Source organism: Heptranchias perlo, chromosome 19 (assembly GCF_035084215.1).
Source record: "Heptranchias perlo isolate sHepPer1 chromosome 19, sHepPer1.hap1, whole genome shotgun sequence".
NCBI lineage: Eukaryota > Metazoa > Chordata > Chondrichthyes > Hexanchiformes > Hexanchidae > Heptranchias > Heptranchias perlo.
Genome location: NC_090343.1, coordinates 12,945,643 through 13,089,821, shown reverse-complemented (window position 1 = coordinate 13,089,821; position 144,179 = coordinate 12,945,643). Strand labels below are relative to the sequence as shown.

The 144,179-nt window shown below is 41.7% G+C and overlaps 1 protein-coding gene across 13 annotated transcripts; it reads right to left on the bottom strand.

The window, feature by feature from the left end:
* Nucleotides 1–22,995: 22,995 nt before the first annotated feature.
* zmynd8 (zinc finger, MYND-type containing 8) lies at nt 22,996–116,430 on the bottom strand. 13 transcript variants are annotated; one of them, XM_068000332.1, is made up of 23 exons: nt 116,342–116,430; nt 104,954–105,039; nt 97,865–98,010; nt 67,751–67,969; nt 66,959–67,072; nt 58,616–58,708; nt 57,292–57,379; nt 52,592–52,662; nt 52,080–52,157; nt 46,958–47,073; nt 44,861–45,351; nt 43,714–43,863; nt 42,103–42,255; nt 39,446–39,997; nt 38,109–38,486; nt 37,328–37,524; nt 34,205–34,285; nt 34,025–34,103; nt 31,881–32,120; nt 31,108–31,265; nt 27,903–27,995; nt 26,756–26,807; nt 23,879–23,966 (listed from the first exon to the last, which is right to left on the bottom strand). In XM_068000332.1, exons 1-22 carry the CDS (start codon nt 116,353–116,355, stop codon nt 26,769–26,771), a joined length of 3,636 nt encoding a protein of 1,211 aa, XP_067856433.1. In that variant the 5' UTR covers nt 116,356–116,430; the 3' UTR covers nt 23,879–23,966; nt 26,756–26,768. The 13 variants fall into 13 exon arrangements, with proteins under 13 accessions (XP_067856431.1, XP_067856432.1, XP_067856436.1 ...); XM_068000330.1 differs by lacking the exon at nt 26,756–26,807 and having other exon boundaries at nt 22,996–23,966; XM_068000331.1 differs by lacking the exon at nt 26,756–26,807 and having other exon boundaries at nt 22,996–23,966; nt 52,592–52,647.
* Nucleotides 116,431–144,179: the final 27,749 nt, after the last annotated feature.

Below are 144,179 nucleotides of genomic sequence, written 5' to 3'. Positions count from 1 at the left end.
GATTTTGTACCATTATAAATAAACAAAAAAAAACCATACAGTTTAAATGCTGACAATTAGATGCATTTTTCTAATAAAAAGGGATATGATGCCTTTCATAATTTTATCAAAAAGTCCTTGCTTTTATCGTATGGTTCCATTTCATGAATACAAACTCAGTTTCTGAAGCTAGCGCAAAGCTACTAATTCTTTAAAATAAACATCATACTTTTTATATTAGGCTATCACAAATGTGCCTCTGCAGAATTATCACTGTATATTTTTGAAGCACTGCACATAACACACACAATAATCATTTCTAAAATTCTGTTTCTATTGAAATCCCATGAATATGAATATACAGATGCACACTCTGAGGTCTGATGATTAGAAGTTTTGAACTATAGATTTGTAGTTAAAATTGAGAACAGATATGTACATGGATAGATAAATCTATGAGTCACTAATGTCCCTACATGGACATCATTTATCATTTCAGGAACAAAAGAACAGTCACTCTCCCCTGCATCTCATTGTGCCGTAGGTATCTGACTGCCCTCCAGTTCACATTAATGCATGTAGTCGGCTGCTTCTGTGATGGCTGCCTGGGATCAGGTATAGACACACCAGTCAAGCTGTCACATTTCTGGATGCTACCTGGGGCTACAGACCTGACAGGTCGGAGGGGACCTGTTTGAGCAGACTGTTCACATGATCCCCGCTGTTTCCCTGCTCATTCACGGAGTCTCACTTTTGAAAGGCAAAGTTCTGACATCCTCTTTTACAGTCTCTGGGGGAGGCTGTTCTGGAACAGCACAATCTAATGTCAAAAAGGCCATCGTCTGAGGGGAGAAAAAGCAATTGTAGTCCCTAGCTACCTGTTGATTTTTCTTCCCATGCCATCAAAAGAATAAGGCAACAATAGAACAATGACAGTACAGTGATATGACATATTTTCAGATCAAATTAGTCAGATCATCTCTTTATGTGTTCGGAAGATGTTGATGTGTTACTCTGGGTGGAGGAGGATGATGAAGTGAGTAAACTTGTCAGTGATGATAAAAGCCCAACAATCTTGCTCAAGGCCACTTTGACTTCATCTTGAAATCTACCGGTTCACACGACGATGGATCACTAGGTCCAGTTCAAACACGAACTTGGGAGAAGGAAAATAAATCACAGCAATTAATCGTTAGGAGATACTTCCTGCTCTTCGGAAGTACAGGAGGAATCACAATAGCAGGCTTCTGGCAGTGAAAGAATCATTCAGCATAAATTAGTGTTCATTGAATGATATTTTGAATTAACCATAGCCTGGCGGTATTTTAAAAATTGTCAAAACAATGTATAACATAACTTATAGTTCACGACCATTCTACTTACCCAGGTCAACTCACAGAGTCACATGGTTGCTGGGGCTTGAGAGGACATAATGATCCTCTGTGCCCAAAATAGAAAAGAATTTAAAGGAAGAGCCTTGTTTGGGTAACACTGGAGTACCAGACTCTCAAAACTTTAGCTATTGTGAGGTAGTTCCTACATTTTCAATAGACCCTCTGAAGGTACAAGGCAGGGAATTCACAGCACAACATTGGCACAGGAAGGCTGGAGTCTGCAATTCAGATGGGGCAGCAGATTTGCAAAGAGCTGACTTGAACCTTTTGCCCAAACCCAGAACAGAAGCTATTGCCTGAAATGAACCTCTCACCAAGACCTGATCATCTTACTGAGGCATTTTACTCTGCTTAGCTCCTTACCCAGTATAGGGTTTCCATGGACTCTTACCCGGAACTGATTTTTTTTTGTTTAAATTCTTCCTTTGTTAAAGTTCAGATTCCTAGACGGATACAACAGGAAAGTTACCTGTTTTTTAAGCATCTGCCAGTCCCCTATTCTTGAACCAGCACCAGGAAGTACATGAGCGCTCCACTGGTTGACTTCTCCTCTGAGTTTCTGTCCCACTCTTTGGAGAAGTACCTCACCTGCACAGTCCATCCAAGATCAGAATCTCAATGTGTAGTGAACTGTAGAGCACAGCTCATGCCTACCATTGTATGGAGCCACCAATGAACCATCAATTGCTCTGCTGTTACATGCAGAATTGTGTAATTAAGTTTGCGATTCCCAGTGTCTCACTATCCGAGTATTTAATATTTTGGGATCCTCCTAACCAGCCATGATATATTGGTACATTGTCCCTTAAGTAACAACCCAATTGTCACATAAAGGAAGAATGAAAAATTTCCCATTTATGTAACACCTTTCATGACCTCAGGATGCCCCAAAGCCCTTCACGGCCAATGAAATATTTTTGAAGTGTAGTCACTGATGTAATGTAGGGAAATATGATGGCATAAGGCTAAAATGTGCTGCTGCTCTCCCATCAAAATGACACTGATTTTCTCTATTCCTGTGCAGTTAACACCATATCACTTCTTCAGTCCCTCAGAGCTGTCTCCCAATATTGATATTCCTTTTTGCCTCTCCAGATGTGCTGAGTGTGCAGTTCCTGTGTGTGCGTGAATGTGCTTGTGCAGTCCGCCTGTGCATGTTTGTGCACTCTGCTGGACTGTCTGAAGCCTTCATGTGCTTATACAGTTTGTGTGTGTATGTGCAGTCTGCAAGTCCATTGTAGCCTTTAGCCCAGATTTTCAATCTGGTTGCATTAGAAATGGGCTTTGTACACTAATGCTGGAAAATTGAGTGTTAAGTGAAATTTAAAGGGATGGTGACAATTAAAGGGAAGTGTCACAATAGGGTGACAAAAATTGAGAAAGCCTTTGGAAACGCTTAAATGGCACTTCAATCTGTTAGAAGCTTTTGCCGGGGGCAGAAGGGGAAGGGGAAATAAAACTGACAGGCAAAAATAAAAGGAAAAAAAAACTGAAGGTGCAAGCATGAGTCTGCAGGAAAATTACAGACAACCAACACCTGGCTCTCTGTTTGAAGTGCGGGTGGTCCTGCATGAGGTGGATGAAGGAAGTATGCCCTTTGTGCCACTCCATGAGATCATCCTCATAGGTCAGCATTGCAGCATACCTGCAAGGAGGCGGTGCTAAATTGTAGGTGGCAGCAGACTGTCGCTAGATGTGCCAGCCCTATGTTGTATATTAGCCGGTATTCTTGCAGCAGAGGGCACTGTTTTTGCAACTGATGACCCAGACCCCGTGAAGACAGCGCCGCCTGCTCATTGCCAAGTAGGTGTGCCAGGTCTGCAGAGATGGATGCTGACCTATAGATGTATACAGCCAATCAGGCTATGCTTGCTGTTGATAATCCTGGCATGCCTTGGGTCTCAGCTGTTTACAATATATATATCAAAGACTTAGATGAGGGGACCGAGTGTAACGTATCCAAGTTTGCTGACGATACAAAGCTAGGTGGGAAAGTAAGCTATGAGAAGGATGCAAAGAAACTGAAAAGGGATATAGACAGGTTAAGTGAGTGGGAGAGAAGGTGGCAGATGGAGTATAATGTGGGGAAATTATCCACTTTGGTAGGAAGAATAGAAAAACAGAATATTTTTTAAAAAGGAGAGACACTAAGAAATGTTAGTAGAGGGATTTTGGTGTCCTTGTACATGAATCACAGAAAGTTAACATGCAGGTACAGCAAGCAATTAGGAAAGCCTTTATTGCAAGGAGGTTGGAGTATAAAAGTAAGGAGGTCTTTTTGCAATTATATAGGGGTCTGGTGAGACCACACCTGGAGTACTGTGTACAGTTTTGGTCTCCTTATCTAAGGAAGGATATACTTGCCTTAGAGGGGATGCAACAAAGGTTCACTAGATTGATTTCTGGGATGAGAGGGTTGTCCTATGAGGAGAGATTGAGTAGAATGGGCCTATATTCTCTGGAGTTTAGAAGAATGAAAGATGATCTAATTGAAACGTATAAAATTCTTAGAGGACTTGACAGGGTAGATGTTGAGAGGCTGTCTCCCCTGGCTGAAGAGTCTTGAACCAGGGGTTATAGTCTCAAGATAAGGGTTGTGCCATTTAGGACCGAGGTGAGGAAAAATGTCTTCACTCAGAGGATTGTGAAACTTTGGAATTCTCCACTCCAGAGGGCTGTGGATGCTCAGTCATTGAGTATATTCAAGGCTGCAATCGATGGATGGATATTTGGACCCTAAGGGAATCAAGGGATATGGGGATAGGGCGGAAAAGTGGAATTGAGGTAGAAGATCAGCCATTATCTTATTGAATGGTGGAGCAGGCTCGAGGGGCTGTATGGCCTACTCCTGCTCCTATTTCTTATGTTCATACAGTGCCACTGACAACATGACAAACTGTGATTGGCATAAACGGGGTATGTTTACCTTTGTTTGCTGATGCAGCTGTGTAGATACCGACTGGTGGGCACAGCACACTTATTGTGCAGCCTGCCCTGTCTTGTGCCTCCAGACACGTCAGGTGTGAGATTCCTATTGGAAAACCCATTGTGATGATGCTGGGAGCAAAATAATGGAACAGTTGGCAGGAAGGCTCATGAGAATCTAAGTGCCGGCAGAAAAAAAACAAAAGAAAAATAAGAAAAACAGTTAGAAATGGCTGAAATCACTAACTAAATGTTACTGTGTCTTTTCCATGACTTTCCATATCCCTAGCAACCCTGGAGACCCATTTCACATGAACCTGATGTGGAAATGCCATCTTGATGCCAGACTGTTACAAAGTGGTGTACAAGATATCCCAGCTCCCAAACTAATATTTAAATAAAACTTCCACCTGTTTGAGGTGGTGCTCATTACACCAGCATTCCCCATCCCATGGGAAATTGTGTTGTCACAAAGTGATCCAGCCAATAGATTTCTACTTACTTTTCCAATCAAGTGGACATGATTTCAAATTCCAGCCTTTTGGGTGCATTCATATTAGACAGTCCATTTGCAGATTGTGCTCTGGTGGACAAATTACACAAATGCTCCTTTCTACTTACATGGATTGCACATTGTACACTCAGATTGCACACTATTCACACCCACTATGCATGCAAAACACTCATCACTTCTCACAGACCAGCTCTAGATTTCCTGCATCTGGCACAATCTTAAATATTGTTCTAATGTTATTTATTCAATCTTGGTGGTATGATATGCAATTACACCCACAATCTCCCACACACTGAGTTTCCAATCTACATGCAACTGTGGACAGGCACACAGCCATTCACAACCTCAGGTTGTCCCAAAGCACTTTACTTAAAAATACTTCATTGGCTGGAAAGTCACTGTTGCAATGTAGGGAAATATGGCAGCCAATCTACGCACAGCAAGGTCCCACAAACAGCAATGAAATAATGACCAGATAATCTGTTTTAGTGGTGGTGCTTGAGGGATAAATATTGGCCAGGACACTGGGAAGATCTCCCCTGCTCTTCTTTGAATAGTGCCACAGGATCTTTTACTTCTACCCAAGAGGGCAGACAGGGCCTTGGTTTAATATCTCACCCGAAGGACGGCACCTCCAACAGTGCAGCACTCCCTCAGCACTACAGTGAAGTGTCAACCTAGTTTATGTGCTCAAGTTTCTGGAGTGGGACTTGAACCCATGACCTTCTAACTCAGGAATAAGAGTGCTACCAGTGAGTCTAGGCTGACATTTGAAGGAGGAGAGAAATTACCTTGAAAAGAAAACCAATAATTTTCAAATAGGTTGATCACAACAGATTCTTAAAGAACAATGGATGGTACTTTCCCCCATTCATAGCCAAGGAGAAGTAACTGTCTCCAATACTGTGTAGTCTGTGAAGTGCTTATTGACCTGAAGAAGCGGTAGGTCAAGTAGAGCAATGTCTACAATTTATCAGAATCAGGTCTGACACTTTCTCAGCTTATAAATTCTGTCTGATTTCATGAGGTTTCATATTCAGCCTCCACAGCTGGTCAGTATTATAGACAATAGTCATACCTAACCACTTCCTCTCAACAGTTTTAAAACGACATTCAATAAACTTCTATGACAGAATTTCTTTGTTATTAGTTTATGTTAAGGTCTGGATTTTGTATTCCACGTTCTTGGCATATTTTACATAGCAGGGAGTCAGATTTTCTTTCCCCTTCTTTTCAGGTTAGCATTGTGAGAAAGCACAATATTGTTCCTGTTTTCCACTCCTGTTGAAAGAGCCTTATTCTTGTCTAAAAAATTTATTTTTTACAAATGATTGCCAAATTGTCTGCTGTACTGGATTATGGACCTAACATGTGAATGAAACCCCTGGACCCCTTTGATGAAAACGATACATCTCAGAGGTAGCAGGGACATATGGAACAGCTTTGGAGTTACAAGCGTTGGCTGTGTTGTGCTTTTGGAAGCCCTACACATTTGAATTTCGAGCAGCCACTTCACCGGTATTTCTGACAAATAGTCAAGAAGTAGTTTTAAAAGAAAAAGAATAAAGGCTAGTTGCATAATGTTACCAGCTTCCGTCTCATTAATTAATCCCCAATGAGTGAATGGATTAAATTCGGTGTTCGAAAGATTGGGGCTGTATTCTGGAAATTGTAAAGTACCTGCCAGCACTTATTTTTACTCACATTCGCGGGTCATCTGTCTAAGGTTGACAGCAGCATTTTTGCTTCACTTTCACTGAAGATAAGCATTGGCATTTTCCTTTTGTTAACCTCTGAACAAAAGGCCTAATCTTCTGAACCTGAATGTCATCATCATCATATGTATTTTATATATATACGATACAATGTCCCGTTTAATAAAAAAGGGATTTAGAAATGTTTTATTAATACCTACTGCAGCACTAAATACATGAATTTAAGCCAGGTTCATTCGTGTTTATTCCCTTGCCAAATTGTAACACTTCATTCAAAAGTTGTGATTTCAGGAGCATGGTGATACAACAACAACAACAACAACAACTTGCATTTATATAGCGCCTTTACTGTGGTAAAATGTCCCAAGATGCTTCACAGGAGCATTATCAAACAAAATTTGACACCGAGATAAGGAGATATTGGAACAGATGACCAAAAGCTTGGGCAAAGAGGTAGGTTTTAAGGAGCATCTTAAAGGAGAAGTGAGATTTAGAGAGGTGGGAGGTTTAGGGATGGAATTCCAGAGCTTAGGGCCTAGGCAGCAGAAGGCACTGCCGCCAATGAGTGATGAAAACTGGGGATGTGCAAGAGGCCAGAATTGGAGGAGCGCAGATTTCTCGGAGGGTACTGTTATTCTCGTAGAACGATTTCAATTATCGTGAACAGCTTCACACAATCACATTTCATATTGCTGTTACTATTTCTGATTGTTCTATTTTTTGGGAAAAAAATTGGCTCTAAGTCGCCAAAAAAACTTCGGTAAAATTAAACTTGTTGAAATATATGTCTTGCATCTAGTACTTAGTTCATCTGCAGTTCAGTATTACACTTCAGCATCACATTTGCAAATTTCTATGCACCTCAAATTACAAACTGCAACAAATCACAACTGAAAAGGCAACGAACATACCAATCGAAAATGGAAACATAAACTTCCAGTTGTAAACTACCAAGATGTATGAAAACAATTGTTCAACAACGAATGGTCAGCAAAAGCTACCAATAAGAACAAGGAGAACCAGTAAAATCGTTGCAAATATTTTTGCAACATCCTTTCAGGTATTGTGTTGGAGATAAAGTTAATAAACATAATGTAAAAAAATGATCAAATGTACATAAAAAATTTAAGTCACCAATACAGTAGCATTTTGTGTGTTTAAAATGTGGCTAAACTCTTTTTCTCAGATGCCTGTACCTCTCTAGGAAGGCTAGGGCTTGAGTTCATGGAGCTTCCCAAAGCTAGCACTGTCAGTAGGTGTAGGTTTATAGAATGAGGGATAAAAAATATAAAGTGTTTTTTAAATCAAACTAATTTACCTCATTCCTTTGTCAAGTATCTCTGCAACAAGTACTTAGAGTTGGTAAAATGTCTGCTTTAATAAATGTGATTAAATTCAGGACTTTAATTATTAAAGGGTCAGGTCAGTTTAAACACAGCTCCATCTTAGCAGCAGAAAATATGTTGTGCATTATATTTTATAAAACAGCGCAACATCTGACTTACAGTGATCAATGCCAGAGTAAATCCACTAGTTACAAAATAAAACTGACGAATAAAAAAAACTAATGAAAGGCAATATACTTTCATTTGCCATAATTCTCAGCATCATGCATCAGATTCCCGAATGCACCCTGATCTCACACAACTCTAGACCTGACTGCCAACTACTAAACTAACAGAGTTAAACTGGAGCCCCAGGCTGTAAGCCCATCCTGCTTCATATCCCCTGCAAAAACCACAAAGCATAAGGTCATAATCCCAACAATAAGCATACTGACTAAATCAGCACCTACAACTAAGATATCCCTCGATGCGTGAATCATAGAATCATAGAAGTTTACAACATGGAAACAGGCCCTACGGCCCAACATGTCCATGTCACCCAGTTTATACCACTAAGCTAGTCCCAATTGCCTGCACTTGGCCCATATCCCTCTATACCCATCTTACCCATGTAACTGTCCAAATGCTTTTTAAAAGACAAAATTGTACCCGCCTCTACTACTGCCTCTGGCAGCTTGTTCCAGACACTCACCACCCTTTGAGTGAAAAAATTGCCCCTCTGGACCCTTTTGTATCTCTCCCCTCTCACCTTAAATCTATGCCCCCTCGTTATAGACTCCCCTACCTTTGGGAAAAGATTTTGACTATCTACCTTATCTATGCCCCTCATTATTTTATAGACTTCTATAAGATCACCCCTAAACCTCCTACCCTCCAGGGAAAAAAGTCTCAGTCTATCCAACCTCTCCCTATAAGTCAAACCATCAAATCCCGGTAGCATCCTAGTAAATCTTTTCTGCACTCTTTCTAGTTTAATAATATCCTTTCTATAATAGGGTGACCAGAACTGTACACAGTATTCCAAGTGTGGCCTTACTAATGTCTTGTACAACTTCAACAAGACATCCCAACTCCTGTATTCAATGTTCTGACCAATGAAACCAAGCATGCTGAATGCCTTCTTCACCACCCTATCCACCTGTGACTCCACTTTCAAGGAGCTATGAACCTGTACTCCTAGATCTCTTTGTTCTATAACTCTCCCCAACGCCCTACCATTAACGAAGTAGGTCCTGGCCCGATTCGATCTACCAAAATGAATACAATGGTACCTCTACAATTTACTTAAATTGTCTTCATTTAAATCAATGCACATATTTTTCATTTCAATAACTCATGTTAGATAACTACTACATAGATAGAAATCAAAATAGACCCACTATGAAGTACCAACTTGAGGACCTGACTGGATGTAATACTCAAGATTTTGTCACTCGTGTGTTATACAGTCAGATCCACTTGTATAAAGCACCTGCAATGTGTCCTCTGTTATTTCAGCATAACTGTATTTTACAATAGCCTTTTATCAGATGGATGATATTTTGGCACCATTCTGCTCCTGGCCAAAAAAATATTGTGGCACTTACATCAGCCTAAAGAAGTTGTACCTCAATACCTTAGATGTAAGGTTTCATGCCAGTATAAACAGTGCTGCTTAATACTATTTAAGTAGGAAGTAAATGAGCATACCAACATAGACTACTGCAGCATATATATGGAAGTGCATCATCTCCCATTTTAACAAACCATAGATGGAAAGCTAGGAGCCAAAGGTTGGCATTCTGTTGATGTTTCAAGTTATATTTTGGGACATAACATGAAATTAAGAAAGCAAAATTATGAGACAGGAAGTGCAATGACAAGATCCACCTTAGTGAGAACACTTACTTCACTGAGGTTTGGAGGTTATGAAGAACTGTTTCAGGTCAAAGAGACACCAGAATTCTATTTCTATTTAATATCTTTAAATTGGGAAAAACTACTTCCAACTTATAATGATGGGATCTCAAAATTTGGGGGGGGGGGGTGGGGGGGGAAGATGATTCTTCCTCTGCAGGGGAGTTAGACAAAAAGGGATGAACGATCTATCTGACTTGAAGAAGCACTCTGCTGATTCCTGCTTTTATGATTTTGCAAATTCATCCATTGAATCTGCTGGTTCCCCTTCAGTCTGATAGTACTGAGAGGAAGACTCTGAGAGGCAAAATACAATTGGAGAAAAGATTATTAGCTCAGGAAGATTTTAATCCTAATAGTGTGGCAAAAATAGAATTTTGTTCCTCAAATTGGCAGGATGTGACTAGTGGTGTCCCACAGGGATCTGTACTGGGGCAACTATTCACTGTATTTATTAATGACTTAGATGACAGGATAGAGAGTCACATATCTAAGTTTGCCGATGACACAAAGATAGGTGTCATTGTAAGCAGTCTAGATGGAAGCAAAAAAATTACAGAGAGATATTAATAGATTAAGTGAATGGGCAAAACTGTGGCAAATGGATTTCAATGTATGCAAGTGTGAGGTCATCCACTTTGGACCTAAAAAGGATAGATCAGAGTACTTTCTAAATGATGCAAAGCTCAAAACAGTGGAGGTCCAAAGAGACTTAAGGGTCCATGTACGTTGATCATTAAAATGACATGGACAGGTACAGGAAATAATCAAAAAGGCTAATGGAATGTTGGCCTTTATATCTAGAGGACTAGAATACAAGTGGGTAGAAGTTATGCTACAGCTATAAACATACAGCCACACGAGGAGTACTGTGTTCAGTTCTGGGCACCACACCTTAGGCAGGATATATTGGCCTTGGAGGGAGTGCAGCGTAGAGTTACTAGAATGTTACCTGGACTCCAAGGGTTAAATTACGAGGAGAGATTACACAAACTAGAGTTGTATTCCCTGGAATTTAGAAGATTAAGGGGTGATTTGATCGAAGTTTTCAAGATATTAAGGGGAACTGATAGGGTAGATAGAGAGAAACTATTTCCACTGGTTGGGGAGTCTAGGACTAGGGGACATAGCCTGAAAATTAAAGCCAGGACTTTCAGAAACGAAGTTAGGAAACACTTCTACACACAAAGGGTGGTGGAAGTTTGGAACTCTCTTCAGCAAACAGCAGTTGATGTTAGCTCAATTGTTAATTTTAAATCTGAGATTGATAGATTTTTGTTAACCAAAGATCTGGCGGGAGCAGTGCGATTAAAATAGCAGTGCTGCACTGCTATTTTAATCGCACTGGTATCATGAATCCACCCGGCGGAGGGATGAAAATTGGGTACAATGTTTGTTTACTTTCTTATTAATTTTCCATGGGGTCTTCTTCAAATTCTTGGTATAATTTCAGAAAACATTACGAGAATCTGTGGTGGTGTCACATGATTTCTTTATCACAACTGATTACATTCAAAGAATTCAAGCGTATAAAACCAGTGACATTGTCCTTGATGTCCATTCAGATGCATAGAACTCCATGTGCGGTTGGTCTCATGCATTCCACGGGTAAATCTTTCACTTGAGGGACATACCTTGAGACTGCATTCTGTTTACCAAGGGATAAGGGAAGGTTGAACTGTTAACATTACATAATTGATCCACCCTAAGAGACTGTTCCATTTCAAGAAAATCTGCTCTCCTAGTGAACATACTAAATGTATCCTGTGGTACATGTCTAGCATTTTTGCTTCTGTATATTATTTAATTGTAAATAAATTTGACTAATTGTCATTGCGTGTGAAAAGCTGGTTTAGCACGTGATATTTGCTATGTTTAGAGCCTAAAGATGGACTGGGAATCCTACATAAATTCCACTAAGCAATTTACAGCAATCAGGATTAATTATTAGACCCAGGCTATGCTTATGCAGAAAGCCAGAAACTAAAGAGACAGCTTTTAAATTGTAAGGGACACAGTTCATTTACAGAAACTGTTGTCAGGCTGTTTGAACGAGGACATAGCATTGGACAAATCCCAAACTGCAACAATGAGGGAGTCACGATATACAGAAAAAGTTTTGTATCTTTTTTTTTAAATTGTTAAAAAAACTAAGAGAAAAGCTTCCCATCAGATTTCAAAGTCAAAGACTTCCTATGAATGTGGATATTCTGAGGAGTGTGCAGTAATTCCACTTTCTGTGTTACATCTTTTAGTTCAGGCTGTGTATATGCTGATCTGTTTTGTGCCAGATAATTCATCAGATTGATTGGAGAAAATCCCATATTTTTCAAAGCATAATTGGGTACTGTACCTTTAGGAATAACAATCTATACTTCTGTAATACTTGTTCCACTGTGGTCAATTTAATTGAATCACTGTTGCATATAAATCATATGGCACTTTAGATATTGCCTGATAGTTATTTGGAATGATTTTCTATGTGACAGCAAAAAACAACTATATGATCGTCTATAGTGGCATAAAAAACATCTGTAAGCATTTTGCTAATGAAATTATTCATCCTTGTCTTAGAACTTCCCATGCTCAAAACTCAACTTAGTGAAGGAAAATGGCAATGGAGCACTTTCCGAGGGGTCCTGCTCCTTATTAATTGGTTGCAATGATTCTCATCTGCTTTATTGGTAACAATTACTCCTGAGTATTAAGCCACATTACAAAATATAAACAGGCTCCAATACTGACCAAAGCAGGTTCACCATCCAAATTTTAATACCACCCAAACACTGCAGCACAAAGGAAAATTCATGGCAAAGACTTTGATGAGAGGAAGTCAGCTATTAGGTCTAGTGACAATCTGAGAGTGCAATTTTATATTATTAAGGAAACATACGCGTTTTTACAGACAGGCAGATTACTGGCTAGCACAACAAATCTCATATTCTACAGGCATGAGGAATTCAAAAATATAATTATGTATGGTAATATGAATAAAAATATTTAAGAGCGAGACAAAGCTGGACTTGTTCAACATCTTTTTAGATGGACAGACCTAACAGGTTTGTCCATTTTATTATTTCTACTACTTTATTGCAGAAATAATAAATCTGACAAGTATGCACAGCTATCATCTTCGATCCTCACCACTGACTTTGCTTCTTTGCCACCAAGTCCATCCCTCTCCCTAGCTACTTGTTCAGGGTTAATCAGACCTCAGTGTCCTCCTCAGCCCAGAGTGGAGTTTGAAACCCCCACATCCTGTCCAATACCATTTACTTGCACCTCCATAACATTGCCCAGCTCCACCCCTATCTCAGCCTCTCCATCACTGAAACTCTCATTCACACTTTTGCTATCTCTAGACTCAATTTCTCCTAATGTCCTCCTCGATGGTCTCCCATAAACTCCAACTTTTCCAAAACTTAACTGCCTGTGCTCTTTCACACACCAAATCCTGTTCACCCCACCCCCACCCTCAAACACTGACTCCTTGTTCCACAACACATAAAATTTAAACACATCCTAGTTTTCAAATCCCTCCATAGCCTTGCTCTACCCCCAACCTCTGCAATCTCCTTCAACCTCACATCCCCTCCCACATCCTTCGGTTTTCTGGCTCCGGCCTTTTATGCAACTACCTATCCTTTCAACCCACCATTGGTGGCAGCGTTCAGTTGTCTTGGCCCCACTCTCTCGCTCGAGCTCCTTCCCTAAGCATCCGCCCTCTCTACTTCCTTAAAAACCTTCTTAAAACTCATCTATTTGACCAAGCTTTCTGTCACCATTCGTAATCTCTCCCCCTTGGTTGGTGTCCCTTCCTTTTAAGTATATTTGTTCTTCCCTCTCTGTAAAGCACTTTAAGGTGTATTATGCATTAACGGTACTATATAAATGTGAGCTGTTATATTTTGTTTCAAAGAATTTAAAAGTTTGTTTTCACTTTATTCCTTCTCTTTAGGTCTCCTTCAGGGAATGCACAATACTCCAGCCAAGATGAAGGGTACGATTTCAGAACCTCTGCCAATGTGACTCAGACCACAACCAGTTGGTGCACAAGAGAAATGCAGGGTGAATGGGGCTGAAATTGCTCTTCAGCAGTAGCACAAACCGAACAATAGCTAAATCGACAGCTTGTTTTACACCCCGCCGCTTTTCTTTTCTATTGACTTTAATTTCCCCCCCCCATATCTTTCTGATTTTCCCTCTCTAAAAGTGGCTGGCCTCTACTTGGCACCTTCCTTCCATTGGTTACATTTTTGGAAGAGAATTTCGGAGTGTAAAACGGGCTGCTGATTCGCTATCGCCTGTCTTGCGTTACCCGCCCAAGACCAATTTTACCCCGTTTGCGTGTGGACATAACTGATATTAGGAACTCATTACTTTGGGCATTGTGGACATAATCCTACGTTGTACCACCCTGTGGTGTAGTCCTTTACAGCACCCCTACATTTTTTGAAATCAATATTGAAGAAATAAGATAAATCATTGCCTCCTCGAAATTAACCTGAAACTCACCCCAAATACTGTCTTAACATCCTTGGTATTAGTCAGGTTTCACTTCTCAAGTTATTTAAATGCTGTACAAATAGCAACAAATCACCTCATGCAGCAACTTGTGATAGTTTTGACATTAATCACTGTCTGTCCTAGTGCCAAAATGAAGATTAATTTAAACTAACACCTATGGCCATTTAATATTGTATTACATTATTTAAAAAAGGTCAGGAATAATTTCCTTTATAGTAATGAAGTTTACTGTTTTTGTCATCATATATCAAATATTTTCTTTTATAACCGTTTGTAACAAGTCATCTGTATTTCAAATGCACGTTCTAAACTCTGTTCCTAAACATGGAAAGATTTTAGTTATGGTTTTAAGACAAATTTTGTGTTGCATTCCATTTAAGGATGAAAGATGCTGGAAAACAGATATATCTCTGTTCATTTTGCCATTGAGAACCCCTCATCTTACTAGATCCACCTTTCACCTGGAAGGCAGGGCAGTAAAAATGTAAGCTCATCCCTCACTTGAAGGAACAGGAAGGTCCTACCTAAGGCTTATTATAGCCTTCCTCACCTGGGGTTTTATTGCAGTCTCGCTTGCCAGGGAGTGCAGGCAGTCCAGCCCACTGCAGTTTCCTTCTCCTGAGACAGCAGTCCAACCCTATTTGTAGCAATAAATGTGTAATGTTGAGCACTTCATGGCATATTCTTGCCCAGTTGCTTGGAGGTCACCAAATAGTGTTTCAATGGAACATCAAAGAGGTCACATCCAGTGCTACAAACCGCTACCAACCTTGCCACAAAGGGCAGTAAAAATTAATTTAATTAAGCCAGAATTCCCTTACTGATATCTACTTACTCAGTGATCAAGAAAGTGATTTAAAAAGGAATTCTTGAAATCAATATTGAAGAAATAAGATAAATCATTGCCTCCTCGAAATTAACCTGAAACTCCAGGACCAATCTCCATACATGTGCCAGATCTAGTTCCTTCAGCATCACATTAAGTGCTGCATGCACATATCTTTGTTAATGGACTATAGTTTAACACAGGTGAGGTGCCTGAAGACTGGAGGGTAGCAAATGTTGTGCCTTTGTTTAAGAAGGGCGGCAGGGAAAAGTCTGGGAATTACAGACCGGTGGGCCTGACATCTGTAGTGGGTAAGTTATTAGAGGGTATTCTGAGAGACAGGATCTACAAGCATTTGGAGAGGCAGGGACTGATTAGGAACAGTCAGCACGGTTTTGTGAGAGGAAAATCATGTCTCACGAATTTGATTGAGTTTTTTGAAGGGGTAACCAAGAAGATAAATGAGGGCTGTGCAGTAGACGTGGTCTACATGGACTTTAGCAAAGCCTTTGACAAGGTACCGCATGGTAGGTTGTTACATAAGGTTAAATCTCACGGGATCCAAGGTGAGGTAGCCAATTTCATACAAAATTGGATTGACGACAGAAGACAGAGGGTGGTTGTGGAGAGTTGTTTTTCAGACTGGAGGCCTGTGACCAGCGGTGTGCCTCAGGGATCGGTGCTGGGTCCGCTGTTATTTGTTATTTATATTAATGATTTGGATGAGAATCTAGGAGGCATGGTTAGTAAGTTTGCAGATGACACCAAGATTGGTGGCATTGTGGACAGTGAAGAAGGTTACCTAGGATTGCAACGGGATCTTGATAAATTGGGCCAGTGGGCCGATGAATGGCAGATGGAGTTTAATTTAGATAAATGTGAGGTGATGCATTTTCGTAGATCGAATCGGGCCAGGACCTACTCCGTTAATGGTAGGGCGTTGGGGAGAGTTATAGAACAAAGAGATCTAGGAGTACAGGTTCATAGCTCCTTGAAAGTGGAGTCACAGGTGGATAGGGTGGTGAAGAAGGCATTCAGCATGCTTGGTTTCATTGGTCAGAACATTGAATACAGGAGTTGGGATGTCTTGTTGAAGTTGTACAAGACATTAGTAAGGCCACACTTGGAATACTGTGTACAGTTCTGGTCACCCGATTATAGAAAGGATATTAAACTGGAAAGAGTGCAGAAAAGATTTACGAGGATGCTACCGGGACTTGATGGTTTGACTTATAGGGAGAGGTTGGATAGACTGAGACTTTTTTCCCTGGAGAGTAGGAGGTCTAGGGGTGATCTTATAGAAGTCTATTAAATAATGAGGGGCATAGATAAGGTAGATGGTAAAAATCTTTTCCCAAAGGTAGGGGAGTCTATAACGAGGGGGCATAGATTTAAGGTGAGAGGGGAGAGATACAAAAGGGTCCAGAGGGGCAATTTTTTCACTCAAAGGGTGGTGAGTGTCTGGAACAAGCTGCCAGAGGCAGTAGTAGAGGCGGGTACAATTTTGTCTTTTAAAAAGCATTTGGACAGTTACATGGGTAAGATGGGTATAGAGGGATATGGGCCAAGTGCAGGCAATTGGGACTAGCTTAGTGGTATAAACTGGGTGACATGGACATGTTGGGCCGAAGGGCCTGTTTCCATGTTGTAAACTTCTATGATTCTATGATTCTAAATACATGAAACAAATCTGTTTAACATAGTAGAAATTATATTGTGTATTCAGGAAGCACTTATTGGATACAGTTTTCACCTTTAGTGCTCAGCTGCAGAGCTCCACTACCCGGCCCCCAAATTTTCCCAACATATGCTCCTGGCACTAAAAGACAAAAAAATGACCCATTCCAGACCTCCTCATTCCGTAGTATGGGATAGGAGGGGAAGGGATCCATTTCAGGACTCACCGCAGGGTAGCGCAGGTCAGTCTACTGCTTTGCTGTGAGATAGCTGTTGGGCAAGAAAGAAAGACTTGCATTTATATAGTGCCTTTCACGACCACAGGACGTCCCAAAGTGCTTCACAGCCAATGAATTACCTTTTGACGTGCAGTCACCGTTGTAATGTGGAAACACAGCAGCCGATTTGCACACCGCAAGGTCCAAAAAACAGCGAGAGATAAATGACTAGGTAATTTTTTTTTAAGGTGTCGGTTGAGGGATAAATGTTGGCCAGGACACGGGGGAGAACTCCCCTGCTCGTCTTCGAATAGTGCCATGGGATCTTTTACTTCCACTTGAGAAGCCTTGACGGGGCCTTGGTTTAACATCTCATCTGAAAGATGGCACCTCCGACAGTGCAGCACTCCCTCAGTACTGCACTGGAGTGTCAGCCTAGATTTCATGCTCATAACATTGCGATATGGGCAGCATTAATCTTTGTCTCTAACCAATGCTGAACACCAGAGAAGGTCATCTCCCGCTCCCTAATTTTATCTCCACAAAATGCTCCAATTCCCTTCAGACCTCAAAGGAAAACTAAGAAAACAGTATTTCTGGGGAGGGAAGGTTGCAGATCTCAATTGGAGCAGACAGATTGAAGTGGCAGGAAGCCCTTACACAAAACTGAATTTTGCTTGGTAACCAGAGCTGAAGTCATTTGCCTTGCTGGGGGGGATATATATTGTCTGACGGTTTCAGAGCAATTAGCCAAGTTTCAAATCATTTAGCAGCCTCTGAGAAAGTGAATGCATTACTAAGATTTATAATAGTTTCTCTATCACTTATCCCCCCATTTTCTCCCCAAGGCATTCAGTCCTTCCTGTTGTATGGTTCCATGATGCCAGTCATCTGTATCTCACATAAGTGATTATATGTGAGCCTAGACAATGAGCATTGACAAGTTATTTGAACGTTGGGCCATCACTGGCACGCACAATCTTGTCCGCACTCAATTTGTATACATGCATACTTCCAGCAAGAGTCACTGGATAGTGAACAGGAACAGGAAACTTGGCTGACTTTTGCCCTCCCAGGAGCATCAAGGCCAGTTATTGCAGCATCTCTACCATCATTCTGGCTAAAGTCAGCCAACCCAGCAGAGCCTGGGGTCTTCCTGGACTATCCGACTCAGCTAATCATAGGATAAACTGCCGATCCATCAGCAAGGGAGCCAATGCACCGTCCCTTAAAAAAGGACCCCAGTAATAAAGGTGTACAGGCAAGGTTATTGCCTTCTGCTCATCAGTGTCAAGTAAGCTAAGAGTAGTGGGAGTCGATGGTGAATCAAATTTTGAACAAGTCCACAGAATACACAACCTCTATCGGAAGCAACCAAGATTCTCTCTTCATCTCTCCCCTAATATTTTGCTCTGGGTCATAATGTAATTTTCTACTTTTGGGCCAAAGCCAAAGCTGTCACTGCCTGGGGCTGACAGTCTAAATGTTAATGGGTGAGCAATAAGGGGTTAGGGAAGTGTACAGACATCAGTCACGACAGGAAATATTTACCACACCGTAGAAATCATTTGTATATAAGTACTGTGCATCACCCTTACATACGTTCAAAGTGCAAAAGGAAAAGGGGGAAATAATCAGTATTTGATATAGAAAATATCAAACTAGGGTAAGTTAAAATCTGGAAAGGCATTTTTAAGTTATGAGAAATAGGAGCAGGAGTAGGGCATACGACCCCTCGAGCCTGCTCTGCCATTCAATCAGACCATTGGCTGATCTTCTACCTCAACTCCACTTTCCTGCCCTATCCCCATGTCCCTTGATTCCCTTAGTGTCAAAAAAAATCTATCGATCTCAGTCTTGAATATACTCAGAAACCAGCAAGGGATGACCAAAAAATTGATAAAGAGGGAGAAAATAGAATGTGAGAGTAAACTAGCAAGATATATAAAAACAGATTGTAAGAGCTTCTACAAGTATGCAAAAAGGGGGAAGAGTAGCGTAAGTAAACGTGGGTCCCTTAGAGGCTGACAGCAAAAATTATAATGTAGAATAAGGAAATGGCAGAGACAGTGTGTTTTCTACTGTCTTCACAGTAGAAAACACAAAAAACATACCAGAAATAGTGGGAAACTAAGGGTCTAATGAGAATAAGGAACCTAAAGTGATTAATATTAGTAAAGAAAAAGTACTGGAGAAATTAATGGGACTAAAAGCCAACAAATCCCCTGGACCTGATGGCCCACATTGTAGGGTTCTAAAAGAGATGGCTGCAGAAATAGTGGATGCATTGGTTGTGATCTTCCAAAATTTCCTAGCTCCTAGAATGGTCCCAGTAGTTTGAAAGGTAGCAAATGTAACACCGCTTTTCAAGAAAGGAAGGAGAGAGAAAACAGGGAACTGGCCAGTTAGCCTGACATCAGTCGTTGGGAAAATGCTGGAATCCATTATTAAGGATGTGTTAACAGGGCACTTAGAAAATAATAATCTGATTAGGCAGAGTCAACATGGTTTTATGAAAGGGAAATCATATTTGAAAAATCTATTAAGAGTTTTTTGAGGATGTAACTAGCAGGGTAGATAGAGGGGAACCAGTGGATGTAGTATATTTGGATTTTCAAAAAGCATTTGATAAAGTGCCACACGGAAGGTTGTTACACAAGATAAGGGCTGATGGGGTTGGGGGTAATACATTAACATGGATAAAGGATTGGTTAACGGACAGAAAACAGAGAGTAGGAATAAACGGGTCATTTTCAGGTTGGTAGGCTGTAACTTGTGGGGTGCCGCAATGATCAGTGCTTTGGCCTCAGCCCAGATTATATTAATGACTTAGATAAAGGAACAGAGCGTAATATATCCAAGTTTGCTGACGATACAAAGCTAGGTGGGAAAGGGGGTGTAAGGAGGACACAGAGTCTGCAAAGGGATATAGACAGGTTAAGTGACTGGGCAAGAAGGTGGCAGATGAAATATAATATGAGGTGGGAAAAATAGAAAAACAGAATATTTTTTAAATGGTGAGAAATTATTAAATCTGGTGTTCAGGGGGATTAGGGTGTCCTTGTACATGAAACACAGAAAATTAACATGCAGGTACAGAAAGCAATTAGGAAGGCAAATAGTATGCTGGTCTTTATTGCAAGGGGATTGGAGTACAAGAGTTAGGAAGTCTTGCTGCAATTGCACAGGGCTTTGGAGAGACCACAACTGGAATACTGTGTAGAGTTTTAGTCTCCTGACTTAAGGAAGGTTCACTAGATTGATTTCTGATTGATTGCCAGAGGGCTGTGGATGCTCAGTCGTTGAGTATATTCAAGGCTGAGATTGATAGATTTTTAGACTCTAAGGGAATCAAAGAATGGGTGGGTCGAGCGGGAAAGTGGGGTTGAGATCGAGGATCAACCACCATCGAGATTCCAAAGATTCACAACCCACTGAATGAAGAAATGTTTCCTCATCTCGATCCTAAATGGCTGACCCCTATCTTGAGACTATGACCCCTAGTTCTAGACTCCCCAGCCAGGGGAAACAACCTCTCAACATCTCCCCTGTCAAGCCCTCTCAGAATCTTATATGTTTCAATGAGATCACCTCTCATTCTTCTAAATTCCAGAGAGTATAGGCCCATTCTACTCAGTCCTTCCTCATAGGACAACCCTCTCATCCCAGGAATCAATCTAGTGAATACTAGCAGATCTCCTGTGGCATTGCTCAGGGTGGTCCTGCTGCTTTATAATAGGGGAGTGATGCCATGCAATGTACAACATATTAACAGGGCTGTTGATTTAGGTGACCGCTTAGGTCAAATTGCATATTGATTACATGGTATTCTATGATTTTTATTGGTATTTTCAGGGCTAAATTCCACAATTCTGTACATTTTCTGTGAAAACTGTGAATCGGTGACCTTAATTATTATATGACCCTTTATGCAATGTACACAATTTTATCTCTTACTTTTATAAATGCCCAGGATACACAGCAACATAAACCAGGCTGGAGGTAGGTACCTGGCACTGAATTAAATTTTTCTTCCAATCCATTTTCTTCCATTCATCTGTTTTCCCTGGGTGTGCTACACAAAAAATGAGTGAATGATACAGACTTTTCCTTTCCTCCATCTCAATTATTGGACATAGAGATAGTAACATTCAACAAGGTTTACATTGCAAGAAAATCTTTATCTTAGTTAATTTGTAGACAACTCAGCCGTTCCTATCGATGGAGTACGGAGGATGGAGGATGTAGCCTTGTTACAGTAGAGAGTGAGGACATAAAAAACCTGCAAGGGGATATAGACAAGCTGGGTGAGTGGGTGGAGATTTGGCAGATGCAATATAATATTGGAAAATGTGAGGTTATGCACTTTGGCGGGAAAAATCAGAGAGCAAGTTATTTTCTTAATGGCGAGAGACTGGAAAGTACTGCAGTACAAAGGGATCTGGGGGTCCTAGTGCAAGAAAATCAAAAAGTTGGTATGCAGGTGCAGCAGGTGATCAAGAAAGCCAACGGAATGTTGGCTTTTATTGCTAGGGGGATAGAATATAAAAACAGGGAGGTATTGCTGCAGTTATATAAGGTATTGGTGAGACCGCACCTGGAATACTGCATACAGTTTTGGTGTCCACACTTAAGAAAAGACATACTTGCTCTCGAGGCAGTACAAAGAAGGTTCACTCGGTTAATCCCGGGGATGAGGGGGCGGACATATGAGGAGAGGTTGAGTAGATTGGGACTCTACTCATTGGAGTTCAGAAGAATGAGAGGCGATCTTATTGAAACATACAAGATTGTGAAGGGGCTTGATCGGGTGGATGCAGTAAGGATGTTCCCAAAGATGGGTGAAACTAGAACTAGGGGGCATAATCTTAGAATAAGGGGCTGCTCCTTCAAAACGGAGATGAGGAGAAACTTCTTCACTCAGAGGGTGGTAGGTCTGTGGAATTTGCTGCCCCAGGAAGCTGTGGAAGCTACATCATTAGATAAATTTAAAACAGAAATAGACAGTTTTCTAGAAGTAAAGGGAATTAGGGGTTATGGGGAGCGGGCAGGAAATTGGACATGAAGCTGAGTTCGGATCGGTCAATGCCCTGTGGGTGGCGGAGAGGGCCCAGGGGCTGAGTGGCCGGGTCCTGCTCCTACTTCTTGTGTTCTTTAGATTTGTGGTTGGGATCAGATCAGCCATGATCTTATTGAATGGCGGAGCAGGCTCGAGGGGCCGATTGGCCTACTCCTGCTCCTATTTCTTATGTTCTTATGTTCTTACATATAGGGTTGAGAATAAAATAGCACAATTTCACCCTACCCCCAAACATTTGCCAGGCTGAACAAAGCAGTACATTGTTTTACCTTTATAAACTCATGCAAATCCTCTAAAAAAAAGTGTTTTGTATCTGTCATATGATTATATTTACAAAAATGGGAAAATTAACTGGTTTGGACTAGCATTAATTTTTTTTAAAAGCAACAGCCCCACCGTGTGTTAACCAAGTCACATTACACATTTAGCTGTCATTTTTGCTGTGAACCTTTAGTTTTTTTAAATAAGTACAGATTCCTCTTCGGAAGAGTGTAGTTACATAGCTTATGAATGCACAATGTCCACTTGATGGTAATACTGCCCAAATGTCAAACAGTACTTTTTTTCTGAACTCCACAGTAAGAGTTAAATTTTAAATTTAAATTGAAAATTCTGCCTCTTAACTCCTGCTGCAGAACATCAGATGGACACTTAACTAATTAATACAAGAAAATTTACCATCTAATCTTCCAACTTTGCCGGTGGTGAAGCACACGGTCTCCACTCTGCAGAGGATAGCGAGATGCCTGTACCTTGAAAAACCAGAAGCACAAATCCACAATTTTCCACTCTGTACCACTGTTCAGTTCAGTACCAATGCACTTTGCTACCGTGCCACCAGGTATTTATAGTTTCATAAAATACCAATGAGGCAGCAATAGAAAAGAGATACAAGTCATTGTTTTTTTCTATTTTTAATATAAACTTTGTACAAAGAAATGTGAAAAAATACCTCCATATGCTAAAAGCAATCCTGTTTCACAAGTTAGGCTAGCAAGTTATGTTCTCAAAAACAATGGTAAATTTACTATAGTGTCAATTTTTTTTCTACTTTTTATTTTAATAACATTTACCCATCAGGACTGGTTGAAAACTGTACAAACTGCTTATTATATAAACCAGGATGAAAAATAAAAAGCAAAAATATACACATCAGAAAAGCACTGGAATCATTATGGACACAGAAAGGATCATCTCATATACACACAAACTCCTTGCGTTCAAATGTCAGACACACCAAGAGCAAACAATTGCTAACATGGGGAGAAGAGAAATAATAAGCAGCGAGATGTACCTCCCCACTTTGTACTCCTTCATTAGAAATGCCAAGACATCCCCCCATTTCATGCTTTTTACGTCACTGGGTTTCACAGACGCCTACATATAAATATTATATGCTGTGGTCCAACTACTAAAGGCTTTTTTTTGTTGCATGCTGTATACGTTCCCCAATTCACTAAGTTTTCAGAAACTAGAGTCTAGAATCTTCCATTAAGTCACATTAAAGGAAAATACAATGGGGGTGAAGTATTAGAATTGACAAGTTCTATAAAAAGATGAAAGGCTTGCAAGATGTGATCATATTCCGAAGACTTCAGCTTGAAGTTTTTTTTTAATGCTAGGCAAGAATGTAGTGTCGCGAAAGCTTTGTATATTATGTACAAAGCAGATAAGCAATGATTTTGTCCATTCAGGACTGGAGAGTCAGGGCAGTCTTGCTTCATTGCGTCTTCTTCTCCAAATGTCCTTCCACAAGAACTGGGGTTTTCAGGCTCTGCGGGCTTGGACAGGCATTGTGGTCTGGGCGCACTGGACTTCTGGTTGCACGGTTACTGCTCCCACTGCTGGATTCACCACAACTGGCATGGTCTGTGGGTGGGAAAACAGAATTTAAGTGCCTATGAATTAATCCTTGATTTAAATAGTTAATGCAATCCACAATTTGGTAAAATTCTACACACAAAAGGCACATTTGTAATCAAGACCATTTCTGTGGAGGCATCTGGAATATGTTTGCAGCCGCTTATTGACCTCCTGCAACTACCACTCAAATTGGACGCCTGCAATGTACCTGCTATTGCCCCAATCTCCCATGCACCATGCTGCATTGCTGGTCCCCATGTAACAGTCATGATTGCCTTTTCTCTTTGGTTCTGCAATCTGAATGGTCACTGCCAGATCAATCAGAAAGCAAAGAGGGGTGCAGCAATCAGATAAAACATTGAAATGGGAAGATGGATATGATAACTACCAAAATAAACAATCGCATTTAACCTGCCAATTTCACACACAATAAAACCTGGTGTGCATGACAATCCCCTAAATTTAAAAGGTATAGAAACATACCAGATTTTGCAGTATGTAGTGTGTGCTCCTTCTCCTTCCTCCCCCAGTCCCCCAACAGGTTAAAAGAAATTTAATTTCCTTGGCTTTAGGAAGCAAGTAATGTCAATATTATTTTGAAAAAGGATAAGCAAAACTTAGAAGCCAGAGCTATGTGACCATATCCCCATACCAAATTTAGCTACCCCAAACTAGTGATGGACCTGGCTTAATGGTTAAAGGACACAGACCATTTGATTAGTATGTGCTCACCACTGGCACTTTTAAAACCTCAGCCTTCAATTCCCGATTGTCCGGAGTGCAGCCGGCCTCATCCTAATATGACTGCAGACGGAGGAAGGATAGCACCCTAACATACACAGCTTTTCTGCATTTGTCAGCCACTTCCTAATATGACTGTAGGAGGAAGGATAGTGCCTTGTATATCTCAGGCAGTGCATGTCAAGCCTTAATTATTCTGCATAAAGTGGTACAATAACTGGAGCAATTTTAAGTGTGATGCAAATAGCCAGCCATAGTTATATTTCTTGTTGGCATTGCTCTTGAATTGGCAAAAGTAAAGCTCTGCTGAAGCATAAACTCATCCACACTTGCCAGCCTCAGGTGAATCGGGCTACCTGGGCAATTTTTAAACTTTAAATGCTTCGTAGTTCAAAAGTCGACTACAATGACTGCATTGTGAGGCCATCGCTTCCAGGTGCTCATGCTACCAACACTAAATTACCAATTCCACAGAATGGCAGCATTGTACTGTACATCAGGCATTAGTGTGGTTCAAAAGATCATGGCCTAGAAATTGGGCTGTGACCATTTTTGACCCTCGACCGCCACCCCCCACCACCCCAAGAGGCCGGGGGAGGGGGGGGAGTGGTGTCAATCAGTTCCTTTAATGTGGGTCGGGAGGAGTACTCCTGCTCCTCCTGGCTTCGCATTTAGGTAAGTTACTTACCTTTTTGTGTTGCCTAGGGCCAGTTTCTCAGAGGACAGCCCACAATGGCATTGGCTGCCTCAGGGCAAACCAATCTTGGCGAGAGGGCCTTAAGCAGCGCATTAGGCTCCTTAATAGGCCCCTTATTTGCATATGCAAAGGGTCCAACTTTTGCTTCAGATGTGGGTAAAGGATTCCTATTCTTTTTCTTTCCCGATATGGCAGACGGCACACTTCCAGACAGAAGTGTGCGCATGCTTCCTGCCTGCCATTTTGGGGCCTTAGTAGTCCGAGCAGCGCCTGGAAAACGGGCGCTGCGTGGACCAATTTCTCAGTCCATATCTTAATGACACCAAGTAGGTAGTAAAATCAAAAATGGCTAATGCAGACTGGAACCCCCCGACAGACCTGAAACCTAGTGGAAACTAAAGGCATATGAAAATTGTTCCTTTTGTACACCACCCCCCCTCCCAAGTAGTATGTAAACACCCACTAACAGTATAAAAAATGGCCGCTGATCTCCCACAGGAGGGTCACACCTCATTCATATCAACTGGACACACTCAGTAATCAGGGCATTCAGGATGTCAATATAAAACTGGATCTTAAGTTACTCTGCAGCTCTAAGCTACCCCAGAGAGCATCTTCAATTCTCTTTTTTCCTCTCCACCCAACCCCACTCCCTCCAAAATTGGGTAAACTACGGTGATTATTATTTGATGCAAGGAGTCTCATCTTCCTCAAATGGAAATAGTTTAAACATCTCTCCTCAGGACATGGATAAAAATGCACAAGCAGAGAAAAATACTGTTTTCTCTACGCATGGAACAACTCAAGCTCGTCTCGCTATCATTTCCATTTTTCGAATACTGCAGAGAAACAAAAAATAGAAGAGGAAGGCACTAGCACGAACTAGTACTCCAAAAGGCATGTGCTGTAGACGCAGAGAGGGCAACAGGATCACAGGATTGGAGATATACCTTAACTCTAAGGCGTCACTCCATAAAAAGGGCTGGGGGGGAAGAAAAGGGAAAGCAGGTGAGCCACAGTGTCAGGGAACAGCAAATTGAAACTCACTCACAATGCAACATCCTCACTTAAAACAATATGTTCCGCATGGGGGAAAAAAAGTGAAAGAAAATAATTTGCAAATTCTTATACTGTGTCTATACCAAAACTAAAAAAAAATTACTTTTTTTTGAAGTAAAAATTAATCCAGCTACACTTTGTTACTTCCAATGCTGTGTTCAATGCAGAGGAATTACTAAGATGATATTTCCCCATCACATTGCTACTAGAAGTATAACAGAACGGGAGGTTGGGAGGCATATTTCTGTGAAGCAGTAAATGTGCCAAGAATCATTTGTTGTAGAACCATTTGGCTTACCTGAAGGCGAATTTCAACTTTGTGCTGGTAAACTGAATCCTCTGGACATTCTCTGCGCAGAAAGAGAGCTCTACAGTGACACCTGAACACGACTAATCATCAACAATAGGTGCTATGCCTCAGAGTCGAACCAAAGTGCACTCTTTAGCAATGAAACATTAAATGGGAAAGCAGCAGCATCTAAGTTACCCTCCCCAAGCAGAGCCCGCTCCTAATTGCAATGCTTTATTACAGAGGTGGTACAAGAAAACCACTACGTGAATGCGCAGGAGAAATGATGCAAGAGCAAACCAACGGTGATATGCCTCGTAATACACAAACTCCATTTACAGTTCCACAACAGATCAGCTCTGCCTTTGCCCTTACTGTCCTAATGAAGGGCTTGATGGATCAAAAAAAATAGCAGAATTAGCCTAAGAGAGTGTTAAAAAAGTTCAAGTGAAATTGACTCGAGCTTTCACTCGAGTCAGAGAATTCAGAAATAGGAGAAATGTTTTTTGGTATTGAAAGGTGAAACAAATATTGTCAGCTCCATTGTTAACATCCCAAAGACACATACACATTTGTAGAAGTATTACAATTGTTAATCTTTGGCAAGTATCAATGTTCAAATGGTTCCCATCTAGACTTAAACACTGTATTTTACTTCTAACTAATTTGGTGGAAAACAGATTTCCATTTTCATGTTAGGAGGGTGTACAACTGATTTACTGTATTCATGTCATGTGCAACATCCTCCAACTAGTTTCTGAATAGGATAAAGTTGATATGACAGGACACATGGATTGCCAAGAACACTTAAAATTTTAATTTTAATTTTTTTTAAAAAAAATGAACCCAACAGAACAGAGAGGATCTACATCACCTGAACTTTCACAACAGATGCTAAATAGATGGAACAGTGACTAAGTGAATGGTTAGTGAAGTTTTAGTGAATTATTCTAAGATGCAGGAGGTTACGCCTAACCAAAAGAAAACGGAGGTTGTTGCAATTTGGGAATCACCGACCAGTCTGACAACAGAGGTTGCCTGAAGCAGCACATCCAGCCCACGGGATATGTAGGAAATTCTCAGGTTTAAATAGGTGATATTTTGTTTTTCTCTCCATTTGCCAAGATCTGTTTAGTTGGTAAATGGTTGTACTTACGATTGTGGGTTGAGTTGTTGGAATGTAGGTGGCTGTCTGTGACTGGACCTGGACCAGTTTAATAGGCTGGTTGCTGGTCACACCTGCTCCTATCTGCAGTGACAGTATTACAGAGAGAATTTTAAATGCAGTGTTTTATAAATATGTATCTGTATAAACTAGAGTTACTGCTCTGAGTTTTAATATTCTGTTGTTATTTAGGAGAGCCGTTTCCATGTAGAATAAAGTGTATTTAAATCAACAAACTGCAGCTTCCTTCTTTAGACAGAAGCTTGCTTTTTGGATTGCTGGGAATTTAGAAATTCTGTAAGAACTTTAACGAGTTAATTTTAATGTTAATTCAACTTTTCCATTTTGTTCATCAGAATTGCAACTTGCCTCTAATACTACTCATTTTTCTTCCTCAATAGTAGTACAACTTCATAATTAGGTCTTGAATCAGATACTGCTGTCTGTTTTCAACTATACTTATTAATGTTCCACTTTTATTTAGAAGAGCAAGTAATTTTCTGCAAAGACTGCTGGTCAGAGTGCCTCATGTCACTCTGAGGCAGCCTTAGTCTGTTTTTGTTTTACTCTTCAGAGTCTATAGCAGAATTAAAATGTTATTATTTTGTTTGTAACTTTTTATACGACTAGTGAAACTCCTGTGGCCTTGCTCATGGTTAGTTAGAGGAAATGTTGGAGCATAAAATTGGTGTTGTGGGTCAGGCGACATTATACAAGCCACCCTATTTTCTTTTCTGTTAAAATCAAGAGAAAAGAACATTGGGAGGTTTCTATAACGGGTGACTAACCTGCAATGCCAGTTTTACGCTCAAGCAGCATATTGAAAATTACCCTCAGTATGATTTTTAGCTAAGTTTCTTGTAACAAGTCAAAACTTTAGGTGCATCTGAGCGACACACCAGAACACCAGTGGCGTAAGTACTTAAAAGCAATAGTTTTGCCTATTAAAGTAATAGAAGCAGGTGTTACCTCTAGGTGGTATGAGTGTCACAAAACAATACAAAAATTGTGACAACAGGAAATAGGCATGACAAATAAGAAGTCTGAAGATATACAAAACTTATTGCTCCACCCATTTTATGCTTCTTTCTTTAAATATCCAGTAACTCAGGGCTGGGGAGGAGAAAGAGAACTGGATGATGCAGTAGGTTAGTACTTTGTCCTTTCACCTCTGGAACCTAGATTCAATCTAGCTCAGGCTGTTGGGATGAAATTCTTTTTCTCTTTCTCTCTGCTGTAAGAGCCCTATATACAAAATAAGTTTGAGATAGTCTCAACCCGACTCAGAGAAGCCAAAGGATGGTTACTGTGGTAAATAAGAAAAATTAATTCTCACTGTTGCAGTAAGGGATTCTTATTTTCAAGATTGGGGGTAAGGCACATTGCAGGTAGAGTAGAGAGAGTTTTACACTGCTTCTAATCCCTGTTTTACTTGAAGATGACACTTGGTGCCTGAAGTGGACAAAAAGTGTTTCATTCCTCAGAACCAAAATTCCTTACCCAATTGCAAATATTAAGAAATCAACGCAAAGTATCTATGTCCTCTGACCAATCCCTTATGACAGGAAGGGCAGGTGGCCTGCTAAAAGGCGCATGAATGCAGCCCAGTTTATTTGCCCGCTCAGGTAGACAAAATAGATCCCATGGCATTATTCGAAGAGCAGAGAGTTCTCCCAGTGTCCTGGCCAATATTTATCTTTCAATTAACATCACTGAAAAAACAGATTATCTGGTCGTTATCACCCTGCTGTTTGTGGGACTTTGCTGTGTGCAAATCGGCTGTCGCGTTTCCTACATTACAACAGTGACTACACTTCAAAAACTACTTCATTGGCTGTAAAGCTATTTTGGATGTCCCAAGGTCATGGAAGACGCTATATAAATGCAAGTCTTTCTTTTATTTACCTCACTACACATCAGAAGAACAGTTTATATTAGTTGATATGAAAATTTGAAAGTGGCTCAGCTGGTTAGGGCAGGAAGTCCAATTGGAAGTGTATGTATGAGTGTCAGGCAGGAAGTGTGAAGGCAGGATTAGACTCAGCCGAGATGCCCCTGATAATATGGTCAAATAGTTTGCTGATTTTCACTGCAGAGGGTTACATACGAATAACAAAGAGAGCCTGTTTTCTGAAGAATCATACTACAGCAAGGAAACAATGCCTTCAGGAGAGGACAATTGTAAACAATTTTACAACATCAAGTTATAGTCCAGCAATTTTATTTGAAATTCACAAGCTTTCGGAGGCTTCCTCCTTCCTCAGGTGAATGTGGGAAGGAGGAAGGAGGAAGCCTCCGAAAGCTTGTGAATTTCAAATAAAATTGCTGGACTATAACTTGGTGTTGTAAAATTGTTTACAATTGTCAACCCCAGTCCATCACCGGCATCTCCACTTCAGGAGAGGAAGGGAGGAAACAAAAATTGGCAGAGATAACTGGTGAGTAAAGAAAAAAAAAACTGATGCAGAATCCAAGGGAAATTTAGCCTCGACTAGAAATATGATGCCGGAATTAAGCCCATTTCTAAAATAATGCTAGAAAAGACTCATTCTGAGATTAAGTAAATTGATCTTTCTCCAGCCTAAACTGGAGTTGGATGAAGATTTGTATTAAGTCTCTACAAATGGGTCCTTGAAACAAGGATTAGATGTCTTGCTATCTCGATCAACATGCAAACAAGGAGCTAATTATTTAAAATGCAACTGTACATAGTTTCCATTTTCAATTTGGCAGCAGTTGACACTGCAACATTGGTTTCTATTTGAATCTACGTAACAGAAAAAGAGCATGATCTATGAAAAGCAAACAGCAAAGTAATGGTTGAAGAGCACAATGAGAAACAAGTTGGTCAGAAGCATGTGATGCTGAAAAAAAACAACCATTAGTAAAGGATTTCAAAGTGGTCAGTAGAGGCACTTCTTCAACCACCCTCCAGTGGGAAACTGGACTGAACTAGCATGGCAACATTTGGTGGCCAGTGAATTTGGTTTGGCAACATACTGGTCCATAAAAAAGATAGCTTCCCCAAATAAAAATTATGCCAGTAGATTTGCACTGTTGTTATCACTTATCTGAGCTATGTCCTTAAATGAGAATAGCTTTGAAAATACACACAAGATATTCAATGAATACTGCAGGCCTAGTGTGTCTGTCTGGAGGAAGGTTTTGTTGACTAAAGTAACCGGGCTCTACTTACTGTGACATTTTCCTTGCTTTTATCTGTGATGGGGTCCTTGTCGTTTTGGCTGGCTTTGGTCTCTGATGGTGACTGCTGGACAGTGGGGGCTTGCTGTGCATTTTTATTTAATGCATCGGAGCTCACTTCTGATTCAGTCTCCTGCTGAGTAGCAGTGGCTACAATCAAAAGATAAATCTGTTAAAAATCAAACTGCTGGACTGACTGCAGCAATTTAAAGCCAATCCTGGAGAGGTGCCAATTATCTTATTTAGGTTTGACTCCATCTTATGAGCTGAAGTTTATATTGGACATTAACAGTGAAGAGTGGGGAGAGCAGGAGACTTGTTTCATAATGGATAAAATGTATTCAATGAAAGATTAATATCTAGTGTTCTTAGTATTTGGGGATTATAGACAATTGAATCTTCTATGCCTGTGCTCGTTTAGACTGTCAAAGGATAAAAGACAATACTCTCCCGTTTATATTACTGAAACTGTTGCAATAATTGTAGCATGGAAATCAAATGAGATGAAGAATTCTACACTTCCCTTCTTATATTTAGTGCTCCAGTAACATTGTGACAAAAATGATGCCCAGCTCTTCTCCCTCTCCAAAGATAAAGGCTTGCTGAACATTTTTGAAGGAAGAAAATCCCTCCTTTGAATACATTTTCACAAAGAAGAATGTATACATTCCATCTATGTTCAGTATCAAAATGAGATAATTCAGCCTGAAAGCAATGCCAAGGTTGGAAAGCTCGAACCTGGGTATAAGGTATGACACTATGTACCTGACTGAGTACAAGACTTCATGTGCTCAGGCCAGTGTGCCTGTTGGCAAGGGTAGTCACAGTAGCTGGTGTTCCAGCAACAGTAGAAGATGGCCTCCTTTCTGCAATTCGCACACCACTGCTTCTTCTTGGTTTCATCAACAGCCTGCTGCTTCTCTGCCTCCATCTGCTTCTTCATCTCTGCAACCATACGATCTTTTTCCTGCTCGAGACTCTGGCGCATCTCTGCCATTGTTAGCTCTAAGATACACAATCAACAACTGACTTCAGAAAATGATCACAGTTCATTTATCAAATCATAATTGAACAAAGGATTGAAGGAGAACAGTATTCTTAAATAAAAAAATGATGCAACATTTAAGATTTTGCAACAAAGGGAGATACCAAAACATTTAATGGTATTTCAATTCTCCGTTCTTCTGCTTTGTGTTTTCAAGCTGCTAGTCAGAAGCAGCCTGGAGTGAACATTTTGTGCAGAAGCCCCTCTTCAAAGAGAATATGAAACTCTCTCAGATCATATATTAACTGTGCCAGTCACAGGCCTGTATCCCACTTCAGTTCATAACTACTGAGGAGCTTCTGGACAAAATCTGCTCGTAGACTACCTCTGACCAACAATTTCACTAAAACAGAAGATTACTAAGTGTATGGTTCCTCAATTTACATTTTGGAAGCACTGAATGCCTAGGCAGCCTAGACTCGATTTGTAGGTCATATATTGTGCACCACTGCACCATGTCAAGAAGCTCCACAAGTTCAATTTTATTTTATAACAAATAACAACAGTTGCAGCACAATACAGATAGAGTGACATGGCTAAATTTTGCTCTCAAATCACAGTAAATGCATTTAGATTGAGGCCATTTATGACCTGATCTTAAAGAGTCGGTGTGCTACAATAAGCAATCTCAGAGCCTGGGAGACCATTTGTGACACAATGTCACGCTTATCCCAGAAGTTCATTTGAATTCTTTTAAACAAATTTGATCGACTGAGCTTTCGACAGCATAAATAATCAAAAGTAATCTAGCTTTGCAAGATTGCATCCATTATTGCCTGTCCACTTGGTTACAATGATGCATAAAACAAATGGAAAGCACCTGCCCATATCACGTTACGCAAGGTGGGGAAAGAGGTCGTAGCATATTAAAATCTATCACTGTACTGCAAAGTGACAGGTTGGAGATTTGCATTTGGATTCTCCACATAGTGAGTTATTAACCTCAATGCCTTTATATGAGGAGGTGCCAAGCAGAGGCTAGATATTTCCCAATAGAGAAGGAGACCCATTCCTTACTCCTCCCACACACCTTCTGGTGGCCAAATTCAGAATGACACTGGCAGATCCCAAGAGTAGGTTGTGTGCTCTGCCTCTCACCCAAGGATATTGCGTAACATAGGAGATCCAAGTAAACAAGAGAAGAAAATAGGGTCAATAACCAGGGGGCATGGATTTAAAGTAATTGGTAGAAGGATTAGAGGGGAGTTGAGGAGAAATGTTTTCACCCAGACGGGGTGGGGGTCTGGAACTCAACAGCCTGAAAGGGTGGTAGAGGCAGAAACCCTCATCACATTTAAAAAGTACTTGGATATGCACTTGAAGTGCCGTAATCTACAAAGCCACGGACCAAGAGCTGGAAAGTGGGATTAGGCTGAATAGCTCTTTTTTGGCCGGCACAGACACGATGGGCCGAATGGCCTCCTTCTGTGCCATAAATTTCTACGATTCTACGATTTTCAACTTGTCACCTGGGAAATGAAAATCGTGTGGTTGATCAACGACACCAGTTTTACGCCCAGGCAATAAGTTGAAAATCTACCCCAATCTCTTTTAGGAGGGAAATCTTATTCTCAACATAAACAAATGTCAAAACGGCCTACAATCCACGAGTCCAAATCTCCTTTGTGCCATTAGGGAAAGAAACAAAACTGAGGCCACAAGGTTACTCATGAGGGACAAGAGAGGCCAGGTTACTTTGTGCTCCTCATCCCACACTGTGCTGTGGCTAATAAATGCGTTTCTACATACCCTTCATCAGGGTAATGAAATATGGCACAGAGAGGGCAAATCAAAATAATTTTTTTTTTGTTGAAAAAAGAGAGAAAAAGGAGAAGGCAGCATAAAACTGACTCGTGACATTTACCGAGATTATGTTTCATCTCAGCAAGCTCCTGCTGGTGCAACCACTGCAGTTTATCAATTTCAATTTTCATTCGTCGAATCTACCAAATGACAAAATAAACAAAGTCAATTCAGTTCAGTTGGCTGATGACATTTGACATTATTTAACAGCAAGACTCCAACATGGATACAAATGACTAACCTCTGCTATTGTACTTCCAGAACTATTTCTGGAGAGATCATTGTAGATTTCAGTCATTGTTCCCTTTATCGCTTCCATCATCTAAAAAGTAACAGTTGTATGGATTAATAATAAAAATCAGGCTCTTTGGTTTGTACCATTTTCTATTATCATATTTTCTGGCACTTCTTTACATGAATACAAAATACAGTATCGTTCATTCTGTTCAACACTATTTCAGATTTTACAACTATTGCCATCTCTGCCCTCTTGACCACAGGAACAGCTGAGCATCACTTAACATTTACACTTTACAACATTCATTCTTGTGCAAGTCTGCCAGAAACTGAGCCCAGCAGAGAAAGCACTGTGAGTGAGCTAGATTCTTGGGAGGGAATTCTTCCTTTCCAGGTAAAAACTCTTACTTGGCACAGTGTATGTTTGTAATTTCCACTTAACTTTATACAGTCAACTCCACTGAAGGAAATAATTGACCCAGTATTTAACTCACAGAAATATGTAGCACTGTGTTCAGAAAAAGTGTTAATTTCCAAAAGTTTATCCAACGTACAAATCCAGGATATGAATGTCATCAAGACAAGTTACCACATCCTCAGCAATGACCCAACAATGTGACCCAACAATGTGCCCCAACTCTTCAGAGGGGCAGTGCCTACTGTACCCACAATAAGTTTCCATTTCTTACAATGGTATCCATGTGGCCTTTCAAGTTAATTAATTTATTGCTAAAATGTCAATACTTTTACTACTGATGACATGTACTGAGCAGGAAATGATCTGTTTGCTTTGGAATCTTACAACCAGCATAGAGAAGAGGCATTCATCACATCAGAATCTGAATTTAGGCTGCACTTACCTTATAACTCCAGCATTGATGCAAAGCCATTTTGCATCACAACAGTGCTAAAGTAAAAGTGTAGATTCTACAATTACAACGAAGATGCACCAACACATAGTCTACAGAGCCTAAATGAAACTTCCTGTACACTTTTGTTTCTTTTTAGCGAAGGGGGGGGGGGGGGGCGGGGAGGAAAAGGAGGGGTGGAAAGAGGTGGCAAAGTTAAGAGCTCTCCTGTTTAACATGTCATACACATTTTTTTGATTGGTGGGTGAGGGGGAATGTAGTTATGTCAGTATTCTGGCCACTTTACTAGAATACACAGGACTTGGATCAGGACTCTGAAATCAATGGCTCACAGCTTTTAATTAGTGTGACTTTGGGTTCCTTTTTATTCTTTGATATCTTTAATTTCAAGTAATATGCTAGACTGGGCCCAGCTATGGAGCTCTCTGACTCAATTCTTCAATTAGTGAGAGAAAACACACAATGATCGAAATAATTAATATTGCTTTTTATTAATATTGATCACTGGGCTGTGACCTTCATATATTTGCTATTGTACCATGCCTTTGAAGGAGCATTAGCTGTGACATCTTGTCTCAACAGAAGGTCCTAGTTACCAGACTTGCAGCTCTGCTTTCTCCTGATTTTTTGCAAAGTGCTGGTCCTGTTTCTGGGAGACCCTTGGATGCCACTGAAGCCAACTTTGACAGTTTTGTTTAATTGTATAGAATGCCTTTTCAGCTTCCTTTGTATCAGCTCAACATCAAAAGAACACCGGAAGATATAATTCATAATGGTAACACTTGTTTAGTGAAGTATTCCGAGTTGTCTTACTTCAGAGAACTGGTAAAGCCTCCTTGACTTTACTGTTTTGGAAGAGACATAGTTACATGAAGAATTATAATCCAGCTAAAATCTGTGGCTTTGTTTCAATGTTGCTTCGGATAATCTCACTTGTGAGATTTTAGCCTGAAATATATGGTACAGTATATAGCACGATCTCGTACCATTTTATTGGTGCATACCCAATAGTAAAAAGAGTTCATTGTTTGCCCTGTGGCCTATTAAATCAGATTATTTCCGGCATGAATTCATCTGTTAGTTCATATGGAGTGAGGGCTTGACTATGGAAGTGGACTTTTGCATTGAGCATGAGAAAAATTATTTAGAATGAGCTTGAATCATAACAAGATTACAGGTTTAAGCATTTACAATTCAAGGAAGCATATAATTTACAGCCATACACTGGATGTTTGCTACATCAGTTCACTGTGTACATTAATGATTTGTATATAGGCTAGAGGGAGTAGTGTCCAATTTTGCAGATAGTACTAAAATAGGAGGCATAGTAATAATTCTGAGGACCATAAGCAGTAAAGGGATATTGATAAGGTGCTGGATTGGGCAAAAAAATGGCAGATGGAATTCAATGTCAGTAAATGTGTGTTGGTACATTTTGGCAAAAAAATAATAAAAGCAATAATAATGGAGGAAAGCTGGGTGATGTAGAAGAGCAGAAGGTTTTGGAGGTTCAGGTTCACAAGACATTAAAAGCAGCACCTCAAGTGGACAATGCCATAGAAAAACGAATGGAATACTGGGTTTTATGGAAAAAGATATACAATAAAGGAGTCAAGATGTAATGGTGAATCTATATAAAACATTAGTAAGACCATAGTTGGAGTACTGTGTGCAGTTTTGGGCTCCACACTATAGGAAGGATGTTGAGGTAATAGAGAGGATACAGTGCTGATTCACCAGCATGCTGCCTGGTATGAGGAAATACAAATGTGAAGAAAGACTTGACAAAATGGAGGCTATTTTTGTTAGAACAAGTAGATTAAGGGATAATTTTATAGAAGTGTTTAAAATTATGAAGGGATGGGACAGAGTTAATAGAAACAGAGCATTTCCAGTGGTTGAGGGATCTTAGAACTTGGGGACTTAGATATAAGATTAAATGCAAGATTTAGCACAAAGAGCAGGAGAAATTCTTTTTTTCTTTTTACACAGAGTTGTGAGGCTATGGAATGCACTACCAGAATTAGTGATTGATGCAGACACCATATCCAACACTTAAGAGTAGGTTAGATGGGTGGTTGAGGAAAGAGGAATAAAGGGATATGGGAACAGAATGGGCATATGGGATTAAGACTACAAATCACAAAGGATAAACACCAACATGGGCTGGCTGGGCCAAATGGCCTGCTTCCATGTTGTAATTTCTATGCAATTCTATGTAGCAAACCTATTCAATAATGGTGAGCAACAATACATACCTTGTTTGTATACTTAGTAAGATCAGCAGCAACATCAGCTGATGGAGTAGCTATGGGTAAATCAGTGCTGTAGACTGAACTGGAAGCTGTGTTCACCATTGCTGAACTGCTGCCTGCCACAGATGTAGATGAACTGCTTGTAACCAAAGTGATGGAAGATGTTGATGTTGCCAGAGTCGCCTCTTTCTGCTGCACAGCTGCAATTAGAAAGAAAGTCATTGTCAGTTTGAGACTTGAGTCTCCAAATTACACCTTTGGTGTATTCTTACATGACTACAAGTTATAGAGTTCTGAAGTCTCAACACCTAACCAAGGCAGCCCTCGGGCACAAGTTCAGCATTGGCCATTTCAGAGGCCATGGTAACTGTGATCCCATGGGCTGTACTTTCATATTGTTCACAATGCTGGAGAAAAGAAAAAGAATAGGGGGTTGTCACTGCTGTAAGGAGAGGGGAGGTTGGCAGATACCAGTGTTGCTGTCTGGCCTATCCCCAATCTTACAGGGGCCTAGTTTCTATGAGAGGCTGAGGGTGGTACATCCCCAGATCATTCAAGGTGGTGTCAATGAACTGCTGGAGCTTCGCTCTCATTGTTTATTTCTCTCAATTCCTTGATATGACACTGCTTTGCATCACAGTCTGATGTGAACCCTTAGACTTGATGTACATCCCTTAACACAAAAGCAAAAGACTTTTTAAATTTTCAATAGTAATAAAATTACCAACATAATGCTGTGTTGGACTCTGCCAGAATTAGAGCTAGACACTCAAAATATTTATACCTTTCACAGCCAGTCTTGTCTGGTATCGTGTTCCTGTGTTTTGAGACTGTTGCTGCTGCTGTGGCGCTGGCACTTGCTGTTGCTGCTGCTGCCTTTGTACCTTCTGCATGTGCCATTTCTGTGAGGAAGTCTGAAACTTGGTTGAGGGATTCCATACCACTGCACGCTGAACAGCTGGAACAGTTTCTTTTGGCAATAGAGGCCGTTGCTTTTTAACCGGGCTGTTGCTAACAGCAACAGCTGGAACTGTGGCAGTAGACACAACACTGGCAGTCGTTGTAATACTGGTTGAAGGGGTCTGGCTTGGGTGACTGGGGAGTGAAGAAGCAACCTCACCTTTTGGTTGACTGGACACAGTTGAAGTGGGTGATGCTTTACCTATACACATAATTAGGAATATTATATTTACCCTTGTAACTGTTGAAAAGGATAATCAGCAGTTTGATTCACATATCTATCTGTTTGATTATCTTTATAAAATTCTCTGAAAAAGACAGGAAAGTTGGTGGAGGAGCAATTTTTTTGTTCAAGCCATCATTTTATAGTGAAAAAATATACTCCTCAAAAATCTGGTTAGACTTTTTTTCTGAGTGAACAAGTTCTCAGCCCAGTCCCAAGCCATGGCTACTGCGATTTAAATGGGGGAAATCAAGACTCACAAGAACAGTCTATATTCCTGGGCCATGAAGCAAGCTAATACTAAGGATGACCTGGACTTTCTAGTGCAGCTGCAAAATTTAACATTTAAAAGCAAAATAATGTCAAACTAGATTTTTGACAGTAAATCTTTTTCACTAAAAGAGGGAAATACTTTGAATAAGAAAGTACTTCCCCAGACTTTCCTTCCCCTTCAGGTTGTTGTATTTGTCTACTTCAATGCAATACATCCTTGAAATGAAATCTACACAAAAAAAATTGAACTTCTGATTCAATCTTTCTGAAGTTTCCACTATGGTCCCACTTCTCAGTCAATCTGAATATACAAAGATCATTAGTTGACGATTCTTGATTTTAAAAAATTTAAAACTCCAAATCTCAATGTGTTTACAGTTTGTTAAAGTTAGATAATTATGGTTTGACTGATCCAAATGTGTCTTCTACATGTTAAGGTACTTGATCATCAGGTTACAGAGTGCCTTAAACAATTCTAATGACCAAATTAAATGGTTACCCAGGGTGGAACTTTTGGCCAGATCTCATCCATGACATCCTCGTGCCACAAGGCACCCAAAGTCCAGCCATGAGGTAGTAAACACACCCTCAATGGACACCCACCAGGTTTAACAAACAGAAAACGTATTACATTATTAAGAAAAACAAAGGTTTAAAATACATACTTTCTGTATTTGATGCAGCTGGCGTTTCCTTCAGTGTCGGTGTTGGATTTGCATCCTTTTTGCTCTTCTCCCCCTTCTTGCCCTCTCGCACAGCCTCTTTACTTTCATCTCCTAAGTCTATAACCAGTTCACTCTCAGAGTCAGAATCAGAGTCCAGTCCCAAGTGCACTGTTGGCGAGTCAGTCTCATCTTTATTCCCTAGTTTCTCCTTTGCTGCCTGTTGTAGACTTTTCATTTTCTCAACAAGTTCTTTGTCAGAGTCCCCATTTGCCTTTTCCTTTCCAGATGCCTCATTTTTACTCACAGCAGAACTTGGACTGGTCTCTTGCTTCACTTCACCTTGAGCCATTACCTGCTTTAGCTTCTTTTTCACAAAAGGTGAATCCTTCTCATTCCTAGTGCCTTCCTTTTCCTCTCCCTCTTCTTGGCCATTATTTAGCTTCGGTCCTTCATCGCTGGCATACTCGCTGTCAGTGGTGTCCGATTTTTCTGAATCCTCAGAGTCACTGTGTTCAGCTCCTGCATCAACATCTTCAGAGATTTCATTTATTCCTTGGGATAAAAATACGTTCAGTTTTCAGACAGTACTGAATCAACATCTGGAATATCGTCAATGAAATCTCAAAACAAATACCTATACACTTCAAAAATTAATTATAAACATTACAGAACAGAGGAACATTCCTACACAAAGGGACACTAACTTCATGATTAGTAACATTTCCTGCTTACATATACAATGCAATAATATGCAACATGTCAAAACATGTCACTGGATCACAATGACATCACGTGTGCAACACAAATAACATGACTTTCCTCTACGCTTGGTAATGCTTTTAAACAGTGGTACTATTTAAATAATGCCAATCAAATTTATTCCACTTCAAAATCTGCAAAGGAGGATGAGAGACAGAAAGAAAAATGGCAGAACTCTAAATCAGGGGTTCAAATGGCATAAAACCATAAGGATAATACTTGTGATTTACAAGAGTCATCTAAACCCTCAAGATCTGATTGCAACCACAAAATCCCTCCAGCCTTTCTGTTTACACACAATATATTATAAACTTTGTGGAATGGCTTTATTCAGTTCCAGATACTTTGCAATTGTCCCGACAGTGGCTTTCACTGCAGAAGCCAACATCCAGATGTTGATGTATACCGATGGACTATTGGTTCTAATATCCAGATGTTGATGTGTACTGATGGATTACTGATTATAACATCACGGTGTTGATGTGTACCAATGGACTATTGATAACATCCCAATGTTGATGTGTACCGATGGAGTTTGGTTTTTAACATCCAGATGTTGATGTGTACCAATGGACTATTGATTGTAACATTCAGGTGTTGATGTGTACCGATGGATTACTGATAATAAACTTGCAGCAATTACAATCACAAATTGAATAATAATCAAAAATTGATCACTGAATATAATCTAACCTGGATTAGATTGCATTTTGTGTGTGTTTGGAGAGCATTACAATTAGCTACAAGGAATGCAGTTAATGGGGTGACTAATCAGGAGTTTAGTGTATGAGGGAATAGATTCCATAATAAAATAAAGCAGAGGACAAATATTGAATAGAGCACTTTCAACATGGTTAAGACTGCAGTGTACAAATGGATGAGCACTATATTGAATAAGAGTACCTACATCTCAATCTTTTCCCCTCATCTCCTGAAGGTGTGGATTCTTGCAGGGGTATGATTCTGAATATTGCAAAAACGCTCTGGTAATTCAACCAAATGGTCATTCTTCCTGTTTGAGCTTAGAGTATGTGCGTCAGCAGACTATTTGGTCATGAAGGGATCGCAACCTGTCCTCGTCAGACATCATACACACATATGTCCCAGCAGGGGTCACTGGATGTTATCAGGTGCAGGAATTCTAGCTGATTTTTCCCAGGTGGGCTAAATGTAGCCTTGGCTCAAATCAGCTAATAGTACCAGCAGCAAATTGAACCCAATATTTTCTGGGCTACGTGGCTTCGTACCTTGTACCGTACTCTAAATGAGGCTATAGCATAAATGTGAGTGGGTGCTACACTAGAATAGAGCACAGAATGCTTAAGAAAGCACAATACACATGTTAAGTGTTTTATTCAATCATCTTCCAATAAATCTTCAGTAAAACTAAGTGAAATAATCACTGCATTGAACAGAATTTAAATAAAATAGGCAAGAATAAATGTGCAAGTGAAATAAGAGTCAAAACTATTTTAAAATTACGACTTGGGTATGGCCACTCCAGCAGCGGGGTGCTGGGCTCCCATCCAGATGTGAGCAAGTACAAATCTCTGCCTCATACTTGACTTCCCTTCAGTGAATGGGTTTCAGCAGTTCATTTCCAAAATGTTAGCTAGGCCGTTTATTAACATGCATTACTCCATCTTGGCAAAAAGGTGTGGGGAAATAAATTTGCCTCTCCAACACCACATACCTCATCAGCCAATTATATAGGAAGATTGACAAAATGCTGACTCTCCTGCCTTCCTAACCAATAATTGTGAAAGGAGATATTTTCAAAACTCATGAAGTCTAGGTTTTTATTAAGCAACCCTATCTTTCAAAATAACTAATTTATGAATGGATTAAGGCTTTCTTGAAGCAGACAAAAATGTTCTTAAATCCCAACACATTCTCACCTAGCTGTGCTTTGCAACTTTCTATGGTCTTGTCGAGGTTAAGCAGGAAGCTGCTCCGAACCGGCTGCTTTTTCGGTGAAGTGAGTAGCACGGGAGCTGACTGCAGCACAGATTCACTCAGCTCTTTTAAATCCATTTCTGCTTTACTGCGATCTATTGTATGAAAAGAAAGAGTAAAACATTAGTGAGAATGCAAGATCAATTTTGTAGAATCAATTTGATGCAAACCTGTATCAGAGATATGTGAAAAGATGGAGAGGTAAGCCAAAGCTAATTTACCACATGGCGGGCAGCACAGTAAATTGGTGTACTAAAGTGCTGCACGTCAGGACGGTATGAACACAAAGGGCTCAATTTTGAAATGGTGACAGGTTGGCAGCAGGGGGTGAAGGTGCGCATGGCAAACCCAAATAAAAAAAACTTACCTTTTCTGAAGTGATCGCGATGAAATTGATGGTGATTAAAGTTGTTTCCAGGTTTCGCGCCCAGCAACCAGCCTGATTGACAGGCTTGTCAGGAAGATCGGGGAGGGGTGGGGGGGGAAGAGGAGAGAGAGGGGACGATCGGGGCGGGGGAGAGGAGAGAGAGGGGACGATCGGGGCGGGGGAGAGGAGAGAGAGGGGACGATCGGAGCATGGTGGAAAAGTAGGTTTATTTTGTTTTTTAAACTTTGTGTAATGGTTTTTAAATTTATTTTGTTTATTTTTGACTGATCCGGCTCTTCACGCCTGATACGAGGTGTGAATCGGAAGCCGCCCGGTTAAGTTTAAAATCGTTTTAACTATCTACTATGTCAGAAATGAAGTACCTTAAGTACCTCAATGAGGTACATTTGGCTCTTTAACTATCATCCCACCGGTTTTAACTGCCGGAGGGTCTTCCGGATTCATGAAACGTGCGCGCACACAGGTGCGTCTGTGGCAACTCCGGAAGTAGGCGGGTTGGAGCCGGCTTCCGAACCCACTCGGAATTTTCGCGGCCCCTCCCACTCCCCACAACGCACCCGCAATTTGATTTTAAAATTGAGCCCAAGGAGTTTGCCAACTCAGCTGGCTCATCAAATGATACCAAGGTCCTTTGACCAATAAATACAATAGAACCTCAAAAGTTATTGGCAACTTAGGATCAAAATGGAAATGAACAGCAGTGCTGTTGAAGACATAAGTTTGTAAATAATAGACAAAGGCAGAAAGCAAGTTTCCCATTGTACTACACACATATGTGATTGATATAGAGAACTTTGAGAAAAGCTGGCTGTTGTTTATCTATATGCCTTGTGTCCTCCAATGTACAATAAACATAATGTCTAGAGAATAACTGGAGCTAGGTGCTATTAGGGGCTAATTTGCTCAATCATTAAATTGGTATCAATTTAAAAAAGCACAATATAATTCCATTTCTATACATATATATATATCCCTCCAAAAGGAATTACACTCCTCTCTCCAAAGTCTCTTCCTCCTTCACCCCTTTCCAGGACATGTCACACATCCCTGGATAATCTCACAAGACATGCACACACACTCCTTCCACCCAGTCTCTTTTTCTCACTGCACTTTGACCAGAAAAACCACAAAACCAATTGAAGAACATTTTGTGGTCACAACTAACCAAGGTTTAGGTTAAGGATGCTGCCCGTAGGAGGGGTTTTCAAAGTCCTTTCTGATTTAGCAGCATTGGGAGTGGAGGACTGAGGAGAGAAGGGTTTTGGGCTGCCCGACACACTGCCAGCTTGACTCGTCTTCACAGATCCGGGAGAAGCTGAAAGAGGAAACAAACTGGATCAATGTGGAACTGGCGGAGAATTCCAGGTTTTGAACAATGTTTGTAACCTGTGCCACAACTGAGCATAAAGTCAGTAGGAGGATAAAGGTGTGTTATCCAACAACTGCACACAGTGTACAGTCAATGAACAGAATATTCTGTTTAACCAGTGAATATGGAATCCATCAGGCATAAGAGGAACCCCTGCACAACTCTGTCTTCCTTCATTCTCAAGATAAATTTCATTTATGAGATAAATTCCATATTCAATGGCAAGCCATCAAATGTCCCCACATTTCCCTTTTGTTCATTTTGAATAACGAGATGCATTAAGTCTCTCAATTAAGTCTCTGAACAAATCTCTCGAGACAGTTGGCAACTCGTCAGACAAAGCAACAGTCCCCACTCCTTGAAAGGTGACCTTTATATGCTGGGGACACTGGCACATCATCTCTCGATACAGCATTCACCATTCAAATAAAAAAGTACTATTTAAAACCCAAGAGCATCTATTTTAAAACCTTTTCACTTTGCTATGGCTGCACAAATTCTCTGGAGTGTCTGTCCAACACCAGCCAACATGATCCATTTCTGCCTCCCAATGAAATTAAGGGGATGCAGCCACCTGTATCTCGGTTCGCTATATAAATAATGCCATTTTGGCTCAGTGTTCAGAGATCACCGACTGCTCTGCTATGAAGTCTGCAAAACAGAAGTGGCCTTCCTCAATGAAGGACACACTAAAAATCAACCGTAATCTACAATCCAATACCATTAAGACAACTTACTGGCACGCTGTATTATGCAAACAGAGGGAACTATATAGAAATGAGCTTATGCCAATCAAATTCCTAAGCATAAATTTTGCTGGGGCCAAAGACGTTAAACCCCTCCCATCGGGTGCATTTACATATCTTCAGAAAAAAGCAAATTTATGTCCTCTCCACTCCTCACCCCCCAAGAAGATATATTTTAAACAGTCAGGGGATCATACCTGTGCTCCGGTCAATGAAATCCATGGACTCCTCACTTGCACTGAAGTGACTGGATGCTGCTTTCATACTCTTCTCTGCAGGTTCAGTTTCTAGATCAGAACCAGTGTGCACTGAAGAGTTTGTGCTCATTGGCGAGCGGGGCATGTCCGTCAGTGAAATTCTCCTACTGGGGCCACTGATTAACATGGGCTTGCTGAGAACAATTTTCGGTGATGCCGTCATATCAAAGTTTAATTTAATTTTCTCATATTTATCAGGCTTAGCAGTCCCTGCTGCTGGGTTCTGGGGGTCTTTTAACATCTGGAATTGGTTGTTGGGAGTGTATGGTGACCTGAAAGGTGCATAATTGAACACTCCAAACTTTTTACGAATGTTCTCCACATAAACCTCCATTTCTTGCATTGCACTGTTGAAGATGCTTTTAGTCTTTTTCACAGAAAAGGGTATTTCCTTAGACATGAGGTAGCAGTTATTTATTGGAACCCAGGCCCTGCATGTCGAAGAGAAAATGCATGTATTAAAATGTGAAGTCAAAATAATTTGCTTTGCTTCAAGGACTAATACTTTTCCTGTTACATTTCTGTTTTGCTCTTTGCCTCCACCTCCAGATGACAAAAATATTTTATTTATGAAGGCATAAAGGTGACCTTTTCCCAGACCAAGATCAATACTTTCTTTGATCCAAATGCTGGTAAGTACAAGAAAAAATCCTGGAGAACGTTGTGTAGCCATTGTGTTATTTTCTTCCCCTCCCTCCAAGTTAGAGTGCTCTTCCTTAAGGAATAGAAAATTGCAAATTCAGGCCTCAGCTAGACAAATTGCAATAGTACCAGGTAGGAACCAGAGTCCATCCAGGATGGAACTGTTGAGAAGAACCATTCCTCAAGTGAGATGTTGAAGTAAGATCCCATTATTCATTTTACAAGTGAGAAAGGACTAGAGTCCTGGCTCAATGGTAGCACTCTCGCCACTGAGTCAAAAGGTTCAAGCCCCACTCCAGTGACTTAAGCACATAATCTAGACTGGCACTTCAATGCAGTCCTGAGGGAATGCTGCACTGTCGGAGGTGCCATCTTTCGGATGAGACGTGAAGCCGAGGTCCTGTTTGCCTTTTCAGGTGGATGTAAAAGATCGCACGGCACCATTTAATGAAGAGCAGAGGAGTTCTTCTGGTGTCCAACATTTATCCCTCAACCAACACCTAAAACAGATGATCTGGTCATTTATTTGATTGCTGTTTGTGGGATCTTGCTGGGCACAAATTGGCTGCTGTGTTTCTTACATTACAACAGTGACTAATCTTCAAAAAAGTACTTCATTGGATGTAAACCCTTTTGGGGCATCCTGAGGTTGTGAAAGGCGCCAGATAAATGCAAGTCTGTCTTTATTTCAAAATTCTTGAATTAACCTCCTCTCAATGCCTATGTAAAAGGAGATTATGTAATCTTACTGGTCTATTCTGATGAAACACCTTGACATGAAATGTTGATACATAAATAGAGGCCACAGCAATTCAACAGGGAGGTGCAGCAACCACTTCTTCTGTATAATCAGGAGTCACAAAGGATGGGGAAAACCACAGTGCCAATTTCTCCTCAACTGAACATGGAATGCTTTGCTATTGAGGCACCCCTTTGTCTGATGGGCAAAGAACAGAATAAACTCACAACATCTGAGAAATTTGAGTGAACAAGCCGAATCCTGTGACTATGGAGACATAAGGATTCCCCTCCCCCTCTCCTGGAGCCATTGACGTCTTGCTGGGACACAGTTCTGCAGGCACCAGCTGCCATGCCCAAGTGCCTAATAATGTATGAAAATTTCACAATCCTACAATTACATTTTACTGAAATTAGACAGAACTGCTGATAAATACATAATATGGGATTCAGATGAATATGCCATGGTATACAGTGTTGTCTTCTGTACCCTTCCTTCATGCAGAATCCAAATCCTAAATTATTTAAGAAATGGGGACTCTGCCTACCAAAGGAACCAGCTGAATCAGTGTATTCTCCAGTATAGATTGGTATACATGAATCATATATATATATATATATAAAATTTGTTTTTAATAATAAAAGATTAACTCTCACCTGTCATGCTGCCCAAAGAAACGTGCATCAACCTGCCCATCCTTGTCCCGCAGTGCTTTCGCAGGCCAAAAGGGAAAGCCCTTAAGTTTAGCCCAGACAAGTGGGTGGGGGTTACTCTGTATAAAAAAAACAAGGCGGTGGGGTGGGATGAATCTATAAATCTTACAGCACAAGAACAGAAGAACTGTTTGAAGATATCTGCTATACTGATCAACAAGATCTTGCATTATGTAGCACCTTTAACATAGTAAAAGGTCCCAAGTTGCTTCACAGTTCCGTTATCAAACAAAATTGCTGGAAGTCTTAACGCACATCAAGGTAGATAAATCTCCGGAACCTGATGAAATGTATCCCAGGACGTTATGGGAGGTTAGGGAGGAAATTGCGGGTCCCCTAGCAGAGATATTTGAATCATCGACAGCTACAGGTGAGGTGCCTGAAGATTGGAGGGTAGCAAATGTTGTGCCTTTGTTTAAGAAGGGCAGCAGGGAAAAGCCTGGGAACTACAGACCGGTGAGCCTGACATCTGTAGTGGGTAAGTTGTTAGAGGGTATTCTGAGAGACAGGATCTACAGGCATTTGGAGAGGCAGGGACTGATTAGGAACAGTCAGCATGGTTTTGTGAGTGGAAAATCATGTCTCATGAATTTGATTGAGTTTTTTGAAGGGGTAACCAAGAAGATAGATGAGGGCTGTGCAGTAGACGTGGTCTACATGGACTTTAGCAAAGCCTTTGACAAGGTACCGCATGGTAGGTTGTTACATAAGGTTAAATCTCACGGGATCCAAGGTGAGATAGCCAATTTCATACAAAATTGGATTGACGACAGAAGACAGAGGGTGGTTGTAGAGGGTTGTTTTTCAAACTGGAGGCCTGTGACCAGCGGTGTGTCTCAGGGATCGGTGCTGGGTCCGCTGTTATTTGTTATTTATATTAATGATTTGGATGAGAATTTAGGAGGCATGGTTCGTAAGTTTGCAGATGACACCAAGATTGGTGGCATTGTGGACAGTGAAGAAGGTTACCTAGGATTGCAATGGGATCTTGATAAATTGGGCCAGTGGGCCGATGAATGGCAGATGGAGTTTAATTTAGATAAATGTGAGGTGATGCATTTTGGTAGATCGAATCGGGCCAGGACCTACTCCGTTAATGGTAGGGCGTTGGGGAGAGTTATAGAACAAAGAGATCTAGGAGTACAGGTTCATAGCTCCTTGAAAGTGGAGTCACAGGTGGATAGGGTGGTGAAGAAGGCATTCAGCATGCTTGGTTTCATTGGTCAGAACATTGAATACAGGAGTTGGGATATCTTGTTGAAGTTGTACAGGACATTAGTAAGGCCACACTTGGAATACTGTGTACAGTTCTGGTCACCCTATTATAGAAAGGATATTATTAAACTAGAAAGAGTGCAGAAAAGATTTACTAGGATGCTACCGGGACTTGATGGTTTGACTTATAGGGAGAGGTTGGATAGACTGAAACTTTTTTCCCTGGAGAGTAGGAGGTTTAGGGGTGATCTATAAAATAATGAGGGACATAGATAAGGTAGATAGTCAAAATCTTTTCCCAAAGGTAGGGGAGTCTATAACGAGGGGACATAGATTTAAGGTGAGAGGGGAGAGATACAAAAGGGTCCAGAGGGGCAGCTTTTTCACTCAAAGGGTGGTGAGTGTCTGGAACGAGCTGCCAGAGGCAGTAGTAGAGGCAGGTACAATTCTGTCTTTTAAAAAGCATTTGGACAGTTACATGGGTAAGATGGGTATAGAGGGATATAGGCCAAGTGCAGGCAATTGGGACTAGCTTAGTGGTATAAACTGGGCGACATGGACATGTTGGGCCGAAGGGCCTGTTTCCATGTTGTAAACTTCTATGATTCTATGATTCTAAAATTTGACACCGAGCCACATAAGGAGATACTAGGACAGGTGACCAAAAGCTTGGTCAAAGAGGCAGGTTTTAAGGAGCATCTTAAAAGGAGGAGAGAGAGGTGGAGAAGTTTAGGGAGGGAATTCCAGAGCTTACGGCCTAGGCAGCTGGTGGCATGGCCGCCAATGGTGGAGCGTTTAAAATCAAGGATGTGCAAGAAGCCAGAATTGGAGGAGCGCAGAGATCTCGGGGGGTTGTAGGGCAGGAGGAAGTTCCAGAGGTAGGGAGGGGCGAGGCTATGGAGAGATTTGAAAACAAGGATAAGAATTTTAAAATCAAGGTATTGCTGGACCGGGAGCCAATGTAAGTCAGCAAGCACAGGGGTGATGGGTGAATGGGACTAATAAAAGAAAAACAAAACAGGAAGGGTTGCACATGTACTGAGTACTGAATATATTTAAAGAAGGAGCTAGATAGATTTCTAGACACAAAAGCCATCAAGGGGTATGGGGAGAGAGCGGGAATATGGTATTGAGATGGAGGATAAGCCACGATCATGTTGAATGGCGGAACAGGCTCGAAGGGCCGAATGGTCTATTCCTGCTCCTATTTTCTATGTTTCTATGTTCAATGCAAGCAATTCCATCTGAAGCAGATTAAAAATTACAATTTATATCTCAACGATAAACATAACTCTTCAATGGGATACAGTGACATAGCATGCTTGTGCATCAACAGCACGTCTTAGAATATGGATAGCAATTGGAAGGGCCTGAAAAGTTAGCAGATATACAGCAACTCGATTAGCACACCTAACAACTACTTACATAGCATCATGAATTCTGGGAACATTTTGCTGGCTGTCCCGAGTTACGAGATGCTATGCTTATGGGAAGAGGGAACTGAAGAACGGCAGCCTGTTTTTTGCAACCTGTCATATATTACAATGAATGAATCAGACTGTGCTGAAAACCCTCATAACAATGGAGACAGGGAATTAAGCATAGTCAGCCTTACTTTGAAAACGGTCTCAAAAATATTATTGGAACACTCATAATAGCAGACTACAAAACTCAACATTGTACTTGTTTTGAAATAGCTTTATTGGAATTGGTATTATATATTTTGAACACGAGGTGGCACTATATCATAAGGGCTATATAGTTTCTTCCTTCAGAAGTTCAATGGTAAGAGTAGCAGCAGTTCACTAATGCGCTCGTACGATTTTATGAAAAACACTGAAGTCTGAAGAATGCTATTACCCTCTGCCTGAACAGCAGCAGATCCCACCCTCTAGACCGAAGAAGAACTCAAATGACAACATTTGCTGAAGATTCAGACATGAAAAAGATAAATGAAAGGTACAGATGAAAAGGAAATAAATAAACTATTCACCTTTGACAGAGGACTGGAGGATAAAAGTACAAAATTTTCAAGCTTTGAACAAGGTTAGAAATTAGAATGCCAACCCAAAAAAGGATAATGGATATATGGAGTGAAATCCTAGAGAAGATAACAGACTCAGGGTCAACTGGCATCTTTAAAAAGAATCAATACCCGATGAGAAGTGAGATGGAGGGTTTTAGCAATATTTAATAAAACCACTTGAACTGCCTATCCCCCAGTAGAGTGCAGTGAAGGAAACTATTTTGCCCTACAGTAGGGATACAACAGGGAATGAGAGAAGGGAAGACAAAGATAGAATAATCATGCATGGATTCTGGAGGGAGCAAGCTGAATTGCCTTGTCCGGCTGTGGATTTTCTTAGGTCACGAGCAATACCGTAACACAAACCAAAGGTCATGAAAGGCCAATGGATACCTGTATTATATGATTAAAACAACAGTTGACAAAGAGCAATGAATTCCCCACTGAAAAGTAGATTGATTTTGAAAATATCCTTTGCATATTTAAACACACACTAACCCCAACCATGACACTGCTCTCAGTACAACAGAGGATATATTGGTTTACACTATGTAAATCACAGGGGGCCGGAAGTTGCTTTCAAAATAGCGCTCACTGTTATTAGTGGCGAAATCAAAGAGCAGGTTCCGGCGATTGCACGTGCAGTCAAACGCGGAAATCCAGAACTTGCTCTTCGTAGTTTGCTGGCGATCTGACAGCTTCGCCTTAAAGGGGCATCGCTGGCTGCAATCAATAGAATCAATGGACCAGCGCCAACTTGCTCTCCTGCCCACATGGAAATGAACTAATGTCGCCACAAATCAGTTTTTAAAATCTAAATTAAGTTTTAACAGTGTAGTAAGTCTTAATGATTCCCAAACAACCTCTCTGGCACTAAAAATTAACTTTTAAAAAATATGTAGTCTCATTACTCCTGATTTTAAACATTTTTGGACAGTTAAAAAAAATTAGATTTAAATGTTTTTTTAAATGTTTTTAAACCATTTTTCTTTCTGTCTCTTTTATCTCAGTCTTTTAATCTTATCCTCTCTTTATTTCACTTTCTCTATGTCATTTCATAATACCTTATTGGGCACATACGGGTTTTTAGTCTGCTGTTTGTCGATGAACTGCACTTCCTGGTTCTCACAGCGTGGCTTGCTTCACGCTGATTGGCTGAGGGGCCTTAGCGATCCTTTTACCACTTACACAGCCTGGGAAGGAACGCTGATGTTATTTGAACTCGCAGTTCAAGGAAGCTGCCGCCAAAAAGAATGCGGTAACTTAGTGGGTGAGTTTAAATCTAATGAGCGGTGACCACTGCTAGTTCGCCCCTCGGAGCAAATTACGGCCTATTATGTTATTCATATTCTAAAGTTCAGCTACGTGTAATACAATGCTTCCTTTCGAGGCCACAAGGTGTAACTGCTCTGCCTTCCGGGGTAAATTAAGACTAGCTGTTCTTCTGCAGATCCTCAGATCAATTAGAGGTCAGATCGGTTTTAAATGCAACTCCTGAAGTCAATTAGAAGGCATTTTCTGTTGATGGCAAGTTGTTCACTAGATTGGGGATTTGATTGGTTTTAAGAATAAAAGAGAGCAAGAAAGCCAAAGTGTAATGACTACATTGCAAAACATACCCGACGACTAAGATATAGCTCAAAATTTTAGAGTCCTAAAGGTAACTAATACTTAACTAACAGTTAAGATCCTTAATAACTTAGAAAACAAAAAGGGGATTAAGCTAAAGCCAAGTGTTCTTGTTGAGTGGACAAGCAGCACTCTGTTACTATGGATACTCAGGAGGTTTGTCATTTACAGATTCATTAGAGAACTCCAACTTACACAAGGCTCGCAGAACCAGTTGTCTCTCTTCTGGCATGCTGCCAAATAGCATTCTGGACAAACTTCAATCTCATTCATCTATGTTTTTTTTAAGAAAGGAAAAAAGCACATTAGGTTGAAACCACTTACTTTCTTCAGTATAACAGGTACAACTGACATAAGAAAAACCACAAATGCTGGAAATCTGAAATACAAAACAGAAAATGAACAGGGCTGATGGCCGGCGCGGACACGATGGGCCGAAGGGCCTCTATCCGTGCTGTATGACTCTATGAGTGTCTGAAAGAGAAAAGCAGATTCTTATGAAAAACCTCACCAGGAAGGTTAGCCTAGCTTTCTCTTTCAGATGCTGAATGACCTGCAAGGTTATACTCAACAGTGTGCTTTTTTTTGTTTAGGTACAATACATGTTTGATCCAGAGTAAAAGATCCCTCTGCGCTGCCTCAATAATGCAATAAACCCAGAAGTACAGCTGTGATAAGACACCATACAACTGTCTTGTTATACTTACTTCATGCTCGCAGATTTTAATGATCACCTTTGCTGTTGCTGTTAATTTGTGATTGGCTGCAATACAAAAATCTATTATTGACTTTAAAAACAGAACAAAGTACTGTATTAACATTTAATTCAATAACATGGTTTACATCTAATAACTACACACTGTAATGCACATTTGTGATATTGTGTTTTGACTACATGTCAGCTTGGCTAAGTGGTAATACTCTTGTTTCTGAATCAGACGGTTATAGGTTCCAGTTGAGTACAATCTACATGGACACTTAAGTGCAGTACTAAGGGAGTGCTGCATTAGCAGAAATGCCACCTTACAGATTAGGTTGAAGACCCTTCTGCCTGTGCAGGTGAACATAAAAGATCCCTTGGCACTTTTTCGAAAAAGAGCAGGGAGTTCCCCAAGTGTTTTCTTTCTTGCAGACTGCACTGCACCGTTGAAAATGATCTTTCATTCCTCAGATTGACAATGGGAGATAAAAAGTGCCAGAAAATTGAGCTTTTAAAAATTACTTGTGTGTGTAATACATTAAAAATGCACAGGACTATTTATATTGCTTCAAAAATACAAATGGGCCTGGAAGCAAGCATGCAAACACTTGACAGATTCATCTAAAATTCCTCACTTTAGTGGAGGTGTGACCACCTTTAAAATACGCTTACAACAGGCCCACAATTTTATTGCACTGCCATTTTCAAGTAAAAGAGGTTATAGCTCCTCATTCCTTCAGGTGAGTTTATCCGTTGAGTAGTTGAGTCCTACAGGTCAAGAAAGTTCCATATTCCCGAGTCTGTGCTTGGTTGGCTGTCTTCAGCTGGAGTGGCAACAGGACGCTACAATCAACCTGAGCACTCCGAGTAGGAACTTTCCCTCCCCCCACCCCTCTCCCTGACTCAATCAGTTACCAGCAACCCCCAATGGAAAGTCCATGTGTGGAGATTGGTGAGGACAGGATCTGAAATGCATGTTATGGTTCTTGTAGTCAATTATTTTTTATTCACCCTTGGATTTGGGCTTCGCTGGCAAGGCTGGCATTTGTTGCCTCTCTTTCTATGCCCTTGAGAAGGTGGTGGTGGGCATTCTTCTTGAACTGCTGCAGTCCATGTGATGAAGGTGCTCCTAGAATGCTGTTAGGTACAAAGTTCCAGGATTTTGACCCTGCAACAATGAAGGAACGGCGATATATGTCCAAGACAAGATGGTGTGTGACTTGGAGGTGATGGTGTTCCCATGCAACTGCTTGCCCTTGTCCTTCTAGGTGGTGGAAGTCACTGGGAGGTGTTGCCAAAGAAGCCTTGGTGAATTGCTACAGTGCATCCTCTAGATAGTACACACTACAGCTACGCTACGCCGATGGTGGAGGGAGTGGATGTTTAAGCCAGTGGATGGGGTGACGATCAAGCAGATTGTTTTGTCCTGGATAGTGTCTAGCTTCTTAAGTGTTGTTGGAGTATTCGATCACACTCCTGACTTAAAGGCAAAGAAGAACTTACATTTATAGTACCTTGTTGGTGGTACAGAGTCTTGGGGAGTCAGGAGGTGAGCCACTCAATGAAGAATACCCAGCCTCTGACCTGCACTATTGGCCATAAAATTTTGTGGATGGTCCAGTTGAGTTTCTGATCAATGATGACTCCCAGGATGTTGATGGTGGGAGACTTAGCGATGGTAATGCCATTGAATGTCAAAGGGAGCTGGTTAGAATCTCTCTTTTTGAAGATGGCCATTGCCTGACACTTGTGTGTCATGAATGTTATTTGCCACTTATCAGACCAAGCCTGGATGTTGTCCAGGTCTTGCTGCAGGCGGGCATGAGACTGCTTCATTATCTGAGGAATTGCAAATGGAGCTGAACACTGTGCAATCATCAGCGAACAGCCACACTACTGAACTTATAATGGAGGGAAGGTCATTGACGATGAAGCAGATGAAGATAGTTGGGCCTAGGATACTGCTTTGAGGAACTCCGCAGCGATGCCCTGTAGCTGAGATGATTGGCTCCCACAACCATCTTCCCTAGTGCCAGGTATGACTCCATTGGAGAGTTTCTCCTGATCCCTATTGGCTTCAAATTTACTTGGGCTCCTTGGTGTCACACTCTGTCAAATGCTGCCTTGTTGTCAAAGGCAGTCACTTTCACCTCACCTCTGAAATTCAGCTCATGTTCATGTTTGGACCAAGGTTGTATTGAGATTTGGAGCCGAATGGTTCTGGCGGAACCCAAACTGAGCATCGGTGAGCATGTTATTGGTGAATAAGCATTGCTTGATAGCACTGTTGACGACTCCTTCCATCACTTTACTGATGATTGGGAGTAGGCTGATGTGGCGGTAACTGACTGGATTGGATTTGTCCTTTTTGTGAAAAGGACATACCTGGGCAATTTTTCACATTGTTGGGTAGATGCCAGTGTTGTAGCTGTAATGGAACAGCTTCGCTAAGGGCGCAGCTGGTTCTGGAGTACAGGTCTTCCACACTACAGCCGGGATATTGTCAGGGCCCATAGTCTTTGCTGAGTCCAAAGCACTCAGCCATTTCTTGAGGTGGAGCGAATCCAATTGGCTGAAGACTTGCATCTGTGACCTTCGGAGCAAGCCTGCTGACAATGTCAAAGCTCAAACATGAATAACTTGGTGAAGTAACAGAAGGCACCTGGCAAAGAGTCAACTCAGCATCAAGAGGAAGGAAGAAAATTAGCTAGAGAAAAAAGGTTGACTCGGGTCATCTCAACATAAAACAACCCACATTTTAAACCAGTTCAAATCCCCTTCAGTCAAAGGAGGACTATATTTATAACAGCAAAATGTACACTTCCTGGTATCTCTCATGTCCCATTTACTTGCTATGTGCTGCAAAACTGGTCAGTGGTTATCCTTCACTCTCTCAGTGGGTAAATGTTCCAGGTGTGTAACACACACACACACGCATGAAAGGACCCAGGCTCAATCCTCAGTCTGCACCAAGATAGCAGATCTCAGCCAGAGCAGCAGAGAGGCACTATGTAACTGGCCTCAGTCTCCCTTGGCACATCGTTCACCTGAGGAAGGAGGTAGCCTCCGAAAGCTTGTGAATTTAAAATAAAATTGCTGGACTATCCCTTGGCAAGGGAGGGGAGTGGAGACAAAAAGAAACAACAAGTGCTCCCACTCTTGTTGTTCTATCCAATGTTCTCTGCTAGACAATACACGTGTGGTCAGTGAGTGGGGACAGGATTGGGCTGAACTGCAATGCCCTCCATTGTCAAATAGCTTGCTAATGTTCACTGTCCAGTCTCACTCACTCAGACAAGATCCCAGAAGGCTCTCAACATCAAAGGAGAGAAAATAGTCTGTAGCCGCCAATGAATTACCATTTTGCACATCATTTCCCATCTGCCAAAGTAAGCAGAATTCGCTCCCAAGGGCACGGACGGAGACCATACCACAATGAAATTGTAGTGGACAGGCTGCACATAGTACAGTATCACACCAACTTAGTACACAGGAGGAGTCCCATTTAATCAACAAACAGCAATTTGTAAGGATTACATTTAGGGTTCTGTCTACAATGTAGAGTTTTTGTAAAAATCTACAGCAATATTCCCATTCACAGCATCATCTTAGTAAAACTCCACAATATCAAAGGAAATTGTACACAATATGTATAGTCCCAAACTGCCTCTGACCAGAGTTTTATCAGAGAAAGGAGGGCAGAAAAGTTCCAGATTGTGTGAAGGTATCCACCTCACATTTAAAATCACATTAGTTCAGAGTTTCCTTTTAAATGAAGTGACTTTCTGCAGCAGATTTCCTGAGTATGTTTAGTTCTCTTTGTGTAAATGCCATCAAAAGACAAATGGTCAAATCTTTGAGCACGTGTAACTATGCACTTACAGAACGATATTACTTTATGATGCTGAACTTTTTTTTTATTCGTTCATGGGATGTGGGCGTTGCTGGCAAGGCCAGCATTTATTGCCCATTCCTCATTGCCCTTGAGAAGGTGGTGGTGAGCCGCCTTCTTGAACTGCTGCAATCCGTGTGAAGGTTCTCCCACAGTGCTGTTAGGAAGGGAGTTCCAGGATGTTGACCCAGCGACGATGAAGGAACGGCGATATATTTCCAAGTCAGGAAGGTGTGTGACTTGGAGGGGAACGTGTAGGTGGTGTTGTGCCCATGTGCCTGCTGCCCTTGTCCTTTTAGATGGTAGAGGTCGCGGGTTTGGGAGGTGCTGTCGAAGAAGCCTTGGCAAGTTGCTGCAGTGCATCCTGTGGATGGTACACACTGCAGCCACAGTGCGCCGGTGGTGAAGGGAGTGAATGTTCAGGATGGTGGATGGGGTGCCAATCAAGTGGGCTGCTTTGTCCTGGATGGTGTCGAGCTTCTTGAGTGTTGTTGGAGTTGCACTCATCCAGGCAAGTGGAGAGTATTCCATCACACTCCTGACTTCAATCAATGAACTTCAATTGATATTATTATACTTTTTCCAAACATTACAAAATGATTATTTCCTACAGTCTATTCTAAAAGTAATACAACTATGAATTATTTCAATATACTACCAGTCGTATCATTTAATGCTGGGACTTATAGAAACCAGGCATTCCTTTACTACAGGTACCTGTGAATAACTGGAGAGTAAAGGTTACTGCTAAAAGCCATGTTCCTCAAAGTGTTAGAAGGGGACCATGTTTCCTAGTAGCAGATCATGATATTTACCACCATTATATATGATGCAGTTATGCAATATCCACTTGACATCAGCAAGGAAAGCCTCAGTGCAACCATACATCTTCTTCTTGACATTCTGAAAAAACAGAAACACTCAGTAGTGGCAAATGCATCATTCTGTATAATGTGATAACCACCCTGGAAAATGCAAAAGTCCATATAATGCAGCCCATCTTTAATGAGAACATGGTTAATGTGTCTGATTGATCGAGCAGTTGACCAAGAAGGGATACACTACAACTTGGTTAGGGGATGTCACTAGCCAAAAGTACAAATTCAGACAGGTTGTTCAAATTCTCATATTGAAGAGTGAGGCATGTGACAGGGCTGCGTCAAAAACAAAATGAAGCATTTTGTCTAAGATTCCGCTTGGTATTGGTTTCTTTAATTCTGGTACAGTACATAAAAGGGTTAAGAATGAGCTTTGCTCACAGAAATCATGACCCAATTTAACTGGATACCTCGTTTCAACAAATGCCTGGTTTGTGACAGGCAGTTTGCTTGACGGAGAAGTCAAGCCACTCAATTCAAATACAAAACATGCTGTGCAATGACCAAAAAAAATAAAATTTGGGAGAGGCCTGGCAAGTGACCTCTGACTGATGAGCAATTTTTTGCATCAAATTCAGCAACAAAAAACATGCCTACCTCTTTACCTTGTTTTATGGTTTTTAAAATTCTTTTAAATCAAATGAATGTTTCTACTTTTTTCATGGAGTATTGTGGAGGAGACAAGGTGGAAAAAAAAACAGGTTTCATCAGACACTACTATCCTGTGCAGCTAACAAACGTGTTTAGAACCAAATCTCAAGACTCAATAATTGCAAGTTGCACAGCTTGCCAAGTTCCAATTTTCAGGCAAAAATCAAAAATCAGTAAACACTGAAAATAAAATACCATCTACTTTAGGACACCTGGCCTTGAGCAAGAAATGCTACTGTGCAAATTCTTGCTACTGAGCAAGTTTACAAAAGTACAGTGTTGTCATACCCAAGCCCTTCCATTGGATGGCACCAGACAGAAACAAACTAAATTGTCATTAAAAATAAAATATTTAAATAAAATATGTGAGGTACAGGATTGAGATAACCTTTCTAGATGAAAACTTCATAAGCTTAAAATGTAAAATAGGGAAAAGAAAAACGGAATAAAAAGAGAGAAAGTGAGACAATTAAAAAAATAGGAAGAAAAGAAAAAACAAAACAAAACAGGTGAAAATCAAAGATGAACAGAATACAGACAAGAGAGCCAAGACTAGTGGAGACTCTCCAGTAGCTACACAAGTCAAGAGAGTCTCACACACCTGACCTACCTTTTCTAGTGTGCAAATGTCCATTGGATGGAAGATATATTCTGCATAATCAGGATGCTGTTCTAATGAAACTGGCTTCTGGAACGGCTCAGTCTGTTAAAAAGCAGCACAGTATTTTAAGAAGCGATTTGAAAGGAATGTTCAGTAATGAAATGAATGTTTAAATAAATATTAAAAAGGTACAGTTTTCATTTCCCTTTTCAAGCAGGATTTTCATTTCATTTCCAGATGAAAGCTGCAGCATAACTGCTCCATCATTAAGGCAAATGATTAGTCATGACATGACATCCCCAACAAATCCCACAAATTACTACATTTAGCACAGCTTGCTACCCAAGTATTGCAATTTTGCATATAAAGTTCTGGAGGCAGTGAAAATGCTACATTCTGAATGGATCTGAGTAATGATAAATCATTGCCTTAACCATAATTAAAGTTCCCTCGCATAAAGGTGGGATGGTCAGTGCTCTATATCAATGCTCAGTGCCATGAAGCAGGGCTAGATATAGGTTTATGTTCCCTTGACACGTGCCAAACAATCATTTCAACATTTCCCGTCAGGAACTGAGAGCAAGAAGAGAAAGACAATTAAAATTGGAGTGGAGAATCTCAGCTGGATGATTCATCGTGATTCCTGAAGAGCTCAGCGAAAACAGCCACTGACAGCAGCCTTGGAGGAGGTCATGCACCCATTCTCTTGGTTGCAGAGGAATAGAAAAGGGTAAAAAAGGTGACAGAAAGAAAAGAAAGGGAGAAATTTACCCAAAGATATCATTAGCCTCTGAAAACATGGCATTTGTTGAATACTAGAGAGAGGGTTGACACCTGGGGGGAGTGCAGTCAGGAACAAATCCACGGCACCATGGGAGACTCGGCTGCACAGGGAGGCAAAAGAAATGCAATTGTTGTAGGGGATGGACAGGCATTTCTGCACAGTGAGTCCCGCATGGTGTGTTGCCTCCCTGGTGCCAGTGTAAAGGGCATCACAGAGGGTGCAGAACATTTTGATGAGGGAAGGAGAACAGTCAGAAGGCGTGGTCCATGTGAGAACCAATGACATAGGAAAGAAAAGGGTTGAAGTCCTGCAGTCAGAGTTTCAGGAGCTAGGAAGGAAGTTAAAAAGCAGGACCTCAAAGGTAGTAATCTCTGGATTACTTGCAGTGCCACATGCTAGTGAGTATAGGAATAGTAGGATAAGACAGGTTAATGCTTGCTGGAGTAATGGTGCAGGAGGGAGGGCTTCAGATTCCTGGGCCATTGGGACCAGTTCTGAGGCAGGAGGGATCTGTTCAAGGTGGACGGGTTGCACCTCAACAGAGCTGGGACCAACGTCCTCACAGAGAGGTAAACTGGTGATGTGGGGAAGGGTTTAAACTAATTTGGCAGGGGGGTGGGCTCCAGGATGAAACATTAGAAAGGAGAAACAAGGTGCACAGAGGACTGGGAGGGACAAGTAACACGAGGGTAAAGAATAGTTCAAAAATAGGAGGGATCAGACAGGGGACAAATGCGAGGCAGTCTAAGATGAGATTGGAGTGCATCTGCATAAATGCACGTAGCGTGGTAAATAAGTTTGGTGAGCTGCAAGCTCAAGTTGCCACATGGGACAATGATATAGTGGCAATAACAGAGGCCTGGCACAAAGAAGGAGGATTGGGTACTTAATATTCCTGGCTACAAGTTATTCAAGAAAGATAGGGAAGGAAAGAAATGAGGTGTGATTGCAGTACTGATCAAAGAAACTATTATAGCACTGAAAAAGGATGATGTAGTTGAGGGGTCAAACACAGAATCTATTTGATTAGAATTAAGGAACAATAGAGGAGCTATTACACTACTGTGTGTGTACTATCGGCCACCAAATACTGGGAAGGAGATAAATTTGCAGGCAAATTACAGAAAGATGCAAGAACTATAGAGCAATGATAATGGGGGACTTCAATTATCCCATTATAGACTGGGACAGTAACAGCATAAAGGGTTTAGAGGGGAAGAAATTCCTGAAATGTGTTCAAGAAGTGTGTTTCCAGCCCAACCAGGAACCTCTTGGGAATGAAGTGGGGCAGGTGGAGCATGTTTCAGTAAGGAAGCATGTATCAGTGGGGGAGCATTTGGAGAACAGTGATCATAATATTAGGTTTAGAATAGGACAAGGAACAATCAAATGTGAAAATGCTTAACTGGAGGAGGGCAAACTTCAGTGGAGTTAAAAAGGGATCTTACCCAGGTGGATTGGAATCAAAAATTGGTAGGCAAAACAGTAATTGAACAATGGGAGGCCTTCCAGGTGGATTTGGTTCTGGTACAGAGTAGACACATTCCTACAAGGGGGAAAGGAAGAGCATCCAAAGCTAGAGCTCCCTGGATGACTAAACATATAGAGATTAAAATGAAACAGAAAAAGGAGGCTTATGACAAATGTAAGGTTCATAATACAGTAGAGAACCAGGCTGAATCCAGAAAGTACAGAGGAGATGTAAAAAAAGGGAATAAGAGGGGCAAAGAAAGAGTATGAGAATAGTTAGCGGCCAACATAAAAGGGAACCCAAAAGTCTTCTATAAATATATAAATAGTAAAACGGCAGTCAAAAGGAAGGGTGGGACCGATTAGCGACAAAAAAAGAGATCTTCTTGTGGAGGCAGAGGGCATGGCTGAGGTACTAAATGAATACCTTGCATCCATCTTCACTAGGGAAGAGGATGCTGCCATTGTAGCTGTAAAGAAGGAGGTAGTAGCGATTATGGCTAGGATAAAAACAGATAAAGAGGAGGTACCTAAAAGATTGGCAGTACTCAAAGATTAAATGGGTCATTTTCAGGTTGGCAGGCTGTAACTAGTGGGGTGGGGCAAGGATCAGGGCTTCGACCTCAGCTATTTACAATCTATATCAATGAATTAGATGAAGGAACTGAGTGTAATGTATCCAAGTTTGCTGACGATACAAAGCTAGGTGGGAAAGTAAGCTGTGAGGAGGACACAAAGAGTCTGCAAAGGGATATAGACAGGTTAAGTGAGTGGAAAAGAAGGTGGCAGATGGAGTATAATGTGGGAAAATGTGAGGTTAATCACTTTGGTAGAAAGAATAGAAAAACAGATATTTTTAAAAATGGTATTAAATGTTGGTGGTTAGAGAGATTTGGGTGTCCTTGTACACGAAACACAGGAAGTTAACCTGCGGGTACAGCAAGCAATTAGGAAGGCAAATGGTACGTTGGCCTTTATTGCAAGGGTGTTGGAGTACAAGGGTAAGGAAGTCTTGCTGCAATTGTACAGGGCTTTGGTAAGACCACACTTGGAGTACTGTGTACAGTTTTGGTCTCCTTATCTAAGGAAGGATATACTTGCCATAGAGGCGGTGCAATGAAGGTTCATTAGATTGATTCCTGTGATGAGAGGGTTGTCCTACGAGGAGAGATTGAGTAGAATGGGCCTATACTCTCTGGAGTTTAGAAGAATGAGAGGTGATCTCATTGAAACATAAGATTCTGAGAGGGCTTGACAGGGTAGATGCTGAGAGGTTGTTTCCCTTGGCTGAAGAGCCTAGAACGAGGGGGTCGGCCATTTGGACTGAGATGAGGAGGAATTTCTTCACTCAGAGGGTTGTGAATCTTTGGAATTCTCTATCCCAGAGGGCTGTGGATACTCAGTCGTTGAGTATATTCAAGACTGAGATCAGATTTTTGGACACGAAGGGAATCAAGGAATATGGGGATCGGGCGAGAAAGTGGAGTTAAGGTCAAAGATCAGCCATGATCTTATTGAATGGTGGAGCAGGCTCGAGGTCATATGACCGACTCCTGCTCCTTTTTCTTATGTTCTGATGTTTTTAAAGTCACTTGGTCCAGATGGGATGCATCCTAGATTACTGAGGGAAGTAAGGGTGGAAATTGAAAGGTTCTGGCCACATTCTTCTAATCCTCCTTAGAGGATGGTGCCGGAGGATTGCAAATGTTACACCCCTGTTCAAAAAAGGAGGGATAAATCCAGCAATTACAGGCCAGTCAGCCTAACATCGATGGTGGGTAAACTTTTAGAGACAATTATCCAGGACAAAATTAATTGGCACTTGGAAAAGTATGGGCTAATAAATGAAAGTCATCACGGATTTGTTAAAGGAAAATCGTGTTTGACTAACTTGATTGAGTTCTTTAATGATGTAACGGAGTGGGTTGATGAGGGTAATGCGGTTGATGTTGTGTATATGGACTTTCAAAGGGCATTTGATAAAGTACCACATAATAGACTTGTTAGCAAAATTGAAGCCCATGGGATTAAAGGGACAGTGGCAGCGTGGATACAAAATTGGCTAGGGGGCAGAAAGCAGAGAGTAGTGGTGAACGGTTGTTTTTCAGACTGGTGGGAAGTATACAGTGGTGTTCTCCAGGGGTCAGTATTAGGACCACTGCTCCTTTTGATATATATGAATGACCTGGACTTGGGTATACAGGGTATAATTTCAAAGTTTGCAGATGACACGAAACTCGGAAATGTAGTAAACAATGTGGAGGATAGTAACAGACTTCAGGAGGATGTAGATAGACTGGTGAAATAGGCATACACGTGGCAGATGAAATTTAAAGACAGAGAAGAGGGAAATGATGCATTTTCGTAGGAAGAACGAGGAGAGGCAACATAAACTAAATGGTACAATTTTAAAGGAGATGCAGAAACAGAGAGACCTGGGGGTTTACATTCACACATCTTTGAAGGTAGAAGTCAATTTGAGAAGGCTGTTAAAAAAGCATATGGGATCCTGAGCTTTATTAATAGAGGCAAATAGTACAAAAGGAAGTTATGCTAAACCTTTATAAAACACTGGTTAGGCTTCAGCTGGAGTACTGTGTTCAATTCTGGGCACCACACTTCAGGAAGGATGTCAAGGCCTTAGAGAGGGTGCAGAAGAGATTTACTAGAATGGTGCCAGGGATGAGGGACTTCAGTTACGTGGAAAGACTGGAGAAGCTGGAGTTGTTCTCTTTAGAACAACGGAGGTTAAGGGGAGATTTGATAGAGGTGTTCAAAATCATGAGCGGTTTTGGTAGAGTAAGGAAGAAGAAATTGTTTCCAGTGGCAGAAGGGTCGGTAACCAGAAGACACAGATTTAAGGTGATTGGCAAAAGAACCAGAGGCGACATGAGGAAACCTTTTCTTGTATGTAGCGAGTTGTAATGACCTGGAATGCACTGCCTGAAAGGGTGGTGGAAACAGATTCAATAGCAACTTTCAAAAGGGAATTGTTTGAATACTTAAAGGGAAAACATTTAAAGGGCTATGAGGAAAGAGCAGGGGAATGGGACTAACTGGATAGCACTTTCAAAGAGCCGGCACAGGCACAGTCGGCCAATTGGCCTTTATCTGTGCTGTACCTACTATAATAATATGATTGCAAATGGAAGCTGTGGCAGTTTTTTTTAGCTCTGGGACAGCATGCTCAGAAAGTGGACAACTTCTGTGGCTACTGCAAGTTGGAGGTGGAGCCATTAAACAAAGCATAAAATGAGGCACACGTAGGTAGAGGGTCTTCGTGCAAGTATTGCGGTCAAAGGAAGGCATATTAAATATAGAGGTGCCTCGTGTTTTGAGTGACTAGCAGCTCTGACTTCTCTCTCAACACAAGGACTAATTACATATGGTGACCAAGAAGCTTCTGCAATTTTTGACTTTTGAAAACCACTCCATTTAAAGACTAGTATTCAGTGTTGTATTTGATACTTTGTTCATGTGCATTTCTATTAAAACAGCTGCTTCAATTTGTCTTAATTTCTAATAACTTTAAGATATTGTATGTCCTAGAGGCAACAAGGGGGCAAGCCGTACTAGATTTAGTAATGAGTAATGAACCAGGTTTAGTTAACGGCTTAACTGTATGCGAACATCTATCCAATAGCAATCATAACATGATCGAGTTCAATGTAGTGTTTGAAAGGGAAAAAAGTGAATCAGCTGCTAAGATTCTAGACTTGGGTAAGGCCGACTTCAATGGGATGAGACAGAGACAGTAAACTGGGCAAATCTGTTAATGGGTAAAACGACTGATGATCAGTGGGAAATGTTTAAAGAAACATTTAACGTGATACAGAATCGGTTTATACCCCTGAGGGGCAAGAACTCCACTTGCCAAAAAAAAAACAGCCATGGACAACTAGAGAGGTAAGGGACAGTATAAGACATAAGGAAAGGGCATACAAAAAGGCAAAAAATGGCACAGATCCTGGCGAATGGGAAAGATACAAAGATCAACAAAGGGTCACAAAACAGATAGTAAGGGCTACAAAAAGAGAGTATGAAAAGAAACTTGCAAGGGATATCAAAACCAATACGAAGAACTTTTATAGTTACATTAGGAAAAAGAGGGTGGTCAGGAGCAGTGTTGGCCCCTTAAAAACTGAAAGTGGGGATATTGTCATTGACAATGGGGAAATGGCAAACATGTTGAACGATTACTTTGCATCAGTATTTACAGTAGAAAAAGAGGATGGCATGCCGGAAATCCCAAGAAAACTAATATTGAATCGGGGACAGGGACTCGATAAAATTAACATAAGTAAAGCAACAGTAATGAAGAAAATAATAGCACTAAAGAGTGACAAATCCCCAGGACCAGATGGTTTCCATCCCAGGGTTTTAAAGGAAGTAGGTGAGCACATTGCAGATGCCCTAACTATAATCTTTCAAAGTTCTCTAGATTCAGGAACTGTCCCTCTGGATTGGAAAATTGCACATCACTCCGCTTTTTAAGAAAGGAGAGAGAGGGAAACCGGGGAATTGTAGACCAGTTAGCCTAACATCTGTTGTGGGGAAAATGCTAGAGTCTATAATTAAGGATAGGGTGACTGAACACCTCGAGAATTTTCAGTTAATCAGTGGATTTGTGAAAGGTAGGTCGTGCCTGACAAACCTGATTGAATTTTTTGAAGAGGTGACTAAAGTAGTGGACAGGGGAATGTCAATGGGTGTTATTTATATGGACTTCCAGAAGGCATTTGATAAGGTCCCACATAAGAGACTGTTAGCTAAGATAGAAGCCCATGGAATCGAGGAAAAAGTACGGACTTGGTTAGGAAGTTCGCTGAGCGAAAGGCGACAGAGAGTAGGGATAATGGGTAGGTACTCACATTGGCAGGATGTGACTAGTGGAGTCCCACAGGGATCTGTCTCGGGGCCTCAATTATTCACAATATTTATTAACGACTTAGATGAAGGCATAGAAAGTCTCATATCTAAGTTTGCCGATGACACAAAGATTGGTGGCATTGTAAGCAGTGGAGATGAAAACATAAAATTACAAAGTGATATTGATAGATTAGGTGAATGGGCAAAACTGTGGCAAATGGAATTCATTGTAGACAAATGTGAGGTCATCCACTTTGGATCAAAAAAGGATAGAACACGGTACTTTCTAAATGGTAAAAAGTTAAAAATAGTGGATGTCCAAAGGGACTTAGGGGTACAGGTACATAGATCATTGAAGTGTCATGAACAGGTGCAGAAAATAATCAGTACGGCTAATGGAATGCTGGCCTTTATATCTAGAGGACTAGAGTACAAGGGGGCAGAAGTTATGCTGCTGCTATACAAAACCCTGGTCAGACCGCACCTGGAGTACTGTGAGCAATTCTGGGCACTGCACCTTCGGAAGGACATACTGGCCTTGGAGGGAGTGCAGCGTTGGTTTACTAGAATGATACCCGGACTTCAAGGGTTAAGTTACGAGGAGAGATTACACAAATTGGGGTTGTATTCTCTAGAGTTTCGAAGGTTAAGGGGTGATCTGATCAAAGTTTATAAGATATTAAGGGGAACAGATAGGGTAGATAGACAGAAACTATTTCCGCTGGTTGGGGATTTTAGGAGTAGGGGGCACAGTCTAAAAATTAGAGCCAGACCTTTCAGGAGCGAGATTAGAAAACATTTCTACACACAAAGGGTGGTAGAAGTTTGGAACACTCTTCCGCAAACGGCAATTGTTACTAGCTCAATTGCTAAATTTAAATCTGAGATAGATAGCTTTTTGGCAACCAAAGGTATTAAGGGATATGGGCCAAAGGCGGGTAGATCACAGATCAGCCATGATCTTATCAAATGGTGGAGCAGGCACGAGGGGCTGAATGGCCTACTCCTGTTCCTATGTTCCTATGTATCATTTGTAATATTTAGCTGTATAAATTAGCTTTTTCCACACATTTAGTTTCTTCTCTCCCTGCGGTGTGAAAAATCATCTTACTAATACTCAAGAGCCTCCACCAAAGAGCCCAGCTGACATCAGCAGCATGTCACATGGGGAAATCACAAGGGAGAAACAACACAGAGGAGGAGTTCAGAGCATTGCCATTTTTACTTACTCCTGGCTGCTTCATCTTCTGTAGTGCAAATTTCAGCAGATAAGACAACTGATCTATAGTGAGCATAGTCATAGCTTTACTCTGAGTCTCAATACATTCAGCGACCGTGATTTTCTGTGAAGCAAACAGATTTAAAATAATTAAAAACAAATCTGCTTAACGTTGGATGTTTTGGGTACAAACTTCACATCAGCTGCAGAACCACCTCAGCAGAATAAGAACACGTCATGCCGGTCGAATGCAGCCTTCCAGGGAGCCCAATATTAATCTTCAGACAGACATTCCTTTTACTCATGAACTGCACAACGGTCTGAATGGCAAGGATACCAAACAAGGCCAAAGCCAGCAGGTTTAACACCAAGATATTGCATTAACCCTTTGAAAAACTTCTTGAATTATATATCTCTGCCAGCTTCTAAAGCTGCTGATTATAAAAGTACAATTAGAGAAATTAATAAAACTATAAAACCTGGAGCTTAGGAAAAGAAAATTAGAGAATTCTTTGATTAAAAATCTACCTTTATTACTCAAAGGGTTAATGATGTAATATACATATGTTCTACCAAGCTTACAGAAAGCTAATCATGTTCTTAGCAACTCAGTCAGTTCCCTGTATCCATACCAGTTTGTGTTATTGATGAACCTTACCCCAGGAATAGTGGCTACATGCGTCTTTTAACCAAATTTATCACATATAATCAAAAAAAAATCCCACTTTCTTAATAAAAGAATGAATTTGAACAAATTCATGCCCATTTCCCTCACCATAGTTTTAACTATCTTTTACCATACCTCACATTCTGGACAGAACCAGTCCCCTTCCGGTTCAGCGTTCAGTTTTAAACACTTTGCATGGTAGACACGAGGACAGAGCTCGCAGCACAGAACCTGGCCCTCCCGGTGGCACACCCAGCAATAGAAGTCATTTCGACCATCCTGTGGTACAACATGAAGAAGGTCTTTGGTGAATGGCTGCTTCATAGAAGCAAAGGGACCACGTCTAAGTGTCAACTGAAATGGCAGGCAAGAGAAACAGGCTTGGTTTCAAAATGGGATGATCAGCAATTGTTAGGGTGCAAAAAAAATACCAGTTCTGTTAGGCTTCTCATCCCGAACACCAGATGGTTAGGGATGCAACAGTAACAACTGTCTATTGACAAGGTTGCCAGAATAGTACAAGATATTCAGAAGATGACAAATTAGTGACAAGCTTGCTTTTTTTAAGAAGCAAGTCGCATAAAATTCAGTGATTCAGGCAATTGTGCTCTATACTTCCAAGACATGCACTTAATTTTCCATACATTAGTCTTGCAAGACAAAAGATTACAAAATAGACAAAAGTAGTAAAGGTTACTGATATTTGCACTATTGAGACAGAGAAAAAAGGACAGAAGGCAATGCCCAATTGTGTTTATTGATTTTAATATTCAGAAAAACTTGCAGTGAAAATTTATAGATTTTTTTTGTGAAAATGTAACAGAAACCCTTCCATCTGAATAAGCAATTCGATACCTAACAAGTACCGGTATTCTAATTACACTACATCAATGTTAATACATCTCAAATCTACTGCATTTAACAATACTAAAAATATTCAAACCAACTAGATTTACTTAGAAATACTGTACCAATATTATCAGTGCATACTAACATATACGTTCTGTGCAACATTACTTATGTCCCTCTCACCAGAGTTCACCAAAGCCACCATTATGTTTTTTTTAAAAAAGAAAAGGCAGTTTTCTGGTGCCTGCCCTAGAAAACAACTGCTGGCGTTCAATGTATTTAATTATGGTGCCCCCTCCAACTCTTGGTCATCTGGCAGTCAATCATTACGACACCTGCAAGGACCATTAACCCCATTCAATTTAGGTAGGGCTCATTGAGCCATCAGTCAGATTTTGCCTGAGGCTCACAATTATTGTTCTGCATTTTAACAACACTACTAAGTCAGTATTGATCAAGTAAATGTTCAAACCAGAAAACCTAGCACCTAAAAAGGGTATTTGAAAAACTTTGCCCAAAAGTCAAAACAGTAGATTAAGTGAGAATATCCCAGTAACCAGCTGAATGTGAAAAATTTACCGACCTATAACTTGCTATTGTCTTCAACCCCTGCCACAAACTCCGTTCCCTAGCCTCCGATTCCATCTCCCTTCCTGGCCATTTACTCAGGCTGAACCAGACTTCTCGCAACCTCAGAATTCTATTTGACCCTGAACTGAGCTTCTAATCCCATATCCCCTCCATCACCAAGATCGTCTACTTCCACCTCCATCTCCGCCCCTGCCTCAGCCCATCTGCTGTTGAAATCCTCATCGATGTCTTTGTTACCTCCCGAGTCGACTATTTCAATGCTCTCCTGGCCGGCATCCCATCTTCCACCCTCTGTAAACTTGAGCTCACCAAAAACTCTGCTGCCCGTATCCTAACTCGTACTAAGGCACGTTCTCCCATCACCCGTGAGCTTGCTGATCTACATTGGCTCCTGGTCCAGCAACACCTCCAATTCTCATCCTAGTGTTCAAATCCCTCCATGGCTTCACCCCTTCCTATCTTTGTAACCTCCCTACCTCTATACCCTCCGAGAACTCGGCGTTCCTCCAATTCTGGCCTCTTGTGCGTCCCTGATTTCCTTCGCCCCACCATTGGCGGCCGTGCCTTCATCTGTCTAGGCCCTAAGCTCTGGAACTCCCTCCTTAATCATCTCTATCTCTCTCTTCCTTTAAGACGCTGCTTAAAAATTGCCTATTTGGCCTGTCCTAATATCTCCTTATGTGGCTCGGTGTCAAATTTTGTCTGATAGCGCTACTGTGAAGTGCCTTCGGATGTTTAACTATGTTAAAGGCTCTATATAAATGCAAGTTGTTGTTGACTTTACGAATGAGTTCTAAGATGTCACAAGCTAAAATATTTTGAAGATGGCCGTTTTTGCCCCATTCAGCTGGTTAATTGGAAGAAATATTCCATTTCTACAATGGATGGACTCTGGCATTCTGTGTCCAATAATTCATTCTTCCTTTAGCATTGAATGATGTTACTACAATTTGGCCAAGAATTTTCCATACACCTGGTGGGGGTTTATCAGTCACATTCTGACAATGTGGTTGCAGTCAGGGTATTCTGGTCGTTACAGACTGCCATACAGCATTCTGACATGACGGATACCTATTGTTGCAACAAATTTTGGAAATTACTGAGAAGCCTAGGATGTGGACTCAGTGCGATGCAAAGGTTATTAGCCCAGGAATATGGCAGTAAGCTGTTATCCAACTTGACAATTTGAGGTGGTTACTCAAATTGAAGTGAAGATAGCGCATTCAAAATTTCTTTGCAAGGCAAATTTTCACAAATTAAAAGCATGTTCCACCAGAGCTCATGATTATTGCATTTTCTCCCTCCCGTAATATGCATAAACTCCTCAAGTTATACTCATCTCCACAAATCCTCCCTCAGGTGGCACCACAGTCAAAAAGAAAACAATTTTATTCACAGCACCACCCCCCACCAATAAACTGAAAATATGGGCTGCGGCACACAAGTGTCTTTTGCTTTTAAAAGTTCTGAGGTTTACTGTACTCAGCTGGTGGTGCCAATGTGCTCGAAGACAACATCCATTGTATAAACTCAAAAAAAAATCACTGAAGTATGATGAATATTATATACACAATTAAGAAAGACGTCCAGAAAACCTATCCATGAATGGAAAAAAGGTAAAATAATCGTTTGAATTGTTTTGCGATACATAAGCCTAGTTTCCCAATCAGCATTATTTTAACACCAGCTGGTTATCACCTGCGTTAAAATAACCAAATCAGAAAATCCAGGCTTAACTTTCTTTGTGAGAGCAGGAGAAAGTTGGAAGGAAGAGAAGGGGAGAGAAAAAGATAGAAGTTCCAACAGCAAGTTTCTTTTTTTAAAATGTATAACTGTTCTACAGAGTGGCTTAATTACAAAAGCAACAGAAAAAAAAATACTGCCATTAAAGGTTTAATGAAACTAGATTTAGTCAGAATTATGAAACAAATTTACAAAAAAAGATTGCCTTATGTTGGCTGTAGTAAACCACTATACCACCAGCCCCCACCCCACCTCCCCAATCTCTCACTCTGCCTTTTTCCTACACTATAGAGCATGGGCGTGATTTTGATCCCGAGCCGGGAAGGGGGCGGGGGGGGTCAAATTGCGGACGGGAAACCTGGAAGTACTGGTTTCCTGGACGTCCTTATGATTTTGACATCTTTTATTTTTGTTTGTCGGTTTGCTGTCCGACTGACCGGCCCAATTGACAGGCTGGCCTCAGTCAGATGGGAGAGCAGCCAGGGAGAGGACGTGTTCAGGTAAGTCTTTGTTTGTATGGATTTGGGGAGGGGAGGGGGGGTGCAGGGCATGGGTGGGCACGGGGAGTGGGGGGGGGGGGTGTAGAGGGGGGTCTTCAGTCATGGGGGGAGGGATCGAGGGGTCCACAGTCGTTGGGGGGGGGGGAGGGGGTCCACGATCGTTTGGGGGGGGGGGAAGAGGGGTCTGCGATTCTTTGGGGGGGGGGGGGGGAAGAGGGGTCGCTGCCAGTAGGCTTGTTGGGCCTGGGGGAAAACACTCTTGCCCCTCCGGGCCCACAACCTGTGCCAGAAAGGCACATATCTGTTAGTTTTGAGCCTTTTCGCCTCCTTTCACATGGCGTAAAAGAGAAGGCCGAGGAATCCCGGCCCCCAGGGGTTGAAATTGGAAACTGGAAAAATGGAGTCCCGCAGCCTCCTTGAAAGGTTTTAATCACCAACCCGTCTCCTGGGAGCGGGTTGGTCGCCCACCCCTTGTCCTGCCCCGGTGAAAACCGGAAGTGGGAAGGTTGGAGGCGGGTGCGAAATGGTTGCGATTTTGAATGCCACCCCTGCCCCCAACCCACCTGTCTTTTCCTTTTAAAATCATGCCCCATGTGTCTAAGTCCCATATTGGCCTAATTAAAGATACTGAAATAATTGGTTAACATTTCACTTGTTTTTTTAAAAAAGAATGCTCATGATAGTGTATAGATAGGTCTGCATAAAAAACATTAAACCTTACCAGCGCATGTGGAAGAGAAGTAAGAAAAGTGTTGAGTGTACAAGTCCAAATGACAATTCTTATACATGGCTTATAGTGCAGGAAAACACTATAGTGTGACTGCTTAGGTGGCATTTTGGGGGAGGGGAAAGTCAAAAAAATAAAATAAAAGGCAGCTTAAGGATTCACTGCAAATTAGTGATTTTCTAGCTATGGGGCAATACAGCCTATATTCAGCAGGATACATGAGTGTTCATGTTCAGAAAAAAAGTGTCTACTACTGACAACACAAGTTTGGAGAGCGCAGATGGGAGGCAAAATACATTAAAAGGTTATGTTGAGTGTGGCCATAGCACCGAGCTGATGTAAATAGAGGATTTGAGATATTCATTATATTTTTCTTGTAAAAGGGTTGGGTCCAAGATCTAGCAGCTCAAAACTGGGCATCCATGAGGCACTGTGGGCCATCAGCAGCAGCAGCAGAATTGTATTCCAGCACAATCTGTAACCTCAATGGCCCGGCATATTTCTCATTCTACTATTACCAACAAGCCAGGGGATCAGCCCTGGTTCAATGAGGAGTGTAGAAGAGCATGTCAGAAGCAGCACCAGGCGTACCTAAAAATGAGATGCCAACCTGGTGAAGCTACAACTCAGGACTACATGCATGCTAAACAGCAGAAGCAACATGCTACAGACAGAGCTAAGCGATTCCACAACCAACGGATCAGATCAAAGCTCTGCAGTACTGCCACATCCAGTCGTGAATGGTGGTGGATAATTAAACAACTAACGGGAGGAGGAGGCTCCATGAACATCCCCATCCTTGATGATGGCGGAGTCCAGCACCTGAGTGCAAAAGACAAGGCTGGAGCGTTTGCAACCATCTGCAGCCAGAAGTGCCGAGTGGAAGCTCCATCTCGGCCTCCTCCCAATATCCCCACCATCACAGAAGCCAGTCTTCAGCCAATTCGATTCTCTCCGCATGATATCAAGAAATGGCTGAGTGCACTGGATACAGCAAAGGCTATGGGTCCCGATAACATCCCGGCTGTAGTGCTGAAGACTTGTGCTGCAGAACTAGCCGCGCTTCGAGCCAAGCTGTTCCAGCACAGCTACAACACTGGCATCTACCCAACAATGTGGAAAATTGCCCAGGTATGTCCTGTCCATAAAAAGCAGGACAAATCCAATCCGGCCAATTACCGCCCCATCAGTCTACTCTCAATCATCAGCAAAGTGATGGAAGGTGCCGTCAACAGTGCTATCAAGCAGCATCTACTCACCAATAACCTGCTCACTGATGCTCAGTTTGGGTTCCACCAGGATCACTAGGCTCCAGACCTCATTACAGCCTTAGTCTAAACATGGACAAAAGAGCTGAATTCCAGCGGTGAGGTGAGAATGACAGCCCTTGACATCAAGGCAGCATTTGACCGAGTGAGACACCAAGGAGCCCGAGTAAAATTGAAGTCAATGGGAATCAGGGGAAAATTCTCCAGTGGCTGGAGTCATACATAGCACAAAAGGAAGATGGTAGTGGTTTTTGGAGGCCAATCATCTCAGCCCCAGGGCATCGCTGCAGAAGTTCCTCAGGGCAGTGTCCTAGGCCCAACCATCTTCAGCTGCTTCATCAATGACCTTCCCTCCAGCATAAGGTCAGAAATGGAGATGTTTGCTGATGATTGCACAGTGTTCAGTTCCATTCGCAACGCCTCGGATAATGAAGCAGTCCATGCCCGCATGCAGCAAGACCTGGAAAACATCCAGGCTTGGGCTCATAAGTGGCAAGTAATGTTCACGTCAGACAAGTGCCAGGTAATGACCATCTCCAACAAGAGAGAGTCTAACCAGCTCCCCTTGATATTCAATGGCATTACCATCGCCGAATCCCCCACCATCAACATCCTGGGGTTCACCATTGACCAGAAACTTAACTGGGCCAGCCACATAAATACTGTGGTGACAAGAGCAGGTCAGAGGCTGGGTACTCTGCAGCGAGTGACTCACCTCCTGACTACCCAAAGCCTTTCCACCATCTACAAGGCACAAGTCAGGAGTGTGATGGAATACTCTCCACTTGCTTGGATGAGTGCAGCTCCAACAACACTCAAGAAGCTCAACACCATCCAGGACAAAGCAGCCCGCTTGATTGGCACCCCATCCACCACCCTAAACATTCACTCCCTTCAACACCAGCGCACCGTGGCTGCGGTGTGTACCATCCACAGGATGCACTGCAGCAACTCGCCAAGGCTTCTTCGACAGCACCTCCCAAACCCGCAACTTCTACCAACTAGAAGGACAATGGCAGCAGGCACATGGGAACAACACCACCTGCACATTCCCCTCCAAGTCACACACCATCCCGACTTGGAAATATATCGCCGTTCCTTCATCATCGCTGGGTCAAAATCCTGGAACTCCCTACCTAACAGCGGTGTAGGAAAACCTTCACCACACGGACTGCAGCGGATTAAGGCAGCGGCTCACCACCACCTTCTCAAGGGCAATTCGGGATGGGCAATAAATGCTGACCTTGCCAGCGACGCCCACATCCCATGAACAAATTTTTTTAAATGCTCAAACGTGACTGGATTGAAGTCATGATCGAGGATAATTCTGACTCAAACCCAGACTATCCAAATCTGTTTACAAAATTTCTCAATCTAAAACTATAATCCACATCATGCTGAGGCATACAAAGACATGTAATGAGATCACATGTAGAGCTATTAGCTGGGGTTTTCTGCTTCTGCATTCGCATGCCAGCAATTTTCCGTCCAATAAAACAAATGGATGGAAAAGTCACAGGTGGGCAAGTGCAAAATCGGAAAACCCTGGTAATTGAGTTAAAACGCTAAGCATGCATCTGTTAATTTTCGCTACTAAAAAAGTTTTGGTTTAAGTTTAAGGGACTCTTGGAGCTTTAGTTGAGTTAATTGTGCAACATCTGTCATCTGCCAGAGTTTTAGATCACATCAAAACCAGTTTTTAAACCACACCTTAAGAGCCAGATCATTCTGTTCTTATGGTTCATGCAAAGGGAGCTTAAGGTGAGACGTCTCTTAATAAATATATGCAGGCATGTTTAATAAGCTAACCTTTTAAATTTTCTTGAAAATAATTGTTTAGGCTAAAAAAAATGCTGCAGTTGCAGGCATATGTTTATAAGCAGATCTTCATAGATATGTGACAGCAAATGATTGGGCAAGGTCTGTGGAGAGTATACTATAACCCAATGGGGATCTAATCTTTCAGCAATATTTCTAATATGAAGAGTGTTAATGGAAATCATTGAGGTAAGAAGTGGAACTACACAACACCAAGCAATCACAGCTTAAGAGTCACCCAACGCCATCTTTCCTCCCTACCTGGAAGAAGTGAAAGGGGTAGTTCCACTTGTATGCAAAAATCGCACCTCATTCTGTTTATTACAAGACATAACCTTTGAGATTTTAAAAAGTGATTGCATTTGCTCACCATTTCCTGGGCAACAACAAAAATGAAGTGGAAACATAAAAACAATGTGAAGAGACAGATACAGTGGGTGAAGGTGAAATTAAAAGGAGAATGAGTAATACTACAAGTATGACTGGATTAAAAAAGTAATTTGTTTGTCAGCCTTATTCACACACTAATGATTTCAAGGTGCTAACTTCATAAGTGTTCACCCTTTGGACTGGCTGTAAAAAGACTTAGTTGTGTTTACTATTAATTAAAGATTAGCAGGCACTAGTGGAGGTCATTCATGACGTTAAAAATATCCTATTTTGTCTGAATATTTAAGAAAGATTAATAGGAAATGACTTGTTTTGGAATTGTTTAATAATAAATAGATTTGCATGCAGTCAGCAAGGTTGACCAACAGACTGTTCAGGGTCCTACATGGAAATAATTCTTCTCAATAATAATTTGGAGCACATTGCATGCAGGAAACTTTTGTAGTTGTGTACCGAATTCGCAAAAGGTCAACCATCAGGAAGACACTTTTTTAAAAAAAAACTGGGTCTTCCTGTTGTGAATCCAACAAGTTTACCTTGGGGTTACTGCTGTTGCATGAGCTCTACACTTGGGGAGCCAACAGTGCGAGTGTGGAGTATAAAAGTAGCTCAACTCAGCACAGGCCAGGGATCATTCCTAGGACTTTCTTGGTTCTTTGTGCTTCAGGCTACATCATGCAGTGCACTTACCCAGAAGAATCAAGGTCATTTCATTCCTGTTAAGGCACTTGAGAGTGCACCCCAGTGCTCAGTTGGTAAATACACTGGCCATTGGGGAACTGACTAAAAGAAAGACTTGCATTTATGTAACACCTTGTCATTTCAGAGTTTCGCATACACTGAATTACTATGGAGTGCAATGACAGAAAAGGGGTTCCCAGGTTCAATCACCCAGGGCTATTTCAAGGTAGCTGCATGCAGTAGGGATATGTTAAGTAGATTCTGGTCCCCTTGGTTAGGTGAGAAGCAAAAAGAGAAACAGCTAAAGTTAATTATTCATACGTGGGCATCGGACAGGACAAAACTAAATTCAGTTGCGATTCTCTCCAGTCAGTAAAACAACCTATTAGTTACCATCTTGACTCACAAATAAAGAATGGTGACCAGGAGAGGTATTGTAACCCAGCAAAGCAACACCTTAAAAGAGAGAAGGGAGCTTTTATAGAAGGGGGGGGGGGGGCAGGGGGGAAGTGAAATATTACAGAAATGAGCAATTGAAGTTCTTACATTAAAAAAAATCTTTCAAACCTCTCACCTCATACACCCAAACACATGGAAAAATCAATTGGCACAGGTGGTGAAATTAAGCTAAGTTTTATTCCACCTCCCCCCACCCCGCACCCCCGCCGCAAATTTTTGCAATTTTTTTTCAGCCATCTCCTCACTCCAGAAGGTGTTTACACAGGTGAGTACAGATCCATGGATTTCTTGGTCAAGTTCTCAATGTTCATGTGCAAGCTTCAGTGAGCAGGCGGGGGCATCACATCCAAAATGGCATCCAGACATGCTTTCTTTCAGTCGACATCATTGGTCACTGATCAGAGACACTAGCTGATTTTCCACCCCATGCCTCCTCCACGCTTAAGATAAAGACCCGTTCAGATGCTTCTGCTGGTTTCTCCCTTTGCCTTGCTCACCAAGTCAAACCACTCCTGAAGGATGCCCTACCTGAGCCCTAAACACGTATCACTCTCTAGTTTCTCTTACCATGCCCTTATTTCATCCATCAGACCTACCTCCTGCTCCCTACAGCCCCTTTCCTACTAAGTTACTGATCATCCAACTTCCCTTCCTGGCCCTCATGCTAACTGATATGGTAAATAGTTCCCTCTCCTCAGACACTGTCCCTCTCCTTTTCAAAGCAGCCATCAAAATACTGCCCGAAACTCCTCTGTCCTTACAAACTATCATCTCATCTCCAACCTCCTTTTTCTCTCCAAAGCCCTTGACTATATGTTAAGATGCCTTTCAGATCCATGCCCACATCTCAAGCAAATCAGTTCGTATTCCTTCAATCAGATTTCCACCCTCCACAGCACTAATCAAAGGCACGAACCAACACACTCTGGCTGACTGTGGTAGATCATCCTTATGTGTCTTCCCTGCAGCCTACGGTATCGTCGACCACCCATCCTCCTCAAACACCTCCCCTCGGTTATCCAGCTCACTGAGATTGCCCTCGTTTAGTTCCACTCTTACCTGTATGATTGTAGGGCAGCCAGAGCATCTGTATCAATGGCTTTTCTTCCTACCCCTAGTCACATCGGGAGTCCCCGATGGTCGATCCTTGGCTCCCTCCTCTTCCTAAACTGCATGCTGCCCTTGGAAACATGGGATCAGCTTCCACAGGTATGCTGGTGAAACTCAGTTGTACCTCCATTTCTCTTGACCTCTCCAATGCCTCCATGCCGCCCTTCTGCTTGTCAGTCATCCAGTCTCGGATGAGCTGCTTTGCCCGCCCTGCCACAAGCTCTGTACGCGCCACTGACTCCAACTTCCTCTCTGGCCACTATCTCAGGCTGAACCAGACTGTTCGTAGTCACGTCGTCCTATATGACCCAAAACTAAGCTTCCAATCCCATACGGTCTCCATCACAAAAACCGCCTATTTCGACTTCTGTCTCATTCCCCGCCTCCTCCCTTATTTCAGCCTATCTGCCGCTGAAATACTCATCCATGCCTTTGTCACCTCCAGACTTGACTATTCCATTGCTCTGCTGGCCAGCCTTCCATCTTCCAACCACTGTAAACTGATCCAAAATTATGATGCTGCTATCCTAACCGACACCAAATTCTGCTCACCTGTCACCTCTGTCCTCACTACATTAAATTCCAGTGCCTTAATGCTTCAAATTTAAAATTCATTTTCTCATCTTCATGACCTCACCCTTCCATATTTCTATATCCTTCTTCAGTGTTAACCCCCTGAAAATTCTGTTCCACTCACTCCTGCCTCTTCTGCCTCACCCCGCCTCTGCCTCACCATTGGCAGCTGTGCCTTCTCCTGCCAAGACCCCAAGCATTGGAATTCCTTACCTGAACCACTCCACCTCCTCCTTCTCCTTTAAGGCCCTCCTTAAAACCCATTGCTAATACGTCCTGCTTTGGCTTAACATCCATTTTCCCCCTCTGTCTTCTGTGAAACACCTAGGGGCGTTCTTCTATGTTGAAGATATTGTATAAATGCAAGTTGTTGTTGATAATGACACAACTTTTAATCTCTTCAGTGTTGACTCAGTGGTATACAGGAACATAGAAAAAGGAGTAGGCCATTTAGCCCCTTGAGCCTTTTCTGCCATTGAATGAGATCATGGCTGATACTTTTTAAAAATTGGTTCATGGGATGTGAGCATCGCTGGCAAGGCTAGCATTTATTGCCCATCCCTAACTGCCCTTGAGAAGGTGGTGGTGAGCCTTCTTGAACCGCTGCAGTCTGTGTGGTGAAGGTTCTCCCACAGTGCTGTTAGGTAGGGAGTTCCAGGATTTTGACCCAACAACGATGAAAGAACAGCAATATATTTCCAAGTCGAGATAGTGTATAACTTGGAGGGGAACGTGCAGGTGGTATTGTTCCCATGTGCCTGCTGCCCTTGTCCTCCTAGGTGGTAGAGGCCACAGGTTTGGGAGGTGCTGTCGAAGAAGTCTTGGCGAGTTGCTGCAATGCATCCTGTAGATGGTACATACTGTAGCCACGGTGTGCTGGTGGTGAGGGGAGTGAATGTTTAAGGTGGTGGATGGGGTGCTATCAAGCAGGCTGTTATGTCCTGGATGGTGTCGAGCTTCTTGAGTGTTGTTGGAGCTGCACTCATCCAGGCAAGTGGAGAGTATTCCATCACACTCCTGACTTGTGCCTTATAGATGGTGGAAAGGCTTTGGGGAGTCAGGAGGTAAGTCACTCACCACAGAATACCCAGCCTCTGACCTACTCTTGTAGCCACAGTTAAGTTTCTGGTCAATGGTGACCCCCCAGGATGTTGATGGTGGGGGATTCGGCGATGGTAATGACATTGAATGTCATGGGGAGGTGGTTAAGACTCTCTCATGTTGGAGATGGTCATTGCCTGACCTAACTCCATATACCCACCTCAACCAAAGATATTAAGGGACATGGGGCTAACAAAAACCTATCAATCTCAGGATTTTATTAAAATTAACAATTGAGGTAGCATCAACTGTCGTTTGCAGAAGAGAGTTCTAAACATCTAGCACCCTTTGCGTGTAGAAGTGTTTCCTAACTTCACTCCTGAAAGTCCTGGCTCTGATTTTTAGGCTATGCCTCTTAATGCTGGACTCCCCCACCAGCGGAAATAGTTTCTCTCTATCTACCCTATCAGTTCCCCTTAATATCTTGAAAACTTCGATCAAATCACCTCTTAACCTTCTAAATTCCAAGGAATACAACCCTAGTTTGTGTAATCGCTTCTCGTAATTTAACCCTTGAAGTCCAGGTATCATTCTAGTAAATCTACGCTGCACTCCCTCCAAGGCAGATATATCCTTCCTAATGTGTGGTACCCAGAACTGAACACAGTACTCCAGGTCTGATCTAACCAGGGCTTTGTATAGCTGTAACATAGGTTCTACCCCCTTGTATTCTAGTCCTCTAGATACAAAACATTCCACTACCCTTTTTGATTATTTTCTGCAGCTGTCCATGACATTTTAATGATCATATACATGGACCCCTCAGTCTCTGGACCTCGCCTGAGTCAGAAGGCTCTAGGTTCAAATCCTACTCAAGACTTGAGCACACAATCCAGGCTGGCACTTCAGTACAGTGCTGAGGGAGTACTGTCTTTCCGAGGCCTCGTCTGTTCTCTCAGGTGGGTGTAAAAGATTCCGTAGCACTATTTGAAGACGGCCAAAAGGAGTTCTCCCAGTATCCTGGCCAATATTTATCCCTCAACCAACACCTAAAACAGATCATTTATTTCATTGCTCTTTGTCAGCATTTGCAGTGCACAAATTGGCTGCCGCGTTTCCTACATTACAACAGTACTTCATTGGCTGTAAAGGACTTTGGGATGTAAAGCCCTTTACAAGGTCCTGAGGTCGTAAAAACCAATATATAAATGCAAGTTCTTTCTTCCTTCCATAAATGTGCTACAGAACATATTGGATAGTTACTAGATTACAGATATAAAAAAAACCTTAATACTGGGAAAAAATGCAACATTATTTATTTAGTGCTTAACGTGTTTATTCGCTACATTTAAATGTTGATATAACTTTGTATTCATTGTCAAATACAGGAAGTTCCCTGACTGTCCCCTCCCACCTCTGTTTGTATGATTGACACTGTACAGAGATCAAAATGGATGGGCAACAAACAACACATTAAGTTCTTAGGTCTTTTCCAGTTTGCTACCAACTGAACTCAATTACAAGTGTTACATGGTATCTGAATTAGAAGCAACTCATCTTAAATCTACCAGAATGTTTTAAAAATAAGCTAAGACCAAATAAAAGAACATCCGAAGCCAGAAAAGTCAGTTTCCTGCATCTCCGTCTGCCTTTCAGCCAAGCACTATAAACTCCAAACATATAGATCCTGTACTGTTTTTGTTTAACTGTATCCTGTTCTTGAAAATTTACAAAGTAAAAATGTTAGGGCCCAGAAATACAGCCACTGTACAGTTGCTGGAATTTATTATTGAAAATATACCATTCACAGCAAAGCTGGAGATGACAAGTAACCAAGTAAACAATTGGAAAAACTTTTAAAGAGAATTTGGGAAAAATTTACAAGATTGCATCACGTCTCATTAAACAACAAAAATATATCGGAACTTCTACATTAATGACAGAATGGGCAAAGAGGCATGTACAATACCTGGGTCATTAATTTGAAAAATGAAGACAAGACTGACATTGATGTTGTCGATAACAAGATAGAACAATTTTGTGTTGGAGGCACTACTGAAATCTAGATATGCTCCAATGTTAACAATGGTCCTGATGAAACAAGAGTCATTCATATATGTAGTGAATCTCTGCAACTTACCTAGAACATGACTATGGGTCCAGAAGAAAGCCAATCAGAGACAAATCATCAGACATACAAATCAATGGTACTAGGAAGAGACTTTTATAAAAACCAAATGTAAGGCAAGTGAAAAAAGCAGCAAGGCAGCTGAAAGAAATAAGTACCTAGGGATAAGCACAATACTTAGCACAGAAAAGGGAGAAAATAACTTCAGATGTGAAGCCCAAGAAATTTTGGAATGCATCTGAAATAGACTGTAGATACTGTGGTCAAACATCATGTTGGAAAGAAAGTGCCCTGTCCTGCTTGAGGTTGAAAGTGTAATACATGTACTGAACTGAACCATTTCTCAGTCAAAGTGAGAAAGTCCAGAAGTGTCTAAAGTCCAGAAATTGGGCCAAAGGCAAACAGTAGCAACATATTGCAGATGAAGCTACTCGTGACTCAGATAAAGATCACATTCTCTCACTTCAAGTTGTTGGATGTGTAGAAGACCAATATGCCAACGTGCTTATAAACATGCAAGCAAGTCAACTTTCAGCTAGACTACTGTTGTTTTATCATTGAGAATGAATACCTGAAACAGTTTGATGATTCAAGTAGCAGAAAACTTCAGGATTCTAGCAATCCACTGCACATGGTCAGCAAAACAGAAATTAAGCCATGGGACAAGAGGATTCAGCGTTACCACCACCACCAACCCCCACACCCCCAGCCTCCTGCACTGACCACCGTTCATCCATGAAAAACCAAGAAGTAAAACACTGGGTATCAAATAGTGCCAAGTGTCCGTAGACCTGTCCAAGGTGGGAGAGTCATTCAACATATCAAACTTGTGACAGTGAATCATAAGACCATAGTGATAGATGGTTCCTCAAAGCTCATAAAATAAGATGTACTGGTCAAGTTACAAGGCACTCTGCACCTTCAAAGTGATTCCAACTATGGTCACCAGCTAGGAGACTACCTCCAGTTGTAAAAGAACGTCAAAAAGCATAGTTATTAAGTTTGCTGATAGAAAAGTTAGTGTCCCAACTCACTGGGTCTCTTCAAATGGTGGTGCTAATGAAAAATAAAGTGCACCTGTGCATCAATCCAAAGCTATCTGAAGCCCTTAAATGTCATCATTGCTTATGTGGAACCAGAGATGATGTTCTGCCTGAACTATCAAAAGCAAAACTATTCATGGTTGTCAATGCAAAGAATGGGTTTTGGCATGTGTATTCGAAGAAGAAAAAAAAGAGTCTGCTATCTTTTCAACACCATATGGAAGTTACAGGTTCCTTTCAGAATCTCTTCAGCTCCTGAGGAATTTCAAAGATGACTTCATGAAGTACTTGTAAACGTAAAAGGAGTGGCTAGTGTGGTGGATAAGATTTTAGTCTTTGGTACAGATGAACAGGACCTTGACTGGAAACAAGAAGCCCAGTAGAAGCAACACCAACAAAAAAAAGGTAACAAACTGAACTAAAACAAAACAAAGTTGAAAGAATGAGAAGTGAAATATTTGGGCCATAGATTGTCTTAAATGGACAAAACCATTCCTCTAAAGCTCAAGATACCTTCTCCAACTGAAATAAGTTATCCAGAGAATTCTTGGAATGACTACTCATCAGTTTACTCCAAAGTTACCAGGGCAACCACTCCTCTTTGAACTTACTGAGGTGGAGTCAATTTTACATGGAAATGCCACCACAAGAAATGTCCAGATGAGGTGAACATCATCTGAACCATGGCTTATGCCTCAAGAACTCTAATTGATACAGAAACAAATTATGCTCAAATCAAAAAGAACAGCCATTTTTTTCTGATTTGGAGAAATTTGAGCAGTAGGAGTTTGAAAGAAAATTATGGAAAATGATCACAATGGGTTTGAAACTATATTGATTAAAAAATAGTACACCCAAAAGGCTCCAGAAAATGAGGGCCCATCTTCAAAATTATAAATTTGATGTTGTCTAGAAGAGAGGCAAGGATACATTTCTTGCTGATACACAAGGCAAATGTGCTCTGCATACGACCAGTAATGTTGACAACTAGGAAGCCATGTCAATTGACACATTTAGAAACCAAAAAAAAGAAAAACATCAAAATGCTGTAATATTTACTCCTAATTGAAGGTGGAATAATTAAGATTCAGCAAGCTAATGGAGTATCATACGATGGTCCACCATTTAACTCAAGGGAATTCCAACAATTTGCAAAACAATGAGTTCAGTGATGTCACCAGCTCACCAAGGTATCCAGAATCAAGTGAGAAGGCAAAGAATGCTGTTAATTTGCAATGGCATTTCTGAGAAAAAGCACACAAGTCCAGCATAGACCCTTAATGTGATCTTCTTGACTGGTACAAAATATCAAGTAGGATATTGGACAGCTCACCAGTTTAAAGAGTACTGCCAAGTGCACATTACATCCCAACTGCTATAAAAGAGAAGCTATATTACAGATACAAGATAGTCCGGTTCTACAATTAAAAAGTACAAAAGAGCTAATTAAGTATAGAGGAGAAGTTCTCCAAATTCAGCCACCAGCACAATTGCAACAGCAAATTAATGCAAGATCTGCAGATGGAAGGGTCTACAGTAGAAACCAAAGACACCTGCAGAAAACAAAACCATTTTTTGTGGAGACTAGAGAGTCCAGTTACACAGACCATAACACAAGTGGAGCTACATTAGCTAGTCCACCAGAAGCAACCTACAACCACAACAGAAAAGTGCAGCAACTGGGACCTCCAATGGAAAAGGCTCCCATCAACAGTATTAATCAGAAGCCCACCAATGGTGAAAAAAAATGCACTACAATTTTATCTGTCAGTGACTTTGTTACACAGAATGTACAGCGCAGAAACAGGCCATTCGGTCCAAATGCCTATGCCGGTGTTTATGCTCTAGATGAACCTCCTCCCACCCCTCTTCATCTAACCCTGTTTGTTTGAACTGTTAATGCTGAATCTGTTAGTCTTTACAGTTGAGATTGATCTTGTTGTTGTTCCTACAATGTTCTTATTTAAAAGCTTACTTTCTTGAGGAGAAAGATATATTGGTATTGGTGTAAGTTAGTATCCATAGTCAAATACAGGAAGTTCCCCATTTCCTCTGACCCAGAGATGTATGTATAAGTGGCTGAGAAATAAGGAATACATCTTTTTAAATTCCCTAGTCTTTTCTAGTTTCTTATTGACTGAATTTATCACTATAGTACAGTTAAATGCTTAAAACAGAAGACAAGGTAATATTTACAACAAAGAAAATTATTTAATATTTTATATATTTTAGAATTATGCAACAGCCACTAATGATTAACTACAGCAGGTATGGCATTCTTTGCTCTCAAGAAAACTGTATACATCAAACTCTAAATACAAAGAATATCCTAGGATCCACTTACGACACTATCCATCTGAACTCTATTTCATTCTGGAATCAGAGAGTCTCATTCCACTGTACACAACCCCTCAGTTTGAATTGTATCCTTCACTCTGACTGAACGTGGTGACAGAGACACAAGTGGGAACAATGAGAATGTAAACTGATTCACGAAAGATGCAAGCAGCAGTTCTGAAAGAGTAGATTGGGAAGGATCTTTATATGTGTAGGTCAAAGAACGTGGAAGACTTTACTCACAGTTAGTAATTTAAACTTTCTTCCTCATTCTTTCAACTTTCACGGACAACAAAATTATACCCAAGTATCAGAGAAATTGGAACTCAAACCAGCTTGAAGTACAGTAGCATCAAAGCACTGGTCATCCTGAACAGTCAGATCAAGACAATGGGGGAGAAATTGGACAGCAATGTGTCCATTTTTCGGGCATGAAATAGGTGAAATGGGGTCCAAAATCAGGTCACGATCTCCCACACCTGATTGAGCCTCACACAAAATTGGACAGCAATTACTCGGAGTTTGTGCCACACAAGCTCCGACTAGTTCTTCTGAGTCTAGAGCGGCTGAACCAGCAGTCCACCACATAGTCACTCTGGAGTACTCCAAGATTCTACCCTTGGTGCTCTCTTTCCACATCTACATATTGCTTTTGGTAACATTATCTGTAGGCATGTGGTCAGCTTCCATATGTGTACTGACGATAACTCACTCTACCTCTCCACCACACCACCCTCAATGCGTTATCCAATTTGTTCAACATTAAATCATGGATTAGACATAACTACCTCCAACTGAACTATGGAAGACCAAAGTTATCTCATTTAGCTCCTAAAAATTCCAATCCCCTTTCCCCTCTACTCCATTCCCCTTCCTAGCTGTTCACTTAGGCGGAACCAGATAATGTGAAACCTCAGTGTTTTATCCGGCAACAAAGGATACTTAATTCCACCTCTGCAATATTGTCTGCCTCAATCCTTACCTAACCCCCACTTCTGCTGGAACCCTTATCCATACCTTTCTTAACAGATTCAACTTCACCAATGCCCTGCCAAGCTCCACCATATATAACCTCAGTCATCCAAAATTCTGCTGCCTCCATCTTCTCCCACACTAACTCACGCTACCCAACACTCCTCCTCTCGCTGACCTCTATTTGCTCCATGTCCCCAAAATATCGAATTCAAAATGGTAGTTTACAAATCCATCCTTGGCCTCACTCTACCCTACCTTCAGTAACCTCCTCCAGCCCCACATCCCAGCCTATGCTCTTCAATACTCCTTTCTGGCTTCCTGTGCATTCTCCGCCTCTTCTACAAAACCCAACTATTGGTGACAGAGCCTTCAGCCATCTCAGCATCAGCTCTTTGGAACTCCTTCTTTAATCCCTTTTCCTTTCAACTTTCACCTTTTAAAATCTACTTGAAAACCTATCTTTCTGATCATACCTTTGGTCATCTCTCCCAACTCCCCTATTACTACTCCACAATGCCCATTTTCCACTGAAGTGCCTTGGATCTAAAGGTGTGATATAAATGTAAGTTATTGTGAAGAATTTACTTAAGGTTTTGTTTGCATAGCTAACAACTAACTGGATTGAATCATACATGGCCCTTTAGCCCACTGTACCTGCACCAGCATTACCTCTTCAACTGGACCTATTCACTCTAATCCCATCTCCCTGCTTTTTCCTCATATCCTTTTATATTCTTTGGCTGCAAATCCTTATCCAATTCCACTGATATACTTCTATAACCACTTTCAGTATTCCTTGTCCTAACGACCCTCCGCGTTTTTAAAAAAATTCATTTTTGGGATGTGGGCATCGCTGGCAAGGTCGGCTGTTATTACACATCCCTAGTTGCTGGAGAAGAACGGCGATATATGTCCAAGTCAGCATGGTGTGTGACTTGGAGGCGATGGTCTTCCCTGCTGCCCTTGTCCTTCCAGGTGGAGGAGGTCGCGGGTTTAGGAGGTGCTACCAAAGATGCCTTGAAAAGTTGCTGCAGTGCATTCTGTAGATAGTACACAATGCAGCCATGGTACGCCAATGATGGAAGATGTGGATGTTTATGCCAATCGATGGGGTGCCGATCAAGCGGACTGCTTTGTCCTGAATAGTGTCGAGATCCTTAAGTGTTGTTGGAGCTGCACCCATCCAAGCAAGTGGAGAGTATTCCATCACGCTCCTAACTTGTGCCTTGTAGATGGTAGAGGGGCTAACGGGAGCCAGGAGGTGAACCACTTGCCACAGAATATCCAGCCTCCAACCTGCTCTAGTAACCACAACATTACGTGGTTGGTCCAGTTCAGTTTCAGGTCAAATGTGACCCTCGGAATGTTGATGTTGGGGGATTTGCCGATGGTAATGCCATTGTCTGACATTTGTGTGGGACGAATGTTACTTGCCACTTATCAGCCCAAGCCCAGATGTTGTCCAAGTCTTGGTACATGTGGGCACCAGCTGCTTCATTATCTGTGGAATTACAAATGGAACTGAACACTGCAATCATCAGTGAATAGCCACACTTCTGACCTTATGATGGAGGGAAGGTCATTGATGAAGTAGCTGAAGTTAGTTGGGACTAGGACGCTGACTTGAGGAACTTCTGTAGCAATGTTCTGAGGCTAAGATGATTGTCCTCCAACGACCACAACCATTTTCCTTTGTGCAAGGTATGACTCCAGCCACTGAAGAGTTTTCGCCTGATTTCCATAGACTTCTGGTTTTACTAGGGCTCCTTAGTGCCTCACTTGGTCAAATGCTACATTATGTCAAGGGCAGTCATTCTCACCTCACCTCTGGAATTCAGCTCGTGTCCACGTTTGAACCAAGGCTATAATGAGGCCTGGAACCAAGTGGTTCTAACGGAACCCAAATTGAGCATCAGCGAGCAAGTTTTTGGTGAGTAAGTGCTGCTTGATAGCTGACGACTCCTTCCATCACCTTGCTGATGATTGGGAGTAGGCTGATGGGAGCGGCAATTGTGTTGCATTTGTCCTGCTTTTTGTGGATAGAACATACCTGGGCTATTTTTCACATTATTGGGTAGATGCCAGTGTTGTAGCTGTACTGGAACAGGTTAGCTAAGGGTGCAGTTAGTTCTGGCGCACAGGTCTTCAGCACCACAGCTGAGATATTGTTGGGGCCCATTGCTGTTGCTGTGTCCAGTACGCTCAGTCATTTCTTGACGTTATGCGTGGAGTGAATTGAATTGGCGGGGACCTCAGGAGGAGGCCGAGAAGGATCATCCACTTGGCACTTCTGGCTAAAAATGGTTGCAATTACTTCAGCCTCATCTTTTGCATTCACATGCTGGGCATCGCCATCAGTGAGGATGGGGATGTTCATGGAGCCTCCTCCTTCCGTTAGTTGTTAGAGGTGGCAGGACTGCAGAGCCTTGACCTGATCCATTGGTTGTGGGATAGCTCAGCTCTGTCTGCAGCATGCTACTTCCACTGTTTGGCATGCATGTGTTGTGGGTATACCAGGTTGGTACTTCATTTTCAGGCATGCCTGGTGCTGCTCCTGGCACTCTTCTATACTCCTCATTGAACCAAGGTTGGCCATCTGACTTGATGGTGATGGAGGTGTTTCTTAATCTATCCCATTTAGCACAGTGGTTGTGCCACACAACACTGTGAAATGTCCTCCGTGTGAAGACAATGTCTTGTGCAAACTTAGTATCACTTACTTTCTTTTGTGCAGAAAACTAAAGCTATGTGATCAAAGCTTCTTTCAAATGCAAAAAAAGGCTGCAGATAAAAATCTTGTAATTACATTTATGTACCACATCAAAACATGTCACAGTAGCTGGATCAAAATTAATTACTTGGGAACTGCAAAATCTACTCTGCACCAGCAACATCCCACGAACAGCAATGAGATGGATGACCAATCTATCTTTTTTTGGTGGTATTAGTTGAGGAAGAAATGTCAGTCTTGGCACCCAGAATTCCCTGTTCTTTAAATAGTGCAATGGGATCTTTTGGTACCCATCTAAACAACTGGAACAACAGACAGAGCCTTAGTTTAACTTTTCATGCAAAAGATTGCATCATCAACAATGTAGCACTCTTTCAGTACTACACCAAAGTCAAACCAAAGCCAAGAGCGCTACCAAAGGCACAGCAATATGGTGGACTAGCAATCCAGAAGTTGAGTTTAATTCCCACCATGGCAAATTGTGAAACTTAATTCAGTAATCTGGTCATTTGTGTGCTGGCACCAGGAAAAAAAATGACCACAAAATCCATCGGATAGTCACTGAAACGCAACTGGTTCACTAATGTCCTTCAGGGAAGGGAATATGCCACAACTATCTGGGCTGCACATGTCCCCAGTCCCACAATACATGGTTGACTCAATCCCCTCAGGGCAACAAATATTGCCTTGCCAGCATCATCCACTTCCAAAAACAAACATATTTTTAAAAATGCAGCCAAGCACGCACACACTCAATTCAATTTTTCACAAGAACAAAGTCTTATTATTGCCAAGTGGTAAATAAGGCAAGATGTAACTATGACCAAGGCATGAGATTCACTTACAATACATGACAAAATGGGAACCAAAGAAACAATCTTAAGTGGCAAGAAATTAGAAGTTCAAATGGTTCTCACATCAGTTTGTTGAAGGATCAAGATTCAGATCCCAGGCAGGAGTTAACTGGCAGGCAAACTGCTTGCTAGTCCAAGTGCTCTTCATGAATCTGGATAATAGTGCATGTGCAACAATCAAGTGTTTTGCTATAGGAAGATCAGCAACAACTACTAATGAACTTTCAGGGGGAAGGTAATAGATTCTGATTTTGCAGTGTCTGTTGATAAAACAGCATGGATGGGATCATGTTAATGGGTTACAGCCATATTCATGGCAACAATGGATAAACTGCTTCCACTTAATACTGTACACCTTTAAAAGGTGCAGGCCTTGTAATGATACTAGAAAGGTTTCAACCGCTACATGGAGAAAAACCCCACTTGATTAGGCTGGCCCTTTCAAAGGCTGAGTTTTTATTTGCAGGCTCTGTGGATTGCTGTGCCGTATATGGCTCTCCATTTGCACTAGTGAATTCTACCTGTACAGGATCCAAATCAGTTGAGCAATTCTCAAAAAGCAAAGTTCAAGCCAATAAAAAGTCACTAAAATATCAACAGTTTATTTTGTTCAGGTCTTGTGGACAACCCTGGCTATGAAAGAAAATGAAGGGAAAGTACAATGGGACTTTCTATTTCAGGAAATCAACTACAATTTAATTATCCAGGCTCCCATGAAAGTTTGTTTGGAAACACTATGGGCTCAATTTTAAAAGGGTGGCGGCAAAGCCAAATAAAAAAAAAAATTACCTTTCCCCACGCGACCGTGAGGTAATTAATGCTCATTAATCTGGTTTCCGGGTTTCACGCCCGGCAGCCAGCCTCATTGACAGACTGGCTGCCGACAGGAATTGCAGCGCCGAGAAGGGGTGGGGGGGTGGGGGGGTGGGGGCGGGGGAGAAAGAGAGAGACGTGTCAGTGGGCGCTGAAACAGAGAGTGTGTGGGGAGGAGGGGGGACACCAAGATCCGGGGTGGTGGGGGGAGGGGGTGGAGAACACCAAGATCGGGGGTGGGTTGGGGGAGTGGGAGGGGAAGAAACACCAAGATCCCAGATTGGGGGGGGGGGGGGACCAAGATCCCGGATTGGGGGGAGAAACACCAAGATCCCGGATTTGGGGTGGGGGGGGGAAACACCAAGATCCCGGATTTGGGGGGGGGGGGGGGGGAAAGAGAAGAGGAGAACACCAAGGTCGGGGGGGGGGATGGGGGGAGAACACCAAGGTCGGGGGGGGGGGGGATGGGGGGAGAACACCAAGGTCGGGGGGGGGGGGGGGATGACATCGGATATCAGAGCAGGGAGTTGCAACATCAGACGTCGGAGCAGGGAGGTGCAGGTGACATTGTTTGAAAGGTAGGTTTATTTATTTTTTTACGTTGTGAAATGTTGCTTTATTTCATTTATTTACTTTATTTTTGTCTGATCTGGCCCACCAGACGTGAATAGGAAACCGTGGGAAAGCCGCCCAGGTAAGTTGCAACTACCTACTATGTAACAAATAAAGTACCTTAAGTACCTCAATGAGGTACATTTGCTTTTTTAAATATCGTCCCGCCGGCTTTAATTGCCAGCGGGAGAATCCCGTGCGCACACAGATGCATTCGTGTGAGATGGGCAAGTCGGCGGGTTGGAGCCGGGTTGCTTACCTACTCTGGATTTTACCGATTTTTGCTGCCCCCCCCCCCGCCCCCGCCCCCAGACTTTCATTTGAAAATCGATCCTCATAGGTCTGTTTCTGTGTAACCATGTTTGTCAAAATTATTTGAGTCAACTTATGAGGAATCTATTAGCGCCAGGCAGCATGCGATTGGGTCCACACTCCTTGAACATTTATTCTTTGATAGAGGCAATCAGAAGGAGTCAAACTCTGCTGCTGCAATCTGCTGAGTGTCTTCAGAACACCACCTTGGGTAACTCAGCTGTCTCCAAATTCTAGTAGACCAGTTTGTGGCCATTAGTCTCAGAGAAGAATCCAACTGCCGCCATAGTTGAAATCAGCTAACTCAGCACACAGCAAGCATCAAATCTTGAGATCTTCACGTCACAGTACCACATTCGGTAGTATATTTACCTACAGAGTTATCACGGGAGTAGATATGAAATTCTCAAGAGTATTTGATCTAAATACTCAGTCAGCCTGAGGACTGGCAGCATTTTAGAATTCAGCAAAGGAGGACCAAGAAATTAATAAAGAAAGGGAAAATAGAATATGAGAATAAACTAGCGAGAAACATAAAAACGGACTGTAAAAGCTTCTATAGGTAAAAAGGAAAAGACTGGTGAAGGCAAATGTGGGTACCTTACAGAGACGGGAGAATTTATAATGGGGAATAAGGAAATGGCAGAGAAATTAAACAAATACTTTGTGTCTGTCTTCACGGAAGACGATACAAAAAACCTGCCAAAAATACGAGAGAACCAAGGGTCTAGCGAGGAATGAGGAACTAAAAGAAATTAGTATTAATAAAATAATACTAGAGAAATTAATGGGACTGAAAGTCGATAAATCCCAAGGATCTGATGATCTACATCCCAAGGTTTAGAAAGAGATGGCTATAGAGATAGTGGATGCATTGGTTGTCATCTTCCAAAATTCTATAGATTCTGGAATAGTTCCTGCAGATTGGAGGGTAGCAAATGTAACCCCAGTATTTAAGAAAGGAGGGAAAGAGAAAACAGAGAACTACAGACCTGTTAGCCTGACATCAGTAGTAGGGAAAATGCTAGAATCTATTATAAAAAGACACTTAGAAAATAATAATAGGATTTGGCAGAGTCAACATGGATTTATGAAAGGGAAATCATGTTTGAGAAATTTATTGGAGTTCTTTGAGGATGTAACTAGTAGAATAGATAAGGGGAAACCAGTGGATGTGGTGTATTTGGGTTTTCAGAAGGCTTTTGATAAGGTCCCACACAGGAGGTTGGTGAACAAAGTTAGAGCACATAGAATTGGGGGTAATATACTGGTATGGATTGAGAATTGGTTAACAGACAGAAAACAGAGAGTAGGAATAAACAGGTCTTTTTCAGGTTGGCAGACTGTGACCAGTGGGGTACCACAGGGATCAGTGCTTGGGTTCCAGCTATTCACAATCTATATCAATGATTTGGATGAGGGGACCAAATGTAATATTTCCAAGTTTGCTGGTGACATAAAACTAGGTGGAAATGTGACTTGTGAGAAGGATGCAAAGAGGCTTCAAGAGGATATAGACAGGCTAAGTGGATGGGCAAGTACATAGCATATGGAATATAATGTGGAAAAATGTGAAGTCATCCACTTAGGTAGGAAAAACAGAAATGCAGAGTACTTCAAAGGGTGTCCTTATACATGAGTCACTGAAAGCTAACATGCAGGTGCAGCAAGCAATTAGGAAGGCAAATGGTATGTTAGCATTTATTACAAGAGGATTTGAGTACAGGAGTAAAGATGTCTTACTGCAATTATATAGTGCCTTGGTGAGACCACACCTGGAGTATTGTGTACAATTTTGGTCTCCTTACCTAAGAAAGGATATACTTGCCATAGAAGGAGTGCAACGAAGATTCACTATACTGCTTCCTAGGATGGCGGGATTGTCGTATGAGGAGAGATTGAGTAGACAAGGCCTGTATTCTCTAGAGTTTAGAAGAATGAGAGGTGATCGCATTGAAACATACAAAATTCTTACAGGGCTTGGCAGGGTAGATGCAGGGGGGATGTTTCCTCTGGCTGGGGAGTCTAGAACCAGGGGTCACAGTCTCAGAATAAGGGGGGTAGGCCATTTAGGACTGAGATGAGGAGAAATTTCTTCACTCAGAGGATGGTGAATCTTTGGAATTCTCCATCCCAGAGGGCTGTAGAGGCTGAGTCATTGAGTACATTCAAAACAGAGATCGATAGATTTCTAGATATTAAAGGCATCAAGGGATATGGGGATAGTGCAGGAAAATGGCGTTGAGGTAGAAGATCAGCCATGATCTTGTTGAATGGCAGAGCAGGCTCGAGGGACCGGATGGCCTACTCCTGTTGCTATTTCTAATGTTCTTCTGAATACTGAAAAGTTTGTCGGACATATTAAATTAACAAGGATAGCGACAAAATATTTCCATAAAAGTCTGGTTAAAATTTTGTGGTGAAATGTTAAGTTGGAGTGACCATTACATTTTACCAATCTGCTAATGGCAGAAGGGAATACTTGAAAGGTTGGCCATTTTTGAAAACAGACCAATGTTTAAGTGCAAGGTTGAAACATTTGGTTAAAATTTAACAAAGCTAGCTTCTTCAAATGGTTCAGTGGATTTTGAGCAACACTGACCATGAAGATTCCACGTTTGAACCCTGGTTTTAAAAGAAAGGAAGAACTTGTGTTTATGTTGAATTATAATGATCTCAGCCATGGCAGCAATCTATTTGTCAGCCTTGGCTCTGTGGTAGCACTCTCACCTGAGTCAGATAGTTGAGGATTCAAAGCCCACTCCACTTGTGCATGTATTCTAGTCTGACACTTCAGTGCAGTACTGAGGGAGTGCTGCATTGTCAGCGGTGCCGATTGGATGTTAAAGATCCCATGGCACAATTCGAAGAGCAACATAGGAGTTCTCCTAGTGCCCTGGCCAACATTTATCCCTCAACCAATGCCACCAAAAACAGATTTATCTCATTGCTGTTTGAGGGACTTTGCTGTGTACATGTTAACTGCTGCGTTTTCCTACATTACAACCGTGACTACACTTCAAATGTACTTAATTGGCTGTGAAGTGCTTTGGCATTACATAAATGCCAGTTCCTTCCTTTCAATTTACCTCCGCACCCCTGGACTAGAGAGGGGGAAAAATAATAAAGCCAATCAGGTTCCCACTCTCAATAGCTAGAAAGTGACCATTTCTGCAAAGTGCTCATGTATGGATATCTGACCAAGTGTGAGACAAATAATTGCATGCCCCCCAAACATCCTGTTCATAATCTCTTAGCCTACACATGAAGAGTGGGTATTTGAGTGAGTGACAGGACGGTTAAGCAATTTGGCAAGGAGTAAAAAAAAAGTACAATCAAGTGTTTTGTATTATTGAGCGGCATTTAATGTTCGTAGACTTCACCATAACAGAAATCCTAATTCTATCAAAGTTAAGAAGTTTACATAAAATTGTTTTAAATTTCTAATGAAGGTGGAGACGAAGTAAAAATGAAGAAATGACCAGAACAAATATTCAATGATCCTGGAGTAAGTAATTCTTAAATGAAGATCAGTTTTTTAAAAAAAGCTAGATTTTGGTACAATAGCAGGACTGTACTTCTCAAAAGGTTAAGAGAATACTGAACTCTTTGAAAAGTAAGCACATTATTGAGGTTACATTAATCTCTCAAGACTTAAATAGCCCGAAAAGAAAATGCACCTCAAACAGCCACTGATTTTCACTGTCGTGAGTTAATGTAAAATTATAAATTGAAGTTGTTACAGATAAGATTTAGATTCAATATTTGCAGGAGAAAATTACTGCATTATGAATATGGCATCACATCCAGATCAAATTGATCAAACTATTCTGATGACAGTCATTGGCTTGTGTAAATAAAAAAAAACTGCAAAGAGTTATACTTCAGTGATTTTTTTTTAAAAAGTGATAAGGAAATGGATTTGGAATAAATAAAGTCATGTTTGGTCTTGCATTTCGAGCTCCTTGATTTCAGGTTAATATCGATACTGGATATGACCCCTTTTACAAACCATTGAAGGGGCAGATCTATAATTTAGGCTGCAGTCATACAGCTGCAGGTTTCAGAAAGGTACCTGTGAAATGAGATGCACAACCAGCATACTGGAGTTAAATAGCTAGCTATACATCCAGCCAAATCTCAGTGATCAGCCGCAAAAGGAGCTTTGTGCATGTAAGCTTAGATACATGTACACAGCCCTGCTCCCCGGCTGCTAATTTTAGTTAGAAGAGCATAAGCAGGAGTGTCCATTCTCTCATAACTAAAGACATCTCTATAAAAAAAGTGTTAAGATTCCAGACCACCCATCCAATGAACCAGCTGAGAATATGCAGCTTTGCACTAGGCTACAGCCAGTACAAAACTCACACTGGTGTGAGAGTGCTTCCTGACAGGGGTCCCACACCACTTGACTTTAATGAGCTTGGTTATCAGATCAGTATCGGACACCCAAGTTATAATGCCACTTTTGTGTTAATGCACACCCGAAACCATGACAGTATCAGTGGAGTCTCAGTCTCAATTTAGAAAGAAACTAATTTTTTAACGGACCACCTTCCAACATGTCACATGCATAGTGTTGTGTCTAAAGAACACAAACGGGTATGATAAACAGGTACAGTTTAGGAAATACTGAGAAAGCTACCTAGCACCTTTACAAGCAAGATTAACAGTTTCAGAACTAATAGTAAAAGCAAATACGAGGACTGGTAAACATGCCACTCTGACTTTCTTATGACACAATAGAGGACAAAACATCATGAAATGTAAAATTTGTTACCAATTTAAAGCTGCATTACACCATTTTTTTTTAATTGAATCTTTACCAGTAATGAAGACCAGATCAAAGGAAATTAGTTAGATTTAGAAGCCAATTAACAGAAGCACAACTGCCCAAATTCCTTATTATTTTGTAAGCCACCTGTCAATCATTCAACAGTGTTGCATGATGAGGTTCACCACACTGCATGTTCAAGGTCTTAGCTATATTGGTTTCTGACTTCTTTTTAAATGCAAGTCATCGACCGTTAGACATCTTTAAGAAAAATGGATATCTATTATGTTTTTATAAAAATAAAAAGGTTTTTTGGTGTTTATAATACATTTTTATTGCATTCATTTTTGTTAAAATATTGCAATACTGAAGATGCTGGAGACAAAACAAAGTGGAAGCAATTTAGCTGGGAGCTGATCTTTGCGGAGCTGGCCATTTCTGTCTTGTCGAAAGCCACAAGAACATGTGCTTGTTTCGTTTATTACTCACAGGATCATTTTTAAAACCTAAATGACTAAGGACTATAATTAAGTGAAACTTTCATTTGTCAAGACTAGACAAGCTAATAAATGTCTCTTCCACTGATTAAATGCCAATGCAGCAAAGCTGAAATACTTCACCAAAACACAGAGCATTTATTGACAGAAACGTACTTCAAAGAGTGGCTACCATTTTACTAAATTTTGAGAGTAAAAAAATTTAAAAGTTTGAAAAGTTTAAATTTTATTATGGCAGTCACAGCATATATCTAATGAATAAAGGGGATAGAGTAAGCTACAATAAAGTCTGCTAGTAATTTAGATGTCACAATGCCATAACTTAAAGTATACTATAAACTAGCAATAGTCAATTTCTTATTATTGCTTTAAAAAAAAGCTCACAATAATCATCTACCAGATAACTCAGATTCCGTCATGGCTTGTCTCTAGTTATGTAATGCAATATGGAGAATGAGGAGCTCAATACAAAGCTGAAGGATTGACATGACAAAGCTTCAACCCCTTATACAGAGCAGGGAAGTCAATGTCCATGAATCCAATACAAAGTGGAGGAAATGTCTGCAAAAGCTCTAAAGTTAATTAGAGGAGGGGGATGGGTATTTTAGGCCTGAATAGAGCTGATGAAAGCAGGAACAGACTATGAAAAGCAACATATGGTGCTGCAATTTTCCATGATCATGGATTATCCTCCTTCTTTTCTGCTGAAAGGGTTTCCTGCTTTAGTGTATCTAGCTTTTGAAATCAGATTCTGCTCTTTTTATTAATATTTCAATAAGTCTCCTTCTCTTAAATTAACACTTTTAGGTAGAAACCGCCGCATTTATTGAATAACTAACAAACCCTTAATTAGAACTCTTAATTTATCAGATTTTCTTTCAAATAACTATTAATGGCAATAAGAAAAGTTAACGAATCCATCAAACATGCGGGTACTCAAATTAATACATACCTTTCTGCTTTAATCACTTAATTAGTTCTGGGGAACAAACTCCCAAAACATGCAGTGGGTAAAGAATTGCTACAAAGTCCTTTAAAAGGAAACTTGGCAAGTTCCTGAGAGATAAGGGAATTTCCAGTTTATAGAAGGTGAGTATTAGTTAGCTGTGATTATGAGAAGTTACGGGCTTCTATGGTCTCTTGGAGCTTTGCTTGATTGCCTTAGGGAGTCTCAAAGGATTTTTTGTTAAGCCTCTTCCAGGAGATTGTGGTTAGGGGGTGTTTGAATGGTGTACTATGTTTCTCAAGTCAAGATCGATGGGCAGTGGTCTTTTCTCATTTTTCTTTTTGTATGCATGTTCAGATTTTTCTATTTCTTTTTTCAGTTCAAAAAGATGCCTATGAAATAATTGTGGGGTAATGCAGCTTGATAAAATTACCAGGTGTCAAAGGATGAATTGGACAGACTCAGATGTTACTATACCTGCTCTTTACTCGAATTAGCTAAGCCAGGTTTCTTCTTCTTTTTAATGGGACTCAATGATTCATCTTGCGGGGAGTGTCCATTTGAAGATGGCTGAGGGCTAAGCTGCTTTCTTTTCAGCCCCGCACGTTCTGCAGAACCAGGGTCTGAAAAATAAACTCAAATCATTACAAACCAAGAAAACTTCATCCATTAGGGCAAAATCTGTCCCAACAAAATTAGTGAGGTGCATTGTACTAAGGAAAAACAGCAAAAGAAACCTGTCGAGAATCATACTTTTGGATGGTTACGTTGAATTTGTGGAGCTCTATTCAAGTTTCTTTTTATGTCCCATGTATTTTTGTATAATGTGCTGACACAAAATCATACAGGCCTACCCCCCACTTCTCGGGATGATAGAAAACACACTGAAATATCCTCAGGCCGCTTGAACAGTGGCAAAATTATTCATGGAACATTTACTTATCACTTATTATTGTATGTAGGAAAATGGTATCTTGTTTGCATATTGTTCACCATGATCAAGGGTTCAAATACCCAGATATGCAAGTTTAAAAATTAGGAAGTTAAGAGTAAGAAGGGAAGTTAGGCAAACCTTTTTCACTAAAAGGCCAATAAACTGTGGAACAAGTTACCCAGGAAAGTCACTGGAATGGAGTGGGCAGTATAATGGGCAATTACATGACTGGAGAGAGAAGCAATTGAAAGTTATGAGAAAAAAAAAGAAAAAAAATTGAAAGTTATGGGGAGAAGATATAGATAGAGTTGAAGAGAGGATGGGTTTATTAGGTCTTTTCCTGTTCCTAAAACTTTGCACCTATGAAATGGTAGTCAACAGGGTGTTTGAACTTTCACTAGTCCTCCTATTTATAGGGTTTCTTTTTGATTATTATTAATTCTTCACTTACATTCTGTTATGTTAAACAAGAGATGACATGCATCTAGACAACATTGCTCTGACTACAAAGACATGCCCAAAAGCAGTCCAAAGCATTCCCTCCCTGTGAGTAATCATCAGGTTTCTCCTCGGCAACTCCTCCGATGACTCAGCCAAATTTAGGAACTCATCATGTCTCGGACCCACATCCCACCACGCTGTGGGTCAGCATTTAAAATAGTCTAGAGTCTCAGCTTTAAAAGTCCAGATCCAGGGTTAAACAGTGCATTTCTGTGAAGGAGAGGAAAAATAGCTTTCTACTTTGGACAATAAACAGCATTGAAGAATTTTCATTTGTGGATTGTAGTTCAGACCCAAACTACAAGCACCTCAGTGTAATCTAAGGGCATGTCCATACTCATTGCCATATAAATTAGTGATTTTTCTTCAATGTTATCGATAATGGGCACGGGAGGAAAGAACTTATATAATAGCTACTACTACTATAAAGCATGTTCAAACCTTTGCAGTCCCCCATCCATCCCCATCCGATCAGTGCATAAGCTTTTCAATCCATATTACTTCCGGGTCAACATGCCTGTCAATTTCATTGAAAAAAAATCCTAAAACACTTGGGTGGTAAAGAGTTAACAAGGCACCAATATATGGCCTAATCCACATATAGCAAGTTTGCATAATTACCACTCACCTCAGGACCCTGGGTTTCCATCCAACCCACAGCAATAATGGTTAATTGACACTTTCAGGGTTCCTAAGTGAAATAAGCTTAGGCAATCTTAAATCCAGTTTCTAGTGAATCAAAACTCAGCACAAAACGGTGCAGAATTCCAGGTAAATTGACTTGGAGTATTTAAAAGGAATCTTCCCAACCTTTGTTTATATGTGGCTTGGGAGTGCACTGATTGAAGAAAAATGGATGTAACAGTTACCTCTCTGCCAATATCTTTACTTGTGTTAAATGGCTAGACGAGTTTCCATAAACAGATGAAGTTTTCTACAGACTGAAATCAGTGTCTTTATTCTCTGCTGTACTTGGGTTAACAGAACGCAGATCTAATAATTAATCCCAGTCACTGTGAGGTGTTTACTGTACACCACTTAGGATGTCCACTATGTCTCCTATTGCCTCAGATAATGAAATAACATATCACTAGACCACTTTGTATAGACTAAACTAATGTTCTAGATTTATTCAGTAGTAAAATAATACACTGAATCAAAAAGACAAACAAACTGCTAAACAGCACAATGCTTCTGTGCTGTAAAATCGTACAAGGTAATTGGAAACCATTCACGAGGGGTTAATATATCCCTCTCAGAAAGCGATTTCTTTACATTCTGAGAGTTTTTTGGACCAGCCAGCAGAAACTTCTCTTTCTTTGGTAGGAAAGACTAACATGGTACAAAAGGGAGGGTGGAATTTCCTTTGGGGACATATCGGGAAGTTACACCCGAAATTACGCCCATGCGTGCGTCCATTTTGCCAATGTCAATTTACGCCTAAATTTCGTGCCATTCTCATTAGCATAGAACATAAAAATTGGCATAGTGGAAATCAATGTAAACAATCAGATGCCTGAGGCACGGAACTCACACCATGTCCCCGATATTAGCGGGGAGGTGGATTGGCAGCAGTGGGGGGGGATTGGGCCCGTGGCAAACCCATATGAACCAAACTTACCATTTCCGACGCGATCGCACGTTGATTGCTGATTATGTTTTTTTTATTTGTTCTTGGGATGTGGGCGTCGCTGGCGAGGCCAGCATTTATTGCCCATCCCTAATTGCCCTGGAGAAGGTGGTGGTGAGCTGCCTTCTTGAACCGCTGCAGTCCGTGTGGTGAAGGTTCTCCCACATTACTGTTAGGAAGGGAGTTCCAGGATTTTGACCCAGCGATGATGAAGGAACGGCGATATATTTCCAAGTCGGGATGGTGTATGACTTGGAGGGGAACGTACAGACGGTGGTGTTCCCATGTGCCTGCTGCTCGTCCTTCTAGGTGGTAGAGGTCGCGGGTTTGGGAGGTGCTATCGAAGAAGCCTTGGCGAGTTGCTGCAGTGCATCCTGTGGATGGTACACAATGCAGCTACAGTGCGCCGGTGGTGAAGGGAGTGAATGTTTATGGTGGTGGATGGGGTGCCAATCAAGCGGGCTGCTTTGTCCTGGATGGTGTTGAGCTTCTTGAGTGTTGTTGGAGCTGCACTCATCCAGGCAAGTGGAGAGTATTCCATCACACTCCTGACTTGTGCCTTGTAGATGGTGGAAAGGCTTTGGGGAGTCAGGAGGTGAGTCACTCGCCGCAGAATACCCAGCCTCTGACCTGCTCTTGTAACGTCCTCTCCGGGTTTCGTGTCCAGCAGCTAGCCTGATTGACAGGCTGGCTGCCATCAGGAGCTGCAACACGAGGGGCAGGGGTGGGGAAGAGAAAGAGCCAGATACATCCGGTGCTGGACTGGAAGATCGGGATGGTGAAGAGGGGGACATCGGAGCGGGAGACATCAGACATCGGAACAGGTCTCAAAGGCAGGTGCATTTAGTGTTTTAACGTCATTGCCTGATCCGGCCCTTCCCAAGCGTGAATCAGAAGTGGTGGGCAAGCCGCCCAGGTAAGTTAAAAATCTTTCTAATCACTTACTCTGTCACAGGTAAAGTGCCTTAAGTACCTCAATAAGGTACATTTGGCTCTCTAATTGTCATCCCGCCGGCTTTAACTGCCGGTGGGACTTCTGGTTTCGGGTTTCGGGTCGCCCGCGCCCACACAGGTGGATCCCTGGGAAACTCGGAAGCTGGTGGGTTGGAGCCGGCTTCCGAACCCAAATGGGATTTGCACAATTTTCGGAACCCCCCATCCCCAACACACCCGCATTTGCCTCCTAAATCACCTCCCATATATTCCTTCTTTAAAGTATGAAAATTAAAGTTTCAAGCCATCTAATCATCATTCATGTACAACAGGCACAGCATGTTTAAGAGCATGCAATCGTGGAAGTGTTTCAATTTTTAATGCGACTCAAACTGATGCCATAATGTATTCACAAAATAGAAAAATCGCAATAAAACCAGAAAAATGACTTTTGCTTTTTGCTGCGCCTAAAACTCAAGGCGTAATTTTACACCCATTTTGAATCAGCGTAATTGCACGAAATTTGCTTGTACAACTCTTCAGCATGAAGAAGGACTCATTACAATGATCCAAGATGCGATCAGGTGATCTTTTAAGTTGGGTATTTGCTTTACGCCCCAATACGCAGGTCTCTGGGTGCAAATACACAGAAAATTCCACCTCAAAAATACATCGGATTCCAGATCCAGAGCCTGGATGCATTCTTGGCAGAACTGTTGACCACTGAATTTTTTCCCTTTCTTTTCTAGTTTACCCCTTTCAAGACAGTGCTGTCAATCACTCATCAAAAGGCACCATTATCACAAAAATTATCCCATGAAATCCTAGTAAGAAGTTTAAACACATATTGGTTGGGTCTCCAGCATCTGTTGAAGCCCTTTATAGTGAACAGTACAATTCACACTTAGATCAAAGCACCTTTATCTTAGCTATTTTCTTGATCAACAACCTTGCCTGGTTCCTACAGAGTGTATCCGGTCTTCCAAACTGAAAAATAGTGAAGAAGCAACCTCCAACTTAAACCCTAGCTATATAAAATAAAAGACAGGAATTCTTATTTTGTCAAAGTGCCGAAATCTATTCCCCATAAATATCTCTCACTTTGAAGGATACAAAATTTAATTCCATTCCCAATTAAAAAATGATACCAATATGGCCAATGCAAATTCATATGTATTATATTTCCAGTGACTTAGGAACATAGGAACAGGAGTCGGCCATTTAGCCCTTCGAGCCTATTCTGCCATTCAATGAGATCACGGATGATCTGTTGCCTAACTCCACATACCCGCCTTAGCCCCATATCACTTAATACCTTTAGTTAACAAAAATCTATTAATCTCAGATCTAAAATTAACAATTGAGGCAGCATCAACTGCCGTTTGCGGGAGAGAGTTCCAAACTTCTAGCATCCTTTGCGTGTAGAAGTGTTTCCTAACTTCACTTTTGAAAGTCCTGCCTCGAATTTTTAGGCTATGTCCCCTTGTCCTGGACTCCCCAACCAGCAGAAATAGTTTCTCCCCATCTACCCTTAATATCTTGAAAACGTCGATCTAATCACCCCTTAATCTTCTAAATTCCAGGGAATATAACCCTAGTTTGTGTAATCTCTCCTCATAATTTAACCTTACAAATATATACGCTTGGCGATTTAGTCAGTACAAATAAGATAAGAATTGAGAAAAGTGACAGAACATGAAACAAAGGATACACTTTCCTGAAAGTTTTTTTTTTAAGAATTAGTAAATTAGTAATTTGTGAATCTTCTATGGCCAAACTTGAATAATACCACAGTCTTAACTGTTTCATTGTTGTTGTAGCTTCAGTCATACAGATCTTGTACATATCAGCTTTCTATTTCCAAGACCAAAACTTACAGTATGGAGCTTGGCATTGTTTCACATACATACAGTTAGTACTCCCAGCATTCAGCTGTTAAACATTCCGAAATTGAAATCATCGAATCCAGGAAGAGAAGCTGCAGATTGCAGCTGACCCTCAAACTTGCATTCAGCCAGCGAATAGGCCTTAACCACATTCACAATTGGAAGGGAAAAAAGTGAATTAAAAATTAGAGGGGAAGATAACCAACTACTATGAATGTTAAACACTTGCTCCAAGGTGTGACTCAATATATTTTTCTAAATCAAAGACAAGTTTTCCAAACATTCCTGTTTATAACACTGACCGTAAAATATATTAAAAACAGCAGAGGTCAGTAAAAGTGGAAAAGATTTATTCTAAAAACAATTTTCACCCCATAAATATATTTTTTAAAGTGCCAAATAAATTAATAAAATGGCCCATTCCCACATTCTAGGTATTCTAAGTTTATTGCTTCATTATTCAGCAGGATAAGAATGTAAACCCTGAAATTGGGTTGTGGGATACTAACAAACAAAAGCTGAACACACTCATCTGAAATTCCTCTCTCTACAATTTTAGCTGAGGCCACCTTCTTAAATTTACTTGGTAATTTAAAATAGCGGTCAAGGGAATTTCCGACAAATTCATCAAGCTTTTGTATGCTAATATCCCACAAAAACAGAAAATACTGTAAAAACTCAGCAGGTCAGTCAGTATCTGCTGAGAGAACTGACAAAGGGTCTACACCAAAAACGCCATCTTATCTGTTCTTTCCACAGGTGCTGACCGATCTGCTGAGTGTTTCCAGTATTTTCTGTTTTTGTTTTGGATTTCCAGCATCTGCAGTTTTGCTGCTAGAATCCCACAACATGGTTTCAAACTCTGAATAACTCAGAAACTATGTTAAGTGCAAAAAAGCACGAGTATTCAGTCTTATTGAATCTACAGATTTCTATATTTAAGGTAGTGACACAGCTAAGAATAACTTCACTTTGTCGTAATTTTAATTCTCATCCTTGTTTTCAAATCTCTCCATGGCCTGGACCCTCCTTATCTCTGTAATGTCCTCCAGCCCTACAACCCTCTGAGATCTCTACACTCCTCTAATTACGGCCTCTTGCACATCACCGATTTTAATCACTCCACCAATGGTGGCCATGCCTTCAGCTGCATAGACCCTAAGCTCTGGGACTCCCTCCCTAAACCTCTCTCTCCTCATTTAAGACGCTCCTTAAAACCTATCTCTTTGACCCAGCTTTTGGTCACCTGTCCTACTATCTCCTTATGTGGCTCGGTGTCAAATTTTGTTTGATAACTCCCCTGAAGCCCCCTGGGACATTTTTACAACGTTAAAGGTGCTATATAAATGCAAGTTGTTGTTGTAACAGAGACAGCCAATGAAGCAATGGACGATGGAGGGACATGCAGCAACACTTCTCCATACTGATCTGACCAAGGCTGAGAAAGAAGCTATACCTAAGACTAAACGAAAACCAGTTTCCAGAAATTAAATTCGGATTAAAAAACAACTACAATACACACAAAGCAACACATGCAGGCACATGTACAACCCATGGTCAATGCCTTTTAATAAAGCCATAATTTCAATAGCACAGAGTCACCTCATGATTTTCAGATAATTTGTCAGTCTCTCTAGATGGGAGAAGACAGGGCACAACATGCAAAGACTTTTTCCACCCACCTCTTGATCTGGTTGAGATCTCCATCTCCTCCTCCTCCTCCTCTTCCTCCTCTTCCTGCTCCTGTTTAGGCAGGTCCTCAGCCAAACTACACAAATGAAAAACAAAAGCAACCAATTGATAAAGAATATTGCAGAAAATCACAAGATCAGACACAGCAACTGTATTTTGAAAAAAAAATATTTTTTGAGGGTATCTAAGAAAGTTTATCCTTTTATTTTTAACCCCTCTCTCAAATCTGCCTGACCTGGTGCCTGCAACAAAAGGGCTCACATATGGCCTATTCAAAGAGGCAATAAACCCACCCAAGGATGATGTTTCTTCACCTCTCTCCCCAAAAGGGAGATATTTCAGCTTCCCTTTGCTCAGCCTCATTCCCCCCAACACGACGTAATGCTTAGCACCATCGCACTTGAATTTTTTAAGGAAAACTTCAAGTTTCAGGACAAGATTTCAATTCATTTGGACAACTTGAGGGAGACAGTAATAGCAAATTCCAATGGAGATAACCGATCTAGCTCATCTACCTGATCACATTTCTTACAAGTGATCAGTAGTCTTTTCACCATGTAAGGTGAACTAACTTGCTTCTAGCTATAATACACAGAAAAATAGCACACATGTCCATTTCCCCAACAGTGTGCACAGCACTAACATCAAAAGCTCCTCTTAGTTTATTCTGCAAATATCCATTTTTGTAAAATGGTGAGAATACTCAAATTCATCATCTAGTTTTCCCAAGTATATCAGGCAGGAACATACACGAGATGCACCTGCTGACAAGGCAATTAAGAGCTCCCATCAGTAAAGGTGAGAAAAAAAAAATCCACTTTGAAACTGGTTTTTATCCTGTAGGAAAAATGATAAAAAAGGTTCACGGGCACCAAGACAGACTCAGCTTTTTTTTCACATTTACACTTTTGTTAAAAGTTTTGCAATGCAAACAACCAAAGATAAATTAATTCACACATTAAGCTTAAGATATTTATGGCCTTAGTATCACTTGTTTATTCCTCCTCTCATAAGAGCATAGCCACTTCCCTTTGCTTTACTTACCTATGAGGAATGGATCATTGATTTGCTGGAGATGTTTCAGAGAGCCACCGACAAGGAGGACTCCACGACTCAAACCTCTGCAAGTTATGAGGAAAGGCCAACAGAATTGAATCGATAAGACACAATCCAGGTCATTAAATAACCCATTTGTATTTACAGAATTTTAACTTGTAGAAAGAACTTGATGTCCCAAAGCACTTCACAACCAATGAATTGCTTTAGAAGTGTAGTCACTGTTGTTATGTAGGCAAACACAGCAGCCAATTTGCATACAGCAGGCTCCCACAAACACCAATCAAATAAATGACTAGTTAATCTGTTTGGTATTGTTGATGAGGGATAAGATTTATCAGGACATTGGTGGAACTCACCTGCTCTTCTTCAAATATTGCCACAGGATCTTTTATGTTCATCTTAACAGGCAGACGCAGCCTCAGTTTAAAGTCTTTTCCAAAAGATGGTACCTCTGACAATGCAGGACTCCTTCAGTACTTTGTTGAACTTCTGGGGGTAAATTTTAACTTCCAGCCGGGAAGGGAGAGGGGTGGAAGATTTTCAGGGGCAAAACCCAGAAGGTAAGTGGGCCCATCAATTGCACTTCCGGGTTTCGCACCCAACAGCCAGCCTGACTGACAGGGACCATCGGCCGGGGGGGGGGGGGTGGTGGCATGAAGATGATCGGAGGTCGCTGGAGATCAGGTGACGAGTCGGAGGTAGGTGGGAGGTCCGCCATCATGGGGGAGGGGGCAGGTCAGCTTGTTGGGCCTGGATGAAGCACTCCTGCTCCTCCGTGCCCACAAGCAATGCAATAAAGGCACTCACCTCATGGATTCAGCCCTTCCCACCTGCTTTCACCTGACGTGAATGGGAAGCGGTGGGAAACCCGAACAGGTAATGTTAAATTTATTTTATTATTCCAATACACAAAATAGTAAGTACCTCAAGTATCACAATGAGGTACATTGCCCTTTTAAGTATTGACTCGCCGGCTTTAAGTGAGGGTGGGACCTCCTGGTATCTGCTCTCCACACACAGACAAATCTGCCTGGATTAAACCCAGAAGCAGGCATGTTGGAGCCAGGATGCAGTCCTGCTCTGAAAATGGAGTATTTTTACTCCCCACCCACCTGTTCTTGGGGATTAAAATTTATTCCCTGGAGTGGGGCTTGAACCCAAAACTTTCTGACTTAGAGGCAAGAATGCAACTGCGCCAAATTGACATTTCAGCCCAACTTAAATTGCCCCAGACTCCGCTGCTAATGCCATCAGCAAGCTAACAACATATAAAGCCTCCAATTGCACTGGTATGGAACTTGAAGGCAACAAGCACCAAAGTTTGTGGTTCCCAGGTGTCTCAGCAATGGCAACACCACCATTATCTGCAAAGTAAACACAAGCAGTGCGAACTCTGGGGGGATGGGTGGAACAAAGGCTGTAAATAAAGTGACTATTGACAAGCTGAAGCATTCCTATTCTTTTCACAAGGTCTTTGCTACCACTCAGCAATAAGAGCTTCCCCAGTCACTAGTGGAATTTACAGGAGTGAAAGATAACAGTTGTAAAAAATTCCACTTGTGCAAACTACTACTTTTATACATATGCAAATCTTTAAAAGTTATTCATCTATAGCAGAGATAAAACAGCACAGCAACAACAGCAGCTGCCATCACTTTGTCCTTGCTCTCCCAAAAATGTTCTGCAACATAAATGGGCTTGAAAACAGTAACCCAAGGCTTACGGTTATACCTCTCTACCTTCCTTTAAGACGCTCCTTAAAACCTACCTCTTTGACCAAGCTTTTGGCCACCTGTCCTAATATCTCCTTATGTTACTCAGTGACAAATTTTGTTCACTCCTGTGAAGCTCCTTGGATCGTTTTACCATGTTAAAAGGTGCTATATAAATGCAAGTTGTTGTTATTTGACCCAAACAAGGTAATAAAAGACTAGTGAAATTCTCCTGCCTATTCCAAGTAGCAGATGTGCAAAATGGGCTCCCATCAAAAGTACTTAATATTGTGTTAACTACTTTTATAAAATTGACACGTAAACAATGGGATTGAAGGCGAAAGGAATGGGTGTAAATATAGACGATTAGAAACGCCAGATGATGCCAGCCATTTTCTCACAACTGGTCTTGCTTTGTTTCAGAATTTATGAAATATATATTTTTTAAATTTTAAAAAGTTACATTGCTAATAAATTCAGTTAGCATCTCATCAATCTTGTATAGAAAATGTACAGCTGTACACGGGGCACAATGTTATAACACCATGGTCAGAGCCATTTTCTCACAATTGGTCTCAATCTTTTTAAATGTGTTTTAGATGTTGCTATTCATTGACCAAAGCAATTTTCCCCCCATAGATATGAAACAAGGACAGGATCGGATCAGGTCAGGCTTGGTTGTCACCGCCGCTCCCCACCAACCACCACAGTTGAACACATGCTGATGCACATTATTAAGGCTCACGTACAAAGAATGGCCATTTGACCAAGTTACTGCCAACCCCTTGCTTAAAAACTGTTATATTTCTAATGACTTCCAGTTCTAATGAAAGGTCATTGACCTGAAACGTTAACCCTGGTTTCTCTCTCCCCGACTGCTGCTTGATCTGCTGAGTGTTTCCAGCATATTCTGTTTTTACTACTGCCAACCCCTGCTGAATTCAGACCTTAGCATGAGCCATCATCACCTTCAGGAACAAGGAGAAAATTCCAGGGGATGGGAGGTGAAAAGAGGAAAACGATGACTAAGTAACGAACTGTAAAATTGGCCACACGATGCTTAAGTGGCAAGTTACATCAGTAGTAGACTTGTTTACTTTTCTTGCATCTGTTCTTTTCCAACTAGTCTTCTATTGATTTTTTTTCCCTCAATCACAATTGCTTTAAAAATTATACATGTGTTATAAATGCATCAAAGCCAGCACAAAGATAATAAATAGCCCCACTAACAAGACTGAAAATAACCTACTGTTGCTCTCAAGTTTTCCAGTCACCTTCAACTCGTGATATTCGTCATGCCCAGTGAGTTATAACATGTCCCCTATATCTGCTGTATGAAGAATCATGTGTAATTTTATTCTACAACATGATGTAATGGGATACTTAAAACATTTAGACTATACAATAAAACATTCAGTGCATAACAGAGAACCAGAAGAGCCTTGCAAAGCAGTTTATAATGAAGAGGATTGCAAATAGTCAGGCACAGAAAACAAAATTCTCAGTTTATCAGATTTTTTTGGGGTGGAAGGGAGATGTCTCATATTCACAGTGTGAACCTCAACATTTAATCCACAATACTCCCTCATTTTAGTACAATGAACACAATTGTACATTCTGTGCCCTACAATGAATGGCTGGTACAGTACATGGATTATAAAAATCAACTGAACCTCAAAATATAGGCCTAAACCCATTCTGATCTTTTCATGTTTATATTTTTGACAATACAGCATACAAAACTGTGATTTTGAATGGAATAAGTAGAATACCTCCAATGACTTACCAGCCACAGATCTACTTCCTTGTGCAGTGAAACTGAGTGAGGTCTATGTTCATATTACAGCAGTTTGTGATGAAAGCAAATGAATAATAACTGTATCATGCAACCAGCAGATGAGTATATTACAAGGTTACTTTGTAGCAGATGATAGCTGGCTATTTACTACCTCACAATAATAGCATTAATATCTTGTGTGTTCACACAAACTGAGAGGGAACATGCATTCAATGATTCATTATGTCTCGACAAAAAGAATGGCTTGGTAGTTTATCTAGCCTACGCTGCCTACTTTATACAACAACCACAAAAAAATCCCCAATTAATAAGCAAATTGTCCCTTAGTTTTAGAGCGACTGAATAGTTATGAGTATTTGTATTCAGAATAAGCAGATCGTTATGGGATTAACTTTCCACAGAATTTGTTGTGTTTTTTTAAAAAAACAGAAACCCTGCTCGCAGTGTGGTAGCTCAATTGCTCAGCATACACCATTATCAACCATTTACGCCCTGTACACAATGTTTACAATATGCAGAGTCTAAAAATGGAACCTGGCACCGTCGGTCTGCTCCTATCTGTGCCTAAAATGGTGGCACTCTCCATAATCACTTTGGCAATTGTCAAACCTGTAATCCTGTACTACAGAACAATTTAGGACACAATGAAGTCTATTAATAAAAGAAAGGAACTGCATCAGACACGGTTGCACTGCAAGGTAGCCACCGTGCTGAGTGGAACCAACACATTTAATTCAGGAACTATTATACACAAAACAAAAATAAAATCAAAAGAACGTTACATTGGTATTAAAAGCCAGTTAGAATCTCAATGACCTTATATAGAAAATACTTTTAGCTGTAAACTGAATACATATAAAATGCATTTTGTTCTTTACAGCTCAGCAAATGTAGCCCAAATGCTTTAAAGGCGACTGTAACTCTCATTCAGTGGGCTTGAAATCTTTACAGAAAAAGCAGCTCTATTGTAGATACAGCAATGGGAGACTTGCTCAGACCGGTTTCAACCAGCTTTTTACCTTGGGCTTGACATCTGCTTTTCCTAGGCACTGAATTACATCAGTATTAGAATCAATTCAAAACAATTTTTTTTGTGTGTTTTTGCGGTAGCAATTGTAACAATAAAATAATGTAGAATAGAGCTGACTGCACGTCACAAAAGGAGGGTCCTGGGCATAAGGAGTCAATGCACTGGGCTGTCTGTTCTTGTCTCACAGCTTGTGCAGCATATCCCATCAGCACCAAATACAAATTGTTAACAAAACTGCAGAAAATGCTTCTTTTTAGCCGTGTAGTGTAGGTTACATTAACGATAGAGAGTATCATACCTTCTTTTAACCACTAAAAAGATATAAAGTTCTTCAGCTTGGCTGAATTTACCTTGTTTTGGTGGAACAAAGATGGAGGAAATTTCCAGAATGCCTTTCTGAGTCCAGCTACCGCAATTGTCAATCTTTAACCTATTCTGTGCTGCTATTGGCTAAATGCTACATGGTAGGATATGATTGGTTTGCAGCAAAAGCTGTACAGCTGCTGCTACCTTGTTTCAGACAGCATCTTTCTGCATTGCAGCCTAGATTGTAAGGAACAGAAAAGTATGTGTGCACACACACACACACACACACACACAGACAGATAGGTACACAAGATAGACACATGAGGGAGGGGGATTTAAAAGGCTGCAACAAAAAAAAATTGAAGCAATTTTTAGTCCTCCACAACACTGCATTGATACGATTTTTGTGACACTATTTCAAATTATGATTTTCAATACACTTTGTAGTTCCATGTAGGCCATGCCAGCGCAGCCATTTTTATACTTTGTTACAATACTAATGAAAGATAAAATAAGATCCAGGTAGACCCCGGCAATTGATGTTATTCTCTACGTCAGTTTGTGGTACAGGAGTTGAGATCATCATTTTAAAAGACCTTTTGTTTGCAATAAATTAAATTGACAGGGGGGGGGGGGGGAATAAGTCATAGGAAAATGAAGTCAATTGTTACATTTTAACTACTTAGGCAAGATATTTAATTGGAGCTTCAGGTCATGTAATTTGGGATTGAACAGTCAGGATATTTTAAATTTGAACACTGCAAATTAGAATGATCCAAATTAACCAGGCCAATATGCAAATGGTTTCTACCAGGCCACTTCTTCTTTTAATAAAAGCTGAGGCACTTGATAAATGTGTAAAGGAAACCCTTCAAAAATCAAACTCTTTGATGCAGAACTACCCAATTCTCTTCAGTAAAAGTCTTTGAATGATCTGTCAACAGTGCAGATTCCCGAGAGATTTCTGTTAAACTCCTTTTATAGTACCTTAAAGAAAGAGAAAAGTGGTGGTCATCTTGTACTATAAAGTCCATAGCTTTAAAACTCACCGATGGGGTGGTTTTGGATGCTCATTTTATTTTTACCATTGAGCTTCCCCTCCCACACCTGCTGCTGCAGACTGCCTGCACAGTCTCCACTTGAATCTGGCTAGTGTTAAATTGAATGCACATTACCAGAGAGCTGTTTAGCACATACTCCTTACTATTGTCTTGCTTCTGAGCCACTAACACTGACATAGATAGGGCCTCAAAAGTGTGGAACTCATTTCCTCAGGTCCTCCCTTCCTCCTAAAATCTATAGGTTTTTAAAAACACAACGTCTGCATCACCACTTCTGCTGCTGGCTGGCACACTCCAGGGTCCAGGAGTACGTGCTACAGGACACACTGAAGCGAAGTGTGGCCTACGCAAAGACTCTTATGGGGAAAGGCCACCGTGTCAGGCCATTGCACCTTGTATTGCACAGCATGTATTAGAAGATATTTACTGTGTTTTAAATTGTAATAATGGAGTCATATTGTGTATGATCTGTATTGTATTGTTTTTGAATTGTAATTGTGACATCTACATTGAACTGTGTGTATCCATAAATTTTATCAAATAAAATATATTTTGAAATTTAAAAAAACACTTCCTGACCTTGCAGTTGTCCTGTAATGTGGGTTTGGCCATTCACCTAGGTTTCACGATTTACAAAAAACAGCAGTGCGGGTTTGTCAGCTAGCTTATTGGCCATCAAATCACAACCATAATTCAGGCATCAGTGTAGCATTATTGTAGCCCAGGAGATTTCTGTTGCTACTCAGGAGCTACAGAAAATTCTATAGATAATGCATACATTGTTGGAGCAAATGTAATGTTATGTAACAAACTAAATGTTTGATGTGTAACATGAGTTCCTGCACTTGAAGAAATTCCAAATTAGAAAAAGGAAAAATACACACATTTACAACATTGCAGAGATAAACCTCTCACAGCACTTTAGTGGAGAGCGTGGGGGAGGGGGGAAGAGAGAGGTGGACCAAGCAAGGTGCGAAGCAATTTAGATGAAACCAAAAGCACAGTCTAAGAGATCAATTTTTAAGAGGCTTTTGAAGTCACAGAGTCAAAGATAACAAGGCAATGTGGTTTTGGGAGATAATACTAAGGATCAGGATACAGTGGCTCTAGGTGCGACAGGGGGAGCAGGTAACAAACAGCAATCCAGAGTTGGAGCGACAGAAGGTGGGACACAGAGCTGGAGAAGATTCCCAGATAGGATAGAGGCTGAAGCAGGGAGTTGAAGGTGGGGGTGAGGATCTTGAAAATGTATTCACTGTGGCATAGGAAGCCACTGGAGCTTGGCAAAGATGGGGGTGATGGGTGCGTGGGAGAGGACTTGGTGTAGAGTTGTGGATTAGCTGACATTTATAATGGGTGGAGGTGGGGAGGCTAACGACGACAGCAATTGAGAAAACAACCCTGAACGTGATGAGGGCATGAAGGAGAGTTCAACAACATTAAGGGCAAATTAGGGGCATAATGGGAAATGTTCCAGAGATGGAAGTCAGGAGGCTTGACAAGAGACTGAATGCGAAACTTGAAGTTCAGCTCAAGGTCGAACAGAATGCCACATTTGTGCTGGCTGCCAGGGAGTCAAAGCCAGAGACACTAAGCTGTCATAGGAGGTGCAGTAGAATATTCAACAGTGTTGAAATAAAGGAGGGACAGCAAGTCATGGTCACAGTCACATAGAAGTCATGAATGACATCTAGTTGGGAGGCCTTGGTGCTGTGGGGAGGATGAAAACCTTATTGAAGGGACTTAAATATGGTAAAGTGATGGCTCACATATTCAACAGCAGCAGCCCAGTACCTTACCTAAATGGCCATTCTTAATGTGAAAGCTCATTAAGTGAGTCCGTGCAGCTATTTCACTGTTGGATATTACAGCAAAGTCCCATCTTATTCTCACATGGATATTGTCCAGCTCTGGTTACTGGATTGCAATCATGTTCAGGAACCCAGGGGATGGAATTTAGAGGCCTAATATAGTGCCCCCACTGCTGGCCCAGCTAACTAAGCAGACAGCAGGACCCTCTTGGTCTGCATGGCCACACCACTCGTTAACTCACTGAGCCATTGCAAAAGCTCAACACAGTTTTAATAGGAAAAAGAAAGTGAAACAGTAACCGAAGAAACCTTGAACCCTCTCCTATACGTGCTAATGCTTTATTAGCCATCAAAATTGTTTACAGCAATTTAAAAATGAGGGGGGGGGGAGGAATTCAAAGTATTTTCACATGCCACAAATCTGCACATCTTTATGTAGATCAAAATAAACACTTTCTATGTGCAGAGCACATTGGGGATGAAGAAACAAAACAGTGGGCAGTGGCAAATCTAAGCTGCTTGTGCCACTTCTCCAGTTTTTATCTCTTTGAAATAGGTCATAAATCAACTTCTAAACAACTGAATGAGAGCACATATTTTAACTGATATACAGAAAGAATGGGACAGAACCCTTTAAGACAAGACAATTTCAGCCCCATTCACTCAACTGGCAAACATCTGCTGGATCGTCTTTCCTTCCAACATTACACTGTCAAAAAGCTAAACGCTTGTTTTAACTCTTGGCTGATAACTATGTAGACTTTAAGAACCAATAACCATTAAAAAAAAGGAGGCTAGCAGCAGAGTACACATTGGCTGTACAGTGCCACGAAGCGGCTAGCTATGTGGTTGACTCCACGATTTCTCACACTGCTAATTCCTGATTGCAGCTGCATTGCTGCAGGCATAGACATTTTTACAATAGTGTGTGTTCCCCTCCACAAACTCTGAGGCGGGGGAGGGGAAGGGAGCAGGAGAGAGAAAAAAGGAGTCCAGTCATCACTGTGATCGTCTTGTGCATCTCAACACCCGATTCATAGTGGCTTAGGCCTCTCTGTGTAGCTAATGCAAAGAAGGTCAGGGTAAATAAAAAATACATTTTTGTTTTTTTATATATAAAAGGCTCTACCGTTCTCTATTGTTAATGCTTCACATTGGCATAAAAATAAGTTTCAATGATTATTGCAGTACAGTAGTTAATTCAAATTAACAATTGGGAGATGATTTTGAAAAACAGATTTCCTTGACATCTTGCTCTATTCCTACAATAGTACTATCACTTGCATTTCCTACTTATAACACTATGGTAACAGTTTAACTCTTTGTCTTCCCAGGCTACCCAACATCCATTTGGACTAGGATTTTCTCACTGGGGAGCAAAATAAAGCATATTCAAAAATTTAAAACATGGAAGGCAGCTACAACTACTTTATAGCACCAGTCTAACCACCTGGGCAACTACAGCTTGAATCTCAGTCCACAAGGTAGCAAATGTGCCTAGTTTCAGCCAGGTTGTCAAGGAAGAGGAGAAAATTGCTGTACGAGTTGAAGGTACAGAAGCAATGATAACATTCAGGGTGGATGTTTACAGGCCAGCACATCCCACCCTCCTGATCAAGGAGGAAACCTTACTGACATAGGATACTGTAAAGACAAGATCCTCAATTATTCAAATTAACTACAGTTAATAGAAGAAAACAGAAAAAATGGTGCATTAATACAGTTTGCATTCACAAATAGAATAAATAGCATCCATCATTCCTGTACAAAGCCATTCTGTGTCATTGAACGCACAAAGTAGATGTGTACGTGTCTGTACACCTCATTCTTGTGCTACTGATTGTACATGTATGAGACTCAGTGTGTCTTTCCTGCACAAAAGGTATTCAACATCACACACAAGTACAAACTTCTTTTCTGAAAGCAGCCTATCTGTGGTATGTACACATCACATACTACACTATTATCTGTCTCTGATTCATTCTCAAAAATTCAGTACATAAGTTTCTTCCTTTCCACGCTCACCTACTCACCCCTCCCCCATGAAATTTGCCATTTTGTTTTGCCACATTAAAAGGGATACACTGAACTACATGCTTACAGAAGCAGGTCTGTATTTAATTTCTGTGACAGCACAATCTGTGTCCTACCTTCTTAGTGATGATGGTGATCTTGTTTGCAATTCAAACTAGCTATAGCCTGCCTTGACTCCCTGTAGGGCAGTAGCCTGCTTCTGTGCTGCTTCTTCTATTTGCCCACCAACAGGCATGTGACTCAGCTACACAATAGGGCAAGCACCTTCTGTTAAAGAGAAGGCCACTATAATTGATTAGTGAGGATCAGAACAGTATGAACCTAAAGTCAATTCTCCCTTCTTGAGGAATATATACATAAAATACAGCTGATCACACTTTGAACAGAATCACTACTGAACAGGATGGCACAAACATGTGACCAAGGGAAGCAAAAAGTAAAAACTCTACCATTGCAACTACTGAAAGTACTTGGTTTGCTAGTTTTTAAAACAACCAGGTCATAAAAGTACATGTAAATAATCTTTAACACTTTAAAAGTACATTAAAGAAACTGTTTGGTGCTTACCTCTGTGGTTGCATTGTACTGTAACACAGGGTTAAGTCAATACTTAAAAAAACATGGTGGACAGTAACTCAGTACTCAGAGAAGGGCTTGGCACATAAGCTTGATGATCTGTCAGTCTCCAAAGTACCTCAACTGCAATTGGACACTCTTCTTTACCAGCATATAAAACTGAAGCTGATTGGCTAGAACACTTCCTGAATGGTTACCTCTGCACAGCACTTGCAGACAGAAGCCATTCTGTGAAAAGAATTTGAATTCAAAGCTTGGCTCAGTTTCAGCAGCAGAGAGCGAAGATATCAAAGAAACCAACTAATATTAAACTGTTGTTCAATTCTAAACAGCTAGGATGATTACTGAATAGCCTACTTTGTTGTGGCAGCATATTTTTAACAAATTACCTTACTGTTATCGTCCTTTTCCCTGAATGTAAAATGACAGCCACTGTATCTCATAAACAAAACAATCTCCCCATGTTGATCTAATGCTTGGGATTCCTCCAATGTTTCAAGCTCTTTTAAACACATCAGACATACACAGTCATTTGTGAAATAAGGCAATCTTTTTCCATTGTGCAACTGGATTAAAAAATGGAAGTGGTTTATTAAAACAAAATGCACTGCTGCAATCCATAGTGAACAACAACTTGCATTTATATAGTCCCTTTAGCGTAGAAAAACATCCGAGGTGCTTCAGAGAGGTGTAACCAAAAGAGAAATAGATGCTGAGTCAAAGAGGGAAATGTTAGGAGTCAAAGATGTGAATTTTAAGGAGGGTCTTAAAGGAAAAGGTGCAGGTGGAGAGATGGGGGGATTTAGGGTTGTAACTCCAGAGTCGGTGCAGCTGAAAACACTAATGGTGAGGGAAAGGGAGGATAATGCACAAGAAGCCAGGGTCAAAGGAATGCAGAGTTCAGAAGGAGGTTACAGAGATGGGGAGGAGCAAGACAATGAAGAGGTTTAAACATGAGAATGAGAATTTTAAATTTGAGGGGCTGAAGAACCAGGAGCCAAAGTAGGTCAGAAAGGACAGAGATGATGGATGAAGCAGGATTTGGTGCAGAATGGGATACGGGCAGCGGTGTTTTGGATGAGCAGAAGTTTATGGAGGGGCAGGATGGGAGGTCATCCAGGATAGCATTGCAATCGTGGAGTCTGGAGGTGACAAAGGCGTGGATGAGGGTTTCAGCAGCAGATGAGCTGAAGTAGAGGCAGAGACCGGCAATGTTACAGAGGTAGAAATAGATGGTCTTTGTGATAGAGAGGATACGGGTCAAAAAGGATGTCAAGGTTGCGAACAGTCTGGTGATGCCTGTGACAGTGGCCAAGGATGGGGATGGAATTGGTGGCAAACTTACAGAATTTGTCGCAGGGTCCAAAGATGGTGGCTTCAGTCTTCCCAATGTTTAACTGGAGGAAATTGCAAGATTGCCTGTTGGACAAGTGGTCTGACAACACAGAAGCAGCAGAGGGGTTGAGAGAGATAACAGAGAGATAGAGCTGGGTGTCATCAATGTACAGGCGGAAGCTGACCCATGTCTGCAAATGATGTCGCCATGGGACAGGAAGCAGGTGAGGAAGAGGAGGAAGCCAGAATTAGCTATTCAGAGTCAGAAGAGAAATAATTGCTGGAGATGCTCTGGCTAAGCTCGGATAGAAAACAATAGAACCAAGCGAAAGCAATCCCACTTAGGTGGACAATGGAGGAGATGGGTTGGAGGAAAAAGGTATGGTTGACCATGTCAACAAGGTCAACGAAGATGAGGATGGATAATGCACCATGGTCACAGTCACAAAGGACGTCACTTGTGGCTCTGGTTGGGGTTATTTAAGTGCTGTACCAGAGGCAGAAGCCTGATTGGAGAAATTCAAACATGGAGTTGCAGGAAAGATGGGCATAGATTTGGGAGATGATGTTGAAGGACTTTGGAGAGGAAAGGGAGGTTGGAAATGGGGATAGTTTTCCAGTGCAGAGGGGTAAAGAGTGGGATTTTGAGAAGGAGGGTTGATGAAAGGGGTTTTGAAAGGGGAGGGAACTGTATCTGAGGAAAGGGAACAATTTAAAACCAGGAAGGAAAGTTGGGTGGTCATCAGTTTAGTGGGAATGGTGTCAAGGGAACAAGGGGTGTGCTTCATGGACAAGATGAGCTCAGACAGGGCATGGGGGGAGATAGGAGTGAAAGACATGGGTTCAGGGCTAGGGCACGGGGAACTTGGGGGGAGGCTTGGCTTGGTGGACAAAGTGGGGAGTAGGTGACTATGATTAAAATGAAAATAATCTCATATTGGGCTTAACTGCTTAACATCAATCTTATATTTGTCACACTATTTGTACCTTTCACTGGAATTATTTTCTTGCAGTCACTCCAACAGTTCAACATATATATTGTCTTTAGTTTGTGTTTTTAACAAATGTTTCTCCCTATTGTTCCGAAGGTGCTGACTCTTGCTGGGGAATAGTTCCATCAGCACTGGCAGCCCTCAAGTACCTTACCCAAGTCTCAACTATCATGTATCAGTTTTCACAGAGAGTGTCAATAGGCTATTTAAGTGTGGGGGCATTTCAGCTAAGCTCTATCTTAACCTCAGTTGACATCCACATATAAGCACTTTCCTGTATGTGGAAATGCTAACTAATTTCCCATGCCTCCCTCATAACCAGAGACACTGAGGGCAATTGTAGTGCCCTCATCACCACCCTTTACAATTTAATGCACCATATAATGTGCTACTGAGTCATAAGCCCTAGTAGGGTCCCAGAAAGAACGGTCCCCAGCATTCGGGTAAGTGGTTAAGAGGGGGAATTGAGAGGGCATCGCAGTCAGGGGAGGAGGAAGGGAAGCCTTGGGATGCCCAAGGTTTCCTAGTGGGATCTGGAGGAGCACACCTATTCCTCCTGGCCCATAAGAAAACAAAAACTGATTGAAATTAACTTACCTTTTCTGCACCTTTTTTGGCCCCAGATCTGTTTGCTGTCATGCTTGCCTGTTGGGGCAGGCCTCAGGTTAAAATTGCAGTTGGGCTTCAATGATGTCATCTGCATATTTAAAGAAGGACCCCGTTGTCTTCTGAAGGGTGTCCTGCTCGACTGCTCAAAAAAGCAGGATAAAATTGCAACCATGAAGGCAGCAGGATCAGATGGGAGTAAATCGCTGTGGCCATTTTAACTACCCGTCCAGTTGCAGGATTAAAATCAGCCCTATAGTATCCCTGAAAAAGTGTTAACAGAGGACTCCACAATGATGCAATCAGTGGCAAAATGCCATCATCATGCTGCTGATTGCAGCTGACACTTTTCTCTTTATTATAGCTGGAGTAAAAATAGTTTCAGATACACCAAGGAATTACATAGAAATACACAGAATTTACAGCACAGAAACAGGCCATTCGGTGGCGGTGTTTATGCTCCACACGAGCCTCCTCCCATTCTATTTACTTCATCTCACTCTATCAACATATCCTTCTATTCCTTTGTCCCTCATGTACTGATCTTGCTTCCCCTTAAATGCATTTATGCTATTTGCTTCAACCACTCCATGTGGGAGCAAGTTCCACATTCTAACCATTCTCTGGATAAAGAAATTTCTCCTGACTTCTCTATTGGATTTATTAGTGACTATCTTATATTTATGGGCCCTAGTTTTGGACTCCCCCACAAGTGCAAACATCTTCTCTAAGTCTACCCTAAAGAAACGCTTCATTATTTTAAAGATCTCTATCAGGTCACCTCTCAGTCTTCTCTTTTCTTGAGAACAGGGCCCCAACCTGTTCAATCTTTCCCGAACAGTCCTTCTTGAAGGATGCAGGACAAGAGGGCACAACTTTAAGATTGTAAAAGGCAAATTTAAAATAGACACAGAGAATGATCAACAGCTGGTGTAGGTTGCCCTGGATACTGGCTGAGGTCAGACATCGACTCATTTCAGAACTAGCTGGATGCTGTAATGGGAAGCTGGTTGACCTGGCATTCTGAAAGGAAGATATGAAATGGACCAAAGCATTTTTTCATCCAAACCTATCATAGGAACAGGAGTAAGCCATTCAACAGCTCGAGCTTGTTCCACCATTCAGTTAGATCATGGTTGATCTGTACCCATACCCTATTTACATATCCTTTGATAACTTTACCTAACAACAATCTATTGATCTCAGTCATGAAAATTCAATTAACCCAGCATGCACAACCATTTGGGGGAGACTTCCAGATTTCCACTATCTTTTGTGTGAAAAAGTGCTTCCTGATTTCAGTCCTAAATGGCCTAGCTCTAATTTTAAGATTCACCCATCAGAGGAAATAGTTTCTCTATATTTACCCTATCAAATCCCTTCATAATTTTAAACACCTTGATTAGATCACCCGTCAACCTTCTGAACTCAAGTGAATACAAGCCAAGTTTATGCAAGCAGTCCTCATAATTTAACCCTTTAAGTCCTGGTATCATTCTGGTGAATCTGCACTGTACCCCTTCCAAGGCCAATTTATCTTTCGTGAGGTTTGGTGCCCAATACTGAACACAATACTCCAGATGGGGTCTGACCAAGGCACCACTTCCTCACTTTTGAATTCCAACCCTCTTGAGACATAACTTACTGTGCTCCTAACCTAGTGTCATCTGCAAACTTGTATATACAACTATCTATTCCTTCATCCAAGTCATTAATGTATATGGTGAAAAGCTGAGGCCGCAATACAGATCCCTGGGGAACGGCACTTGTCACATCCACCAATCAGCGAATGAACTCTTTGGCCCCAATATCTACTCAGGGCCGTAAAGAGAGCGGGTGGAGGGGGGCAGGATTTCCAGACGGGAAACCCGGAAGTATAGGTCTCCTGGACGTCTTTCAAATTTTCTCTGTTGGTTTTCTCCACGACAGATTGACAGGCTGGCTGTCAGTTGGACGGGAGAACAGCCAGGGAGTGGATGCCAGGTCATGGGAGGGGGTCGGCCAATTGCGCTTGTGGGATTGGGGCAGGTGAGCTTGTTGGGCCAGGGGGATCCACTCCCGTTCCTCCTGACCCACAAGCAGTGCAATAAAGGCACTTACCTGTCAATCCGGGTCTTCTCGCCTCCTCTTACATGGCATGAAGCAGAAGGCCCGGGAACCCCGGCCCCCAGGAGTTAAAAATACAAATGCTGTTAAAATGGCGGCATGCAGCCTCCTTAAAAGATTTTACTGGCCAACCCGCCTCCTGAGAGCGGATTGGTTGCAGCCCCCCAACCCGCCTCCGTTAAAACCAGAAGTGGGCGGGTTGGGGTCAGGTTTTAAATTTTTACCTTCCCATCCACTCCCAACCCACCCATTCTTGGGGGTTAAAATTTACCCCTTTATCCCTACTCTCTGTTTCCTATCTCCCAAGCAATTACCAACCCATGTCATACGGTTAACTCCAATTCCATGTGCTTTCATTTCTGCTGATAAACTCTTGCAGGAAAGTTTATCAAATGCCTTCTGGAAGTCCATATAGACAACATCTATAGATACTCCCCTCTCCACCATGCCAGTGACCTCCTCAAAAAATTCAGACATGATCTACTCTTCACAAATCCACGCTGACTCTCTTTGATCAGTTGATACTCGTCCAAGTTCTCAGTCACTCTTTCTCTGATGATAGAGTCCAGTAACTTCCCCACAATTGATATTAAATGGAGAGATCCATAGTTATCTGGTTTCTCCCCCCCTTTCTTCTTAAATAATAGAATGACCTTTGCAATTTTCCAATCCAAAGGCACAATTCCTGAATCTAGAGAGCTTTGGAAAGTTATTACTACCGCATCATCAATTTCCTCACCTATTTCTTTTAATACCCTGCAGTGGAAACTATCAGGTCCTGGAGACTTTTTTTTAATCTCAAGTTCCATTATTTTCTCAGTTACCATTTTTTACTTATATTAAATTCAATAAATTCTTCCCCTTGACTAGTATTTTGTCCCCTTCCTCCACTGTGAAAACGGATACAAAGTTTTCATTTAACAAGTCTCGTGATAATCTGAAATTAAAACAAATACCTCAGGGCAAAAATTTGCAGTTTTCCTTAACCCTCTCTGCTCTAAGGAGAACAATTCCAGCTTCTCTAGTCTCTCCACATAGCTGAAGTCTCTCATCCCTGGTTATCATTCCGGTAAATTTCCTCTGCGTCCTCTGCAAGGCCTTGACATCCTTCCAAAAGTGTGGTGGCCAGAATCGAACACAATACTCTAGCTGAGGCCTAATCAGTGATTTATAGGTTAGCATAACTTCCAGCACCTTGCAAATGGACCAAGCCACAACCTTGCTTTAAGAGGTGCAATCCCGCTTTAAGTAGGCCTCTGGCTGACCCGCGGAAATTGCGCCCTGGAAATGTGCAGGCTTCCTGTCGGGTTAGCCAATTCAGTGGGAAATCCGCCGGTGAGATTATAATGAGACCTGGGAATTAAAATACCCCGGGTCTGTTTTTGACTGTAGTGGGTTCGTCTTAAACTGCAATCAAAACTCGCACGCCGAAAACTGTTCTGGAGTTAAAATCAGGGCCAAAGACATAAGTATGTTAAATCAAGTACCTGGTATGTTCTGTTTATACCATGATTAGAATACAAATGATCAACTTTCAGATGGTAGCACGAAGTGGTGTTAACCCCTATTTCTATTATCAACAGGGAAGAATGTCCGAAGGCTGCAAGTGTGGCAGCGCGGATAGCCTTGCAGTTTCCTGTCCTTCCCCACATCACAAAATGTTGTAGTCTTTTTATCCACCTTAAAATAATAAAAGGCTGAATGAACCATGCCGAGATTCAAAACCATGGTCCTTTTGCCTCTGTGCTATGCTCAACCAGAAACTTAACTGGACCAGCCATATAAATACTGTGGCTACGAGAGCAGGTCAGAGGCTGGGTATTCTGCGGCAAGTGACTCACCTCCTGACTCCCCAAAGCCTTTCTACCATCTACAAGGCACAAGTCAGGTGTGTGATGGAATACTCTCCACTTGCTTGGATGAGTGCAGCTCCAACAACACTCAAGAAGCTCGACACCATCCAAGATAAAGCAGCCCGCTTGATTGGCACCCCATCCACCACCCTAAACATTCACTCCCTTCACCACCGGCGCACTGTGGCTGCAGTGTGTACCATCCACAGGATGCACTGCAGCAACTTGCCAAGGCTTCTTCGACAGCACCTCCCAAACCCGCGACCTCTACCATCTAGAAGGACAAGAGCAGCAGGCACATGGGAACAACACCATCTGCACGTTCCCCTCCAAGTCACACACCATCCCGACTTGGAAATATATCGCCGTTCCTTCATCGTCGCTGGGTCAAAATCCTGGAACTCCCTTCCTAACAGCACTGTGGGAGAACTGTCACCACACGGACTGCAGCAGTTCAAGAAGGCGGCTCACCACCACCTTCTCAAGGGCAATTAGGGATGGGCAATAAATGCCGGCCTCGCCAGCAACGCCCACATCCCATGAACGAATAATTTAAAAAAATTAAGAAAAGTGAGGGCAACTTACTACAAATACAGGTGATGCAATGCATAGAATATGTGACACTATTAGAACATACTGGAATAAATTAGGCAGTGTGTGAGTTTTTTGATTTGTTCTGTAGTTGTTGCCATGGCAATAAGAGGGACTGTTTTTACATTAGTTTAGGTCTCGTGTGTTTAGCACATTCATTGGCAGCACTGTGGTTGCTAAGGGAACATTTGTTTATCTTGGGATTTGTTGTATGACATGGATAGTTTTTTTCACTTTAAGAATTCATTATTTTCAGCAAAGGTGGAGGCCTGGGAAGAAGTTATTTGATTGTACTTTTAAGCACCGTTAGTGCCTGGCCTGAAACTAAACAATGGGGGAGCAAAGCAGAGCAAGTATTATGTTCAAATTGAAAAAAAAATCAATTTTTGGTGGGATGTCCATATAAGGTATAAAAATACTCTGTCAACTCCCCCCTTAGGGATAAAGGCATTTCCTCTAGTGGAGGAATCCATAAATTGTGGGTGGGTGCATAACCTTAAATTAGAACTAGGCCATGTAGGAGTGAAATCAAGAAGCACTCTTTCACACAAAGGGTAGGGAAATATGGAATTCTCTCCCTCAAAAGGATGTGGATGCTGGGTCATTTGAAATTTTCAAGATTGAGATCAACAGATTTTTATTAGTTAAAAGTTTTAAGGAATATGGATGAAGGGCAGACAAATGGAGTTGAGGTACAGATCAGCCATGATCTAACTGAATGGCAGAGGAGGCTCAAGGGGATGAATGGCCTACTCCTGTTCCAATGTTCACCACAATACATCCAGCTGATCACCAATAGATTCTCAGCAGCAGCGAAGACCTATGACCTCACCACCAATTGTTAAGAGTGCAAGAAAAATGCTCCCCAACAGCCCAGTGGGTATAACCAGTAAGTAGCGGAACCATGCAGACAAGGAAAGTGTCTGAATCAATTTCTAGTCTCTGATCTCAGCCAGAGCAATGGTAATGCTGCTACAATGGGTTTCAGTGTCCCTGCATTAGGGAGGGGGAAATTGGATAGGGTTTCTGCTCTTGATTATCATACTGCAACTCTTGCACCCATTTGGATGTTAGGTGAGGACAGAAATGGGATTGGCTCTGATGTTCTCCCCTGCATCTTTCTCTCTCTCCCAGCTCTCAAGCTGTACCAAGTATTGTGTACTTCTGTAACAAATAGGTTGCCTCTAGTAACATAAGATGTTACTGTGTACAAAACAAAGTATTTATTTAAATTTCCTTGAGTAACTATATGCAGAGTAACCTATTCAGCCAAATATTCAAAATCAAATGGATACTCATTCTGTGAAACAACTTGTGGCATCATTAACCATGGCAGCACAAATGGACTAAATAAGATCAGAGCAAGCATGCCATTTGAAATCAAGCTAAAATAGTTCAAGTTATGTACATTGTCAAGTGTGATTTCAGCACGGTATGGAGCCCGCTGTACTGATTAACTTGTTTCTGTGTCTCAATTTAGTACTTCTGTTCTGCCCAACTGTGTCCGGCTCTCTATCTGAAGTTGATAATGAAATGGTGTTGAAGTCATATTCTGACAGACTCCAAGCTGAGACACCTCAAGCAATTCCCATTACTATCTGTATTATTGAGTATTATTGAGAGATCTCTCAATGTTCCTGAACCCAAGGGAATATAGTCCAAGTGGTATTGAGTTTGATTCAGCAATACTGTCCCAAGTGGTGCTGGGACTTCTGAATGGTGGTTACCTGACTGATTGCTATCTTGTGATTAGACCGATAGTTAGGCCCTTGAAGAACTGGGTGAAATCTACACTGGATTTACATAGAACCTCTTGCTATTCAGTGGTGATGCTGTCTTGGACATTGCATTTTCTTGGTGCACTTTTCCATCTAACACCATCAGCACAAGGACTTCAGCAGTTCAAGGAGAAGGCCTATGACCACCTCCTTAGGGCAACTAGGGATGGGCAATGAATACAGCTTTCTAGCATCACCCACATCCCGGGAATTTTTTTTTTTAAAGTTGGTAATAATGAACTGTCAGCTCCGAGGGATGTAAAAAGGTTGCCAGATGATAGGTGCTGTGGTGTGTTCAGCGTCTAGACATTCTGAATAATATGGGAAACATGACACAAAAGTTTACCCAAGGCTAAGTTGGTATGTTATAGTAACACATTTAGGCACAAGCATTTTATACAACAATCATAAGCAGCTTTTATTGTGAATGGACTAGTGTATATCACACAGCATTTATAGCCTTTGGCAGATGCTGATGCAGATATGCTGACCCAATTATGGAACCATTTAGCTTGTTCTGAGGCAGGCAATGTAATTCTTCAGTCAACGGTGAAGAACGTGCCACATAACCAAGGTCCAGCTGGGGCACATGGTCTCTGCAGAGTATATCATTCTAATTTGTGTCAGAACAACTTGTATGCTAATGTTCTTGCTCATTTTTGCCTGTTTTATTTGCTCTCTGTATGATCACTGGAGGAGAATAGGATTAACTGTTCACTTTTTATGCAGGGATGGTAGATGTGTAAACCGGCAAATTATGAAGGGGCATGAAGCTTTCCACTTAACTCTTACAGTCATACACTCACACAGTCATATGGTGAGCATGACAACCTGGTGGTGCATTGCATTATCACTGATCTGCTAGTGCTTACCTTCGCAACTACACCTTAATCCTTGTCCCTCTCTCCTTCTTCTAGGTCAATCAGTCTACTTGGCTGCTACAGTCAGACTGATGAGGATAGCCCTGAAGACAATGCATCTTCACTCTTATACTACCAACCACCAGCACAGAAATCAGCATCCCATGTGACTTAGTGAGTTTGAGGTGACTGCACTGAGGGATTCATTGAGTAAAAGAAAGAAAGAAATTGCGTTTATATAGCGCCTTTCACGACCTTAGGACCAAAGCACTCTACAGCCAATGAAGTACTTTTGAGTACAAATAAGTAGGAGTAGGTGGAGGTGCAGGTGGCAAGGAAGCCCAGGAAAGAACTAACTGGAGGGCCAGCTGACATCCTAGCTTTGCTGAAGAGGACAGAGATACAGACTTCAGGGGCCCAGCTTTTAAAACAAAGATGATTTCTGTGAACCAGCAATTGTTGAATGCGTTAAATTGCTTGCCAGGGAGCTTCCAGAACATGTTGGATAATATGATGGTGTCTGCTACCAACGTATGTGAGGTTCTCACACATGGCATCGACACGCTGCAGAGAACCATGGAGTGTGTGGTCACCTCAATGTCCGTGCAGCTGAGCCCCCGGTGTCCTCCCCTCTGCCCCCCATATCGCAGGAGTCTCTGGCACCAGTAATAGCATCTCTTGGGGATGCTCATAATGGGGCTATGCAAGCTCTGGACTCAACCCTCACCTTCACCTTGGTCAGGTTGGGAGAGCAAGTAGATAAGAGCTTCAATTGCAGATCTCCTAGAGTCTGCTCTCCTGCAGATCAGCAAGAGTGCTGAGCCGTAGCCTGGTAACAGGAACAAGCAAGGGAATGAAAAACAATGCCAACTACATCAGCTGTTTACAATATATATCAACGACTGAGATGAGGGGACCGAGTGTAATGTATTCAAGTTTGCTGACGATACAAAGCTTGATGGGAAAGTAAGCTGTGAGGAGGATGCAAAGAGGAACAGAGACAGGTTAAGTGAATGGGCGAGAAGGTGGCAGATGGAGTATAATGTGGGGAAATGTGAAATTATCTACTTTGGTAGGAGGAATAAAAGCAGAATATTTTTTGAAAGGTGAGAGACTAAGAAATGTTGGTAGTCAGAAGGATTTGGGTGTCCTTGTACACGAATCACAGAAAGTTAACTTGCAGGTACATCAAGCAATTAGGAAGGCAAATGGTATGTTTGCCTTTATTGCAAGGGGGTTGGAGTACAAGAGTAAGGAAGTCTTGCTGGAATTATATGAGGCTCTGGTAAGACCACACCTGGAGTATTGTGTACAGTTTTGATCTCTTTACCTAAGAAAGGATATACTTGCCACAGAGAGGGTGTAATGAAGGTTCACTAGATTGATTCCTGGGATGAGAGGGTTATCCTATGAGGAGAGATTGAGTAGAATGGGCCTATATTCTCTGGAGTTTAGAAAAATGAGAGGTGATCTCATTGAAACATAAAATTCTTATAGGGCTTGTCAGGGTAGATGCTGAGAGAGACTGTTTCCCCTGGCTGGAGAGTCTAGAACTAGGGGTGATAGTCTCAAGATAAGGGGTTGGCCATTTAAAACAGAGATAAGGAAAAAACATTTCACTCAGTGAATCTTTGGCATTCTCTACCCCAGAGGGCTGTGGATGCTCAGTTGTTGAGTATATTCAAAACTGAGATGAATAGATTTTTGGACACTAAGGGAATCAAGGGTTATGGGGATAGGGCGGGAAAGTGAAGTTAAGGAAGAAGGTCTGCCATGATCTTATTGAATGGCAGAGCAGGCTCAAGGGGTCATATGGCCTACTCCTGCTCCTGCTCCTATTTCTTATGTTCTGATGTTCCTCTCTCATGATGACAACACTCTGGATCCTCGTGGCCCCCTGAACAGAGCCCACCCCGGTGCCAGAAAGCCAGCTGGATCAGACTGCCCTGGCAGATTGCAGGTTGTTGCAGTCCGCTGTTGGACTTCTCAGTACCAAGTTCCCAGAGCTTGCATTTTATGAAAGAACCTGCAAGGTAGATGGATTCAGTCAATGACTCCCTGGACTTGGAGAAATACTGCAATCTGTGTGAACCCCAGAGCCCTATTTTGCTACTTCTGGATGTCCCTGGGGAAAGTGATGAATGTGTTTGCTCCAGAAAACAAGACATCAATCCAAGCATGGACGGAGGCTGACTGATGTTGCTGATATCCTCTGTGGCACCCTGGAAGGAGCCGGAGGCAAAGTTCAGGACTGCAGTGGCCTTGACTGCAACAGGCAATGCTGTGCTAGGTGCAGCAGTTGGTTGCAGGTCCTCTTTCAGGATGTGACACAACTCTGTCAAAGCTTCCCTAAAGAGTCAAAGCTTTCTTATTCAGTACTCCTCAGAGAACTGCAGGTATGTTGTTCTAGGACTATAAACTATGTTGGGAGGGCAATGATTCCTCTGAGCATGCCTCCTTCTGTTCGCTCTCCCTCTAGCTACAGCTTTGTTTGTTCCTTTGTCCTCCTCCTCCTCCTCCCAGAGTGAGATTCCTAGAAAGACCCTATCAAGATAAAACTGCAATTCCAGAAGCCACTTAACAGTTCAGAACCTACAGCAAGCGCTTTCAAGTCCTTTAATATGAAAAAACACAGAAGCTATTGCAAGAAATATCTTTCCAGATGCTCTATACAGCTTTACTTGACAGCATCCAAGGATCCCTATAAAAAGCATTTAAAATGGTTGCCTCAGGACTTGTGTTGGCGGGCGGGAGCAGGAAGTGGTGTTAGTCAGGCAGTAAGGTCAGAAAATGGTGTCAACATCATAATGACGTCACTTAACCCCAATTTGAATTTATACATTAGGCCTGTTCCAGTCAGGAGTTCTAGCAATCAGGATTAACGTCCCCCAGAAAATCTAGCTAACTGTAAACACAGCAGTAAGTGGGTAGGACAAAAATATTTTATTCTCCACTTGCTATCGCCCCGTTTGAGGAAAATCATACCCATTTTGTCAAAGTCTAAGAGATCAAATGTTTTTGCTACAGATGCTATTAAAACTTTCAAAACCTGCAGCTGCAATGAAAAGATAGAGCCACTAATTGGTTAGCAGAACCCTGGCTCTTTGCCAGAGAAGTCTTGATTACATCTGCATCTTCAAAGTAGTACAGCTTTAGCTTTGCTGCACAAAGGCCATGAAAGGGTAGGGAAGTCAGAAAACAATTAACCAGGGTTCCTGTCTGGAGCACATTGCTGGAAGTGCCTAGATTGATGATATAAATGGCAACTGTAAGGCTCTTTACTGAAATCAGTTTGAACTGTCTCAATGCATTTCTTAATGTATGTAAACTCATAGCACAAACTGACCATAATTTGCTACTATAATTAGCAGTCTCAGAGATGGCTGAAATGGGAAATGTCACGTTGATACAACAGTGGGTGCTCTTCTATTGTTGTGGGGGGGGTGTCAAGGTATATTGTTGAGGCAGCGCAGAGCAAGTTTTATTCTACATCTACTCATGCTTTATGTGACCTGGGAATGTTTGGTGGGCATTATGGTGAGAGCTTTATTTTCATCCAATCTACACCTACATAGAGATACATAAAAGTTACAACATGGAAACAGGTCCTTTTGGTCCAATCAGTCCGTGCCGATGTTTACCCTCCATGTGAGCAAATAGTTCTAATCATGCTTACCTACCCTGTTCCCATATCCCTTCAACCCATTTTCCTTCATCCATCTATCCAATCTAATCTTGTATGTTGACATAGCTTTTGCTCAACGACTAACCCTGGAAGTGAATTCCACATCCTCACAAGTCTGTGTAAAGAAGTTTCTCCTGCTCTCTGTTCTAAATCTCTTACTTTTAATCTTGTATTTATATCCCTTCATTCTTAACCTCAAAACTACTGGGAACAATCTGCTTCTATCTAATTTGACCCATCCTTTCATGATTTTAATCACTTCTATCATATCGCCCTATAATCTGGTTTGTTCTAATGAACACAGACCCAATTTTTCAAGACTTTCTTCATATTTATATTTGTTCATAGCAGGCAACATCCTCGTGAATCCACGTTGTACCATCTTTAAATCCTCATAAATTTTCCTATGTTTACTTTGACATCGGGTGCAAGAAATGGGGAAATCTTACATTTGCTGTATAGAGATTGATCAAGCTGTGTGTCACAGCAAAATATCCCGCTGCTTGGAATCATAAAGAACATATGCTTGCAACAGTGCTAACTGCACAGCCATCTGGGAAATGTGATTCTGAACTGATCCACATGCTATGCAAAATTATTTATGATTGGTTTTCACATTAGAACTTCTAACCCAACTGATGTTCCTGTTACCTGGTATTAGCGTGATCTGTGGACAAAAAAATAAACTGAAAAATCATTGCTATCTGCCCAGTTCAATGTTTTACTCAAGTATCATGAGATTTAGTTATTTTTATTTAAAAAGCTCTGTTATTTTGAAAAAGTGAGGATTGACTCACATATGGGCAAATTTGATTGATTAAAAAGGGACAGAATTGCTGGATCTCACGGTCTGTTGTTGTTGTGTCCCTAAAAATTCTTACATTCAGCTTTAGCAATGGTTCGTAGTGAATCAGCAAACAAAAATATGTTGAACTGGAGTATTGCAAGAAGAAAAATGTTGTGTAGTGTATTATAAGAATAAACAGGAAGCATAATGTTAAGCAATTATCTAAATACCAGGGAAGTCATTAAGAAACAGCTAACCATAAATAGTAACTGTGTGTGGACTGAAAGGTCACTTTCCATTGTACTCAGTTGTTTTCAGCAGCTCAGTAATGGGGTGGGAGTGCTGATAACTACATGCAGTCCGCCCAAGATTCTGAAAAGTAGGCCACTGTGCCTGTATAGATATTATGAAAAGAACTATAGGTCAGACAAGTGCTAGGGAATTAATACATGCTAAGGACCATCCGTTGCTGTTTCCTCCAGTGAGAGGTGATTATTTTCAAAAATGAAAAACTGTTCAGGACATATTTTTGGAAATAATGATTTCTTATTTGTCTTCCCTCACTTAAGGAAACACTAATGGATGATCCTGAGCCAGTTGAAACACAATGTACGAACAATCAGGTGACGGATTAAAAAAGAAATAGTTTAAGATTTTGAGACCTTTGACATAGTAGGAAGCTTCAAATATATAGAAATGTACCGGCGCAATCTCCAGGAAAAGCAATCTGTCTTTCCAAAAAGTTAGCTAGTAGTTTGATTAGCTCCATTTTCAAATGAGGAAATACCAAATAAAAAGCTTTTTCCACCCATTTTTTTCTCACCAATTTTCTACTCTCCCCCCATGTCTTGAAGACTTTGAATCTTGCTCCAGATCCACAGGCAAAGAGGATCCAACAGTGCCTACAGTAATCACATATGAGCTTTGAAAGTGAAGGTTGATCAGCTATTCAACTGTGTCAGCATCACTGCCAAGCCCAACATTTACACAAATGGGGCTCGATTTTCCCAGGAAATTGTGGGTGCATTGGGGGTAGGGGGGCTCCGAAAATCGTGGAAATCCCGTTCGGGTTGGAATCCGGCACCAACCCGCAGACTTCTGGGTTCCCCATTGACGTGCCTGGGTGCGCGCGCGCCTCCTGAATGCGGAAGTCCCACCAGCAATTAAAGCCGGGGGGCTGATCATTAACACAGTTGTTGAGCTAGTTTAAGTACTTGAAGTACTTAATTTTCTCCACATTTTGGCAGGGATGCAATTTTGAAGCATCCTCAGAGTGTTTCCCGTGCTGTGGGAAACACTCCCTGTTGCAACAGACGTGTTTCAGCCAGCAGCCAGTGGGACATTCAAATTTGACAGATGGGGAGAAAAGGTCATTTATTGCAGCAGGGCACTCCGTTATTTCAGACAAAGTTTTGGCTGCAAGATCTTTGTGTTTTCACTGAAAATTCTTTCTTGCCACTCAAAATTCTGCTGTTCAAACATATTTAACTACTTTGTGGACCCCCTCAAACTCACACCGTCAGGATGGGGGGTGCCATGGCTGCATTCGCCACTACATCTGGGGACGAGCAACATCACCAGCCTCGCCAGGCATGGCATCCACCTCTGTCACATGGAGCTCCACAACACAGTGCTGCACCACAGGCACCTGCACAAGAGCACAGAGGGAAACAACAGAGAGAGTGCCGTCGCAGGAGGCACTACCCTCACCAAAAGGTCTACAGACCGAGGCTCAGCTTCCTGGACCTCTCTGAGGAGCAGTGCATACTGAGGCTCAGAGTCAGTCGCCAGGTAGTTGCAGACATCTGCAGCCTCCTTCATGCCAAGCTGCTCCCGGCTGGGCCGAGCAGCATCTTCTTACCTATCACTGTCAAAGTCACGACTGCCCTCAACTCCTTTGCCTCCGGATCATTCCAGGGTGCCACTGGGGACATCGTCGGGGTCTCTCAGTTGTCTGCACATGAGTGCATAAGGCAGGTTACTGACAGCTTGTTTCGCAGGGCCTCGCAGTATGTTACCTTCCCCATTGACAACCTCAGCTAGACGGAGAGGGCAGTGGAATTCCACTCTGTGGCTGACTTCCCACGGGTGCAGGGTGCAATCGATTGCCCCCATATAGCAATACAAGCACCTCCACATGAGCCAGGACTGTTCATCAATAGGAGAGGCTATCACTCCATCAACACTCAGCTCGTTTGTGACCACTGCAAAAGATTCCTTCACGTGTGCGCCAGATTCCCTGGCAGCTGCCACGATTCCTTCATCCTCCGGGAATCCAACATCCTGCCCCTCTTCCATGCACCAAACACCCTTAAGGGCTGGCGCCTCGGTACAACGGATACCCCCTGCACACATGGCTCATGACACCTCTGAGGAACCTCATCACTGAGCAACAGCGTTGAAATATCGACAGCCACATTGCTACGAGGTGTACAATTGAGCATGCTATAGGGCTGCTCAAGATGCAATTAAGGTGCCTTGATCGTTCTGGGGAGCGCTTCAACATGCACCAGACAGAGTGGGACACATTATAGTAGCGTGTTGTGCCCTGCACAACAGAGAAGGGTGCCGCTTGAGGAGGCTTTATCCACATCTGCTACCCACATTGAGGAGGAGGAGGAGGTGGAGGAGGAGGAGGAGCAGGAGCAGGAGCAGGAGCAGCCCATGGGCAGAGCAGCGGCTCACCTGGCTGCTCGTGAGGCCAGAGAGTCACTGGTATGTGAACGGTTCTCCTAAAGCAGACAGTGTGAAGAGTCCAGTTCTCACACCACCTGGATACAGCAGCACCCCCACCAGCAACCCCCATCCCTCCCTGCACAAAACAGGCCTGCAGCTACACATACACCCACTATAGAGTGACCCAATCAGTGGCATCAAGTGTTGCCGTTCATGGTGAACCTCATGAAAGGGCCCTTTTACAGAAGCCAGTCAAGAATGGCCAAGACGTGGCAGTAGTGGTGACAACAATAATATTTAATGTGAATTTAATATAAAGCCAATATAAATAAAAAACATGGCCATCCGTCAAACACCCTTGTGCATCCCCTTCGTGCTTACAAAACCTTTGCCTTTCTCTTCCGACTACTTCTACGTGGTGCATCCCCTGCGGCTGCAGCAGAGGTAGTGGCAGGTTGCTCTTGTTCATGCCCTGACCGATTAGATGCTTTGGGCCTATGCCCTCTGGATTTTGGTGCCTGTGAGGGCCCCTCCAAAGACTGCTCCACCTGTACCTGTGCAGGGGCAGACTCAGCCACCTGGAGAGGAGGGCAACGGGTGAGACGTGGGAGTGCTTTGAGTGGCGTCCGCACTTCCATGTCCCCTTTTGCCATCATCCCTCCCCTGGGCCAGGCCCACATCACACCTACCACTCTGCTGGACAACAGTTTGGAGGACAAGTGTGAAGCCTTGTAAGGCCAATGCTCGTGTGTCTGCCTGCCTGTTTAAGGCGATAGGATGTTGTTCACTGTGAGTCCGAACGGCTGTTGTCAGGGCCTCAATGGATTCATTTGTGAGCCGTGCTTGAAGCTCAATGGAGGCTAGCCTTCCCTCCATCGCAGACATTCCCGCATTTACCTGTGACAGTATCTCAGAGAGTTGCTCACGTCCCTGTGACACTATTTCAGAGATTCCCTCCCATACCTGTGCCACCATTCTACTCATGCAGGAGTTGGACTCCTCCATCCTCTGCGCTATTGTGGAGAGTGCGCATGGCACCTGTTCTAGCACCTCGCAAATGTGCTGCTGTCCCTCGATCATTCTCCTTTTAAAGGATGGCCCCCCAGGGTTCAGCATCTACGTCCAGCTAAGCAGAGCCTGGAGAGGAGTGCTCTCACCAACGCAGACTCTCCCCAGCTGCCACTGCCACCAGTGTCTGCTCGTGCTCACATGTGTGTGGTAACTCACCAGGTGCCAACCCAACTAACTGAGGACTAGGACCCACCGAGGTGTGAGTATCTGCACTGGTGGATGGCTCACTCATATGTGACGGTGCACCCTCAGAGGCCGGCAGGTCCTCTGAGGAATCGCCCTCTGCCGTCACAGCGGTGGCTGAAGGCCCTGAAAGAGAACAGAAGGCAATATTAAGAATCATCACAGATGTGTCATGTTGCGATGAGCATACTGAGGTGCTGAAGATGGCAAGGCATGTTAACATCAATTCATATTGTGTGTGCTGAGTGTTAAAGTTATGTCACCAGACGTTTGTCGGGTGCCAGTCTCGATGTCCCCAATGGACAGGCACTCGAGGGTTTGACTGAGCTGCAGCGCCTCCTGCTCCGCGTCTGTGAGGACGACGATTTGTTGCGGCCCCCCTCCAGACCTCGCCCTCTCCTGTGCATTCTGAGCTCTCCTCCTATAAGGAGAGAAAGTACAGACGCGTGAGTGAGTAATGGTGTGTGGCCAACCGATGAATGCATTGGTTTGGGTGCAGCAGACCGCGAAAGAGATGCATCAGAGGGCGAGTATGAGACAGAGCCATGACATTGTATGAGGATTGGGTTGAGTGGTAGTGGTGGGGTGACTAATGGGAAGGTGAGGAAGTGCTGAGGAAGTGCAGGTAAGTTGAGGATGAGCCTTAAGTGGGTGTGGGGAGTGATGTGATTGAGTAGTGTTGGCAGTGCAGAATGAGTTGGGGGTTGGGGTGGTGATATGGAAGACGGAATGTAGGTGAATCAGTAAGTGTACTCACTTTAGCTGACCTAGTTAGGTCATTGAAGCGCTTCCTGCACTGGATCCAGGTGCGGGAGATGTTGCTGCTGCTGGTGACCTCCTCTGCCACCTCGATCCAGGCCTTCTTGGTGGCAGAGGCAGGCCACTTCCACCCATCCGCCAGGTAGAACACATCTCTTCTCCTCCTCACCCCATCCAGTAGCACCTGGAGTGAGGCATCGTTGAATCTTGGAGCAGCCCTGCCCCTGTGCTGCTCCATTGTGGAGTGTGGGTGTTTGCTCCAGGAGCAGCCATTGGAGGACTGTCCCTTTAAATAGAGCTCCTCCAGCTGACAGCCTGTGCTGCGGGTGCACAGTCCGCCCGCTGCGCAGCTTTTGGACGGCAAACCCGGAAGCCATGTTAAGTAGCTCCAATTGACTCACGATCACATGTGAAATGGACATTTTTTATTGGGCGGGTTACCCATGCGCCCAACACCCCCCCGCTGCCATCCCGCCTCCACACGAATATTGGGGCCATGGACTTTCAACCAGATAATGTTTGAGACCAGGAACCCTGGGAAATTTTCTAACCCAAGGCACTTTGCCCAATTATAGCATTGCTGCCACCTCCCCTACCTGACACGAGCTAACTCAGTATAGACCAGGGCTTGAATTTGGGACTTCTCTGGCTCAGCGGCTTGGTGAGCTATCATAGGATCTGAGCATGGAGTATTAAATAGGCCATTAGATAAGTTACACAGAGGCCTAGCATCCTCTAGTTGGGGCTAAGAAGCCAATTTGGTACTTATTGTCCCTGCAACATCTAAAAGTAATTTTATATTAAAAGGTGCGGGACTGGAGAGCGACACTGAAATGAAGAATCATCACCATTCTCTCCTATTTACCTCTCATTCTGCTGTCTCGCATTCTATTTTTCCTTTGGAGGGTAGTTTATCAATGGAATCTTGTGCTCTGCACATGTTCTCACTGCTGCATAAACACAAACAGAAGCCTCTTAGTGTTACTAGCACAACAGCCATTTCAGACTCCACATTTCTGGAATGTTTGACCATTTTTTCACAGAAAGGATCTAGACACAAATTATTTTAAAACGTGTTTCGAGCTAAGGAGTTAATTTCTCAGGACTGCCCTGTGCTGCGTTGTGAATCCTAAGTCAGCTGAAAGGTGGCTAATTAGCTAATTGAAGTTGTTTTTCCAAGAGGCCAAACAATGAGCAATTCGGAGGCTTGTTTCTGGAGAGATAAACACCTAGCACCCAATGTTTGGGAGGGTTTTGTAATAAAGCAGAATCTTAAATAACTAACAAGTTAGACTAACTTTCGGGAAAAGGGACTGCAAAACCAACCAGTGAGAAGGTTAAAAGGCAGGAGTCTGCAAGGAGAAAGATTCTGTTCTGGGCCATGGAACCGGATGCAGAAGGATTAGTCTGTTTAAGTTAAGTAAGATGACCCACTAAAGTGGGATTGCGTGACATGCTCTTTATTCTGTATCATTAAACAAACATAAATTGTGCCGATTGAACTAAGTAACTCGAATCGCATCTGTTACTCTGTTTGTTTTATTTTACTTTAGAATCAAACAGTTTATGAATTAAACTAAACCTTACCTCAACTTGTGTTAACTTGATCCAACTTTGAAGAAAGCAAAGAAGTACGCATGCAAAAGACATGGAGTTCCAGTCCAGAACGCAAGAGAATTTCATTATTACACTCCCAGGTCCTGCTACTGTACAAGTAGATATAGGGCAGTGTGAGTCAACTCCCATAAAAGTAAAGCATTCAGATCACTTACAGCAGCAATTGATGCCACTAAATTTAAGAAGGTATCTAAGGCAAACTTGAATTTATAATAATTGGTGGCAGCTACCCGGGATACTGAGTTACATTGGTAACAAAGGCAGGCAGATGAAATGGTTAAAATTTTAAAAATGGAACAGAAACAGTGATATCAAAAAACGTTCAAATCAAAATAGGTAGAGGTTGAATTGGTGAGGTTGGTGGCTGATGAAAAAGTGAAGGAGACATATTTTCAGCCAACAGAATGTGAACTTCAATTAGAACTTGAGAAAGGTGGACAGGAAGAAAGGGAATTCTGTAAAATGGAGATTAGCATGAGAAGAAACAGCATCAGAACAAAGATACTAAGAAGGAGAAGGAGCATTGCCATGCTCTTGAACTGGCAGAGGAACATGCATCAGCAACTAGTCTGGTAAATGGTGTAGCAGAAATTGGGACCCTCCTTTTTATCAAATCAAATCTTATTCCAAATTTTAAAGCTGGATTGATATCAATAATTTAATCCAAACATTTGAATTGTTTGGATTAAATTATTTGAATTGGTCACAAGCGCTATAAAAAAGAATGGCCCAGCCAAGTCACAAAGTCAGTAAGCAGAAAAGTGCTCAAAGCATTTTCTCATGCCAATCCTGCTGATAGCATATGCTATGATATAAAGCATACTGTTCTCAGGGCTTATGATTTAATGCCTGAAGCACATAGGCTGAAATTTAAGAAAATGAGAAAGATTCCCGAAAGTACTTAGAGAAATGTGTCCAGCTCAAAGACACATGACATACTTGGCCATAACATGAAGTCATCACAGAACAAAGGCCTTTGCCATTTAATGTTAGAGGACAGATTTCTGTAGATAGCTCCAAATGATTTAAGAATCTAGTTACTTGATTAATAATGTAAAACTCAAGCGGATAGGCACACAAACTGATCAATTTATGGCCTTGCGAGCACAGGCAAGCCATTGAATGGTTGCAAGACTAGATGCCTCATGCCGTCCCAATGACAAGCCACACAGCAAGTGAACTACTCAACCCGCCCCAGGCAAGGCCAGAGGGGAACGGCCAACCAAAAGCCTGAGATCTGTAGGCCACTGAGATTAAGTGTTTTAAATGTGGTGAGATGGGCCACAAGGCAAACCAGTGCTGGTCTCGTAGAAATCCCATGATGCAAACTGGGAAGCTTACAGATAAACAGTTCAACGAATAAGAGATCAAGATGATTCAGCACAGTGCATTAGTTTAGAATGGGTAGCTACAGAAGTCACTGACTAAGTTACAAAAGGTCTGAGGCTCCCCACACCTAAAGAAAGTCAGAGGCCTGTGGTGATTTCAGGTGGAGGCCTTCATGGGTCAGGTCCAAGCACCACAGAAGAGGTAAAGCAGTAGCAAAGAGCATGCCACAATTCCAGGGGTCTCAGTTCAGGGAAGCATGGATAGTGCAAACCAAGAAGCAGGGAGGGGACTGGAGGAAGTACAGCTTGTCAACCACATCCAAGGCCTCAGAAAAAGGTAGACAGAAAACTCTACCTGTTTCAGTTCACCTTGCAAACTGAATTTAAAAGAGCTATTATAAGCTATTAAGAAAATGTAACTTTTTCAGGCCAAAGTATGTGTATTGATACCAAGTTCAGTGATATGTAGCATCAGTAACACATATTTAAATAAGCGATCTGGATGAATTGTCCTACTGCTATCAGGCCACAACAAAACTATTCATTGTAGGCTGACAGTATATGAGGTTGTTCAAGTTCACAACATAATGCTGCAATATACCAGGATGCTCCATGATGCTTCTGCTTTACAAAATAAATAGATCACAGATGAAAGAATATCCGTTCAACAGCTGCAAATGTTTGAAGTTGACATATTTCTCAAATAGATGTGGTAACCCAGAGATCTGCTTGCAATCAAAAATAAAGTGAGATTAAAAACATAGCCAATTTCACTCCTGATAATGATTAAAGCAAAATATTTCCTCCGAGTATACTAGCCCATTAATTTTTGCTATTGCAGAAACTGAAAAGTCACCTTCTACCTATAGTATTGTTTCCACCAAGAGCATATTCAAGGAATGCTGATAGATTTTCACAAGTTGGGGAGCTACACATTTAGATCCTGACTTCAGATGTATTCCTATGAGAGGTGATGAATACAGACCAAGTTCCCCCAAAGACAAAATAGATAGAGAGAAACTGTTCCCATTGGCAGAAGGGTCAAGAACCAGAGGACACAGATTTAAGGTGAATGGCAAAAGAACCAAAGACAATATGAGGAAAAACTTTTTTATGCAGTGAGTGGTTATGATCTGGAATGCACTGCCTGAGGGAGTGATGGAGGCAGATTCAATCGTGGGTTTCAAAAAGGAACTGGATAAGTACTTGAAAGGAAAAAATTTGCAGGGCTACGGGGAAAGGACGGGCGAGTGGGACTAGCTGGATTGCTCTTGCAGAGAGCCGACATGGGCTCGAAGGGCCGTATGGCCTACTTCTGTGCTGTGACCATTCTATGATTCTAAAGAGAGGGAGGAAAATAAGAGGGTGGGTCTCCTGCGTGTGAGCTATAGAGCATTGATGGTTGGGGCCTGGGAAGATCTCACTTACCCACCCTCTTAGTCATAGAATCATAGAAATGTTACAACACGGAAGGAGGCCATTCGGCCCATCAAGTCCATGCTGGGTCTATGCAAGAGCAATCCAGCTTGTCCCACTCCCCCGCCCTATCCCCGTAGCCCTACAAATTTTTTCCTTTCAAGTACTTATCCAGTTCCCTTTTGAAGGTCATGATTGAATCTGCCTCCACCACCTCCTCAGGCAGTGCATTCCAGATCCTAAACACTCGCTGTGTAAAAAAGTTTTTCCTCCTGTCACCTTTGGTTCTTTTGCCAGGCACCTTGAATCTATGTCCTCTTGACCCTTCCGCCAATGGGAACAGTTTCTCTCTATCTACTCTGCCTAGACCCTTCATGATTTTGAATACCTCTATCAAATCTCCTCTCAACCATTTCTGTTCCAAGGAGAACAACCCCAGCTTCTCCAGTCTATCCACGTAACTAAAGCCCCTCATCCCTGGAATCATCCTAGTAAATCTCTTCTGCACCCTCTCTAACGCCTTCGCATTTTTCCTAAAGTGCGGTGCCCAGAACTGGACACAATAGTCCAGTTGTGGCCGACCCAGTGTTTTATAAAGGTTCATTATGACTTCCATACTTTTGTACTCTATGCCTCTATTTATAAAGCCCAGGATCCTGTAGGCTTTTTAAACCGCTTTCTCAACCTGCCCTGCCACCTTCAACAATTTGTGCACATATACTCCCAGATCTCTCTGTTCCTGTATCCCTTTTAGAGGTGTGCCCTCTAGTTTATATTGCCTCTCCTTGTTCTTCCTACTAAAATGTATCACTTCGCATCATGTCACCAAGGGGTAAGGTAACTTTTTTGGGAATAGGGATATTCTTAAAGTATTTTCTTCTCTACATAAGTTCCTTGTGCCATGCATCCAACTTTAATTCCACACTTCCCAGGTTTCATCACTTCTGCTCTCCAATTACCAGTAGACAGTGCATGTGAACAAATGAGTCAACTTTATGCCTGATTTCTTTCCCTCACTAAACAGTTCTGGCTGAAATTGGGAACCCACAGTGTTGAATGAGCTTACCACTCCACGTACAAAATATAAGCAGCCTAACATCCTACATGACAGAGCCAACTGTATGTTTTTCTCATTAACACTTCTGATGAACTGTTGTAACTATAGACAGTAGTCTGTCTATAAACAGAGCTACTGTAATTACAGAAGATACAAATGGGTATGCATCAGTTATCTGATTAGATGTCTGGAGAGAAGGTGCATGATACTGAAAGAAAGAAAAAAACCAAGAAAAAATGTTTTATGTTCCTCCAATTTTTTCACTTCTCTGAAGGTACTGACTTGCAGTTTTACAGGTACTGATCACCTTCCAGTACCTCACCTGATTGGACAGTCTTAAAATTTAAGAATATACAGAGTTGGTAGGCTACTCACCTATAGAATGCATCACAGCTGACCTCAATGCTGTCCTCATCTGACATTCACACACATTCACTGTACAACAGGAATTACTGAATAGCAATCAGGAGTAGCAACCTTGGCTGATTTCCATCCCCCTCACTCCTTAGCCATAGGTGAAGCCAAATTGTAGATCCCCTTATGCATCCCACTAAGATCAGCTAGCTCAGCACAGAAAGTCACAATAGGACATCGTAATTCCAATGTATGAAATGTCAACCTGCATGCTTGTTTTCAGATTTAATTTCTAAATATGATTCATTGTGGATAGTTTTTGTTAATAAAGGTTTTTTTATTATCATTATCCCCTTCCACTTATGGAATCCTCATATCACGTGCCACCCTGTCAAGAGGGCAGGCAAGTGGTTGGCTCCCAGCCCTCTGTCTATGCCACTGTATGACTGGGCATACAGTGTCCAGGAGTAGTTTTAATGTGAATCTTCCTCTAACTTTCTTTCCCTTTCAAGGGGAGAATAGCCTAACCTCTGAGCAGTGCTTTTTTTTTTACAATGACGTAACTGAAATTGGGAACTCACTGTAGGGTATTGTGGGCATGAACCTTTATACTACCACTCAATGATGCAGTACAGAGGAACTCCAAATTGATATGGCACTATGCCACTGATGTAGGCATATCATGTCAAAATGGCAAGCGACTAAATTATTTGCCATTTTGAAGTTATTTCGTTACTGAAACCAAGGTGTAAAAAGAAAGTCTGGCTGTAACCATTTCCTTAAGAATACACATTGCAAATAAAGTTGATTAATATTATGTTATGAAAACAAAAGAAGAAAGGTTTCCAGCAATATCACTAACCATAGAAGTAATTTAAGAAGACTCTATCTCCCATTGGCTCAGTGAGATGCTAGCCACTATACTATTCAGTTTCAAGCCTCTTTGCTATGTGCATGTGTAAATATGCCACCAGGACAATTTGGCAAAAAATGCACCAAACTGTAATAACTACCACTTGCACTTTGCCACAAATCACCTTTTGTGTCATCAAGTTCCCACTCCACCCCCTAACAGGGACAAGTAATGGAGCTCATTCATTACAGCCTAAGAGCATAACCTCTAAGTCAGAATTGTGTGCCACAGTGAGTAACAATATCACATTAATTAGAAAATGCCCAGTGGAAGAAAAGAAATCATTAAAGCAACCATACCAAAGGGTAAATCAGTTTTCCAAGGAAGACACATATTTATCTATTCTGACCTGCCAGCTTTAAGATGGAAAAAAATGTTGGGATTAAAAAGGTTGTTCAGGATAATGGTTTCACTTACCATAATGGTCTATTTTAGCAAAGTTTGTACTTTCCATATCACAGTAAAGAAATCTTTCTGTAATGCTGAGGCACCAAAGAATTTCCTATTTACATAGTTCTCTGTCAGATGCTGCCACGCCCACTAGAGACAGGAATTTTATACCCTGTTGGTAAAATCACCACACAACCCATTAAATAAGCTGCTACCTATTAGGTGGAAAAAGCAATTAAGCTACCTGCATGCCATAACTGATTGACAATGTTCAGAACTAAACCACACTCTTTCATTCCTCAGTTCGTTCCTGAACACTTATTGACACTCAGAGAAGGTGGAGTAACCCGTCATTATCTATCCTGCTTCCCAGTTGTTCATTCTTACAGAGAATTAGCAGAGAACACTTCTGAGAATGGAACCAGATCAGATGTTTATATTATTTGTCTTTCTATATAACATGTATCGCTGCACCCAATATAACTTACTTGAAAAAAATAGTTTATACAAAATATTTATTAAAATAGTCATGTCTGCACTGTGTGCTGCAATGTGTTCAAATCTGTCCTTTCATTTCTGGGATCTGGGTACAAATCCTGTGCACACTGCTGGGATGAATGCATCCAACTGTCAGCCTTACTTCAGTGACCACACTCTCACCTCTAAGTCAGAAGGTTGTGGGTTCTAGCTGATAACTTCAGAGCAGTACTGAGGGAGTGCAGCGCTGTCTCATCTTTTGGGTGAGATGTTAAATCAAAACTCCATCTGCCTTCTTAAGTGGATGTAAAAGATCCCATGGCACCATTTGAAGAAGAGCAGGGGAGATCTCCTGGTGTACTGGCCAACATTTATCCCCCAACCAACACCACTGATACAGATTAATTGATCACATCTTACTGCTATTTGTGGGACCTTGTTGTGCATAAATTGGCAGCTGCATTTACCTACAAAATAACAATCGCAACTGTACTTCAAAAGTAATATATTGGCTGTAAACCACTTTGAGACATCCTGCAAGTTCTTTCTTTCTCTCTTCTGGATATGAGAAGCATGCTACATAGATAAAAGTTTAAACAGTTTCAACTGAGTTCCTGTAGGCCCACAGCAAAAAAGTGCCCATAATTTGGTACAAATTCATTACAATGGTAACTGCAATCAGAGAAGCCATAATGTGTAGGAAATAAAAACATTGGGCCAGAATTTGCTGTCAAAATAACAATGAGGCTAATGGTGCTTGCCGTTATTTATGCACAATTGCTACAGCAACTTCAGGCGAGGGGCAGATGCGTAGTTAAACGTGGATATCCAAAAGTTGCTGTCCGAGATGCACCGCTTCGCGGGAAAATGGCATCTCGCTGTCTACCTCACCACTGAAATGTATCGAACGGCATGAAATTACTGTATTTGCGCGGTGGATACGAACTAAACTCACCACAGAAATTTAAGTCTTGTCCATTTCAGTCTAAGTTCCC

Coding starts and splice junctions, on each gene's coding strand:
- zmynd8 (XM_068000330.1), bottom strand. Junction 58,709..66,958: donor AGAAGATGAAGCAGCCAGGA/GTAAGTAAAAAT, acceptor GCTTTTTAACAG/ACTGAGCCGTTCCAGAAGCC. Junction 47,074..52,079: donor ACTGGTTCTGCGAGCCTTGT/GTAAGTTGGAGT, acceptor TTTTTTATACAG/AGTAACCCCCACCCACTTGT.